Source organism: Heptranchias perlo, chromosome 20, assembly GCF_035084215.1.
Source record: "Heptranchias perlo isolate sHepPer1 chromosome 20, sHepPer1.hap1, whole genome shotgun sequence".
Lineage (NCBI taxonomy): Eukaryota > Metazoa > Chordata > Chondrichthyes > Hexanchiformes > Hexanchidae > Heptranchias > Heptranchias perlo.
In genome coordinates this window covers 48,029,565-48,154,100 of record NC_090344.1, presented here as the reverse complement: position 1 = coordinate 48,154,100, position 124,536 = coordinate 48,029,565, and the positions used below count along the sequence as shown (strand labels likewise).

Below are 124,536 nucleotides of genomic sequence, written 5' to 3'. Positions count from 1 at the left end.
TTCCTACTGTCACGTCTGCAACACAAAGTGAGGTCAAAGACCAAGAGAGTGTAAAACCAGTGATAGCAAATCGGCAGCCTGTTTTACGTCTCTCCCGATTTTTATTTCCATTGAAGTCTCCTTCACTCTCCCTCCATTCTCCCCCATTGCGTGCTCTCCCTCCCTTTTTCCCCCTTTGCGCGCTCTCCCTCTTTATTCCCCCTTCGCGCGCTCTCCCTCTTTTTCCCCCTTCGCGCGCTCTCCCTCTTTTTCCCCCTTCGCGCGCTCTCCCTCTTTTTCCCCCTTCGCGCGCTCTCCCTCTTTTTCCCCCTTCGCGCGCTCTCCCTCTTTTTCCCCCTTCAAAAGCTCTCCCTCTTTTTCCCCCTTCGCGCGCTCTCCCTCTTTTTCCCCCTTCGCGCGCTCTCCCTCTTTTTTCCCCCTTCGCGCGCGCTCCCTCTTTTTTCCCCCTTCGCGCTCTCCCCCCTCTTTTTTCCCCCTTCGCACGCTCTCCCTCTCTTTCTTCCCCCTTCGCGCGCTCTCCCCCTCTTTATTCCCCCTTCGCCCTCTCCCCCTCTTTTTTCCCCCTTCGCGCGCTCTCCCTCTTTTTTCCCCCTTCGCGCGCTCTCCCTCTTTTTTCCCCCATCGCGCGCTCTCCCTCTTTTTTCCCCCTTCGCGCGCGCTCCCTCTTTTTTCCCCCTTCGCGCGCTCTCCCTCTTTTTTCCCCCTTCGCACGCACTCCCTCTCTTTCTTCCCCCTTCGCGCGCTCTCCCCCTCTTGATTCCCCCTTCGCCCTCTCCCCCTCTTTTTTCCCCCTTCGCGCGCGCTCCCTCTTTTTTCCCCCTTCGCGCGCTCTCCCTCTTTATTCCCCCTTCGCGCGCTCTCCCTCTTTTTTCCCCCTTCGCGCGCTCTCCCTCTTTTTTCCCCCATCGCGCGCTCTCCCTCTTTTTTCCCCCTTCGCGCGCGCTCCCTCTTTTTTCCCCCTTCGCGCGCGCTCCCTCTTTTTTCCCCCTTCGCGCGTGCTCCCTCTTTTTTCCCCCTTCGCGCGCGCTCCCTCTTTTTTCCCCCTTCGCGCTCTCCCCCTCTTTTTTCCCCCTTCGAGCGCTCTCCCTCTTTCATACCCCTTCGCACGCTCTCCCCCTCTCTTTTCCCCCTTTGCGCGCTCTCCCTATTTCTTCCCCCTTCGCGCTCTCCCTATTTCTTCCCCCTTCGCGCTCTCCCTCTTTATTCCCCCTTCGCGCGCGCTCCCTCTTTTTTCCCCCTTCGCGCTCTCCCCCTCTTTATTCCCCCTTCACGCTCCCCCTCTTTATTCCCCCTTCGCGCTCCCCCTCTTTATTCCCCCTTCGCGCTCCCCCTCTTTATTCCCCCTTCGCGCTCCCCCTCTTTATTCCCCCTTCGCGCTCCCCCTCTTTATTCCCCCTTCGCGCGCTCCCCCTCTTTATTCCCCCTTCGCGCGCTCTCCCTCTCTTTTTCCCCCTTCGCGCGCTCTCCCTCTTTTTTCCCCCTTCGCGCGCTCTCCCTCTTTATTCCCCCTTCGCGCGCTCTCCCTCTTTATTCCCCCTTCGCGCGCTCTCCCTCTTTCTTCCCCCATCGCGCGCTCTCCCTCTTTCTTCCCCCTTCGCGCGCTCTCCCTCTTTCTTCCCCCTTCGCGCGCTCTCCCTCTTTCTTCCCCCTTCGCGCGCTCTCCCTCTTTCTTCCCCCTTCGCGCGCTCTCCCTCTTTCTTCCCCCTTCGCGCGCTCTCGCTCTTTCTTCACCCTTCGCGCGCTCTCCCTCGTTCTTCCCCCTTCGCGTTCACCCTCTTTATTCCCCCTTCGTGCGCGCTCCCTCTTTATTCCCCCTTCGCGCGCTCTCCCTCTCTTTATTCCCCCTTCACGCGCTCTCCCTCTTTATTCACCCTTCGCGCTCTCCCTCTTTTTTCCCCCTTCGCGCGCTCTCCCTCTTTCTTCCTCCTTGGCGCGCTCTCCCTCTTTTTTCCCCCTTTGCGCGCTCTCCCTCTTTCTTCCTCCTTGGCGCGCTCTCCCTCTTTATTCCCCCTTCGCGCTCTCCCTCTTTTTTCCACCTTCGCGCTCTCCCTCTTTATTCCCCCTTCGCGCGCTCTCCCTCTCTTTATTCCCCTTCGCGCGCTCTCCCACTCTTTATTCCCCCTTCGCGGGCTCTCCCTCTCTTTATTCCCCCTTCGCGAGCTCTCCCTCTCTTTATTCCCCCTTCGCGCGCTCTCCCTCTTTATTCCCCCTTCGCGCGCTCTCCCCCTCTTTATTCCCCCTTCGCGGGCTCTCCCTCTCTTTATTCCCCCTTCGCGGGCTCTCCCTCTCTTTATTCCCCCTTCGCGCGCTCTCCCTCTTTATTCCCCCTTCGCGCTCTCCCCCACTTTTTCCCCCTTCGCGCTCTCCCCGTCTTTTTCCCCCTTCGCGCGCTCTCTCTCTTTATTCCCCCTTCACGCGCTCTCCCTCTATTTTCCCCCTTCGCGCGCTCTCCCTCTTTTTTCCCCCTTCGCGCTCTCTCCCTCTTTTTTCCCCCTTCGCGCGCTCTCTCTCTTTTTTCCCCCTTCGCGCTCTCCCTCTTTTTTCCCCCTTCGCGCTCTCCCTCTTTATTCCCCCTTCGCGCTCTCCCTCTTTTTTCCCCCTTCGCGCTCTCTCCCTCTTTTTTCCCCCTTCGCGCGCTCTCCCCCTCTTTATTCCCCCTTCGCGCGCTCTCCCTCTTTATTCCCCCTTCGCGCGCTCTCCCTCTTTATTCCCCCTTCGCTCTCTCCCCCTCTTTATTCCCCCTTCGCGCGCTCTCCCTCTTTATTCCCCCTTCGCGCGCTCTCCCTCTTTCTTCCCCCTTCGCGCGCTCTCCCTCTTTCTTCCCCCTTCGCGCGCTCTCCCTCTTTATTCCCCCTTCGCGCGCTCTCCCTCTTTCTTCCCCCTTCGCGCGCTCTCCCTCTTTCTTCCCCCTTCGCGCGCTCTCCCTCTCTTCATTCCCCCTTCGCGCGCTCTCCCTCTTTCTTCCCCCTTCCCGCGCTCTCCCTCTTCATTCCCCCTTCGCGCGCTCTCCCTCTTTATTCCCCCTTCGCGCGCTCTCCCTCTTCATTCCCCCTTCGCGCGCTCTCCCTCTCTTTTTCCCCCTTCGCGCTCTCCCTCTTTCTTCCCCCTTCGCGCTCTCCCTCTTTCTTCCCCCTTCGCGCGCTCTCCCTCTTTCTTCCCCCTTCGCGCGCTCTCCCTCTTTTTCCCCCCTTCGCGCGCTCTCCCCCTCTTTTTTCTCCCTTCGCGCGCTCTCCCTCTCTTTTTCCCCCTTCGCGCTCTCCCTCTTTCTTCCCCCTTCGCGCGCTCTCCCTCTCTTTTTCCCCCTTCGCGCTCTCCCTCTTTTTTCCCCCTTCGCGCGCTCTCCCTCTTTTTTCCCCCTTCGCGCTCTCCCTCTTTATTCCCCCTTCGCGCGCTCTCCCTCTTTATTCCCCCTTCGCGCGCTCTCCCTCTTTATTCCCCCTTCGCGCGCTCTCCCTCTTTATTCCCCCTTCGCGCGCTCTCCCTCTTTTTTCCCCCTTCGCGCGCTCTCCCTCTTTTTTCCCCCTTCGCGCTCTCCCTCTTTTTTCCCCCTTCGCGCTCTCCCTCTTTTTTCCCCCTTCGCGCGCTCTCCCTCTTTTTTCCCCCTTCGCGCTCTCCCTCTTTTTTCCCCCTTCGCGCGCTCTCCCTCTTTTTTCCCCCTTCGCGCTCTCCCTCTTTATTCCCCCTTCGCACGCTCTCCCTCTTCATTCCCCCTTCGCGCGCTCTCCCTCTTTCTTCCCCCTTCGCGCGCTCTCCCTCTCTTTTTTCCCCCTTCGCGCTCTCCCTCTTTTTTCCCCCTTCGCGCTCTCCCTCTTTTTTCCCCCTTCGCGCGCTCTCCCTCTTTATTCCCCCTTCGCACGCTCTCCCTCTTCATTCCCCCTTCGCGCGCTCTCCCTCTTTCTTCCCCCTTCGCGCGCTCTCCCTCTTTATTCCCCCTTCGCGCGCTCTCCCTCTTTCTTCCCCCTTCCCGCGCTCTCCCTCTCTTTATTCCCCCTTCGCGCGCTCTCCCTCTTTATTCCCCCTTCGCGCGCTCTCCCTCTTTCTTCCCCCTTCGCGCGCTCTCCCTCTTTCTTCCCCCTTCGCGCGCTCTCCCTCTTTTTTCCCCCTTCGCGCGCTCTCCCCCTCTTTTTTCTCCCTTCGCGCGCTCTCCCTCTCTTTTTCCCCCTTCGCGCTCTCCCTCTTTTTTCCCCCTTCGCGCGCTCTCCCTCTTTTTTCCCCCTTCGCGCGCTCTCCCTCTTTTTTCCCCCTTCGCGCTCTCCCTCTTTATTCCCCCTTCGCACGCTCTCCCTCTTTATTCCCCCTTCGCGCGCTCTCCCTCTTTTTTCCCCCTTCGCGCGCTCTCCCTCTTTTTTCCCCCTTCGCGCGCTCTCCCTCTTTTTTCCCCCTTCGCGCGCTCTCCCTCTTTTTTCCCCCTTCGCGCGCTCTCCCTCTTTTTCCCCCTTCGCGCGCGCTCCCTCTTTTTTCCCCCTTCGCGCGCTCTCCCTCTTTATTCCCCCTTCGCGCGCTCTCCCTCTTTCTTCCCCCATCGCGCGCTCTCCCTCTTTCTTCCCCCTTCGCGCGCTCTCCCTCTTTCTTCCCCCTTCGCGCGCTCTCCCTCTTTCTTCCCCCTTCGCGCGCTCTCCCTCTTTCTTCCCCCTTCGCGCGCTCTCCCTCTTTCTTCCCCCTTCGCGCGCTCTCGCTCTTTCTTCACCCTTCGCGCGCTCTCCCTCGTTCTTCCCCCTTCGCGCTCACCCTCTTTATTCCCCCTTCGTGCGCGCTCCCTCTTTATTCCCCCTTCGCGCACTCTCCCTCTCTTTATTCCCCCTTCACGCGCTCTCCCTCTTTATTCACCCTTCGCGCTCTCCCTCTTTTTTCCCCCTTCGCGCGCTCTCCCTCTTTCTTCCTCCTTGGCGCGCTCTCCCTCTTTTTTCCCCCTTTGCGCGCTCTCCCTCTTTCTTCCTCCTTGGCGCGCTCTCCCTCTTTATTCCCCCTTCGCACTCTCCCTCTTTTTTCCACCTTCGCGCTCTCCCTCTTTATTCCCCCTTCGCGCGCTCTCCCTCTCTTTATTCCCCTTCGCGCGCTCTCCCTCTCTTTATTCCCCCTTCGCGCGCTCTCCCTCTCTTTATTCCCCCTTCGCGAGCTCTCCCTCTCTTTATTCCCCCTTCGCGCGCTCTCCCTCTTTATTCCCCCTTCGCGCGCTCTCCCCCTCTTTATTCCCCCTTCGCGCGCTCTCCCTCTTTATTCCCCCTGCGCGCGCTCTCCCTCTTTATTCCCCCTTCGCGGGCTCTCCCTCTCTTTATTCCCCCTTCGCGGGCTCTCCCTCTCTTTATTCCCCCTTCGCGCGCTCTCCCTCTTTATTCCCCCTTCGCGCTCTCCCCCACTTTTTCCCCCTTCGCGCTCTCCCCGTCTTTTTCCCCCTTCGCGCGCTCTCTCTCTTTATTCCCCCTTCACGCGCTCTCCCTCTATTTTCCCCCTTCGCGCGCTCTCCCTCTTTTTTCCCCCTTCGCGCGCTCTCCCTCTTTTTTCCCCCTTCGCGCTCTCTCCCTCTTTTTTCCCCCTTCGCGCGCTCTCCCTCTTTTTTCCCCCTTCGCGCTCTCCCTCTTTTTTCCCCCTTCGCGCTCTCCCTCTTTATTCCCCCTTCGCGCTCTCCCTCTTTTTTCCCCCTTCGCGCTCTCCCCCTCTTTATTCCCCCTTCGCGCGCTCTCCCCCTCTTTATTCCCCCTTCGCGCGCTCTCCCTCTTTATTCCCCCTTCGCGCGCTCTCCCTCTTTATTCCCCCTTCGCTCTCTCTCCCTCTTTATTCCCCCTTCGCGCGCTCTCCCTCTTTATTCCCCCTTCGCGCGCTCTCCCTCTTTATTCCCCCTTCGCGCGCTCTCCCTCTTTATTCCCCCTTCGCGCGCTCTCCCTCTTTCTTCCCCCTTCGCGCGCTCTCCCTCTTTCTTCCCCCTTCGCGCGCTCTCCCTCTTTATTCCCCCTTCGCGCGCTCTCCCTCTTTCTTCCCCCTTCGCGCGCTCTCCCTCTTTCTTCCCCCTTCGCGCGCTCTCCCTCTCTTCATTCCCCCTTCGCGCGCTCTCCCTCTTTCTTCCCCCTTCCCGCGCTCTCCCTCTTCATTCCCCCTTCGCGCGCTCTCCCTCTTTATTCCCCCTTCGCGCGCTCTCCCTCTTCATTCCCCCTTCGCGCGCTCTCCCTCTCTTTTTCCCCCTTCGCGCTCTCCCTCTTTCTTCCCCCTTCGCGCGCTCTCCCTCTTTTTCCCCCCTTCGCGCGCTCTCCCCCTCTTTTTTCTCCCTTCGCGCGCTCTCCCTCTCTTTTTCCCCCTTCGCGCTCTCCCTCTTTCTTCCCCCTTCGCGCGCTCTCCCTCTCTTTTTCCCCCTTCGCGCTCTCCCTCTTTTTTCCCCCTTCGCGCGCTCTCCCTCTTTTTTCCCCCTTCGCGCTCTCCCTCTTTATTCCCCCTTCGCGCGCTCTCCCTCTTTATTCCCCCTTCGCGCGCTCTCCCTCTTTATTCCCCCTTCGCGCGCTCTCCCTCTTTATTCCCCCTTCGCGCGCTCTCCCTCTTTTTTCCCCCTTCGCGCGCTCTCCCTCTTTTTTCCCCCTTCGCGCTCTCCCTCTTTTTTCCCCCTTCGCGCTCTCCCTCTTTTTTCCCCCTTCGCGCGCTCTCCCTCTTTTTTCCCCCTTCGCGCGCTCTCCCTCTTTTTTCCCCCTTCGCGCTCTCCCTCTTTATTCCCCCTTCGCACGCTCTCCCTCTTCATTCCCCCTTCGCGCGCTCTCCCTCTTTCTTCCCCCTTCGCGCGCTCTCCCTCTTTATTCCCCCTTCGCGCGCTCTCCCTCTTTCTTCCCCCTTCCCGCGCTCTCCCTCTCTTTATTCCCCCTTCGCGCGCTCTCCCTCTTTCTTCCCCCTTCCCGCGCTCTCCCTCTCTTTATTCCCCCTTCGCGCGCTCTCCCTCTTTATTCCCCCTTCGCGCGCTCTCCCTCTTCATTCCCCCTTCGCGCTCTCCCTCTTTCTTCCCCCTTCGCGCGCTCTCCCTCTTTTTTCCCCCTTCGCGCGCTCTCCCCCTCTTTTTTCTCCCTTCGCGCGCTCTCCCTCTCTTTTTCCCCCTTCGCGCTCTCCCTCTTTCTTCCCCCTTCGCGCGCTCTCCCTCTTTTTTCCCCCTTCGCGCGCTCTCCCTCTTTTTTCCCCCTTCGCGCTCTCCCTCTTTATTCCCCCTTCGCGCGCTCTCCCTCTTTTTTCCCCCTTCGCGCTCTCCCTCTTTATTCCCCCTTCGCACGCTCTCCCTCTTTTTTCCCCCTTCGCGCGCTCTCCCTCTTTTTTCCCCCTTCGCGCGCTCTCCCTCTTTTTTCCCCCTTCGCGCGCTCTCCCTCTTTTTTCCCCCTTCGCGCGCTCTCCCTCTTTTTCCCCCTTCGCGCGCGCTCCCTCTTTTTTCCCCCTTCGTGCGCGCTCCCTCTCTTTCTTCCCCCTTCGCGCGCTCTCCCCCTCTTTATTCCCCCTTCGCCCTCTCCCCCTCTTTTTTCCCCCTTCGCGCGCTCTCCCTCTTTTTTCCCCCTTCGCGCGCGCTCCCTCTTTTTTCCCCCTTCGCGCTCTCCCCCTCTTTTTTCCCCCTTCGCACGCTCTCCCTCTTTATTCCCCCATCGCGCGCTCTCCCTCTTTTTTCCCCCTTCGCGCTCTCCCCCTCTTTATTCCCCCTTCGCGCGCTCTCCCTCTTTATTCCCCCTTCGCGCGCTCTCCCTCTTTATTCCCCCTTCGCGCGCTCTCCCTCTTTCTTCCCCCTTCGCGCGCTCTCCCTCTTTATTCCCCCTTCGCGCGCTCTCCCTCTTTATTCCCCCTTCGCGCGCTCTCCCTCTTTATTCCCCCTTCGCGCGCTCTCCCTCTTTCTTCCCCCTTCGCGCGCTCTCCCTCTCTTACTTCCCCCTTCGCGCGCTCTCCCTCATTCTTCCCCCTTGGCGCGCTCTCCCTCTCTTTCTTCCCCCTTGGCGCGCTCTCCCTCTCTTTATTCCCCCTTCGCGCGCTCTCCCTCTCATTATTCCCCCTTCGCGCGCTCTCCCTCTCTTTATTCCCCCTTCGCGCGCTCTCCCTCTCTTCCCCCTTCGCGGGCTCTCCCTCTCTTTCTTCCCCCTTGGCGCGCTCTCCCTCTCTTTATTCCCCCTTCGCGCGCTCTCCCTCTCATTATTCCCCCTTCGCGCGCTCTCCCTCTCTTTCTTCCCCCTTCGCGCTCTCCCTCTCTTCCCCCTTCGCGCTCTCCCTCTCTTCCCCCTTCGCGCTCTCCCTCTCTTTTCCCCCTTTGCGCGCTCTCCCTATTTCTTCCACCTTCGCGCTCTCCCTCTTTATTCCCCCTTCGCGCTCCCCCTCTTTATTCCCCCTTCGCGCTCCCCCTCTTTATTCCCCCTTCGCGCTCCCCCTCTTTATTCCCCCTTCGCGCTCCCCCTCTTTATTCCCCCTTCGCGCTCTCCCTCTTTATTCCCCCTTCGCGCGCTCCCCCTCTTTATTCCCCCTTCGCGCGCTCTCCCTCTCTTTTTCCCCCTTCGCGCGCTCTCCCTCTTTATTCCCCCTTCGCGCGCTCTCCCTCTTCATTCCCCCTTCGCGCGCTCTCCCTCTCTTTTTCCCCCTTCGCGCTCTCCCTCTTTCTTCCCCCTTCGCGCGCTCTCCCTCTTTTTTCCCCCTTCGCGCGCTCTCCCCCTCTTTTTTCTCCCTTCGCTCGCTCTCCCCCTCTTTTTTCTCCCTTCGCTCGCTCTCCCCCTCTTTATTCCCCCTTCGCGCGCTCTCCCTCTTTATTCCCCCTTCGCGCGCTCTCCCTCTTTATTCCCCCTTCGCGCTCTCCCCCTCTTTTTCCCCCTTCGCGCTCTCCCCCTCTTTTTCCCCCTTCGCGCGCTCTCTCTCTTTATTCCCCCTTCGCGCGCTCTCCCTCTATTTTCCCCCTTCGCGCGCTCTCCCTCTTTTTTCCCCCTTCGCGCTCTCTCCCTCTTTTTTCCCCCTTCGCGCGCTCTCCCTCTTTTTTCCCCCTTCGCGCTCTCCATCTTTTTTCCCCCTTCGCGCTCTCCCTCTTTATTCCCCCTTCGCGCTCTCCCTCTTTTTTCCCCCTTCGCTCTCTCTCCCTCTTTATTCCCCCTTCGCGCGCTCTCCCTCTTTATTCCCCCTTCGCGCGCTCTCCCTCTTTATTCCCCCTTCGCGCGCTCTCCCTCTTTCTTCCCCCTTCGCGCGCTCTCCCTCTCTTCATTCCCCCTTCGCGCGCTCTCCCTCTTTCTTCCCCCTTCCTGCGCTCTCCCTCTTCATTCCCCCTTCGCGCGCTCTCCCTCTTTCTTCCCCCTTCCCGTGCTCTCCCTCTTCATTCCCCCTTCGCGCGCTCTCCCTCTTCATTCCCCCTTCGCGCGCTCTCCCTCTCTTTTTCCCCCTTCGCGCTCTCCCTCTTTCTTCCCCCTTCGCGCGCTCTCCCTCTTTTTTCCCCCTTCGCGCGCTCTCCCCCTCTTTTTTCTCCCTTCGCGCGCTCTCCCTCGCTTTTTCCCCCTTCGCGCGCTCTCCCTCGCTTTTTCCCCCTTCGCGCTCTCCCTCTTTTTTCCCCCTTCGCGCGCTCTCCCTCTCTTTTTCCCCCTTCGCGCTCTCCCTCTTTTTTCCCCCTTCGCGCGCTCTCCCTCTTTTTTCCCCCTTCGCGCTCTCCCTCTTTATTCCCCCTTCGCACGCTCTCCCTCTTTATTCCCCCTTCGCGCGCTCTCCCTCTTTTTTCCCCCTTCGCGCGCTCTCCCTCTTTTTTCCCCCTTCGCGCGCTCTCCCCCTCTTTTTTCCCCCTTCGCGCTCTCCCTCTTTATTCCCCCTTCGCACGCTCTCCCTCTTTATTCCCCCTTCGCGCGCTCTCCCTCTTTATTCCCCCTTCGCGCGCTCTCCCTCTTTATTCCCCCTTCGCGCGCTCTCCCTCTTTTTTCCCCCTTCGTGCGCGCTCCCTCTTTTTTCCCCCTTCGCGCTCTCCCCCTCTTTTTCCCCCTTCGCGCGCTCTCTCTCTTTATTCCCCCTTCACGCGCTCTCCCTCTATTTTCCCCCTTCGCGCGCTCTCCCTCTTTTTTCCCCCTTCGCGCTCTCTCCCTCTTTTTTCCCCCTTCGCGCGCTCTCCCTCTTTTTTCCCCCTTCGCGCGCTCTCCCTCTTTTTTCCCCCTTCGCGCGCTCTCCCTCTTTTTCCCCCTTCGCGCGCGCTCCCTCTTTTTTCCCCCTTCGTGCGCGCTCCCTCTTTTTTCCCCCTTCGTGCGCGCTCCCTCTTTTTTCCCCCTTCGCGCGCGCTCCCTCTTTTTTCCCCCTTCGCGCTCTCCCCCTCTTTTTTCCCCCTTCGCACGCTCTCCCTCTTTATTCCCCCATCGCGCGCTCTCCCTCTTTTTTCCCCCTTCGCGCTCTCCCCCTCTTTATTCCCCCTTCGCGCGCTCTCCCTCTTTATTCCCCCTTCGCGCGCTCTCCCTCTTTATTCCCCCTTCGCGCGCTCTCCCTCTCTTACTTCCCCCTTCGCGCGCTCTCCCTCATTCTTCCCCCTTGGCGCGCTCTCCCTCTCTTTCTTCCCCCTTGGCGCGCTCTCCCTCTCTTTATTCCCCCTTCGCGCGCTCTCCCTCTCTTTATTCCCCCTTCGCACGCTCTCCCTCTTTATTCCCCCTTCGCGCGCTCTCCCTCTCTTTATTCCCCCTTCGCGCGCTCTCCCTCTCTTTATTCCCCCTTCGCGCGCTCTCCCTCTCTTCCCCCTTCGCGCTCTCCCTCTCTTCCCCCTTCGCGCTCTCCCTCTCTTCCCCCTTCGCGCTCTCCCTTTCTTCCCCCTTCGCGCTCTCCCTCTCTTTTCCCCCTTCGAGCGCTCTCCCTCTTTCTTCCCCCTTCGCGCGCTCTCCCCCTCTCTTTTCCCCCTTCGCGCGCTCTCCCTCTCTTTATTCCCCCTTCGCGCTCTCCCTCTCTTTTCCCCCTTCGCGCGCTCTCCCTCTTTCATCCCCCTTCGCGCGCTCTCCCTATTTCTTCCCCCTTCGCGCTCTCCCTCTTTCTTCCCACTTCGCGCGCTCTCCCTATTTCTTCCCCCTTCGCGCTCCCCCTCTTTATTCCCCCTTCGCGCTCCCCCTCTTTATTCCCCCTTCGCGCTCCCCCTCTTTATTCCCCCTTCGCGCTCCCCCTCTTTATTCCCCCTTCGCGCTCTCCCTCTTTATTCCCCCTTCGCGCGCTCCCCCTCTTTATTCCCCCTTCGCGCGCTCTCCCTCTCTTTTTCCCCCTTCGCGCGCTCTCCCTCTCTTTTTCCCCCTTCGCGCGCTCTCCCTCTTTATTCCCCCTTCGCGCGCTCTCCCTCTCTTTTTCCCCCTTCGCGCTCTCCCTCTTTCTTCCCCCTTCGCGCGCTCTCCCTCTTTTTTCCCCCTTCGCGCGCTCTCCCCCTCTTTTTTCTCCCTTCGCTCGCTCTCCCCCTCTTTTTTCTCCCTTCGCTCGCTCTCCCCCTCTTTATTCCCCCTTCGCGCTCCCCCTCTTTATTCCCCCTGCGCGCGCTCTCCCTCTTTATTCCCCCTTCGCGGGCTCTCCCTCTCTTTATTCCCCCTTCGCGGGCTCTCCCTCTCTTTATTCCCCCTTCGCGCGCTCTCCCCCTCTTTATTCCCCCTTCGCGCTCTCCCCCTCTTTTTCCCCCTTCGCGCTCTCCCCCTCTTTTTCCCCCTTCGCGCGCTCTCTCTCTTTATTCCCCCTTCACGCGCTCTCCCTCTATTTTCCCCCTTCGCGCGCTCTCCCTCTTTTTTCCCCCTTCGCGCTCTCTCCCTCTTTTTTCCCCCTTCGCGCGCTCTCCCTCTTTTTTCCCCCTTCGCGCTCTCCATCTTTTTTCCCCCTTCGCGCTCTCCCTCTTTATTCCCCCTTCGCGCTCTCCCTCTTTTTTCCCCCTTCGCTCTCTCTCCCTCTTTATTCCCCCTTCGCGCGCTCTCCCTCTTTATTCCCCCTTCGCGCGCTCTCCCTCTTTATTCCCCCTTCGCGCGCTCTCCCTCTTTATTCCCCCTTCGCGCGCTCTCCCTCTTTATTCCCCCTTCGCGCGCTCTCCCTCTTTCTTCCCCCTTCGCGCGCTCTCCCTCTTTATTCCCCCTTCGCGCGCTCTCCCTCTTTATTCCCCCTTCGCGCGCTCTCCCTCTTTCTTCCCCCTTCGCGCGCTCTCCCTCTCTTCATTCCCCCTTCGCGCGCTCTCCCTCTTTCTTCCCCCTTCCTGCGCTCTCCCTCTTCATTCCCCCTTCGCGCGCTCTCCCTCTTTCTTCCCCCTTCCCGCGCTCTCCCTCTTCATTCCCCCTTCGCGCGCTCTCCCTCTTCATTCCCCCTTCGCGCGCTCTCCCTCTCTTTTTCCCCCTTCGCGCGCTCTCCCTCTTTTTTCCCCCTTCGCGCGCTCTCCCCCTCTTTTTTCTCCCTTCGCGCGCTCTCCCTCTCTTTTTCCCCCTTCGCGCTCTCCCTCTTTCTTCCCCCTTCGCGCGCTCTCCCTCTCTTTTTCCCCCTTCGCGCTCTCCCTCTTTTTTCCCCCTTCGCGCGCTCTCCCTCTTTATTCCCCCTTCGCGCGCTCTCCCTCTTTATTCCCCCTTCGCGCGCTCTCCCTCTTTATTCCCCCTTCGCGCGCTCTCCCTCTCTTCATTCCCCCTTCGCGCGCTCTCCCGCTTTCTTCCCCCTTCCCGCGCTCTCCCTCTTTATTCCCCCTTCGCGCGCTCTCCCTCTTTATTCCCCCTTCGCGCGCTCTCCCTCTTTATTCCCCCTTCGCGCGCTCTCCCCCTCTTCATTCCCCCTTCGCGCGCTCTCCCTCTCTTTTTCCCCCTTCGCGCGCTCTCCCTCTTTTTTCCCCCTTCGCGCGCTCTCCCTCTTTTTTCCCCCTTCGCGCGCTCTCCCTCTTTTTTCCCCCTTCGCGCGCTCTCCCTCTTTTTCCCCCTTCGCGCGCGCTCCCTCTTTTTTCCCCCTTCGCGCGCGCTCCCTCTTTTTTCCCCCTTCGCGCTCTCCCCCTCTTTTTTCCCCCTTCGCACGCTCTCCCTCTCTTTCTTCCCCCTTCGCGCGCTCTCTCCCTCTTTTTTCCCCCTTCGCACGCTCTCCCTCTCTTTTTTCCCCCTTCGCGCGCTCTCCCTCTCTTTATTCCCCCTTCGCGCGCTCTCCCTCTCTTTTTCCCCCTTCGCGCTCTCCCTCTTTCTTCCCCCTTCGCGCGCTCTCCCTCTTTTTTCCCCCTTCGCGCGCTCTCCCTCTTTTTCCCCCTTCGCGCGCTCTCCCTCTTTTTTCCCCCTTCGCGCGCGCTCCCTCTTTTTTCCCCCTTCGCGCTCTCCCCCTCTTTTTTCCCCCTTCGCACGCTCTCCCTCTCTTTCTTCCCCCTTCGCGCGCTCTCTCCCTCTTTTTTCCCCCTTCGCACGCTCTCCCTCTCTTTTTTCCCCCTTCGCGCGCTCTCCCTCTCTTTATTCCCCCTTCGCGCGCTCTCCCTCTCTTTTCCCCCTTCGCGCTCTCCCTCTTTTTTCCCCCTTCGCGCGCTCTCCCTCTTTTTTCCCCCTTCGCGCTCTCCCTCTTTTTTCCCCCTTCGCACGCTCTCCTTCTTTTTTCCCCCTTCCCGCGCGCTCCCTCTTTTTTCCCCCTTCGCGCGCTCTCCCTCTTTTTTCCCCCTTCGCACGCTCTCCCTCTCTTTTTCCCCCTTCGCGCTCTCCCTCTTTTTCCCCCTTCGCGCGCTCTCCCTCTTTATTCCCCCTTCGCGCGCTCTCCCTCTTTCTTCCCCCTTCCCGCGCGCTCCCTCTTTTTCCCCCCTTCGTGCGCGCTCCCTCTTTTTTCCCCCTTCGTGCGCGCTCCCCCTCTTTATTCCCCCTTCGCGCGCTCTCCCCCTCTTTATTCCCCCTTCGCGCGCTCTGCCCCTCTTTATTCCCCCTTCGCGCGCTCTGCCTCTCTTTATTCCCCCTTCGCGCGCTCTCCCTCTTTATTCCCCCTTCGCGCTCTCTGCTTCTTTATTCCCCCTTCGCACTCTCTCCCTCTTTATTCCCCCTTCGCGCGCTCTCCCTCTTCCCCCTTCGCGCGCTCTCCCTCTCTTTATCCCCCTTCGCGCTCTCTCCCTCTTTTTTCCCCCTTCGCGCGCTCTCCCTCTTTTTTCCCCCTTCGCGCGCTCTCCCTCTTTTTTCCCCCTTCGCGCGCTCTCCCTCTTTATTCCCCCTTCGCGCGCTCTCCCTCTTTATTCCCCCTTCGCGCGCTCTCCCTCTTTATTCCCTCTTCGCGCGCTCTCCCTCTTTATTCCCCCTTCGCGCGCTCTCCCTCTTTTTTCCCCCTTCGCGCGCTCTCCCTCTTTATTCCCCCTTCGCGCGCTCTCCCTCTTTATTCCCCCTTCGCGCGCTCTCCCCCTCTTTTTTCACCCTTCGCGCGCACTCCCTCTTTATTCCCCCTTCGCGCGCTCTCCCTCTTTTACCCCCTTCGCGCGCTCTCCCTCTTTATTCCCCCTTCGCGCGCTCTCCCTCTCTTTTTTCCCACTTCGCGCGCTCTCCCTCTTTTTTCCCCCTTCGCGCTCTCCCTCTCTTTCTTCCCCCTTCGCGCTCTCCCTCTTTCTTCCCCCTTCGCGCTCTCCCTCTCTTTATTCCCCCTTCGCGCTCTCCCTCTTTATTCCCCCTTCGCGCGCTCTCCCTCTTTATTCCCCCTTCGCGCGCTCTCCCTCTTTATTCCCCCTTCGCGCTCTCCCTCTCTTTATTCCCCCTTCGCGCGCTCTCCCTCTTCATTCCCCCTTCGCGCGCTCTCCCTCTTTCTTCCCCCTTCGCGCGCTCTCCCTCTTTATTCCCCCTTCGCGCGCTCTCCCTCTTTCTTCCCCCTTCCCGCGCTCTCCCTCTCTTTATTCCCCCTTCGCGCGCTCTCCCTCTTTCTTCCCCCTTCCCGCGCTCTCCCTCTCTTTATTCCCCCTTCGCGCGCTCTCCCTCTTTATTCCCCCTTCGCGCGCTCTCCCTCTTCATTCCCCCTTCGCGCTCTCCCTCTTTCTTCCCCCTTCGCGCGCTCTCCCTCTTTTTTCCCCCTTCGCGCGCTCTCCCCCTCTTTTTTCTCCCTTCGCGCGCTCTCCCTCTCTTTTTCCCCCTTCGCGCTCTCCCTCTTTCTTCCCCCTTCGCGCGCTCTCCCTCTTTTTTCCCCCTTCGCGCGCTCTCCCTCTTTTTTCCCCCTTCGCGCTCTCCCTCTTTATTCCCCCTTCGCGCGCTCTCCCTCTTTTTTCCCCCTTCGCGCTCTCCCTCTTTATTCCCCCTTCGCACGCTCTCCCTCTTTTTTCCCCCTTCGCGCGCTCTCCCTCTTTTTTCCCCCTTCGCGCGCTCTCCCTCTTTTTTCCCCCTTCGCGCGCTCTCCCTCTTTTTTCCCCCTTCGCGCGCTCTCCCTCTTTTTCCCCCTTCGCGCGCGCTCCCTCTTTTTTCCCCCTTCGTGCGCGCTCCCTCTCTTTCTTCCCCCTTCGCGCGCTCTCCCCCTCTTTATTCCCCCTTCGCCCTCTCCCCCTCTTTTTTCCCCCTTCGCGCGCTCTCCCTCTTTTTTCCCCCTTCGCGCGCGCTCCCTCTTTTTTCCCCCTTCGCGCTCTCCCCCTCTTTTTTCCCCCTTCGCACGCTCTCCCTCTTTATTCCCCCATCGCGCGCTCTCCCTCTTTTTTCCCCCTTCGCGCTCTCCCCCTCTTTATTCCCCCTTCGCGCGCTCTCCCTCTTTATTCCCCCTTCGCGCGCTCTCCCTCTTTATTCCCCCTTCGCGCGCTCTCCCTCTTTCTTCCCCCTTCGCGCGCTCTCCCTCTTTATTCCCCCTTCGCGCGCTCTCCCTCTTTATTCCCCCTTCGCGCGCTCTCCCTCTTTATTCCCCCTTCGCGCGCTCTCCCTCTTTCTTCCCCCTTCGCGCGCTCTCCCTCTCTTACTTCCCCCTTCGCGCGCTCTCCCTCATTCTTCCCCCTTGGCGCGCTCTCCCTCTCTTTCTTCCCCCTTGGCGCGCTCTCCCTCTCTTTATTCCCCCTTCGCGCGCTCTCCCTCTCATTATTCCCCCTTCGCGCGCTCTCCCTCTCTTTATTCCCCCTTCGCGCGCTCTCCCTCTCTTCCCCCTTCGCGGGCTCTCCCTCTCTTTCTTCCCCCTTGGCGCGCTCTCCCTCTCTTTATTCCCCCTTCGCGCGCTCTCCCTCTCATTATTCCCCCTTCGCGCGCTCTCCCTCTCTTTCTTCCCCCTTCGCGCTCTCCCTCTCTTCCCCCTTCGCGCTCTCCCTCTCTTCCCCCTTCGCGCTCTCCCTCTCTTTTCCCCCTTTGCGCGCTCTCCCTATTTCTTCCACCTTCGCGCTCTCCCTCTTTATTCCCCCTTCGCGCTCCCCCTCTTTATTCCCCCTTCGCGCTCCCCCTCTTTATTCCCCCTTCGCGCTCCCCCTCTTTATTCCCCCTTCGCGCTCCCCCTCTTTATTCCCCCTTCGCGCTCTCCCTCTTTATTCCCCCTTCGCGCGCTCCCCCTCTTTATTCCCCCTTCGCGCGCTCTCCCTCTCTTTTTCCCCCTTCGCGCGCTCTCCCTCTTTATTCCCCCTTCGCGCGCTCTCCCTCTTCATTCCCCCTTCGCGCGCTCTCCCTCTCTTTTTCCCCCTTCGCGCTCTCCCTCTTTCTTCCCCCTTCGCGCGCTCTCCCTCTTTTTTCCCCCTTCGCGCGCTCTCCCCCTCTTTTTTCTCCCTTCGCTCGCTCTCCCCCTCTTTTTTCTCCCTTCGCTCGCTCTCCCCCTCTTTATTCCCCCTTCGCGCGCTCTCCCTCTTTATTCCCCCTTCGCGCGCTCTCCCTCTTTATTCCCCCTTCGCGCTCTCCCCCTCTTTTTCCCCCTTCGCGCTCTCCCCCTCTTTTTCCCCCTTCGCGCGCTCTCTCTCTTTATTCCCCCTTCGCGCGCTCTCCCTCTATTTTCCCCCTTCGCGCGCTCTCCCTCTTTTTTCCCCCTTCGCGCTCTCTCCCTCTTTTTTCCCCCTTCGCGCGCTCTCCCTCTTTTTTCCCCCTTCGCGCTCTCCATCTTTTTTCCCCCTTCGCGCTCTCCCTCTTTATTCCCCCTTCGCGCTCTCCCTCTTTTTTCCCCCTTCGCTCTCTCTCCCTCTTTATTCCCCCTTCGCGCGCTCTCCCTCTTTATTCCCCCTTCGCGCGCTCTCCCTCTTTATTCCCCCTTCGCGCGCTCTCCCTCTTTCTTCCCCCTTCGCGCGCTCTCCCTCTCTTCATTCCCCCTTCGCGCGCTCTCCCTCTTTCTTCCCCCTTCCTGCGCTCTCCCTCTTCATTCCCCCTTCGCGCGCTCTCCCTCTTTCTTCCCCCTTCCCGTGCTCTCCCTCTTCATTCCCCCTTCGCGCGCTCTCCCTCTTCATTCCCCCTTCGCGCGCTCTCCCTCTCTTTTTCCCCCTTCGCGCTCTCCCTCTTTCTTCCCCCTTCGCGCGCTCTCCCTCTTTTTTCCCCCTTCGCGCGCTCTCCCCCTCTTTTTTCTCCCTTCGCGCGCTCTCCCTCGCTTTTTCCCCCTTCGCGCGCTCTCCCTCGCTTTTTCCCCCTTCGCGCTCTCCCTCTTTTTTCCCCCTTCGCGCGCTCTCCCTCTCTTTTTCCCCCTTCGCGCTCTCCCTCTTTTTTCCCCCTTCGCGCGCTCTCCCTCTTTTTTCCCCCTTCGCGCTCTCCCTCTTTATTCCCCCTTCGCACGCTCTCCCTCTTTATTCCCCCTTCGCGCGCTCTCCCTCTTTTTTCCCCCTTCGCGCGCTCTCCCTCTTTTTTCCCCCTTCGCGCGCTCTCCCCCTCTTTTTTCCCCCTTCGCGCTCTCCCTCTTTATTCCCCCTTCGCACGCTCTCCCTCTTTATTCCCCCTTCGCGCGCTCTCCCTCTTTATTCCCCCTTCGCGCGCTCTCCCTCTTTATTCCCCCTTCGCGCGCTCTCCCTCTTTTTTCCCCCTTCGTGCGCGCTCCCTCTTTTTTCCCCCTTCGCGCTCTCCCCCTCTTTTTCCCCCTTCGCGCGCTCTCTCTCTTTATTCCCCCTTCACGCGCTCTCCCTCTATTTTCCCCCTTCGCGCGCTCTCCCTCTTTTTTCCCCCTTCGCGCTCTCTCCCTCTTTTTTCCCCCTTCGCGCGCTCTCCCTCTTTTTTCCCCCTTCGCGCGCTCTCCCTCTTTTTTCCCCCTTCGCGCGCTCTCCCTCTTTTTCCCCCTTCGCGCGCGCTCCCTCTTTTTTCCCCCTTCGTGCGCGCTCCCTCTTTTTTCCCCCTTCGTGCGCGCTCCCTCTTTTTTCCCCCTTCGCGCGCGCTCCCTCTTTTTTCCCCCTTCGCGCTCTCCCCCTCTTTTTTCCCCCTTCGCACGCTCTCCCTCTTTATTCCCCCATCGCGCGCTCTCCCTCTTTTTTCCCCCTTCGCGCTCTCCCCCTCTTTATTCCCCCTTCGCGCGCTCTCCCTCTTTATTCCCCCTTCGCGCGCTCTCCCTCTTTATTCCCCCTTCGCGCGCTCTCCCTCTCTTACTTCCCCCTTCGCGCGCTCTCCCTCATTCTTCCCCCTTGGCGCGCTCTCCCTCTCTTTCTTCCCCCTTGGCGCGCTCTCCCTCTCTTTATTCCCCCTTCGCGCGCTCTCCCTCTCTTTATTCCCCCTTCGCACGCTCTCCCTCTTTATTCCCCCTTCGCGCGCTCTCCCTCTCTTTATTCCCCCTTCGCGCGCTCTCCCTCTCTTTATTCCCCCTTCGCGCGCTCTCCCTCTCTTCCCCCTTCGCGCTCTCCCTCTCTTCCCCCTTCGCGCTCTCCCTCTCTTCCCCCTTCGCGCTCTCCCTTTCTTCCCCCTTCGCGCTCTCCCTCTCTTTTCCCCCTTCGAGCGCTCTCCCTCTTTCTTCCCCCTTCGCGCGCTCTCCCCCTCTCTTTTCCCCCTTCGCGCGCTCTCCCTCTCTTTATTCCCCCTTCGCGCTCTCCCTCTCTTTTCCCCCTTCGCGCGCTCTCCCTCTTTCATCCCCCTTCGCGCGCTCTCCCTATTTCTTCCCCCTTCGCGCTCTCCCTCTTTCTTCCCACTTCGCGCGCTCTCCCTATTTCTTCCCCCTTCGCGCTCCCCCTCTTTATTCCCCCTTCGCGCTCCCCCTCTTTATTCCCCCTTCGCGCTCCCCCTCTTTATTCCCCCTTCGCGCTCCCCCTCTTTATTCCCCCTTCGCGCTCTCCCTCTTTATTCCCCCTTCGCGCGCTCCCCCTCTTTATTCCCCCTTCGCGCGCTCTCCCTCTCTTTTTCCCCCTTCGCGCGCTCTCCCTCTCTTTTTCCCCCTTCGCGCGCTCTCCCTCTTTATTCCCCCTTCGCGCGCTCTCCCTCTCTTTTTCCCCCTTCGCGCTCTCCCTCTTTCTTCCCCCTTCGCGCGCTCTCCCTCTTTTTTCCCCCTTCGCGCGCTCTCCCCCTCTTTTTTCTCCCTTCGCTCGCTCTCCCCCTCTTTTTTCTCCCTTCGCTCGCTCTCCCCCTCTTTATTCCCCCTTCGCGCTCCCCCTCTTTATTCCCCCTGCGCGCGCTCTCCCTCTTTATTCCCCCTTCGCGGGCTCTCCCTCTCTTTATTCCCCCTTCGCGGGCTCTCCCTCTCTTTATTCCCCCTTCGCGCGCTCTCCCCCTCTTTATTCCCCCTTCGCGCTCTCCCCCTCTTTTTCCCCCTTCGCGCTCTCCCCCTCTTTTTCCCCCTTCGCGCGCTCTCTCTCTTTATTCCCCCTTCACGCGCTCTCCCTCTATTTTCCCCCTTCGCGCGCTCTCCCTCTTTTTTCCCCCTTCGCGCTCTCTCCCTCTTTTTTCCCCCTTCGCGCGCTCTCCCTCTTTTTTCCCCCTTCGCGCTCTCCATCTTTTTTCCCCCTTCGCGCTCTCCCTCTTTATTCCCCCTTCGCGCTCTCCCTCTTTTTTCCCCCTTCGCTCTCTCTCCCTCTTTATTCCCCCTTCGCGCGCTCTCCCTCTTTATTCCCCCTTCGCGCGCTCTCCCTCTTTATTCCCCCTTCGCGCGCTCTCCCTCTTTATTCCCCCTTCGCGCGCTCTCCCTCTTTATTCCCCCTTCGCGCGCTCTCCCTCTTTCTTCCCCCTTCGCGCGCTCTCCCTCTTTATTCCCCCTTCGCGCGCTCTCCCTCTTTATTCCCCCTTCGCGCGCTCTCCCTCTTTCTTCCCCCTTCGCGCGCTCTCCCTCTCTTCATTCCCCCTTCGCGCGCTCTCCCTCTTTCTTCCCCCTTCCTGCGCTCTCCCTCTTCATTCCCCCTTCGCGCGCTCTCCCTCTTTCTTCCCCCTTCCCGCGCTCTCCCTCTTCATTCCCCCTTCGCGCGCTCTCCCTCTTCATTCCCCCTTCGCGCGCTCTCCCTCTCTTTTTCCCCCTTCGCGCGCTCTCCCTCTTTTTTCCCCCTTCGCGCGCTCTCCCCCTCTTTTTTCTCCCTTCGCGCGCTCTCCCTCTCTTTTTCCCCCTTCGCGCTCTCCCTCTTTCTTCCCCCTTCGCGCGCTCTCCCTCTCTTTTTCCCCCTTCGCGCTCTCCCTCTTTTTTCCCCCTTCGCGCGCTCTCCCTCTTTATTCCCCCTTCGCGCGCTCTCCCTCTTTATTCCCCCTTCGCGCGCTCTCCCTCTTTATTCCCCCTTCGCGCGCTCTCCCTCTCTTCATTCCCCCTTCGCGCGCTCTCCCGCTTTCTTCCCCCTTCCCGCGCTCTCCCTCTTTATTCCCCCTTCGCGCGCTCTCCCTCTTTATTCCCCCTTCGCGCGCTCTCCCTCTTTATTCCCCCTTCGCGCGCTCTCCCCCTCTTCATTCCCCCTTCGCGCGCTCTCCCTCTCTTTTTCCCCCTTCGCGCGCTCTCCCTCTTTTTTCCCCCTTCGCGCGCTCTCCCTCTTTTTTCCCCCTTCGCGCGCTCTCCCTCTTTTTTCCCCCTTCGCGCGCTCTCCCTCTTTTTCCCCCTTCGCGCGCGCTCCCTCTTTTTTCCCCCTTCGCGCGCGCTCCCTCTTTTTTCCCCCTTCGCGCTCTCCCCCTCTTTTTTCCCCCTTCGCACGCTCTCCCTCTCTTTCTTCCCCCTTCGCGCGCTCTCTCCCTCTTTTTTCCCCCTTCGCACGCTCTCCCTCTCTTTTTTCCCCCTTCGCGCGCTCTCCCTCTCTTTATTCCCCCTTCGCGCGCTCTCCCTCTCTTTTTCCCCCTTCGCGCTCTCCCTCTTTCTTCCCCCTTCGCGCGCTCTCCCTCTTTTTTCCCCCTTCGCGCGCTCTCCCTCTTTTTCCCCCTTCGCGCGCTCTCCCTCTTTTTTCCCCCTTCGCGCGCGCTCCCTCTTTTTTCCCCCTTCGCGCTCTCCCCCTCTTTTTTCCCCCTTCGCACGCTCTCCCTCTCTTTCTTCCCCCTTCGCGCGCTCTCTCCCTCTTTTTTCCCCCTTCGCACGCTCTCCCTCTCTTTTTTCCCCCTTCGCGCGCTCTCCCTCTCTTTATTCCCCCTTCGCGCGCTCTCCCTCTCTTTTCCCCCTTCGCGCTCTCCCTCTTTTTTCCCCCTTCGCGCGCTCTCCCTCTTTTTTCCCCCTTCGCGCTCTCCCTCTTTTTTCCCCCTTCGCACGCTCTCCTTCTTTTTTCCCCCTTCCCGCGCGCTCCCTCTTTTTTCCCCCTTCGCGCGCTCTCCCTCTTTTTTCCCCCTTCGCACGCTCTCCCTCTCTTTTTCCCCCTTCGCGCTCTCCCTCTTTTTCCCCCTTCGCGCGCTCTCCCTCTTTATTCCCCCTTCGCGCGCTCTCCCTCTTTCTTCCCCCTTCCCGCGCGCTCCCTCTTTTTCCCCCCTTCGTGCGCGCTCCCTCTTTTTTCCCCCTTCGTGCGCGCTCCCCCTCTTTATTCCCCCTTCGCGCGCTCTCCCCCTCTTTATTCCCCCTTCGCGCGCTCTGCCCCTCTTTATTCCCCCTTCGCGCGCTCTGCCTCTCTTTATTCCCCCTTCGCGCGCTCTCCCTCTTTATTCCCCCTTCGCGCTCTCTGCTTCTTTATTCCCCCTTCGCACTCTCTCCCTCTTTATTCCCCCTTCGCGCGCTCTCCCTCTTCCCCCTTCGCGCGCTCTCCCTCTCTTTATCCCCCTTCGCGCTCTCTCCCTCTTTTTTCCCCCTTCGCGCGCTCTCCCTCTTTTTTCCCCCTTCGCGCGCTCTCCCTCTTTTTTCCCCCTTCGCGCGCTCTCCCTCTTTATTCCCCCTTCGCGCGCTCTCCCTCTTTATTCCCCCTTCGCGCGCTCTCCCTCTTTATTCCCTCTTCGCGCGCTCTCCCTCTTTATTCCCCCTTCGCGCGCTCTCCCTCTTTTTTCCCCCTTCGCGCGCTCTCCCTCTTTATTCCCCCTTCGCGCGCTCTCCCTCTTTATTCCCCCTTCGCGCGCTCTCCCCCTCTTTTTTCACCCTTCGCGCGCACTCCCTCTTTATTCCCCCTTCGCGCGCTCTCCCTCTTTTACCCCCTTCGCGCGCTCTCCCTCTTTATTCCCCCTTCGCGCGCTCTCCCTCTCTTTTTTCCCACTTCGCGCGCTCTCCCTCTTTTTTCCCCCTTCGCGCTCTCCCTCTCTTTCTTCCCCCTTCGCGCTCTCCCTCTTTCTTCCCCCTTCGCGCTCTCCCTCTCTTTATTCCCCCTTCGCGCTCTCCCTCTTTATTCCCCCTTCGCGCGCTCTCCCTCTTTATTCCCCCTTCGCGCGCTCTCCCTCTTTATTCCCCCTTCGCGCTCTCCCTCTCTTTATTCCCCCTTCGCGCTCTCCCTCTTTATTCCCCCTTCGCGCGCTCTCCCTCTTTATTCCCCCTTCACGCGCTCTCCCTCTTTATTCCCCCTTCGCGCGCTCTCCCTCTTTATTCCCCCTTCGCGCTCTCTCCCTCTTTTTTCCCCCTTCACGCGCTCTTCCTCTTTATTCCCCCTTCGCGCTCTCCCTCTTTTTTCCCCCTTCACGCGCTCTCCCTCTTTATTCCCCCTTCGCGCTCTCTCCCTCTTTTTTCCCCCTTCACGCGCTCTTCCTCTTTATTCCCCCTTCGCGCTCTCCCTCTTTCTTCCCCCTTCGCGCGCTCTCCCTCTTTATTCCCCCTTCTCGCGCTCTCCCTCTTTATTCCCCCTTCACGCGCTCTCCCTCTTTATTCCCCCTTCGCGCGCTCTCCCTCTTTATTCCCCCTTCGCGCTCTCCCTCTTTATTCCCCCTTCGCGCTCTCCCTCTCTTTATTCCCCCTTCGCGCTCTCCCTCTTTATTCCCCCTTCGCGCTCTCCCTCTTTATTCCCCCTTCGCGCGCTCTCCCTCTTTATTCCCCCTTCGCGCTCTCCCTCTCTTTATTCCCCCTTCGCGCTCTCCCTCTTTATTCCCCCTTCGCGCGCTCTCCCTCTTTATTCCCTCTTCGCGCGCTCTCCCTCTTTATTCCCCCTTCGCGCACTCTCCCTCTCTTTTTTTCCTCCTTCGCGCGCTCTCCCTCTCTTTTTTCCCCCTTCGCGCACTCTCCCTCTCTTTTTTCCCCCTTCGCGCGCTCTCCCACTCTTTATTCCCCCTTCGCGCGCTCTCCCTCTCTTTATTCCCCCTTCGCGCGCTCTCCCTCTCTTTATTCCCCCTTCACGGGCTCTCCCTCTCTTTATTCCCCCTTCGCGCGCTCTCCCTCTCTTTATTCCCCCTTCACGGGCTCTCCCTCTCTTTATTCCCCCTTCGCGCGCTCTCCCTCTCTTTATTCCCCCTTCGCGCGCTCTCCCTCTCTTTATTCCCCCTTCACGGGCTCTCCCTCTCTTTATTCCCCCTTCGCGCGCTCTCCCTCTTTATTCCCCCTTCGCGGGCTCTCCCTCTCTTTCTTCCCCCTTCGCGCGCTCTCCCCCTCTTTTTTCCCCCTTCCCGCGCTCTCTCTCTCTTTATTCCCCCTTTGCGCGCTCTCCCTCTTTTTTCCCCCTTCCCGCGCTCTCCCTCTCTTTCTTCCCCCTTCGCGCGCTCTCCCTCTTTTTTCCCCCTTCCCGCGCTCTCTCTCTCTTTATTCCCCCTTCGCGCGCTCTCCCTCTTTTTTCCCCCTTCGCCAGCTCTCCCTCTTTTTTCCCCCTTCGCGCGCTCTCCCTCTTTATTCCCCCTTCGCGCTCTCCCTCTCTTTATTCCCCCTTCGCTCTCCCCCTCTTTTTTCCCTCTTCGCGCTCTCCCTCTTTTTTCCTCCTTCGCGCTCTCCCTCTTTATTCCCCCTTCGCGCTCCCCCTCTTTATTCCCCCTTCGCGCTCTCCCTCTTTATTCCCCCTTCGCGCGCTCTCCCTCTTTATTCCCCCTTCGCGCGCTCTCCCTCTTTATTCCCCCTTCGTGCGCTTTCCCTCTTTATTCCCTCTTCGCGCGCTCTCCCTCTTTATTCCCCCTTCGCGCTCTCCCTCTTTATTCCCTCTTCGCGCGCTCTCCCTCTTTTTCCCCCTTCTCGCGCTCTCCCTCTCTTTTTCCCCCTTCGCGCGCTCTCCCTCTCTTTTTCCCCCTTCGCGCGCTCTCCCTCTCTTTTTCCCCCTTCGCGCGCTCTCCCTCTTTATTCCCCCTTCGCGCGCTCTCCCTCTTTCTTCCCCCTTCGCGCGCGCTCCCCCTCTTTTTTCCCCCTTCGCGCGCTCTCCCTCTTTCTTCCCCCTTCGCGCGCGCTCCCCCTCTTTTTTCCCCCTTCGCGCTCTCCCTCTCTTTATTCCCCCTTCGCGCGCTCTCCCTCTTTATTCCCCCTTCGCGCGCTCTCCCTCTTTTACCCCCTTCGCGCTCTCCCTCTCTTTATTCCCCCTTCGCGCGCTCTCCCTCTTTATTCCCCCTTCGCGCTCTCTCCCTCTTTATTCCCCCTTCGCGCGCTCCCCCTCTTTATTCCCCCTTCGCGCGCTCTCCCTCTTTATTCCCCCTTCGCGCGCTCTCCCTCTCTTTATTCCCCCTTCGCGCGCTCCCCCTCATTATTCCCCCTTCGCGCTCTCCCTCTTTATTCCCCCTTTGCGCTCTCTCCCTCTTTATTCCCCCTTTGCGCTCCCCCTCTTTATTCCCCCTTCGCGCGCTCTCCCTCTTTATTCCCCCTTCGCGCGCTCTCCCTCTCTTTATTCCCCCTTCGCGCGCTCGCCCTCTTTATTCCCCCTTCGCGCTCTCCCTCTTTATTCCCCCTTTGCGCTCTCTCCCTCTTTATTCCCCCTTCGCGCTCCCCCTCTTTGTTCCCCCTTCGTGCGCTCTCCCTCTTTATTCCCCCTTCGCGCGCTCTCCCTCTTTTTTCCCCCTTCGCGCGCTCTCCCTCTTTATTCCCCCTTCGCGCGCTCTCCCTCTTTATTCCCCCTTCGCGCGCTCTCCCTCTTTATTCCCCCTTCATGCGCTCTCCCTCTTTCTTCCCCTTTCGCGTGCTCTCCCTCTCTTTCTTCCCCCTTGGCGCGCTCTCCCCCTCTTTTTTCTCCCTTCGCGCGCTCCCCCTCTTTTTTCTCCCTTCGCGCGCTCTCCCTCTTTTTTCCCCCTTCGCGCGCTCCCCCTCTTTTTTCTCCCTTCGCGCGCTCTCCCTCTTTTTTCCCCCTTCGCGCGCTCTCTCCCTCTTTTTTCCCCCTTCGCGCGCTCTCCCCCTCTTTTTTCCCCCTTCGCGCGCTCTCCCCCTCTTTTTCCCCCTTCGCGCGCTCTCTCCCTCTTTTTTCCCCCTTCGCGCGCTCTCCCCCTCTTTTTCCCCCTTCGCGCGCTCTCTCCCTCTTTTTTTCCCCCTTCGCGCGCTCTCCCCCTCTTTTTTCCCCCTTCGCGCGCTCTCCCTCTTTATTCCCCCTTCGCGCGCTCTCCCTCTTTATTCCCCCTTCGCGCGCTCTCCCTCTTTATTCCCCCTTCGCGCGCTCTCCCTCTTTCTTCCCCCTTCGCGCGCTCTCCCTCTTTCTTCCCCCTTCGCGCTCTCCCTCTCTTTATTCCCCCTTCGCGGGCTCTCCCTCTCTCTTTTCCCCCTTCGCGCGCTCTCCCTCTTTTTTTCCCCCTTCGCTGTTTGGGTTAATAGCGACTCTTGGATTGCTGACAATTTTTGTATTTCTAGTCGGCACAGTCTTTAGACTGTCTGTAAATTGATGCTGGGTGTTACGAATCTTGCTGCAGCAGTAAAACTGTCTATGCAGTCAGGCTGCATTTAACATTGATATTTCCTTGGTTCCTAAAGATATTTTTATATTGCGCATAAAACGAGCAGCAGGGCGCTGCATCATTGTGTGGTGCAGTCTGCTGATCAGCCTAAATAAAGCAGTCGAGTTCAGCCCTTAACCTTGCCAGCTGGCTCACGGGTCCATCTATCGGGCGTGCTTCTGCGATTAACGTGCCCTTCAGTAATCCGGAGAGCCGCATCATAAAGCACTTGGACATGTAATATTTAAATAAACGGTGCAGCACTTTGTTTCAAACTGAGATGTCTGTGAAAGCAAGACGGGCAAGGTCCTGGGGAGGTGGTTTCTCAAACGCTGCGGGGCAGCAGGGGTAAGACGCAGGCAGATCTTTGCCTGCGATTGTTGCCTGGTGAGTCCGAAATAACACATCATACGATGGTGGTGCTTCCGCATTCGACCGGAGAATTTAAAATGCAAAGAGAAATGATCAACACCTGGAACAAATTAAATACAAATCAAAAAAAGGTGTGTGTGAGTGGTGATTTTCCCATGAAATGTGTGGAATTCGGTGCTCAAAGCATGAGGGGAAAATGTGTATTTTTGGAGCAACTCAGCTGCACCGTTATTTATCTTGGCCTTAAGTAGTCTGCGAGTGAAGCAATTTTAACAAGTTCTCGGGATTCCTGGTCATTCACAAACTGCACATGGTGCACAGTCATTGCTGAAACTGCTCTTCTGAGTCTCTCAGCGCTGTCCCCTGAAAAAATATTGCATCAGAACTTTTGCTGGAAATTCAAAGGGACCAATGAAGTGTTTGGCTTAAAACTGTGAGTGAACCAAATCCGCCCTTGGATTGGCCTCACGAAACGTCACAACTTCTTTTAATTTCTTCAGCGAGGTAAATACGACAAGTTCAATTTCCAAGAGGAGAAAAGCAGGCAAAATTTTTTCCCGGCTCCCCGACAGTCATGAAGAACTTGCATTTATATAGCGCCTTTAACATGGTAAAACGACCCAAGGCGCTTCACAGTAGACAAAATTTGACACCGAACCACATAAGGAGATATTAGGACTGGGTCAAAATCCTGGAACTCCCTTCCTAACAGCACTGTGGGAGAACCTTCACCACACGGACTGCAGCGGTTCAAGAAGGCGGCTCACCACCACCTTCTGAAGGGGCAATTAGGGATGGGCAATAAATACCGGCCTCGCCAGCGACGCCCACATCCCATGAACGAATAAAAAAGAATGACCAAAAGCTTGGTCAAAGAGGTAGGTTTTAAGGAGCGTCTCAAAGGAAGAGAGAGAGGTGGAGAGGCTTGTGGGGTGGGTGGGGGGGAATTCCAGAGCTTAGGGCCTCGGCAGCTGAAGAAACAGCCGCCAATGGTGGAGCGATTAAAATCGGGGATGCGGGAGGCCAGAATTGGAAATTGGAATGCAGTGAAATTGCAGGAGATCCGTCCAACTCGACATCCCACATTACTGTGGTGAAAATGGCTGCTCAAGCAATGGCCTGGGCTTCACACAAGACATTGTAGAAGATGGAGGATTCTGGCCACTTGTAACCTGTTTTGGCCACAAATCGATGATGCCCCAGTAACCAAGTTATAATCCACCTCATGAGGAAGAAAAATAAATGCAGCTTTGCTTTTGTTTGGCTTATGCCATTTAACCTTTACATCCATCTGAACAGGCAGACAATGCCTTGGTTTAACTTCTCATCTGAAAGATGGGGCTTCTGACAATGCAGCACTCCCTCAGTGCAGTGCCGAAGTGTCAGCCTAGTTCTGGGCTCTGTTGACTATTCCATTGCTCTCCTAGCCAGCCTCCTCCCATCCTCTACCATTCAGCTCATCCAAAACTCTGCTGCACACGTCCTATTTCTCACCAAATCCCACTCGCTCATCACCCCTGTCCTCGCTGTTCTGCATTGGCTCCTGGTCCCCCACTGCCTCAGATTCTCCTGTTGTTTAAATCTCTTTATGACCTCGCTTCTTTCTGTGTCTGACTTTCCTGGGATGAGGGGGTTGTCCCATGAGGAGAGTTTGAGTACAATGGGCCTATATTCGCTGGAGTTTAGAAGAAACAGAGGGGATCAGATTGAAACGTATAAAATTCCTAGAGGCCTTGACAGGATAGATGCTGAGAGGCTGATTCCCCTGGATGGAGTGTCTGGAACAAGGGGGCATAGTTTCAAGATGAGAGGTCAGCCATTTAGGACTGAGATGAGGAAAAATTTCTTCACTCAGGGTTGTGAATCTTCGGAATTCTCTACCCCCGGAGAGCTGTGGATGCTCAGTCATTGAGTATGTTCAAGACTGAGATCTGTCGATTTTTGGACTCTAAGGGAATCAAGGGATATGGGGATCGGGCAGGAAAGTGGAGTTGAGATAGAAGATCAGCCATGATCTTATTGAATGGCTTGAGGGGCCATGTGGCTTACTCCTGCTTCTATTTCTTATGTTCCTCCATCTCCACACACACACCCTCCCCACGCTCTTTGCTCTTCTGATTCTGGTGTCTTGTGCGTCCTCCACCTTTGGCAGCTGTACCTTCAGCCACCTTGGCTTCATGCTCTCGAATTCCCTCCCCAAGTCCCATTTCCTCTCCACCTCCAAGACCCTACTTAAAACCCACCTCTTTGACCAAGGTTTTGGTCTCCGCTCCTAACTTTTCCTACTTAGTCTTGGTTTCCATTTTTTTTTTATGACACTTCTGTGAAGCAATTTGGGACTTTTTCTACATTAAAGGTGCTGCATAAAGGCCAGGTGTCACTGTTGAGCACTATTCTTTTTGCCACCCAATGACTTTGGCTGCAAGGTCGCAAGAGGTGGCTGCAGACTCTGCCTGCAGCACCAGTAATCCTTTAATAGAGCATAAACCGTTTAGAGTTTAGAGTCTACAGCACAGAAACAAGCCTAACTGGCTTATGCTGCACACGAGCCTCCTCCTTTATCTAACCCGATCAGCACATCCTTCTATTCGTACCTCCTGTGCTTATCTCGCTTTCGCTGATACACATCTATGCTATATATATGTCTGCAGGCGTGTCAGTGAGTCAGTGAGTAAATGTGCCGTGCATTACATTCCTTTGTCGAAGTTGCAGCCTCACCCTTTCAAAAGTCAACATTCCAGGAACTCTTCTCGTTATCTGCTTTTGCTTTCATAACAGTCGCAGGGAAATAAGCCATCGATGCCGACTGTTGCAGCACAGACTGAGGGAACAGACGGAAAGAAGGCGTTTTAACTTTTTAAAAACTTCATCCAGCAGCAAACATGCGGTCCTCTCACCATGGGCGACAGTCAGCAACATAAACTGTTCTCTCACTGTCGATTTATGTTTACGTTGTTCCTGCAGCAGCAGAAACGGACTTTATGCGGATCTTGGGACCTGATATGAACTCTGTTCCCCAGACACTGACTCCGTCCCTCTCCCTGACCACCATCTGAGGCTGAACCAGACCGTTTGCAACCTCGGCATCCGATTTGACCCTGAGCTGAGCTTTCAATCCAATATCCGCTCCATCACCAAGACCGCCCACCTCCACCTCCGTAACTTCATCCGTCTGTGCTCCTGCCTCACCTGAACTGCCGCTGAAACCCTCATCCATGCCTTTGTCACCTCGAGACTTGACTATTCCAATGCTCTCCTGGCCGGCCTCCCATCTTCCACCCTCTGTTGACTTGAGCTCATCCAAAACTCTGCTGCCCGCATCCCAACTCGCACCGAGTCCCGTTCACCCATCACCCCCTGTGCTCGCTGACCGACATTGGTTCTCGGACCGGCATTGCCTCAAATTTAAAATTCTCATCCTTCTGTTCAAATCCCTCCATGGCCTCACCCCTCCCTATCTCTGTAATACCTCCTGCCCTACAACCCTCCGAGATCTCTGCGTGAAGGGTGGTTTCCTTCATTCCACCGTTGGCGGCCGTGCCTTCAGCAGCCTAGGCTCTAAGCTCGGGAATTCCTTACCCAAACCTCTCTCGTGCGCTCTCTCTCTCTCTCTCTCTCTCTCTCTCTATCTCTATCTCTATCTCTATCTCTATCTCTCTCTCCCTCCCTTTTAAGACGCTCCTTAAAACCTACCTCTTTGACCAAGCTTTTGGTCACCTGTCCTAATATCTCTTTATGTGGCTTGGTTTCAAATTTTATTTAGTAACACTCCTGTGAAGTGCCGAGGGACGTTTTACTGCATTAAAGGCGCTGTACAAATGCAAGTTGTTGCAGACTCAATGGTAAACGTGTTAGAATGGGTGGTTGTTGGCTTTTTTAAGTTTTGTTTTAAAAAATTGCTCCCGATTTTTGTATTGAGGGGACCAGCCAACCAGAGATGGATTGATCCTCCTCCTCCTTCTCTGTTTTAACCTTGGAATCACATCCTGGCCTGTCGGGGGAGGTTTGAGCTCTGCTTCAAGTTATTGTTTTTGATCCTTGAAGTGGAAGGAAAATCTGAGGGAGCACATTTTGAGCAAAGTATTCCCCCATTTTAAATAAGAATTTGTTTTTGACAATCTAAAGATAAAATTTGCCACATGCCGACCCTCGAGGGAGGAGTCTCACACCCTGATAGGCAACTCTGTCATTGACTATTGAGTATCCAGTGAGTCTGTGTTAATTGTAACACTTTCTGACACTGGGATACCAAGCAATAGGTGTGCAGCTGAATGCAGCATCTGCACAGCTCAGGGAGTGCTGCACTGTCGGAGGTGCCGCCTTTTTGATGAGGTGTTAAACCGAGCCCCCATCTGCCCTCTCGGGTGGACATAAAGGCACCATTTCGAAGAAGAGCATGGGAGTTCTCCCCGGTGTCCTGGCCAGTATTTGTTCTTCAACCAACGTCACTAAAAACAGATTACCTGGTCATGATCACATTGCTGTTTGTGGGATCTTGCTGTGCCCAAATTGGCTGCTGCATTTCCCTACGTTGCAACAGTGACTGTGCTTCAAAAAGTACTTCTCTGGCTGTAAAGCGCTTTGGGACATCCTAAGGTCATGAATCGCTCTTACAAAAGAACTGGCGCGGGCTCGACGGGCCGAATGGCCTCCTCCTGTGCTGTAACCATTCTATGATTCTATTGTGTGAAATAAATGCAAGTCTTATTTTGCTGGACTGTGTGTCACTCAGTTACCCACTGAATCAATTTGCTGAGCACTGTGCGAGCTTCCGGTCTTATCAGTTGATAAATCAACCACCAGTTAGTCACACTCCAGCCAAGAGGAAGGAAAGCTTATCGTGCACCTGCAAATGAAATGAAACACACCCTTGCCTCATCACAGCAAACCTTTGTGCTTTGCACAAATGTGTCCACATCTTGGGAACCTGATCCTTTGCAACGTGGTGACCCGGTTTAGTTGAAGCTGAGGTCGTACTGTTTCAGAAAAGTCGCTCGGATGCACGTGGTGCTGGGTCTGAAGGCCTTTCGAGCTGGTCGTACAGTATGTAAGGACAATCGCAGGCAGTGCACGCACTCCGCCAGTGGGCAATGCTTCCCCGCCGACAGAAAATTCTCCTGATTAGGGAAACTGCAGGTCCATCAGCCTCCGAAACAGAAAGAAATGTTTTCCTTCAACAGGACCAGCAAAGTTCATCGTTCAAAGTTTCAGCTGGAGTTCGCCCCCTCCCAGAGGCAGCGAGCTCACTGCTGTCTTCGTCGAGTGAGTAATTTGAACGACGCAGAATGACCCAATTATCCTTTCGATCCAAATAAAAAAAATTATTTTGCATTTTCCACCATTCTCTCGCAATAGGCCTCTTGTCGCACGTCCTGTACCCCAGTGGAGGGTGTGGGCAGGAACGTGTTCCCAGGCCTTTGGCAATTCCTCTGGGGTGGGGGAGGGCGGGTGTAAATGCACTGGTTTGTTTCGTTTCTTCTTCTCTCCCTCCCTGCAGGAAAGGGACTATTCTCTGCCGGCTACTGAATCCAGTTGGCGGAGCCAAGATTAGGAACTTGCCTCGTGGGGAAGTACATCCTGTGAGCTTCATGGCACCAAATTACTATGTTTTGCATTAAAAATTAAGGAGAGGAATTTTCTCTGATCACTGAAAAACAGCAACAATAACGGCTTCTTGTTATTATCCAGTAATCTCCTCCCCCCGCCAAGAACACTTAAACTTACATGATACCTCATGTCGAAGTGTCTCACGAAGTGCTTCACACCATGAATTGCTTTTGTAAGTGCAATGATTGTTGGTTTGTAAACAAACACCAGAAAAAGTTACTGCATTTCACGGTGAAGTGCTTTGGGGTGTTTGAGAGATGTGATAAGGCACTCATCTTCTCCGACAGCAGAATCCCACAAACAGCAAGATGAATGGCCAGATTATTTGTGTTTTTCGCGGCGTTATTTGAAGAAGAAATGTTTGAATGGGGAGGTGGGCCAGCTCCGCTCTGATGCTCCTCACGGTCGAACAGTTGCGGCCGGGTTCAAGTGTCAAGTGTGACCCCCCCTTATTGTGAAGTATCAGAAGATTGCTGGCGCCCTGTGCAACTGTAGTCCAGCATGAATTCAGGAAAGGAGGGATGAAAGTTTGGAGGTGGGAGGCATTTGGCAGTGATGGGCTTGCTTTGCACTGCTCCTCCAACACACAGAATTTGTAGAGTTTTCCCTTTTTTGTTATCTCGGCATTCCAAACACTTGGACACCGCAGCTGCCTGTTACTGGAAATACTTATCTGTTGTTGTGACTATTTCTTTTTGCTGGACTGAACGGAGATCAGTCAATTTGTTAAGCTCAGCTGCTCCTTCAAAAAGGAAGGCTCCTGCACGACTGATCTATGTCTCTGAATTCCAGCCTGATAACTAAAACATCTTGTAAATGGAATTACTGAATTTAACCACAGATACTAATACTGCTCCCGACTGAAGAAATGTGGCACAGCAGTTTTGTTACAATTATAGTAAATCCCGAAGGATCAAATGAATGGGTCCGAGCAATTCCCACAGATTACACATTCACCGGCCGGTCAAAAAAGGTACTTCACACGTGCAATAACACGACCAGATCTATTTGCGGCCCGTGTCCTGCCCCAGTTGGCTGCAGCCGGATGATTCACACAGCCACCAGTGTTGCTACGCTCACAGCCCATCCCACAGAATTGAAGCAGTGCAAATGAGGTCAGCTGTACAGAACCCAACAATTAACTTTGAAAAGTTTTGTAGCCAAATTAACCAGGATCCAGGACGAAGTGTTGTTGACCGGCCGGTGAATGTGTTATCTGTGGGAATGGCTCGGACCCATTCATTTGATCCTTCGGGATTTACTATAATTGTAACAAACTGCTGTGCCACATCTCTTCAGTTGGGAGCAATATTAGTATCTGTGGTTAAGTTCAGTAATTCTATTTACAGAATGTTCTCATTTTCAAGCTGGATTTCAGAGTGCAAAGAAGCCAAGATTTGGTGAACACAGGTCTTAACCCATTCATGTTTAGACAGTTGCCAATTGGAAATGATAGGGTTTGGGGGTGTTTGATCAAAGAAGGATTACCAGACTGTAATCACTTAAACCCGTGCCGATGAATGTACTCTTTATACAGATATCTGCATCTCCAAATACAGGTTCTGTCACCCAACACCAAAGATGTCAGGCAAATGACTTGTACGGCGTGCTTTGGATTTTGAACCTGCTGAACCTAAAAGAGTGCGCATTTGAATTTCTACCAGTAGCAAGCTCCCCTTAACTGCTTAAATACCAGAGCAGTCGATCCCACAGCCTGATTCTGGTCTCCTTTTAAGTTTAATAAGAAACGGCAGCTTCCATCTTAACTGTAGTTTACCCTGTAGACCTAAATTCATATTTTTTTAAAAAAAGCTACAATGCAAAAGTTCTCCTGATTTGTTCCATCACACCAGCATGCATGTGATTATGGAGTAAAAGAACCAACACAGTTCTGGAGGTCACAGATGCAAAGACAGCTGTTTCTGAGCTGTACTGATCACGAATATTGGGCAGTAAAATTCCACGTGAAAGGAGAGTAAAACTCCCAAATGTACATGTTGTAAATCACGTACTGAGAATACAGATCTTTCCAATGGAACGCCTTTGGTAGCACATTGCCATAGCAACTCCATGGCAACGGCTCAGAGGACGTTCGATTGGTCTGGTGCTTCAAGCACTGCTGCAGAGGCATTCCCGAGCAACTGTCTCGTGACAGTGTGGCAGATGCAGGCAGATGTTGGTCTGAATTAGCTGATGCCGCATGACATCCTTCTGTCTACCTCAAGGGAGGTTTAATAAAAGACGGAATAATTCTCCAGCAAAAGGCATTGAGTGCAAGATAGTTACATAACACAAATTGATTCTTTCTCCAGCCAAATGTGCTGCATTTGGCTGGAGAACAGTTGCATAATGTGGAGGACAGTTACATAATGCAAATTGTGGGTGTGTCAAATCGTAGTCACCTACAGCAGTGCAGTCTCCAGACGTGATTGACGGGGGGAATTACCCAATCATCTGTATTCTGGCCGGGAGTAGTGGTGTCACTGTATGCAGCCGTAAACACACCCCCTCGACCCATCCTCGGGCATTTAAAGTGTGAGCGCCATGGACAACACAGGTTGGGGAAAAAATCTTTCAAGAGCGAGCTTCCTGCGACAGGAATTGAATGGGTTTACAAATTGTGATGCTGCATGGAAATATTAACTGCGGTATCTGTCTCGAGGCCTTATCATTGTTTATCTGTTTAAACAGTGAGTGCCACTGCCTGGGGATATGATTGGGAGGAGTTATTGATTTTTAAAGGTGCTGGAAAGCTGAATGGAAACACCATTAGATTTCTGACTGATCTGTGCTGATAACTCTATAGGTCTATATAGAAAAAGAAGTTTTTGAAATGTGTCCCTCAGAAGTCACGTTTCGTGTAATCACACTTCAAAGTGTCAAAAGCTTAACAAGGAGGAAGAGATACTGTTATCTGGTGCTGCGCATACCCTATTTTAATCTCTCCACCATTGGCGGCCGTGCCTTCAGCTGCCTCGGCACCAAGCTCTGGAATTCCCTCCCTAAACCTCGCCGCCTCTCTCCTCCTTTCAGATGCTCCTTAAAACCTACCTCTTTGACCAAGCTTTTGGTCACCCCTCCTGATATCTCCTTACGTGGACTAATTATTAAGAGAAAGTGAGTTCAAATCCCACCACAGCAGTTTGAAAATTTGACTTCAGCTGAACAAAAAAATGGAAATATGAAGCTGATAATCGGTAAAAGTGACCATGAAGCTGTCGGATTGTTGTAAAAACCCAACTTGTTTGCTTGTATCCTTCAGGGAAGGAAACTGCACTGTATGTGTACTGTAACGTCAATACACCTGTACCGTCAATACACCATGTACCTGGACCTATACGATAATGTTATGAAATTTGTAATTGCACACGAGACTTGTGCAAGCGCCACGAAATATCTGATCCAACTTTGTGGTTGCTTGTCCGTTTCTCTGGTGTCATGATTTTACCAGTTGCAGGATTGGCACAGCCAGTGGCAGTGCCAAACGTGAATTTCCTGCCCTACCTTGTTCCAATGGAAGTGGAGACCCACTTATTTCATGGTTGTGTGGATCTGCCATCGCAGCCACCACCTCCTTCCATCCAATCAGCCTTCGGGAGACCAGTTGCAGACTTCATGAGTAGAAATGGAATGGAGACACAGGGAGGGCCTCTTGACTTTGCTTACCTGGGACCCAGACTGCATCGAGCTGGCATGTAGAAATGCCTACACGCGCTGAAGGAAGTTTAGAGGCTCAATCACGGGGTGTTTTTAATACCGTGGTTTGTGACATGACCGCACTTGTACACGCAAAGCTGTCTTGCGAAGTTTTCCTGGGGTGGGGAAAGGGGATCGACTGTACTTGGAAAGAAGACGCCAAAACTTCACAACACAGTTTTTGAGGGATCGTTGACCAGTGGGAGTTGTCTCTTCGCCTGACTATAATTGCACAATTTCGAAGAAGAGCAGCAGAGTTCTCCCCGGTGTCCTGGGCCAATATTTATCCCTCAACCAACATCACTAAAAACAGATGACCTGGTCATTATCACATTGCTGTTTGTGGGACCTTGCTCAGCTCAAATTGGCAGCCCTGTTTCCTACATTGCAGCAGTGACTACACTTCAAAAATACTTCATTGGCTGTAAAACGCTTCAGGACGTCCTGAGGTTGTGAAAAGTGCTATGTAAATGCAAGTCTTTCTTTAATGTCTGTCTGGTAAACTGTCCTGTGTTTTCATGTATTCTTCACTCTCTATATTTTGCCCCTTTACCCAGTCCCTTAAGGGCTCAGTAGGGGAAAGCACTCCTTGGCTCAGAACTGAGTCATATAGACCAAGATGGTCTCAATTTTGAGTGCGAGTCTGTGGTGTGTCAACTGGTCTGAGAAGGGTGGCCACAATTCGACCTCATGTTCTTGGGCTAGAGAGAGGGGTGAGGGATCAAAAGACTGTTCGTAGAACTGTGGCCCACCGTGAGATGTACTTTTGGGGTAAGGAGGCATAATGTGGGGTGGGAAAAGCAGTTTTTCTTTGCTGAAGGTATGAATCTCTCTCTCTCTCTTTCTCTCTCTCTCTCCTTCCTTTTCCACAGGCCCCTAAATGATGAGTATTCATGGCCCCTGATCTCCACCAACCCCTCTTACTCTTAACACAAGAAGGAATTGCTTCCATCACATGAGGATCCGTTGTCTTCTGCTTGAAGCTCTCCTATCGTGATTAAGGCTGAGTTAGTCATCGGAGGGATCTGTGGATGAGTGTTAACATGCTCCATAAATACAAGGTATTCAGGTTGGGTTTGCTGAATGTCACAATTAATAACAATAAACTTCACGACTTCCCTCTTGGTCTGCTGAAGACTGAATTGTGAGTACATAGGATCAGGAGGAGGCCATTCAATTTAAAACCTCACATTCAGCCACTAGTGACCTCAGTCCTTTCCCCCCTCTTGTTCATGAATTAGAGGAGCAGGTGGTGAATTATACACCCTCTGCCTCAGGATTATTGGACATTGTTTGGTAATGGTTCAAAATTTAACCTGTCAAGCCACAGCCTTCCCCAACGTAACAGTGGAAGACTGAAGCCATCATTGACAATAGACTGTACTCCCCTGCCACTGATTCTAATTACCCGGCCACTCACACAGGTTGAACTAAGCCATGCAGAACATAGGCGTTCCATTTGATCCTGAGCTGAACTTCAAATTCCACATCCCATCCGTCAATTGCCTATTTCTGCCAGGGCAAGATTATTTGCTTCGGCCCCGAATCTCAGCCCCTCTGCCAGTGAAACCATTATCCGTGCTTTTGTCACCTCTGGACTTGTTTATTCCTTTCTGACCTCATCCTCCATCCTTCACAAACTCCAACTTGTCCGAAACGCAGCCGCCTGCAACCTGTCCCTCAGCAAGCCCTGATGACCTGTCACTCCCATCCTCGCTGACCGACACTGCCCCTCAGCCTATTAAATTTAAACCTGTCGTCCTTCTCTTCAGGTCTCTCCGGGGCCCTGCCCCTCCAGCTGTATATTTTGCCCCCCTCCTCCGGTACCCCCTCACCTTGCCCGATAATTGTAGAATGATCGAGCACAGAAGGAGGCCATTTGGCCCATCGTGCCTGTGTTGGCTCTTTGGAAGAGCTATCCAATTAGTCCCACACCTCTGCTCTTTCCCCGTAAGTCCTGCAAAATTTTCCACTTATTTCCAAGTATTTATCCAATTCCCTTTTGAAAGTTGCTATTGAATCTGCTTCCACCGTCCTTTCAGGATCATAACAACTCGCTGCATAAAAAAAACGCTTTTCCTCATGTCGCCTCTGGTTCATTTAAATAATGAAAAATAGAAACTAAAAAGTTCCAACACAAGGATATGTGTCATGGCTTGGAGGTGGTGATAGTCCCATGAACTTGGTAATCTTGTCCTTCCAGATGGTGGAGTTCGCGGGTTTGGGAGGTGCTGTCGAAGAAACCTTGGTGAATTACTGCAGTGCATCCTGTAGTTAGTACACACTGCAACCACGGGAGTAGATATTTGAGGTGGTGGTTGGACTGCTGATCAAGTGGACAGCTTTATCCTGGATGGTGTCGAGCTTCTTGAGTGTTTTTGCAGATGCACCCATCCAGGCAAGTGGAGAGTATTCCATCACACTCCTGACTTGCGCCTTGTAGGTGGTGGAGAAGCTTTGGGGAGTTGGAAGGTGAGCCACTCGCTGCAGATTCTGACCTGCTCCAGTAGCCACAGTATTTAAGTGACTGGTCCAGTTGAGTTCCTGGTCAATGGCGACCCCCAGGATGTTGATGGTGGAGTGTGGGACTGAAGTCATATGTAGACCAGATCAGCTAGGGGTGGCAGTTTCCCTTCTTAGTCGTTGGACTTTTATGACAATGTAGTTGTATATTTCTAGTGCCAGACTTAATGAATTCAGTTTCACAATTTGCCACAGGGGGATTTATTCTGGGCTGTTAGTTGACTACCAGAACCATTACACCAGCGAATCTGCCGATGCAATTCATTTGATGGAGCCTGTTATCTGCCATTTGGCCCCCACTGCCCAAACAGGCATGAAAAATAAACTGAAATGGAATAAACCATGTCCTGGCCAACATTTATCCCTGAAACAGCGCCGTCAAAACAGATGAACTGTTTGTGGGACCTTGCTGTGTGCAAATTGGCTTCTGCACTTGCCTACATAACTGCAATGCCTGCGCTTCAAAGCAATTGGTTGGCTGAGAAGCACTTTGGGACGATCAGAGGATGTGAAAGGGGCTCTGTAAATGCAAGTTCTTTGTCTTTCTCCATTGCTTTTAAAGATACCAAATGCTTGAAATACTCCACCCCGTGCTGATCATTGCAAGGAGCAGAACACTCCCACACTGTTCTTCGTTGGAACAGAGTGTACTCTGATTCAGACGATTGATTTACTCTTATGGCTAATCATATGCTTTCAACTTGTCGGGTGTGTTCCTCCCTTGTAACATGCTGCGTTCAACATTATGCTGATTTTTTTTCTCTCCTCCTCCTCCTCCAAAAAGTGTGAACTCTTTCCGGAGTATGTTTAGACAGGAGCCAGTGGCCTCCGGTACCTTGTCCCAGTGGCCGTTCTTCACACATCAAACCAGACCGTGAGGGTCAAGTAGACCATTTGATTGGTTTATTGCGTTGAGCCTGCTCCTGACATCATCAACGCCTGCCTTCTGCTTTCCAACTTAGTTGACAGCGATCCAAGAGTGGCACCCATGGCGATCTTTGTTTTTGCAATTTCTTCCCCCCCCCGCCCCCCTCCCTATCTCTCGGGCCCTGAGGCCAATTGTAGCACTGTTGTGCCCCCCACCTTGCCCCCTCCCCCCCGCCCCCAGATAAGGTTCAGCTAACTTAGTTCAGACTGGAGATTTGAAAAAAAAAGTCTCGATGAAACACTTGAAATATGCTCTGGCCTGTCGGTTCATTTCAAAAAATGCTCTTCAACTATTCTTTATCAAGAGAGCACAATGCACATCTGGTCTCGGATGAGATTCTTTTCATTGCTAAAGGCACGATCTAAACTCTGTATAACTCTGGAGCCAATGTGTTGTCCTATCCGTTTCATGTCCTCTGTATTTCAAAGGTCCTCAAGGGACCGTTTTCACGATGGGAAGAGGGCTGTCACTCTGTTCAGTTGGCAAATTTCTATAAACTGGACACATCGAGGAGGAGGGAAGATTTCCGCTTCATTCCTACCTGGCTGCTTCTTCATCGGTCGACGATCGTCTGAGCTCCTGTGATTGTCCTGCACCCCTCTTTATGAGGCAGGGACCTGACCTTAATGTTGTGTCCACGGTCGTTCTTTCATTAACTTGTTCGGCACAGTTTGCAGGCTGAGGATGCTGTTGGCCAATTCAAAGGTTAGCTCGTCTGCCTTTTGATGACATTTCCCCCCCCCCATCGGAGGTCCCTGTGACCCTCCTCCAGGGGCTCATCAGTCCGAAACCGTTGGCGCTTTCTGGAGGTGACCTGGTTACTTAACCGGCACTCGGTGTTGACCAGTCCCAGGTAGCACCATTTACTGTCATTGCTGTCGCAGGTTTTAACACCTGACTTGACTGACAAACTACCTAAGTGTCCTTTATTTCATTAATGTTTTAAATTATTATTTCTCTTACTTCACTATGATTACTTAAGAACGAAAGAATCAGGACGTCCCGAAATGCTTCACAGCCGATAAAATGTAGTCACTTTTGTAATGGGGGGAACTGCGGCAGCCAATTAACACACAATATTCCACAAACAGCAATGAGATAAACGAACAGATAACCTGTTTCAGATCTTGAGATAAATGTCGGCCACCACACAAGAACTCCCCTTCTCCTCTTCGAATAGTGCCATGGGATCTTTTACATCCACCTGAGAGGGCAGACTGGGCCTCGGTTTGACGTCTCATCCGAAAGACGGCACCTCCGAAAGTGCAACGCTTTCTGCGCACTGGCACTGGAAGTGTCAAATTCCCTGGAGTGGGACTCGAACTCAGGACCTTCTGACTCTCAGATGCGCGAATGCAACCCACTGAGCCACGGCTGGCACATCATCCGACAACGATTCCGTCGGAAGTTCCTTTCTGTCCTTGTTTCTTCCCCCCGCCCCCCTCCCCCACCTTCCCACTTCTTTCTGATTCTATTAATATGTTTGTCCATCCCTTGTATTTTCAGTTCTGAAGAAGGGTGCGAGCCGTTAGTATAGACTGTGTGCACTTTTAAATGTGCATTTACGATTTTGGTACAAATAGTGAACAGACGCATCCTCCTCTTTCTTTCTCCCTCCTCTCCAACTCGTCGTCTTGTGTGTTTTTTTTTTGATGTGGCGATGCCGGTGATGGACTGGGGTTGACAATTGTAAACAATTTTACAACACCAAGTTATAGTCCAGCAATTTTATTTTAAATTCACAAGCTTTCGGAGGCTTCCTCCTTCCTCAGGTGAACGATGTGGAAACCTGAGGAAGGAGGAAGCCTCCGAAAGCTTGTGAATTTAAAATAAAATTGCTGGACTATAACTTGGTGTTGTAAAATTGTTTACAATTGTTTTTTTTTTAAATTGAGAGGCCTTTGTCTTCCAATGACTTCTGGTGTCCGTGAAGTTTTTGAGCTCAAGTATTTCATCACCAGGAAAGGAAACTTCAGGACGAGGGCCACGGCACCCTGGGACTCAAGTGTGGGTACGCGGGGTATACCGGGGGGTGGCTCTCTGAGACTAGGCTCCGAACAAAAAAAAAACCCGGGCACTCTGTGCCTTTAAAAGCGGCATCCTGCATCAGGCATGCAGCCGGGGAGGGATGTGTGGGAGACGGCCCATCCCCCTCTGAGTCAGATGAAGAGCTGAGAAATGTTTGCTGTCACAGGCACACCCACAGCGTTCTGCCAATCGCAGGGGGGGGGGGGGAGAAAGAACAGGATGCTGTGATGTGAGCAAAGAGGCTTTCATTCAGCTGGAGGGAAATATCTGAAACAGCACATTGTGGGCAGGGAGCACTGTGCAAGCAGCTCACTTAGTTTGGGGGGTGGGGTGGGGTGGGTGTGTGTGTGTTGTGTTTCAAAAAAAAAGAAAGAAAGAAAGAAGGGAGGAGAGGATCCTTTTCACAGAGTTTCTGCACTGAAAGAGATCAGAAGAATTCCATCAACGTTCTTGCATTTAACCTGACCGCAGGTGTTCCACTTTTTTTTTTAAAAAAAAGATCTTTCTTCATCCGGTGAAATGATTGCCTCGCACCTTCTCGCATATTACTTTACGGAGCTGAAGCACGATCAAGTACAAAAGGTAAGAAATTACTTTCATTGCTGGGTGAAGTGTGGTATACTTTCTCCATGGCTTTATTACGGGTCAAGAAAAGACGAGAAAATGAGCCCGTTCCCTCGCCGCAGTTGAGTGTCTGAGATTTCCCTTCTGGAGTCTCCCTGGAGAGTGATTTATTTCGACCCTCTGCCCCCTGATGATGATTTGTGTATTTCCCGCATCCGGTTGTGAACTCAACATCTTGTGAAACTGACCTGAAATGCACAATGGGGGGATGAGGGGGTGGTGAGGGGGAGGTGGGGTGGTGAGGGGGAGTGATAGTGCTGCTTTGTCCGGCTTCTCACACACACAAAAAAAAAAGCTATCGACACGATGGTCCAACAAGACAAATGAAAAGGGGTCCCCGAGATGTCAAGAGTGCAGTGGTTTGCGGAGCTGAAGGAGGTGAATCGGTCCTTCAAAGTTGTTGAGAGGACAGTTGTTCAGGATGGGCTGCACATTTCATCTCCTTTCACTGTTCACAGCTTTTAATTTGCCGAGGGCTGAGATGTCGGTGCGAAGCAGGAGCTCCCTTTATTTTTTTTTTAGAGCGGCAGAAATATTAAAATTAGTGACGAGGGCGAGCTGTGGTCCTGATGGTCACTGCGTGTTCCCCTCCTGCGACTGAGTGCTCACATGCGTGCAAGCTTCAGCTTCTCTCCTGCACGTGTTCACTGTGATTTTTATCTTGACTGGTTTGCTCAGATTTTCTTTTTGCCAGGGTGCAGATGTGCTTCATTGAATTGTGCCCACAAGGTCATGTCAAGAACAGGAAATCTTGAGAACGAATATTTCCCCCAATGTCGTCAGTTTGAATTCTTTGTTAAGACTGAAGGACGTCTCTGGCTGGAGATGTTTGTACAGCTTCAGTATCTCCGGGAAAAGAATTGCTGAATGAATCAACAAAGTTTGTTTGCAGCAGGCTTTAATCATTTGAACTTTCTTGTGTAGACACCAGATGTTGACATTCTGGAATTTCCAATTTACTTCTTATGAGTAAAGCATTTACAAATGTAAATTAGCCGGCCAAACTGTTCTTTGGAAACATAGCAACAAACTAAAACCAAGAAAACTAATGGGACAGCAATGATTTACTGTGCAGACAGCACTCCACAGCAACTTAAGTGTTTCTACACTATTTGTTCCTGGGAATAAACAGAAAGGAACGGCACTTAAACTTGAGAGTAATTCATGCACTCTATCCACAAATTACTGACTGCTTATATCACAGTTGGTTCCTGTTGAGAGCACAAAGATCAGCAGTGATCATGGCCAGAATATTTTGGGATGAATTCCTTTCTCCATCATTCTCCTCCTCATTTCTTTTCAAAGCTGTTGTTTTTTCTTCCTCTCGCTCGAATTCCCTAAGGATCTGTTCCCAGGTTTTGAGGGATCTGAGAATTCTGTGGGATTGATTGACCCTTGGCACCTCTGGGAAGTATCTTGTCCCCTTTAACCCCTTGCCTACAGAAAACTTGACTCTGATCAGGAAGTTACAAAATAGTTACCACTGCTTTTTTGTTAATACTGGCAGAAGTACTGCACTGACGTCGTAATGTCAGCACAGTTCTTTCAGATCAGCACTTTTTGAGGAAGCGAAGATGGCTACTTGGATTTCTTTTGCATAGGGGGAAAACTCTCCAGTGGCTGGAGTCATACCGAGCACAAAGGAAGATGGTAGTGGTTGTTGGAGGCCAATCATCTCAGCCCCAGGGCATTGCTGCAGGAGTTCCTCAGGGCAGTGTCCTAGGCCCAACCATCTTCAGCTGCTTCATCAATGACCTTCCCTCCATCATAATGGGGATGTTCACTGATGATTGCACAGTGTTCAGTTCCATTCGCAACCCCTCAAATAATGAAGCAGTCCGAGCCCGCATGCAGCAAGACCTGGACAACATCCAGGCTTGGGCTGATAAATGGCAAGTAACATTCGTGCCAGACAAGTGCCAGGCAATGACCATCTCCAACAAGAGAGAGTCCAGTCACCTCCCCTTGACATTCAATGGCATTACAATCGCCGAATCCCCCACCATCAACTTCCTGGGGGTCACCATTGACCAGAAACTTAACTGGACCAGCCATATAAATACTGTGGCTAGAAGAGCAGGTCAGAGGCTGGGTATTCTGCGGCGAGTGACTCACCTCCTGACTCCCCAAATCCTTTCCACCATCTACAAGGCACAAGTCAGGAGTGTGATGGAATACTCTCCACTTGCCTGGATGAGTGCAGCTCCAACAACGCTCAAGAAGCTCGACACCATCCAGGACAAAGCAGCCCGCTTGATTGGCACCCTATCCACCACCCTAAACATTCACTCCCTTCACCACCGGCACACTGTGGCTGCAGTATGTACCATCCACAGGATGCATTGCAGCAACTCGCCAAGGCTTCTTCGACAGCACCTCCCAAACCCGCGACCTCTACCACCTAGAAGGACAAGAGCAGCAGGCACATGGGAACAACACCACCTGCACGTTCCCCTCCAAGTCACACACCATCCCGACTTGGAAATATATCGCCGTTCCTTCATCGTCGCTGGGTCAAAATCCTGGAACTCCCTTCCTAACAGCACTGTGGGAGAACCGTCACCACACGGACTGCAGCGGCTCAAGAAGGCGGCTCACCACCACCTTTTCGAGGGCAATTAGGGATGGGCAATAAATGCCGGCCTCGCCAGCGACGCCCACATCCCATGAACGAATAAAAAAAAGATCAAACTGCAGGCTGGAATTTAGACCTCCCAGTGTCATAAATTGATAAATATGCAAAGATATTCTTCCCAAAATAACATTCTGGCGTGAGTCATGCAGTCAGCGGAGGAGATTTTCCTGGGTCTGCACCCCTGCTCATTGGATCACTTGGCTGTTGCACATATAGGAAAATTAGAAAGGTTGGAGTGCATGTCATCACCATAGGCTCCCCCTCACCCCCCGCTGATTTTCCGATGTTTGCTATGCCCAGGTGATCCAATGAAAATTCTCTCCATTGGGCTTTTTGTTGTTCTTGTTTTCTGCCAATTTTCTCCCACCCTCCTTTTCCCCCTCTCCTGACTCTGTGTTGACTCTTTGCTGGTGGTCATATGTGTTGGTTATGTCTGATATCTCATCCAAGTGACAGTTCTTCGTGAGTCAGCTGAGGGAGCGATCAGACTATTCAACCATGGGAGCGGGAGGCGAACAGCCCAGTCCGATCCTTTCTTTACCTGACGTCTCCACATGGTACTTCCCAGCAGGGGCTGCTCTCTTAGTTATCGGAATGGGAAACCCCCGTTGAACTTAAACTCCCTAAGCCAGAGGCGTTGAGGCTAATTGTGGTGGCCCTCCTGGCTGAGATGAGGTAACTCATGACAGAACATGAGTCGATCTTAGGATCTTTCTGGTCCAAAAGTCACAGCTACTTATTGCCTTAATCACCTGAGCTGTGGGGCTACTCAATGGGGGCTCTTTCACAAGGAGCTCAAGTTGGAAGTGATGAATCGTGGAACCTTACAGTACAGAAGGAGGCCATTCGATCCATCGTGGCTGTGCCGGCTCTTTGAAAGAACTATCCAATTAATCCCACTCTCCTGCTCTTTCTCCACAGCCCTGCAAATTTTTCCTTTTCAAGTAAAAGTCCAATTCATGAAATCTGTTTTGACTACCCTTTCAGGCAGCACATTCCAGATTATAACAACTCGCTGCATAAAAAAAAAATTTCCTCATCCTCCTCTGGTTCTTTTGCCAATTACCTTAAATCTGTGTCCTCTGGTTACCGACCCTCCTGCCACTGGAAACAGCCTTTCCTTATTTACTCTGTCAAAACCCCTCTTGATTTTGAACACCTCTATGAAATCTCCTCTTAACCTTCTCTGCTCTTAGAACAACCCCAGCTTCTCTAGTCTTTCCCCGTAACTGAAGTCCCTCATCCCTGGAACCATTCCAGTAAATCTCCTCTGCACTGTCGGCAAAGCCTTGACATCTTTCCGAAAGTGTGCTGCCCAGAATTTTACACAATGCTCCACCTGGGGCCTAACTAGTGATTTACAGTGGTTTAGCATGAAAAAGAGTTTAATTTGATCAGCCATAAAAGATAAAACAGTTGACTTGACCACAAAAATGTGAAATAACGCAATGTGGACAGAAGAAGAATTGGTGTCGGAATCTGAGTGTGGAAGGAACATTCACAGGGGCTCTTTCAGAGGGAAGTGGCATTCCAGCCACAGTGCCTTTTAAAACTGGTTAAGTCCCCAAGAATTGAAACAAAGAACATGCGTTTATAGTGCCCATCGCGTCCTCAGGACATCCCAAAGCTAATGAATTGCTTTTGAAGTGTAGTTGCTTTTGTTTTGTAGGTAAATGTCATAGCAAGTTCCCACAGACAGCAGTGAGATAAATCACCAGATAATCTGTTTTATTGGTGTTGATTGGGGGCTCAATGTTGGCCAGGACACCGGGAGAACTCCTCTGCTCTTCAAATATTGCCATGGGATCTTTTATGTCCACCTGAATGAGTGGAGGTGGCCTCGGTTTAACTCCCTATCTGAAAGACGGCTTCTCCGACAGTGCAACACTCCCTCGGTACTGCACTGGAATGTTAGCCTGGATCATGTGCTAAAGAGTGGGGCTTAAACCCACAATCTTCTAACTCAACGGTGAGAGTGCTACCAACTGAGCCAAGCTGACACTGCTGGTTGTCCACCAGCATTGAAAACAGATTGGGTCAAGGAGCCACACCTGTGTGCTGAAATCATCGATAATATCACTGTACAGTTGCAGTGAGATAGGCCATGTAGCAACAAGAAAATGGCAAGAATTATGACTCTTCTAGTTACTCCCTTTCTGTGTCTGTCTCTGACCGCCGTGTCTTCGGGGTGACCCCGCAAAAGTTTCTTCCTGCTTATAAAGAATAAGTTTACAATTTCACTTACACCGGGCACGCAAAGGGAATCCTGCCCCCTTTTACCCATTCCCCCCAACCCATTCCCCAGTACTTATTTTCTGTCCTCAGGATGTTGGCACCATTTCAATTTTAAGGTTGTGTTTCTTCCCATTCCCCCTGCCTCAAGGCATTAAAACTCATCCTGAACATTATAATGTGCTCCTCCCCAGAAACATCCCACGGTGTCTCGTAATGTTGATGAATCGTCTGCAAAAATATGGATGAATTGATAATTAGCATGAGCTTATTATCCAGGAATGAATTATTTCCATAAAGCTGGCAATATTATATTTTCCCGTTCAGGTTTGCAAATACAATAGCAGTATGAAAATTACAAATATTGTGTATAAAGTGTCATTTAAACTCTCAGATTGTCCTGGAGTTTCCAAGAATTGAAGGTTAATCTCCTGGACGCTGCTGCGAGCAACACCCAGGAGAAATATCCAACTTAAAAAAAAAATACTTTGAACATTTTTGTGATAAAAACGTGAGAGATGGGGAGGACAAGAAGGCTGTGTGATGAAATCTCCAGGACGACATCCAAGCAGTGTGGGAAATCCTAATTTAAACTGATGAGTTGTCCATATCAAGTTAGCCGTCACAGTGTGTGCTTGAAATATGTACACACTCATTCTAATGTGCATGCTTTGGTAACAAACAAACCTGAAACACAGGGGCCTGCTGTTCAAGTCCCTTCTTTCAGAATGGGGAACAAGGATGTCACCCTCTGTACGTCAGACACTGAATGTATATGTGTTTGTATGTGTCTCTTTGGATGAATGCAGTTCAATGCTTACACTTGTTTTATCTGTCAGTTGTGCACCAGCCATCTTCAGTGGACCCCCACATGTCGGGGCTGCCAACCCTCCAGGATTGCCCTGGAGTCTCCAGCAATTGAAGATTAATCTCTGTGACACTGCTGGGAGCAACATCGGGGAGAAAAAAAATCATAGGGGCATTAAAAAATTTTTTTCTTCTTTTCAACACTTTTATTTATTTGTTCTAAAAATGTTGGTGATGGGAAAGAAAAGGTTGTTTGGATGATTCTTGACTGTCTTGTCAATCGGGTAACGAAAAGCCTGTTCGCCTTCCAATTGACGAGGGAAGTCGGAGAGCCGAGAGAATGGACGTGTCGGGTGACCAATGGCGGGCAGCGTTGGGGGATGGGGCAGTTGTGAAGGGAGGAGGTCAGGTCATGAAAGCTCCAGGAATGCGTCCAGCCAGAGTTGGCAACCCTACCCGCATGGGACACTTTGTTTGCCTTTCGAGGGACTTCAGCCCAGGCACTTCAGCAACTTGGTGGGTGTTGGGACTGTTGAAAGAATGATGTCCCCTTGCCTTAGTCAAAGAGTTTATTCAAAGAAATTTATATTCTCTTGCTCTCTCGCCTCTCATGTCAATGTGATCAAGATGGTGGAAGAAGATTCAGTGGTAACTTTCAAAAGGGAATTAGATAAATACTTGAAGGGAAAAAATTTACAGGGTGATGGGGAAAGAGCAGGGGAATGGGACTATTAAGATAGCTCTATCAAAGAGGCAGAACAGGCACGATGGGCCGAATAGCCTCCTCCTGTTGTATTTACCATGATGAAATGCAGCTTTTAGTCAGATGTAGAGAGGTTCTCTCTGTTATGCCTCATTCACTTCTTTTCACCACTTGTGAAACCTTTTTCATTTCCCACACTAGCTATCCTTCGGGTCTCTCGGAGACTTGGGAAATTTATGCCAAATTGCAATTGCAAATAAAGTGGGTAAGTTATTTTGTAAACTGTGTCACAAGGAAACAATTCAGGCACAAAGTGTAGTTGCAAGGGTCCTGTGTAACTATCCGTTAATAATGGGGGGCAATCCAGTGTTGGGAACAGGACAGGTACTACGATAAATGTCGTAGTTGTAGGTTGGCATTGTTGCATAGCCTCATGTTTTCTGGGGAGGGTGTTTTTCTTGCAGTACTTTGTGGGGTGTTACTTGGAGCTGGTGTATTTGGTCATCACTTTTGTCCCTTCCAACACAGTGAGCTTACGACATGGTGAGACTTGAGTGAAGAAATATAAAGGACTCACAGTCTTAATGCTTTCAGCACTGCAACATGATGAAAGGGCATATTATACAGCATCATTTTGATATCCTTCAGGTATTTCCCCACCCCCATGAGTGAAGTGCCTTCAGTGCTTGAATACTATTGGACTTTTCACATGGGTAGTATGATGGTGGAGGATGTCGATAGCTTTTAATTGACCGTACCAACTTCACTTTTTAAAAAAAAAATGGCAATCAAAGCCAGGGAGGGACCTGACCTGCCGCCTTAATAGCACTTAAACTCTGAACTCACCCAGTGTTTAGCTAACGGAAATGAAATTTTGCTGCTTTACGGAGGCACGACTTCTCCTGAGCAGCAGAATAAAAATTGTGCATTGCATGTGATGCTTTGGTCGTTACGAGACCGCGCATCGTCTGACTTGCAAGCATTTTCCAATCTGGACCAGTTCCTCACCAAACAATTAAATCCCGAGGCTCCATTTATTTAACAACAATTCTCCTTTGTGGCTTTAGAGGCAGTGGGTATGGTGGTGTGGTGGGTATGGTATCCAGAAAGCCTGGACTAATAATCCAGAGGACGTGAGTTCAAATCCCACCCGTGCCAGTTTGAGAATTTGAATTCAGTTTTTAAAAAAGAAAATCTGGAAGTGAAAGTCTGATGCACTGGTATCAGTGTAAGTGACTGTGATATCTGTGGGAAAAGTGCAACAGGTTCACTACTACAACAACAACTTGCATTTATATCGCACTTTAATGGAGTGAAACGTCCCAAGGTGCTTCTGTTATCAAACAAAATTTGACACCGAGTGATGTCCTTTTGGGAAGGAAACCTTACCCGGTCTGGCCCATATATGAATCCAGTGCCACACCAAAATGGTTGACTCTTAACTGCCCTCTGAAGTGACCCATCAAGCCCCTCTATCACCACTACCATCTCAGGGCAACGAGGGATGGGCAATAAATGCCGGCATTGCCGGCATCGTCCGCAGCCTGAGAATGAAAACAAAACTTAGTTGCAACTCAGCAGCAGAATAATACATTGTGACTTGCAGGGTTTGGCAGTCCTTTCCTTATAAAATAACGCATCATCCAATTCACTGAGAGACCTGTTAGCATATTAAAAATAGCAAATGAAATAGATTTGACTTGAGCCTTCAGGCTGAAATACACCCTAAGAATATAATACATCCCAAACAGTGCACAGTAGTATCACGAGGCAATGTACTTGTGTGGTTCCCTTGTATTGGTTTTTCTGATCAGAGTACTACATCCGACGACAACAAGGCTGAGAAACCTGGGCTGAGCACCTTGTTCCATAAATGAGCTGATGCTCGCAGGAGAGTCCAGTTGGCCTGCAGGCTGTGATCGTTTGATCAGTTCAGTGCCTATTTTAACACGATCACTGCATCCGTCGCCGCAGCTATTCCTGAATAATAAAGTCTGACGCAGGTAGCCAAGTAGAAACGTAGATGACCATTAATAGTTAATCAAGCCTCTAATTGGCGCATTCCGATTAAATGAACACTGTTATTTCATACTTGAGAACAGTTTGACAATGAGGCACATTCGAACTCCCATTATAATCACACTGCCTCTATTCAAACATGGTGTCTTTGCCAGATTAACATCAGATTCCTCTTCTCTCCACTGCCTCCCACAGATGATTGCTTCATGCCTTGTGACACGTACAACATAAACCCAGCGCATGTTCTGCATTCCCCCCCCGCCGTCCCTCGCTCCCGCCGGAGGTAATCTCCCTGCAAACCGTTTTACATTTAACATTCTGTTTCTTGAGTGCTTTTAGGATTTCATCATTTCCATTATCAATGAAGGTATTCCATTAAAGGCTTGAACTGCTATCTTGTGCAATAAATAGAAATATCTCGTCTCTCCTCACATGAATTCCACTTCGCCAGTTCATAAAGCAGAATCAGGCCCTCAGCGATATGCAGCATTTATATTTAATAGTGATTTGCAGAATCTTAACCGGCCAAGGAAGGCTTCAGTGGTTTTGCCCTGTTTGTTTGTCTGGTTGCTCCTTGCGCAACAACATTTTGCATCTCGTTGCTTTGCTCTTTGTAAGTTGAGACAGAAAGCTTTTTGATGAGTCGATGATGTGGATGAACTGGGCACTTATTTTCTATTGTAGTGGGAGAAAGGAGACAGGGGAAATGGTTTTATGAAACAACACTTATGGCATGTGTAATGTGAGGGGATTCTCATTTGAACGGTTAGTGATGTTATCACCAGTGGAATTGCAGGCGAATCCATTGCAGGACAGCCGAGTGGAAGTAACTCTTCACAAGGAGATTGCAGTTAGAATTGGAACAAGCTTTCCAGATTTGACTGGGCTTTGACTGTGATAGGAGGAGGGCACCAGTCAAGACTGTCTCCTTGTGGGTTCACAGAGCAACATTATTGATTGTTGCCATGGGATATCTGTGGGCCGGACCATTCGATCTGAAAGGAGAGCTCGGAAAAAGGGCAAAATATTTCAGTCCAAAGTAGTTTCTCAGAGGCATCATTTTTTTTTAAAAAGAGAAATTGGTTCTTTACATTTCTTCTACTAAACAATATTCAACATCAGAAACATACAGAAGTCATTTTTAACTCTGTGTGTGTGTGTGTGTGTGTGCGTCCCTGCGTGTGTGCGTGTGTGTGTGTGCCTGTGTGTGCGTGCCTGTGTGCGTGTGCGTGTGCGTGCCTGTGTGTGTGTGTGTGCGTGCCTGTGTGTGTGCGTGTGTGCGTGCGTGCCTGTGTGCGTGTGTGTGTGTGTGTGTGTGTGTGCGTGCCTGTGTGTGCGTGCGTGCGTGCCTGTGTGTGTGTGTGTGTGTGTGTGTGTGCGTGCCAGTGTGTGTGTGTGTGTGCGTGCGCGTGCCTGTGTGCCTGTGTGTGTGTGTGTGTGTGTGTGTGCGCGTGCATTTTGGAAGTAAAATTATTGAATATCCAGTGCATCTCAGTAACATTCTTCCTCTATTCTCTCCTGAAGTCATTAACTGCTCACCCAAGCAGCCATTATTTGTATATGAGCCTTGACAGAGTGTGTTGGCAGGCTATTCACCTGTGGTGCAATCACAGCCATTCCCAATCGTGTCCTCGTCCAACATCCACCTGTGAATTATTCCAGCAGGGGCGCCACCGCTCCGTGATCACGAGTGGGAACTCTGGTTGATTTCCCCCTCTGCATCGTTGAGCCTGATTCCAGCTCCTCCCTCCAACAGCCACCTTCAGCTGAGACTTTAGCTGACGGCCCCAAGCGGGGATTAGATACGAGGGCTTTGAGCATTGTTGCGCACCAATGGTTTTTTTATTACAAAAGGTTAGCACGGCAAAGAGATTGTCTGTTCAACACCTTACTGTCAATGAGCTCGCACCCCCTCCCCCTGGTGCAATTGTGTGACGACTGCATTGGCAAAGTAAAGAGTGCTGTGCTCTACTTCTGTCAAGACGATGTGAATACAAGGAGGTGGAAGAGCTGACTTCCAAAAATGAGTGGTGGGATCAGGCAGTGGGAGGATTTTGTGTGGGCTTTCTTGACTATTTGTGTGTCTGTCTCTGCATTTCTGTCTGTGTGCATCTGTTTGTGTGTCCCTCTCCTCCAACCCCCATTTTCATTTCAGTGACTTTTCATATTCTCTGTCTGCCTCTCTCTGTTTGTTTGCTTTGTAAGTGTCAGTATATGCACCCTTTTCTGCACAAGTCTGTATCTATCGATATATCTGTCTGTCTCTGTACCTCTTTCGCTCTCTCCCTCTTTTTCTCTCTTTTCTCTCCTTTCTCTCTCTCTCGTTCGTTCTCTCTCTCTCGTTCTCCCTTTCCCTCTCTCTTGTCCTCCCCTTCTCTCTCCCCCTCTCTCGTTCTCCCCCTCTCTCGTTCTCCCCCTCTCTCGTTCTCCCCCTCTCTCGTTCTCCCCCCTCTCTCGTTCTCCCCCTCTCTCTCTCCCTCTCTCTCGTTCTCCCCTCTCTTTCTCTCTCGTTCTTCCTCTCTCTCTCTCTCTCTCTCGTTTTCTCCCCCCTCTCTCTCTCTCTCGTTCTCCCCTCTCTGATTCCTATGTAATTGCACCAGTATCTGCATCCGTTTCTGCATGTGCATGTATCTGTATGTCTGACTCTCTTGCTCTCTATCTGTCTTTCTCCTCTTTGTGTTTTCGATGTAAGTGTATCAGTATCCATTTCAGGGTGTGTCTGCCTCTCTGACATGGGAACGTTATCTTGATCAACTGTGCAAGATAAATGGCTTCACCAAAAGCTTTTATTTTTATAGTTTAACATTGATAACCAATATTGTATGATATCAAAACACTGAACTTTTTTTAAAAAAGAGACATAGTCATGAACAAACAAATGAAGCCTGAACTTAAATTCCATCAACTTAGTGCCAAATGTTGAAGCTAGAATGTGTCTGATACGAGGGAAAGACACTTGTCTCACGGAGTTTAATTGTGTGCGATATGATTGTGTTCCGCATTGTGCTGTGATAGCTCACCACGTGATGTGTAACATGTACGAAAAAGAGCAAATCAAGTAACAGCAGCTGCCAAAAGGTTACTGTGTGACTTGCACAGCGTGTGCTTCCCCCTCTTTAGCAGATCCAATCTGACTGGCACTGCTGATGTAATGCTGGGAAGGGAAACTAGTTTGATAGGGAATGCATGACGCACCCTGCAGTATCACACTACTGAGTATCAGAATTTCTTTGTGGAAAGTCCAGTCGTTTCCTGTAAGTCACTCGAATTAGCAGTAACACAGGGGGAGTGACGGCTTTACTTGACGGTTGAATTTCCACGGCTCCACTCCAAATCGTCAGTGTCAGATTCAGCAACTGAACAAATTCACTGAAATCTTTAGGCCTGACTTCAGCCTCTTAACCCTTCGACTACCGGCAGCTCCAAGGAATTCCGTGTTTCCTGGGCTGGGCTCCTTTCGATTTTGGGTAAGGAGAGATTTAGGCTCGGGTGTGATGCCTTCTCTGGTCAAGTAGCCAGATAACTGCTGGCACGGAATCACATAGAATTTACAGCACGGAAACAGGCCACTCGGCCCAACAGGTCCATGCCGGTGTTTCTGCTCCACATGAGCCTCCTCCCATCCTTCTTTGTCTCACCCTATCAGGATAACCTCCTATTCCTTTCTCCCTCATGTATTTATCCAGCTTCCCCTTAAATGCATCTATGCTATTCGCCTCAACTACTCCTTGTGGTACATAAGAACATAAGAAATAGGAGCAGGAGTAGGCCAATCGGCCCCTCGAGCCTGCTCCGCCATTCAATAAGATCATGGCTGATCTGATCCTAACCTCAAATCTAAAGAACACAAGAAGCAGGAGCAGGACCCGGCCACTCAGCCCCTGGACCCTCTCCGCCACCCACAGGGCCTTGACCGATCCGAACTCAGCTTCATGTCCAATTTCCTGCCCGCTCCCCGTAACCCCTAATTCCCTTTACTTCTAGGAAACTGTCTATTTCTGTTTTAAATTTATTTAATGATGTAACTTCCCACAGCTTCCTGGGGCAGCAAATTCCACAGACCTACCACCCTCTGAGTGAAGAAGTTTCTCCTCATCTCAGTTTTGAAAGAGCAGCCCCTTATTCTAAGATTATGCCCCCTAGTTCTAGTTTCACCCATCCTTGGGAACATCCTTACTGCATCCACCCGATCAAGCCCCTTCACAATCTTATATGTTTCAATAAGATCGCCTCTCATTCTTCTGAACTCCAATGAGTAGAGTCCCAATCTACTCAACCTCTCCTCATATGTCCGCCCCCTCATTCCCGGGATTAACCGAGTGAACCTTCTTTGTACTGCCTCGAGAGCAAGTATGTCTTTTCTTAAGTTGGTAGCAAGTTCCACATTCCAACCACTCTCTGGATAAAGAAGATTCTCCTGAATTCCCTATTGGATTTATTAGAGACTCTCATATCTTTACGGCTTCTAGTTTTGGACTCCCCCACAGTTGGAAACATCTTCTCCACATCTACCCTATCAAACCCTATTTTAAAAGACCTCCATGAGGTCATTATATTGGGAATGTAATATTAACTTTCATTAGGAATGGTACATAAGAGGACAAGCTGGTGCCTTTAGGAAAATGGGGAGAAAATCACAGGTAACACAAGCAAAATTTCATCCAATTTCCTGTGCCTTCACCCACTGGGGCTGCATCCTGGAACAAGGGTGCAGGTCTTTAAAAAATGTGGTCATTGACTGACAGCACATTCCAAAGGTCTGTTGACCAACGAGTCAGGATTGTGAGCATTAAATTATGACCTGGTCGTATCACGAGAGTCATCGCAGGTCCAACTGCGTTGCGATTTATTTCACACCAGACATCAGAATCGCAAAATGTCCGGGTCCAGGATTAATGTTTGGTTCCAGCTCTTTTTCCATATTTAACCCCCGGAGCCAAGTGATTTTCCCGTTTACCTATCCGATAATACCAATCTCGTCGTGGGGAAGGGTAAACGGGTTCCTGGCATTGCTTGCCCACGTGGAGAGGGTGGCGGAGCAGAAAATCACCTGGGGTCATTGTTGCAAACATTCTCAAATTTACCGACAGAGCAGCATCAAAAGAGGAAAAGGGTCCCTCTTGGCTGTGCACATGATGGCACAGGGAAATCTTTTTTTGAAGAAGAGCAGGGAGTTCTCCCTGTATCCTGGCCAATGTTCTTCCCACAACCAGTGCTTTGAAAACAGATTAATTGTGCACCAATTGGCTACATAATAACAGTGGCTAGTTTAGAAGTAATTTGTTGGCTGTGAGGTGCTTTGGGACATCTTCAGGATGAGAAAGGTGCTATATATATACAAGTTGCTCCTTTCTTTCATAGCTCGTGCCATTTGTGGCAATGCTTGTTATTTGTTTTGGCTTGTTGAGTGCTCCGAATTCCCTTTACTGGATGGACATTCTCCAGCTGAAATCAGCAACTTGAGGACACACAAACTAATGGAAACATGGATTTCAATTTTATACATTGTCACAAACTGGATAGCCAGGTGGTGAAGATTAGAATACAAGAGCCTGGTCTTCAGTTGCTTCCAAGCCTTTATTCATAGAGATCCACACCACACCCTGGATTACTACACACCACCTGAATACAATTAACACTAATTGATAGGGATACAATTAACATACATGGCCTCCTGAAGTCCCATGGCACACAGCTATCACCGCACATAAACAAAAGCATGGCTGCCCCTGGCCTAGATAGTTAGTAGGCTATTCCTTTGCGGGGAGCATGACAGATGAGTCTTACCCTCTTTTGACCCAGCATCTCACACACCTACACTTTTCAGCAAGGGAGGGTAGGGGAGGGTGACGAGGGTCCGTGATCAGGAACTGAATCTTGCCAGATTGTTTCTGCGACCTGCATGAGGGCTACCAAAGCCAGTTGGATCCTGGTCTTTAGGGATCAACGTGGCCCGAAGTATTCTAAATCGAAACTTGCTCCTCCCACTTTCGCCTCGGGCAACTGACTCTTGTGTCTTTTTTTTCTCTCCAGGTCGACAAATACCTCTACCACATGCGGCTTTCGGATGAGTCACTGCACGACATATCCACTCGCTTTCTGACAGAGATGGCGCAAGGTCTCGGGAAAGATACCAACCCAACATCATCTGTCAAGATGCTGCCGACGTTTGTCAGGTCAACTCCCGACGGAACAGGTGAGGACGGGTTTTTGGAAGACCTTTTCAGACAAGCACGCGTGAGCCCCCTCCCTGCCCAACTCGCCTTTACATCAGGTTTGAGTTACTGTAACCGCACATGGTCCAGCAGAGCCACCTTTAAGAACTGGTGTCCTGTAAAATGACCATGGTGAATGGCCAACTGTGTGTGTTTGGAAAATTCTACCTGAAGGATGATTTAACTGCAATAGTTGCTCAAGACAACACTTCTCACCCCTGTTGTTGGGGAACCAATGGTTTGGAAAAATTAAGTGCCAGTTTTGCGTTTGGAGCTGGGTGCTAGGAGATGGCCAGAAGTGGTTCTCGAGGTGAGCTGGCCTCCAATATTTATTCCTTTCTTGTGGTAAAGCACCTGGCCTCCATATTTAACTCCCTCTTCCAATGCCATGGTTAGAAATGGTGAACTCTAATGCTTAATAATTGTGGGTGTGAACCTGAGCGCTGCTCACTCTATTGCACAGCACGTCAGAGCAAAAACGCACACTAATTCTACGTTATGGTTTTCTGTTGTTGCATAGATGCATTTCAGGGGAAGCTAGTTGAACACATGAGGAAGAAAGGAATAGATATGCTGATCGGGTTGGATGAAGAGGGGCGGGAGGAGGCTCGTGTGGAACATAAACACCGACATAGACCAGTTGGGTCGAATGGTTTATTTTCTGTGCACTATGTCAAGTGAAAGAGAAATTGTTTCTGTCAAAGTCTTGTGTGGAGATTAAAACTAGAAAAGCTGCTGCTTGGGTTAGATGCAGATTAAGCTTCCTGTACTGATAAAATTACAGAAATTACAATGGGAAAGGAGGTCATTGAGTCATCGCCGTTCATTTGGAAATGCCTCCTCTGCCCGCTAATTATGCCCACTGGCATTTATATTTGAAGAAATGATGCTGCTGTCTTAATGGAGCTGTAAATGGAGCGGGGTAAAATGGGGCAGTCAGTCTAAATCCCATTGCGTGCATTTGATTACACTTTGAGCATAAGCAAAGCTTTAGATTTATACTGATATCTTTTTTCCATGCCGTTAACTTACGAGCTCACCACCACCATGAACAAGCACCCCCCCCCAATCCAACCCCATTGGCCTATTGTAAAATACATCATCCAGTGGACTGGAAAGCCACACAAATCAGAGGAATTCAGGTACAATTCCAGGGCTGTTATGAATTAACTGATTTTCGCCAGAAACACGATTTGGGCCATTAAATTTGGCTGCTGTTCCCCCTGGACAAGGAGGGGAAAAATCCAGGGAACCTGCTTCTGATGGCTCCAGTGATTCCATCTGTAAAAGGGGGTGCACGTGAGTGCAGGGGGAGCACTGGATCTTCTCAACTATAGAGCCCTCAACAACACTCGGTGTCTTGGTTCACTCATGGAGAATGGCAACTCGAGTGAAGTACCTGAGACCGACAGGTGCTGGTGGAACTGTCTCCCATCATGAGTCGGAAGTTTCAGAAAAGGAGGGGTGAAATTGTAAGCAAAACTGGTTAGGAACAGTCCGTGAGACTGAGGGGATGAAATTAACACGGGTGGTTGTGGTTGCCATGGCAACAGTTTCTGAGATTGTCTCGAGATATTCGTCTCTTTCCCTCAGGGCACGAAGGTGTCCAACGAGTTACCTAGTCATGCGAACACATGAAAATGACGGGCAGGCAAAGACCACCTGGTCCATCAAGCCTGCCTCACACTCGTGATGGCTGGAGCATCATAACTAGTTCTTCTTGAAGGCTTGCAAAGAGTCAGCACCCATCCCACCAGCCGGCAACACATTCCAGAGACTCACTAATCCCTGGGAAAGGAAGAACCGCCCAACCTCTAGCCTATCCCGACTGAACGCAAGCCCCCTGGTCCTCCCCAGTCTGTCAAACTGAAATAATCTATCAATAGGCACCCAATCCAGCCCTTTCATTATCTTATATACCTCTATCAGGTCTCCTCTAAATCTACACTGCTCGAAAGTAGATAGACCCAGCTCCTTAAGCCTATGGGAGTAACTAAGGGTCTTGAAGATTATGAAGGGGCTTGATCGGGTGGATGCGGTAAGGATGTTCCCAAGGATGGGTGAAACTAGAACTAGGGGGCATAATCTTTGAATAAGGGGCTGCTCTTTCAAAACTGAGATGAGGAGAAACTTCTTCACTCAGAGGGTAGTCGGTCTGTGGAATTTTCTGCCCCAGGAAGCTGTGGAAGCTACATCATTAAATAAATTTAAAACAGAAATAGACAGCTTCCTAGAAGTAAAGGGAATTAGGGGTTACGGGGAGCGGGCAGGAAATTGGACATGAATTTAGATTTGAGGTTAGGATCAGATCAGCCATGATCTTATTAAATGACGGAGCAGGCTCGAGGGGCCGATTGGCCTACTCCTGCTCCTATTTCTTATGTTCTTCAGTGGGGATCATTCTTGTAGCTGTCTTCTGAACCTTTTCCAAGGCCACGATATCAACCACCATGTGAGGGGACCATAACTGGGCGCAGTACTCCAGATGCGGTCTAACTGACGACCTGTATAATGACAGAGTGGTGTCCTTTGATTTGTACCGAATGGTTCTATCAATACAAACCCAATACCCTGTTAGCTTTGGGTCAGGATCATTATTGGGCCCATTTTGGCTCATTCATCTCGGAAAAAACTCCGTCACCCACAAACCCTGTGTTGCGCTCTAACTGCACCACTCAGCCCCACCAGCGAGTTAGTTACATTGGGTCACTGTTCTTCTCGGCCCAGATTGATGGGGTGAATGTCTTGGGCCTCAAGTGAAGTGAGGTGAGGCCGTCTCGACCAATCTCCTCGACCCAACTGCACAAATTTGGCACTGAATTGAAATCTCACTCCAAGGGACCATTCAGATTTTGTCGATGTGTGAGATTGAAACGCTATTTGGGGCCTTCCTTTGAAGCTGAGATTCAGGCTGTTTCCCTTCACCATCACGGCAATTGCATTTCAAAAGTAACTCATTGCTTGTGAAGCACTCTGGGACGTCTTGACGACATGATAAGTTCTTTCTTTCAAAGATGTTTGTGCAGTAGTGGTGAGTGAAGAAGAGATGTGAGAAAGAGTTATGACTAAGTTTGAACATTTTCCTGTTTAATTTATTTTCTGAGTGGTTCAGGGGCTGGCGGATGGATTTCTGGATAGGGTGATGGAGGCAAAGACCTTGGACTCACTTAATGGATGCTGTGACAGGGCAAATGTAGTTTTTTTTTCTAGTTAGACGAGCCAAAAAGGACCCAATGATGGTCCTGATTCGTGATTAGGTAACTGGTTGGGCATCTTAGTGGCCTGAGGGAAAGAGATTAATATCTCAAGAAAATCTCAGAAATTGTGGCCAGGGCAACTGCAATTCCGTTTTAATTTCATCCCCTTGGACTCACCAACTGGTCCCAACAAGTTTTGCTGCTTCCGGTTCTGGTGAAAATACCTGTTGAGCAAGTAAATGGAAAGACATAGTATAAAGCCTCAAAATTCACTCACAACGACACAATTGGAGATTCAAAGGGACAAAGTTTTCAGCTTTCCCAAATAGGAGCTGTAAAAGATGCTCAATAGAATTACGTAGAAATTGCAACATGGAAGCAGGTCATTCGGCCCAATCCAGCCCATGTTGGTGTGTTTATCCCCCATGAGAGCAGTAGAACATCAGAACATAAGAAATAGGAGCAGGAGTAGGCCAATCGGCCCCTCGAGCCTGCTCCGCCATTCAATAAGATCATGGCTGATCTGATCCTAACCTCAAATCTAAATTCATGCCCAATTTCCTGCCCACTCCCCGTAACCCCTAATTCCCTTTACTTCGAGGAAACTGTCTATTTCTGTTTTAAATTTATTTAATGATTTAGCTTCCACAGCTTCCTGGGGCAGCAAATTCCACAGACCTACTACCCTCTGAGTGAAGAAGTTTCTCCTCATCTCAGTTTTGAAAGAGCAGCCCCTTATTCTAAGATTCTAGTTCTAGTTTCACCCATCCTTGGGAACATCCTTACCGCATCCACCCGATCAAGCCCCTTCACAATCTGAAATGTTTCAATAAGATCGCCTCTCATTCTTCTGAACTCCAATGAGTAGAGTCCCAATCTACTCAACCTTTCCTCATACGTCCGCCCCCTCATCCCCAGGATTAACCGAGTGAACCTTCTTTGTACTGCCTCGAGAGCAAGTAGCCCTAATCCCATGTGTTTAACCCTGTTCCCATATCCCTTTATTTCACTTTCCTTTAACCACCTATCGAACCTATTCTTAAATGTGCACTTGGCATCTGCTTTAGTTGCCAACTCTGCTACTGAATTCCACAGCCTCACAACCCTCCGTGCGGAAAAGAAAAGTCTCTGCTGCTCGCTGTGCTAAATCCTCTTACATTTAATCTTACACCTCTGACCCCTGAAATTGGCGTGTTGCATCGAACTGTATCTAAAAAAAAAAGTGGTGCTGACTGTTGTGCTCTCTCTGAGCTTCAAAACATGATTTTCTACCCAAGGGCATCTCTGAGACATGACAAAACACAATACACTGAACAGGCTGTACAGACTCTCTTAATCCAGATGATGCAACTACAGAGATTTCCAATTGTTTAGTCTGCTGCTGCCTCCATATCATCAGAAAAGTCTAACTTAGTGTTTTGAAAATTGTAAGCTTAGTTGCTAACTGCGCAATGACAGTATCTAATTTTGTATTGGATTGCCCAGATTTTCCACATACAAACCAAGCCTTGTTTTAGTTTGCTTTCGCTCCAGGGAGGTACTGACCTTTGCAAAGTTGGCTTGTTCCATGTGGAGATTGGATGCCATGCACATCTCCAACAGTCACTGGACCCCTTTCAGTTTCAATCAAGGCTTTTTTCTTATGCTCGGGCCCTCCTCTGCTGAAGACCGCGAGATGCCGGGGTTCAGTTTCATAGAACAGAATTACATACAATTTACAGCACAGAAACAGGCCATTCGGCCCAACTAGTCTATGCTGGCATTTATGCTCCATACGAGCCTCCTCCCATCTGACCTCATCTAACTCTATCAGCATATCTTTCTGTTACTTTCTCCCTCGTGTACTTTTCTAGTTTCCCCTTAAATGCATCTATGTTATTCGCCTCAACCACTCCATTTGGTAGCAAGTTCCACATTCTAACCATTCTCTGAGTAAAGAAGTTTCTCCTGAATTCCTTATTGGATTAATAGTCACTATCTTATATTTATGTCCCCTAGTTCCGGTCTCCCCCACAAGTGGAAACATCTTCTCTACGTCGACCCCATTGAATCCCTTCATAATTTTAAAGACTTCTATTAGGTCATTCCTTAGCGTTTTCTTTTCCAAAGAAAAGAGCCGCAGCCAGTTCAATCTTTCTTGAGAGTTGCACCCTCTCAGTTCTGGTATCATTCTTGTAAACCTTTTTTGCACTTTCTCCAGTGGTTCTATATCGATTTTGTAACATGGAAACCAGAACTGCGCACAGTACTCTAAGTGTGGTCTAACCAAGGTTCTCTGTAAGTTTAACATAACTTCTCGAATCACATTTTTCCAATTCTCTGACAAATTCTGCAAAGATTATTGCTACGTTTCAGTTCCTCTGCTGAAGACCACGAGATGCTGGGGTACAGTTCCTCTGCCACGTACACAGGAACAAATGAACCTTGGGAAAGTAGTGCAAGCTTTTGAGATGTGAAAGGCACCGCACATCTTAACAACACCCAAATAGACAGCGCGTTCATCAGGAGCGTCTGCAGAGAATTAGGAGCAGTAGGCTCACTGATGTTTATAGTGATTTTTGCCTCTTCCTTAACCCCCGTCTCCTGAAACCATTGATGCATGCAGTGACACACTTCCATGGATGGTCACAGCCCCTTGGTACCTTGGCCAAGCTGCCATTTTTTAAGTTAACCAGGAAAGTGACCATTTTGGATGGTAAGTTGAGCATTGGAATGGGTTATTGTGCCTGAGCCCAATCCTATCCTTGCCCAACATTCATACGTGCACACTTTTCAGCAGGGAAAATTTTAATTTAATTAATTAGGCCGTATTGAGACGTTCAGTATACTGGCCTCAGCCTGATAGCATCTGCTTTTCGATTACATGGTTTAACAGCAATCCCTTTGTGTGACTGTCCATATAGTAGGGAATGCGATTGTCGCAAGTCTATCCAACGCAGCACATTTACACTATTCACAGTGTCCCAGTGCTGAAGGAGCATTTCTACACCCACACAGCGAAGGCCCTTTATCATGTTGGTTAGCGTGCGGAACTGTAAGCTGAGTATCAATGAACAGCACCAAAGAAGGCAGTGTTGCAGTCTGAAAAGGCCAGCACTACATAGAAGTTCAAATGCATGGGCTTTCCACATGAAGGTTTTCCATATGTGAATGATGTTGATTTAGTATTTAAATATCGGTTTTTAATCTGCCCTAAGTTTGCTCTCATTGTAATCTCTCCTGTCCTCTTATTAGTTGCCACGTTACCTCTTGCTCTCATGCAACTGTGAATATTTGCTTCCTGATTGATGCAAACACTATTTCCGTGTACTCAAATGATTGAGATGCCGTTTGTTTACAGGATTTAACAGCATTCCTTTTGGTGACTCTGTGACTTCTGAGAAACCAAGTACCAATGTTGTGCTGCACAAATTATATTAATAATACAAATGTATCGTATTGCCAAAAGCAAGCATAGTTTTCAACCCCTTTTCATACGTGCATGTGTGCGTGTGTATACAGTAAATGAAGTGTCTGATTTTCCTTTAGGGTGAGACATTCTACCTCTGCCTGTCTACACATGGAAACCCTAATGAGAGGTTGCAGATGCCGCTGAAATGTGGTGGTGCAGAAAATGTTAACATTCTGCCCAATTGGCATTCCTCCCATTTCGCCAATTTTTCCTTGTCCCTTAGGGTGCTGACTTTTGCTCAGACCACACCTCCCTTAATTGGCCATCTTTCACATGCGAACATAGACGGTCGGTGCTTGACAATGGGAAATATCCCAATCGAGCTCAATCCAACGGTCACCCAGTCCTCAAGCGTGTGCATTAGAACGGGGACCCCAGCTGGTTTCTTTTCCTTCCCTTAGTCTATGGTTGCGAAGACCAATTGTCGTTCTTGTGCTAGAACTAGGCATCAGTTGTAGAACGAAGGATCAGTTCATTCAACACAGACTAGAAATTATACCTCAGACCTTTTTAGCTTCACTATTTTCATGACTGACGGTTGGGAAAAGTCTTATTTTGTCAGCGAAAGGTAAAAGACCTGTGTCATTAGGTCACAAGAGTATTGTGCACCAAGTGGTACTCAAGAAAAAATGACCAATGAATACTTTTTCTATGGACGTGCCACTCATGGTTGCAAAACTACATCCCGTACCTTCTCCAAAGCAGTTCACGGCATCAGAATCGCCAGAAATGATTGTCTGATGAGAGTAATTGCTTAAAAAATAACAATAATCATGACAGGAGTCTTGAAGAATGGCCGATTTCTATTTAAATGAATATCCCATATTTTGATAACAAGCTAGCCCCTTGCCACCAGGTTTCACACTGACTCAATTAAGGCTACGGTATCATAGTGGCTATGTTACTGGACTAGTAATCCACAGGCCTGGACTAATAATCAAGTGTCATGAGTTCAAATCCCGCCACGGCAGCTGGGGAATTTAAATTCAATTAATTAAATAAAATCGGGAATGAAAAGAAACTCGCAGTGGTGGCTGTGAAACTCCCGGATTGTCATAAAAACCCATCTGGTTCACTAATTTCCTTGAGGGAAGGAAACATGCCGTCCTTACCCGGTCTGGCCTCTTTGTGACTCCAGACCCACAGCAATGATTCTCAATTGCCCTCTGAAATGGTCCAGCAAGCCACTCAAGAAGGCGGCTCACCACCACCTTCTCAAGGGCAATTAGGGGGATGGGCAACAAATGTCTTGCCAGCGAAGTCCACGTCCCATGAACGAATAAAAAAAATTGTGAAACAACAGGTTGCCTGAATTGGCAGTTTTTTTCTTCTGTTCAGCAGTTTATTAGCATCTCATGACAGAACCATACAAAATCTTTATAGGTATCGTATCACAGCAAGGATTTGTTGTGTGGATACATGAGGTGTCTATTGTGCCTGTACAATTGGGCTGCAGGAAGGACATTTCACTCGTGGTTGAATGTTCCAAAGCTTGTGTTGCAACAGATGTGCGATCTAAGCAGAAGTGTGCTAACTTGAAATCCCCTAAAATTTGCACACGTCACTTCTTATTAGTTCTCCCTTGTTTGCTGCCTTTATGCTTTATGACATCTGGTAAGTGTAGCTCCCTCTGCCTGCCCTTCGATAGACTGCTCGAGCAAATTGGTGTCTGGGAGAAGTGAGTAAATGATATATTCACAAAAAATATAATTTCCGTGCACTAGATCTAAAACCTAAATCCCTCTGATTAAGAAGACTGCAGAAGTCTGGGTGGGTCACGACACACTTGCACGGCTCATGAACGCATGAACTGATTCCTTTGGTGGTTGATTGAAGTCAGTTTGTATGAATCTGGCGTTGTGCTATGAGCCTGAGGTTGTCCTCTTCTGAAGGCACTGACTCATTTTGGGGTCCTGTTCGAAGGGCGTTGTCTGTCTTCCAGTGAGTGTGTGAGTTTCGGTAACCGCAGGCCACCCAATTGTTCCAGTCTGAATAAGATCAGCTAATTCGGCACAGGTTGAGGTATACTCTGTCTTATGGGCATGTTATTTTATGTGTTCAAATGAATTGCTGCTGCCATCAGCCCAAAAGTTCAGACAATGGTCATTGCGTCTTGTTCATGATGGCTGGTGCTGTAAATAAACTACTAAAAACAGACACTCCCATGTTTTGAGTTCAGTGTTGACTTTTGGCAGCTCGCTGCTGTTTAATTAGCCATTATTGTGACAAGCACAGGGGAGCTTCTTTGCTGGAGGACAGCCATAGGATCAATACCATCTCCAAAGCTGGCTGCTCGCCCAGAACCACATCCGGGTTCTCTTGCCTGTGACTAAATTCGGAGGCACAGGAAGTTGCCTAGATGGGAGCAGAAAGTTACAAAGGGACTTGGACTGGACTCAGTAGAAAGATGAGGTGCTGTTCTTTGAGCTTGTGTTGAGCTCCAGTGGGACTCTGTCGGTGGACGAGGACAGAGAGGTCAGTGTTGCAATAGATGTGCGATCAAAGCAGAAGTGTGCTTACTTGAAATACCCTAAAATTTGCACACGTCACTTCTTATTAGTTCGCCCTTGTTTGCTGCCTTTATGCTTTATGACATCTGGTAAGTGTAGCTCCCTCTGCCTGCCCTTCGATAGACTGCTCCAGCAAATTGGTGTCTGGGAGAAGTGAGTAAATGATATATTCACAAAAAATATAATTTCCGTGCACTAGATCTAAAATGTTGTCATTTCTCATCCCTCTGATTAAGAAGACTGCAGAAGCTTGGTTGGGTCACGATACACTTGCACGGCTCATGAACACATGAACTTATACCTTTGGTGGTTGATTGCAGGACTGTGGCAGATGGAACTCAGTGTGGGGAAGTGTAATGTCATCCACTTTGGATCCGAGAAAAACAAATGGGACTATTTTCTAAATCGTGAGAGGCTAGGAGGTGTGGAGGAGCAAAGGGATTTGCGTGTTCAGGAGCACCAATCACTCAAAGCTCGTGCATACCACCAACGTGCATTTATACAGTGTCTTTAACGTGGTAAAACGTCCCCAGGGACTTCACAGGAGCGTAATCATACAAAAATTGACACCGAGCCACTTAAAGAGATATTAGAACAGGTGACCAAAAGCTTGGTCGAAGAGATAGGTTTTAAGGAGTGTTTTAAAGGAGGAGAGAGAGGTAGAGAGGCGGAGAGGTTCAGGGAGAGAATTTCAGAGATTAGGGCCTAGGCAGCTGAAGGCACGGCCGCCAATAGCGGGGCGAAGGAAATCGGCAATGCGCAAGAGGCCAGAATTGGAGGAGCGCGGAGATCTCGGCAGGTTGAAAGGCTGGAGGAGGTTACGGAGAAAGCGAGGTGCGAGGCCATGGAGGGATTTGAAAACAATTGATTTTAAAATTGATGCGTTGGCGGTCCAGGAACATTAGGTGAGGACAAGATCAGACTCGTCTGTGAAGCCGCCTCATGGATGATCGCTTTGCTGAACCCCTCCGTTCAGTCTGCAAGCGGGACCCTGAGCTTCTGGTTGCTTGCCACTTTATTTCTATATTCCACTCCCACTCTGACCTCTCTGTCCTTGTCCTCCTTCAGTGTCCCAATGAAGCTCAACGCAAGCTCAAAGAACAGCATCTCACCTTTTTACAGGGCACTTTACAGACTTAACATCGAATTTATTAACTTCAGATCACAACCACTGCTCCTATTTTCTCAGATAGCAGGTACTGATAATGGAGGATGGCTGCAGCGGAGCCACTGGGGGTGGGGGAGGTGTGGGCTGGTGTGGGGTGTGGGTCCCCTATTGATACCGGGCAGGGGAGTGGGGGAGGTTTGGGTTGGTGCTTGGGGTGTGGGTCCCCTATTGATACAGGGCGGGGGAGTGGAGGAGGTTTGGGTTGGTGCTTGGGGTGTGGGTCCCCTATTGATACCGGGCGGGGGAGTGGGGGAGGTGTGGGGTGTGGGTCCCCTATTGATACAGGGTGGGGAGTGGAGGAGGTGTGGGGTGTGGGTCCCCTATTGATACAGGGTGGGGGAGTGGAGGAGGTCTGGGCTGGTGCTTGGGGTGTGGGTCCCCTATTGATACAGGGTGGGGGAGTGGGGGAGGTGTGGGCTGGTGTGGGGTGTGGGTCCCCTATTGATACAGGGCGGGGGAGGTGTGGGTTGGTGCTTGGGGTGTGGGTCCCCTATTGATACAGGGCGGGGGTGTGGAGGAGGTGTGGGCTGGTGCTTGGAGTGTGGGTCCCCTATTGATACAGGGTGGGGGAGTGGGGGAGATTTGGGTTGGTGCTTGTGGTGTGGGTCCCCTATCGATACAGGGCAGGGGAGTGGAGATTTGGGTTGGTGCTTGGGGTGTGGGTCCCCTATTGATACAGGGCGGGGGAGTGGAGGAGGTTTGGGTTGGTGCTTAGGGTGTAGGTCCCCTTTTGATACAGGGCGGGGAAGTGGGGGAGCTTTGGGCTGGTGCTTGGAGTGTGGGTCCCCTATTGATACAGGGCGGGGGAGTGGAGGAGGTTTGGGTTGGTGCTTATGGTGTGGGTCCCCTATTGATACAGGGCGGGAGTGTGGAGGAGGTGTGGGCTGGTGTGGGGTGTGGGTCCCCTATTGATACCGGGCGGGGGAGTGGGGGAGGTGTGGGGTGTGGGTCCCCTATTGATACAGGGCGGGGGAGTGGAGGAGGTTTGGGTTGGTGCTTGGGGTGTGGGTCCCCTATTGATACTGGGCGGGGGAGTGGAGGAGGTGTGGGTTGGTGCTTGGGGTGTGGGTCCCCTATTGATACAGGGCGGGGGAGTGGAGGAGGTGTGGGTTGGTGCTTAGGGTGTGGGTCCCCTATTGATACAGGGCGGGGGAGTGGAGGAGGTGTGGGCTGGTGTGGGGTGTGGGTCCCCTATTGATAGAGGGTGGGTGAGTGGAGGAGGTTTGGGCTGGTGCTTGGGGTGTGGGTCCCCTATTGATACAGGGCGGGGGAGTTGAGGAGGTGTGGGTTGGTGCTTAGGGTGTGGGTCCCCTATTGGTGCACGGCCGGTCGGCTGGTCCGTACATCTGGGCTCGACCCACTTATCTCCGCAACACTCCTGGGCCACAGGAGCTTTCTCCTCCTTCCCAGATTTTCTGTGCTCAATCTCCCCTTCTGCTATTCTGCTGTAACCATTTGCACCTCCTCTGGACCCATCTTTACTTGTCCCTTTTGCCTTGCATCATCATCCCTTTTGCCGTTTAATCACTCCTGCCCTCTGCACCACCACAGACCTTCCCCTTCATTCTTTCCTTTCCTTTCCTTCCCCCCGCTCCCCCGCCACCTTTTCCCTGGCTCTGCACTTGCTTAAAAACTGTTAAATCTCTGACATCTTCCAGTTGTGATGAAAGGTCATCGACCTGAAACGTTAACTCTGTTACTCTCTCCGCAGATGCTGCCCCCTGACCTGCCGTTTGTTTTACAGCATGTTCTGTTTTTATTTCAAATTTCCAGCATCCGCAGTATTATGCTTGTGTTCCATGAGGGAATAGCCTCCCTGTACTCAGTCTCATTTGAAGTAGCCTCGCTGCATTGCGACTTGCTGATTTTGAATGAGCTGCTCAGAGGAGATACTTCCTGAGATGGCCTTGAGAGACAATGGGCCCGATATTAGCACCCGCTATCGGGTGCGTTCCTGGCGGGGGGGGGGGGGGGGGGGGGGGGGGCTCCGAAAATCGGGGATTCCCGGGGCGGGTCGGGAGCCCGGCTCCAACCCGCCCACTTCCACGCTGACACAGCCCCCGTATGGGGGACTCCCGCTGGCAATTAAAGCCGGCGGGGTGCCACTTAATGTATTTATTTAGGTATTTCAGGTCATTTAGAGACCTGATTAACGTGATATTTTAGGAGGGGTGGGATTTTGCAAACAACTGGGACTGTTTCCCGTACTGGGGGAAACACTCCCAGTTCAAATGAACATGTTGCAGCCATCAGCCTGTGGCAGCTGCAAAGGTCCATTTGACAGGTGGTGGGGGGAGACCCTCACTCATTGCAGGAGGCCACTCTGTCTCCTTGGACAAAATTTGGCCTCCACCACCCTCCTCCCAACAATAAAATTCACCAACTTGCACACTTACCCCGGTGTCCAGACACATGTACCTACCTTGCGGACCCCCTCAGATGTGCATCTTCCGGATGGGGGCCGCCATAGCTGCAGTCATGACCTCCTCGCAGGGCGAACAGCATCACCAGCCTCGCCGGCCACGCCATCCACCTCTGACACGTGGAGCCCCGCAACACAGTGCTGTGACACATCCACCTGCACAGCAGGAGGGAGGGCAACCGCAGAGAGAGGTGCGTCGCAGAGGGCACTACCCTCGCCACAGGGTCCACAGACCGAGGCTCAGCTTCCTGGACCTCTCTGAGCAGCAGTGCACACGGAGGCTCAGAGTCACTTGACATGTAGTCGTGGACATCTGCAGCCTCCTTCATGCCGAGCTGCTCCCGGCTGGCCCGAGCACCATCTTCTTACCTGTCGCTGTCAAAGTCACCACTGCCCTCAACAACTTCTCCTCCACATCCTTCCAGGGTGCCACCGGGGACATCGCCGACATCTCTCAGTCGTCTGCACAAAAGAGCCCTGTAAATACACCTACACCACTCTGCAGTGACACAATGGGTGGCATCAGTTGTGGGTCTTCATTGTGATCCTCAGGAAAGGGCATTATTGCACAAACCAGACAAGATTCGCAAAGACGTGACAGTAGTGGTGCCAATATAATATGTAATGTGAGTTGATCAGAAATTAAATATAAGTAAAAACCATGACAAACCCTCAAACACGCTTGTGCATCCCCTTCATGCTCACGACACGTTTGCCTTACGCTTCCGACTGCACATATGTGACGCATGCCCTGTGGCTGCAGCACAGGTAGTGGCAGGTTGAGTGAGGCTGACTGTGAAAGAGATGCAGGAGAGGGTGAGTACGAGATAGAGCCATGAGATTGTATGAGGATTGGGTTGAGTGGTAGTGGTGGGATGAGTACTGGTGAGGTGAGTAAGTGCAGGTAAGATGAGGATGAGCTTTGAGTGGGTGTGAGGAGTAATGTGACAGAGTAGTGTTGGCAGTGCAGGAGGAGGTGTGGGGTGGGGGCAGTGATGTGGCAGATGGAGTGTAGGGGAATGACCTACTTAGGTCATTGCAGCGCCTCCTGCACTGTATGCAGGTTGGTGATATGTTGGTGGTGCAGGTGACCTCCTCTGCCACCTCGAGCCAGGCCTTCCTGGTGGCAGAGGCAGTCTGCTTCCTCCCGCCCGCCGGGGGGGAAGATCTCTGTCCTCCCCCTCCTCCTCACCCCATCTAATCAGAGCTGGAGTGAGGCATCATTAAACCTGGGAGCAGCCTTCCCCCTGGGCTGCTCCATGCTGTAATTTTTCCTATTTCTTGCAGCATCAGTCAGTGGAGGACTGCCCCTTTAAATAGGGCTCCTCCAGCTGACAGACCTTACTGCGCATGCGCAGTCCGCCCGACGCGCAGCTGAGCAGCGGGGAACCCGGAACAAGAGGTAAGTGGATCCAATCAGCCTGCGATTGCGCGCGGGGCAGACTGATTTCACCGGGCGCGTTACCCACGCACCCAATCGCTCCCCCCGCCGCAAACCCGCCGCCATGGTAATATCGGGCCCAATGAGTCATGAATCCAGAAATTTAAGTAAATCTCCATGTCAAGTTACTTAAAGTATTTACCTTTTAAGTGATGTACCTCTGGAGGACCAAGAAATTTGGTCTCTGGTGAACACGTTAGATAAATGAAAAGCCACTGAATAGCAAAGCTGGTCAGTGACTCGGGGACTTTGTCTCACAGTGCGTTGGAACATTGTCTACTCAGCTCTGGGGCTGTCATCTGAATCTATCCCAGATTCTTCCATAGTTCCACTTGCTGCTTCAGTCCATTTCCCCAAGGGTGAAGGCCCATGACTGCACAGAACTGCCTATAGTTCCACACTAAATAGCATGCCAGAAATCCCCCCCAAAAATAATATTGAATCGGGGACAGGAACTCAATAAAATTAACATAAGTAAAACAGCAGTAATGAAGAAAATAATAGCGCTAAAGAGTGACAAATCCCCAGGACTAGATGGTTTCCATCCCAGGGTTTTAAAGGAAGTAGGTGAGCACATTGCAGATGCCCTAACTATAATCTTTCAAAGTTCTCGAGACTCAGGAACTGTCCCTCTAGATTGGAAAATTGCACATGTCACTCCGCTTTTTAAGAAAGGAGAGAGAGGGAAACCGGGGAATTAGAGACCAGTTAGCCTAACATCTGTTGTGGGGAAAATGCTGGAGTCTATAATTAAGGTTAGGGTGACTGAACACCTCGAGAATTTTCAGTTAATCAGAGAGAGCCAGCATGGATTTGTGAAAGGTAGGTCGTGCCTGACAAACCTGATTGAATTTTTTGAAGAGGTGACTAAAGTAGTGGACAGGGGAATGTCAATGGATGTTATTTATATGGACTTCCAGAAGGCATTTGATAAAGCCCCACACGAGAGACTGTTAGCTAAGATAGAAGCCCATGGAATCGAGGGAAAAGTACGGACTTGGTTTGGAAGTTGGCTGAGCGAAAGGCGACAGAGAGTAGGGATAATGGGAAGGTACTCACATTGGCAGGATGTGACTTGTGGAGTCCCGCAGGGATCTGTCTTGGGGCCTCAATTATTCACAATATTTATTAACGACTTAGATGAAGGCATAGAAAGTCTCATATCTAAGTTTGCTGATGACACAAAGATTGGTGGCATTGTAAGCAGTGTAGATGAAAACATAAAATTACAAAGGGATATTGATAGATTAGGTGAATGGGCAAAACTGTGGCAAATGGAATTCAGTTTAGGCAAATGTGAGGTCATCCACTTTGGACCAAAAAAGGATAGAACAGGGTACTTTCTAAATGGTAAGAAGTTAAAAACAGTGGATGTCCAAAGGGACTTAGGGGTTCAGGGACATAGATCATTGAGGTGTCATGAACAGGTGCAGAAAATAATCAATAAGGCTAATGGAATGCTGGCCTTTATATCCAGAGGACTAGAGTACAAGGGGGCAGAAGTTATGCTGCAGCTATACAAAACTCTGGTTAGACCGCACCTGGAGTACTGTGAGCAGTTCTGGGCACCGCACCTTTGGAAGGACATATTGGCCTTGGAGGGAGTGCAGCGTAGGTTTACTAGAATGATACCCGGACTTCAAGGGTTAAGTTACGAGGAGAGATTACACAAATTGGGGTTGTATTCTCTAGAGTTTCGAAGGTTAAGGGGTGATCTGATCAAAGTTTATAAGATATTAAGGGGAACGGATCGGGTGGATAGAGAGAAACTATTTCCGCTGGTTGGGGATTCTCGGTGTGGGGGGCACAGTCTTAAAATTAGAGCCAGACCTTTCAGGAGTGAGATTAGAAAACATTTCTACACACAAAGGGTGGTAGAAGTTTGGAACTCTCTTCCACAAATGGCAATTGATGCTAGCTCAATTGCTAATTTTAAATCTGAGATAGATAGCTTTTTGGCAACCAAAGGTATTAAGGGATATGGGCCAAAGGCTGGTATATGGAGTTAGATCACAGATCAGCCATGATCTTATCAAATGGCGGAGTGGACTCGAGGGGCTGAATGGCCAACTCCTGTTCCTACGTTCCTATGTTCCTAAATTGGTACTAAATTTCCAACTTTCACGGGGGTGGGGGGAACATAAAGATAGTTGGCATTGAAAATCGAAATGCTGAAGTCGCGGTTGCGTTTCTGAGGTAGGAATTGGTGCACGTTGAGGCGTGTTGTTATACATGCCGCTCGTCCTGGCAATGTTTGGTACTGATGGTGAACGCCAAGATTAAAACCAAGTGTTCCATTTCCCCATCACTGATGGCCCTACTCTTGATGAGTACAGAAATTCACCAAAATAAGTGATTTACACGCACGCACGCACAAAAGTGGTCGAAGCTGTTTTTTGTTGATGGTTGACAGATGCCTCTAAAATTTACACCATCTTAATTGTCTTGGCAGAGTGTGGGGATTTCCTGGCCCTTGACCTGGGAGGCACCAACTTCCGTGTGTTGAGAGTGAAAGTTTCGGACAATGGCCAGCAGAAAGTGGAGATTGAGAATCAGATCTGTGCCATTCCCGAGGACATCATGCATGGCACTGGCACTCAGGTAGCAGCCACTGATACCCTCATCCTTTACTTTGTCACCACCAGACTCAACTATTTCAATGCGCTCCTGACCGGCCTCCCGTTCTCCACCCTCCATAAACTTCATCTTATCCACATCTCTGCTGCCGCTATCCTATCCCGCACCAAGTCCCACTCACCCATCACCCATGTCCTTGCTGACCGACATTGTCTTCTGGTCCCCCAAAACCTCAAATTTGATATTCTCATGCTTGTATTTAAATCCCTTTGTGGCTTTGACTCTCGCTATCTCTGTAGCTTCCTCCAGCAGTACATCCACCCTCCCCAAACTCTCTGTTCCTCTAACTCTAACCTTTAGAATATTTACTCCCCCCTCCCGCCTTTACCCCACCACTGGCGGCAGTTCCTTCAGCCATCCAGGCCCTAAGCTCTGGAATTCTCTCCTGAAACTCTTCCGCTTGCCACCTCCCTCTCCTCCTTTATGCACTCCTTAAAACCCATCTCTTTGACCAAGCTTTTGATCACCGCTTTTGATTTCATCTTTGTGTTGACGTCCATTTTTGTCTGATTACATGTCGATGAAGCGCCTTGGGATGTTTTTTTATTGTTAAAGGCGCTATATAAATGCAAGTTGTTCTTGTTCAGGAAATTGATGTATGTCGCACTCGGAAGATTTAGTTTATTGGTACCAGTACGCTATTGGAAAAGATCCACTTTAATGTTGTTCCAATGTACCTGCCCCCCAACCACTACAACCAGCAGTACTTTACCCTTGTGTTTATAGTTCTGAATGCTGTCACTCGAGGTTTAGAAATCAAAGTCCGTTATACTGCTGTGTAATTTTCACAATTAAATTGGGCACAGTACCACATGTCCATCATTACACATAACTGGAGGCATAGTAACAACACAATGAGCTGCATCAGCCCTTTGATGTTTATGGGTGGGCTTGCATTTTATTTCTATTACGGCAGGAATGTGTTTGAATTGTACTTTGTTAATCTCTCCCTCCCCCACTATTTTTGTTTTGCAAGCCTCATCTTTTATTGTGCGTTGATGCCCTATTCATGAATTACACTCAGCCCTTGGTTTGTGAAGAAGGAGTAGTCATAAAGACCTTTTTTTTGAAGAGAGTGTCTCTGACTATCAGGACCTCCAATTAAATACTGGGGAATTTTATGCAAAATAGAGTAACTGGACAGTATGGGAAACACACTGGTATTTACAAACAGTTGAGACGCCATCCTCCCATTCACAACCTACCAAAAGTCAAAGACTCGAAAGCAAAATGCTGCGGATGCTGGAAATGTGGAATAAAAACAGAAAATGCTGGAAAAGCTCAGCAAGTCGGGCAGCATTTGTGGAGAAAGAAACAGAGTTAACGTTTCAGGTCGAAGACCTTTCGTCAGAACTGGAAGATGTTAAAGCATCGATCATCTTTGACATCTTCCAATTCTGACGAAAGGTCTTCGACCTGAAACGTTAACTCTGTTTCTTTCTCCACAGATGCTGCCTCACTTGCTGAACTTTTCCAGCATTTTCCATTTTTATTATAACAGTCAAAGATTGCTTTGTTTCGATTGGGAAACCCAGGGGAAGGGCTATGGCCTGTCGTGTAAGACAAATGCAAAGCGGAAAGGAGCAGCATAGAAAGTGAAGTGAATCGAGAGAACTGGTCCCCCCTTCTTTCTTTCTTCTTAGTTTGTCAAGACAGTCAATTATTTCTCAAATCTGGCGATTAATGTTCCTTTGTGCGATTCGGTTGCGGATCGGTGTGTTCCTGTTATCTTCGAGAGGCTGCAGATTATCTTGAATTTGGTATTTGTTTCTTCTGCATTCTTGAAAGTGAAAGATGTCAGCCCTGGTGAGTGGAACACTTTCACACTCGATTTCCGTATCGAGCACGGCAGGTCGGACTTGTGGTGTGAGTTCAGCTCTAAAATCTCTGTCAATCAGCTGAATTGCACGTGGATGAAGACGCTTTCACCGACACTACCTCAATATTACCTGCTGCTGGAGTATTGCTTGTTGACTCCAATATATTCGCTCAGCTGGGAGAGCGTCTTAGAAACCAATGCATATCGTGACCTTGTGAAAAGGTCTCACGACCGTCTCAGCGCGAGTCCAATTCTCCGTCCGCCACTACCACCCAGGAAAGTAGATTCAAGTGTGCAAGGCTGGTTTCTTCTGATGAGCAGCACTGTGCATGTATGGGAATGTTTTTGTGTCCAGTGTGTATTATCCAGATCCAGGTACTGGATTGGCAGGAGATCAGAGTGCCACTCAATGCACACTTGAGCTGCCAGTATGAGCAAGGTGGCATTGTTTAAATGTGCCTCGTTTGTGCCTGTGCATTTCGTGTGTTTAAAACCTAGAATGCATTGAGACACTGAGTATAGCTTCTTCTACTCCATCCCAACAATATGTCTCTTTCCCCACCTTTTAACAGCTCCCCCTTAATCACCAGCATGACATTTTCATGTCTTGGAACATGCTACCTCCTAGTCTGACTGAAATTGACACTTGAGTATAAATTCGTACAGAATTGGGGGTAATTTTGATTTGTGACCCTGTGCCCACAGGGAACGGGGGATGAGACAGTCCGTATTCATTTAATTCTAAATTCTTAGAGAGGAAATCGCCATCTCATTGGTTTTTGTGGGACTCAGCCCAACAGTGAGGCGGCATTATACCACCCAATTTTCCTGAGGTTTTTTTTTTATTTTCCTCTTTGATCCTCCTAGCCGAGTACTCTCTTGTATTTAATTGCAGAGGGAGAGCCAATCTCAGAGAAAAAAAACCTGTAGTTCAGTGCGCAGCACAACATTCCTGAAAGGGGATGAGACAGTCTGCCTGGAATTAATGGTGGTGCTCGATAATCTTGATCAAGGCTCGAAGGCTTATCTGTATTTTTTGTTATTTTTAGTTTTCATTTTGATCCCTTGTCCCAGCAGCCGTGATTCTTGGCTTGTTATTGCTGTATTTACCAGGATTAGTCTTCAATCCCCAATCTCAGTCATCATTATAATCCTGGCTAATTTTGTCTTTCAATGCCAAGAAGAGATTTTTAAAAATAAAGTAACTGAGCAGGGCGGTCCAGGGTCTCGAGGGGCTTGTGTGCCGTGCCAGACGACACAAGTTGATATTTTCGTCTTTGTTGATGTTTGAATCCGGTGTTCCCACCCAACCCCAAATGACCGAGTTGTCCATCTCATTCAGGCTATTGGGTGAAACCGCGAGAGGGGACTCAGGTGTATCTCCCTCACCTCAACAGTTGCTTGTGTGGGGGTGCACATTTTGTGTAGACATGGCACTCTGCAGTGATTTCTTGAACGGGGGATTTCAGTTTCAGAGGAGTCAATGAAAAGAGAAAAATTAAGAGCACAAACGCGACTTTGGCAGTGTGTGGATGCGCTGTATCGCCAGGAAGATGCAAGATTCCAATCTTGATTGTAATAAATCAGCTGACCTCAGCCAAGGTGCCCACTCCCGCATTGGGAGGGAAATTGGAGTTGTTTTGCATTTCTTAGCTTGTCTGTAAGCTACTGGTGGTAACAGGACATTTTCCTGCCTCTCAGCTAGGGACAGTGCGTGACATGGGATGACTCAAAACAGGGAGGAGAAGAAAAACGTGGCCATGACATTGCTTTTCCGTGGCCCCTGCAGTGACTTTAGGAAACCAGTTCTGTCCTTGGACCACTGTCTTTCTGCATGATGTCACTCCAGAGCAAGTTGTTCACTGAGGCGCGAAGTTAGCCTCAGCGTCCATGGGGTGAGGGGAGAACGTTCAACCAAGGTTTCTGCTCTTCGTTGCTATCCAGCAACTCCTGCTGAAGATGTGCACGTCGAGGACAAGATTGCGCTTGCTGTAATGACTCCTGCGGTTGAATAGCCCACTGGCGCCCCCAACTTTCAGTTTGTGCATGAATGATGGTCTCTTGGGTTGGGTAGCGAAGGGTGAACAATTTTCATGGAACCAAAGGAGACAACTGCTCTAGAAGGTGGGGCGGGGTGGGGTGCAGGGGGAGAGAGAATAAATTAGTGGAGCAGTACGTGACCAATTAGTTCACCAACCGACACTAGTGCAGATTCCCCCCTGTCCTCCCCCGTCCCATCCCACCTCACCCAGACAGATACACACCAGACTCCTTCCTGCCCCCATCTGTCGGTCCGTCCTCCACTGCTTCCCCCATGTATACATGTCACTATATATTTAATTGTTGTTCTGTTTTCTTTTTAGCTGTTTGACCACATTGTTAACTGTCTGGCAAGTGTCATGGAGGAATTGGACATCAAGGATAAGAAGCTTCCTCTCGGCTTCACATTCTCTTTTCCCTGCCAACAAACCAAGCTTGATGAGGTGAGCCAACTCTTTCACCCTTCACAAAACAAGCCACTGAGTATGGGTACAGCAGGTGGTGATTATCATTCCGCACTCTGAACAGTTCTTAACTTAACAGTATTCACAAGGGTTCCTTCTGGGGCTTCGTGACTCTCAAAGAGTAATCGCAGCAATGAATGAGCGTGTCGGTGACTCCTTCGGGTTGATGGTCGTGACAAGACTTATTTGGTTTTCGCCGTTTTGAACCATCCAAAAATCCAGGGTGGCAAGGTGGCACAGCAAGTGAGAGGTCCGAGAAGATTCGGCGCAGAGTGGGAGTGTGCAGATCTGAGCCCATCAGCCAGGGGAGGGAGGCCAAAATTGGACCAGCCTCTCCCTCATTTGAGAGGGAAATTGGAGTTGTTTTGCGTACTTCTTGTCTGTCAGCTGGCGATGGGAGCAGGAGATTTTCCTGTCTCTCAACTAGGGACAGTGCATGACACGGGAACACTCAGAACAGGGAGGAAAAGAAAAATGTGACCATGACATTGACTTTCTGAGGTCCCTGCGGTGAGTCAGTTCTGTCCTTAGACCACTGTCGTTCCGCATGATGTCACTCCAGAGCAAGTCGTTCACAAAAGGCGTGTGTTCCCCAGGGCCTCTGTCTGGCAGTTTTAACTTGGAAATGGAGGTCAAGAATGCAAAGCATGGGAATGTGCAAATAAGAATTATTCCAGGCATTGCGCGCACTCACTGAGAGCCAGGACTCCTCTTTGTGCCGATGATTCCTGCCCCATTGAGTTCCCAGCTGAGCAGTTGGAGGGACGCAAGTGGAGATGGAGTGAGATAATTAAAGGAAAATCAATGGCCAAATCAGCCTCGGCTTTTTGCTCATTACCCACCCTTTGGTTGTTAATCAGAGTCTGAAGAAGCAGGGGAGCAATTTCCTCACCCATCTTTTCAGTTCGGGAATAGTGAGGGACGGAGAAAGAGAATAAAGCGTGAGGGGGAAAAAGCGAAAGAGCTGGAGGGGTGAAATCTCTCTCTCTCTCTTTCTCTCTCTCTCTTTCTCTTTCTCTCTTTCTCTCTTTCTCTTTCTCTCTCTCTTTCTCTCTCTCTCTCTCTCTTTCTCTCTCTTTCTCTTTCTCTCTCTCTTTTTCTCTCTCTCTCTTTCTCTTTTTCTCTCTCTTTTTCTTACTCTCTTTTTCTCTTTCTCTCTCATTCTCTCTCTCTCTTTCTCTCTCTCTCTCTCTCATATATATATTTTAAAAATGTACACTTTCCTAGTTAAAACAAAACTGCTGGACAACTTTATTAATTTCATGATCCATTGTTTCGGTGTTTTGTTGAACCTAACCTTCATTTTCCATTCTCTGTTGCAGAGTATATTAGTTAATTGGACTAAGGGATTCAAGGCAAGTGGTGTAGAAGGGCGAGATGTGGTCAACTTGCTGCGTAAGGCTATCCAGAAGCGTGGGGTACGTACCAGTGATTATAGAACCAACAAACCTTTTCCTTGAACTGTGGGGGAGAAAGTGATTGGCCTGACTTGTCTGTGAGTTGCCCTTCCAGAGAAAAGTATTGATTTGTTCATCTGTTTTTTTTTTAACTCGGGCAGGACTTTGACATCGACATTGTTTCTGTGGTGAATGACACAGTGGGAACCATGATGACTTGTGGTTATGACGATCACAACTGTGAGATTGGGCTGATCGTTGGTAGGTTCACCCGCTTTTTGTTGTGCTCGTGGTTGGTTGTGAATGAATGCATTGGCAGGGGGGTGGAAGGATGTAGTTCTGAAGCGTGCGTCAAAGCCCCGACTCCAATTTTTATGTGTGTGTTTTTGCACGTTTGTGTTGGGGAAGAGGAGAGGTGCCCAGTAGAATCCACACATTTCTCTGCAGGAAGGAAAGGGGAAATCAAACCAGTTCAGCTGAGCTGTTGAGATAGTTCTGTTGTCACATTGCTGTCCTTGATCATAGAATGATACAGCACAGAAGGAGGCCAGTCGGCCCATCGTGCTGGTGCCGGCTCTTTGAAAGAGCTGTACAATTTGTCCCACTCCCCTGCTCTTTCCCCATAGCCCGGCAAATTTTTCCCCTTCAAATATTTATCCAATTCCCTTTTGAAATCTGCAGTGCATTCCAGATTTCAAGCAGTGCATTCCAGATCATAACAACTCGCTGCATTAAAAAAAAATTCTCCTCATCTCCCCTCTGGTTCTTTTGCATCCTCTCTTTTATTCCTCCACGTTTGTCGGGAAGCTTGCAGTGAGTTGGTGCCTGACAAAATGTTGTTATTACCCTCTTGCTCACTTTACAGTGTCAGCTTGATTGTAGAGGTTAGTTTTCTGTACCCAGATAGCAGTAGGTTGAGTAAGGAAATTTCTTGTGTCAGACATAAAAATAACATTGTAAGGGCAGGGCAGTGGTCCAGCACATTAGAGCTGCTTTGCATTGCATTATAGAGTTGTACAGTGCTGGTTTTGCATTTGCAATTCCTTGTGTTAAAACCTTGCACTCAGTTGCAGGGAGTGGAGGAGCAGAGGGGGAAGGCACTCCCATCATGGACAGGCAAGAGCCACTCAAAGCCAAAGCAAAGGCTTACAGAAGTGTCGTTGGCAGAGGTGGAAGAAGGGGTTGCCTGTGTGGCTGGGGATTGCGCATAGTAAATGGCTCATGGAGACCACAGAAGGGTGTTAGAGTTGGATTCTTACCTTGGAGATCTGCTGATCTGACAGGGTTGGGGAGTGGGGCGGTTTGGAGATGGAGAGAGAGAGAGAGAAGCTAAGATTGTGAAACGGATAGTCTAATTTGTCTTGGCTTCTTTGTTGGGAAGGATTGTAGTGGGGACAGTGATACGTAGACCAAGAAGCACCAGTCAAAACCAAATATTTCTTTGGATCGCTGTTGAATTGAGTTTATAACTGTACAACATGTTATGGTGCCATTCGCTTTGTGGTAACTCAGTTGCTTGTGCTTGTGTAGGTACTGGCACGAATGCTTGTTACATGGAAGATATGCAGCACATTGATTTGGTAGAAGGAGACGAAGGGAGGATGTGCATCAATATCGAGTGGGGCGCGTTTGGCGATCAGGGAGAGCTGGATGACGTTCGAACGGAATTTGACCGAGAAATTGACAGAGGCTCCCTCAACCCGGGGAAACAGCTGTAAGTCGCTGATCATGGAGTGCTTTTTACAATTTTTGTTTGTGGGATGCGGGCCAACTCTGACAAAGGAGCATTTATCACTCATCCCTAGTTGCCCCGAGAAGGTGATGTTGGTCTCGAGTCACTGCAGTCCTTGTGGTGATGGTGTCCTGACAGGGAATTCCAGGATTTCGACCCGGAGACGATGAAGGAACGGCAGGCAATATTTGTCCAAGTCGGGGTGGAGAGTGACTTGGAGGGGAGCCTTGGCACTAGCTGCAAAAAGTGCAGGGCTGCTTACCGAAGCACTGACCTCCATTACCCCCGAGCAGCGCAAGACTTCGTTAGAAACAGAATGAGATCTTTGGTCCACGCTGACTTATCAGCCGGGGTGCCGTAGTTGGCCTCAGTGCGCCTCTGAAGGAGTGAACAATCTGCCGGAGTTCCTCATCCAATGCTGCCTGCTGAGGAGTGTGTATGTGTGGACAGGCTTGGCTGTGGTGCCTCCACAGTCGAATAACCTGCTGGCACCCACTGTCCAGGCTTGCACACGGGAAAATAACCTCCTCGGTGAGGTGCCAGAGAGTTGCCGGTGTCTGTCAAATTGTCCAGGGGTATAAGGGGAAAAATGGGGCCGGGAGACGGCAGAAATTGAAAATAAAATGTCAGCCGAATCTGCAGATTTGCTGAACAGCTTCAAACAGTGTGCCAACACTTGTGTGTCCTGCAATTTACTTTTTAACATTCGGCATTCACATGGAATGATTAAAAAAATTTTTTTGCACAAATTGGAGAAATTGTGAGTGAACCAGAGCTAGACCTGAAAGTAACCACAAGTCAATGGACTGGCTTCAATCACCCGAGGCGGTCAGAGAGGAATTTTTTTTTCACAGATTTTCTTTCCCCCTTTTTGGCCCTGGGTTTCTTTCCCAGGCTTTTTTTTTACGGCAACACTGTCCAGGTAACGTTGCTCAACAAGGCCAGCGTGAGTTTAATCACAGTGGAAGCGGGTGTCCAGAATTGGGTGCACGGCAGCAACAGACACAAACAATAGCGCGACTAACTCACCCTTTTCAATCTGCCTTACCCCTGCAGGTTTGAGAAGATGATCAGTGGGATGTATATGGGAGAGCTGGTTCGAATCATCTTAGTGAAGATGGCCAAGGACGGGCTGCTGTTTGGTGGAAAGATTACACCAGAACTGCTCGTCAGAGGCCACTTTGAGACGAGATTTGTCTCGGCGATAGAAAAGTAAGCCAAAAAAAAAAATTCCACATCGTCGGATGTCAGCCGCCGGGGTTGCGCCAGTAAATATCGGGTTCTGCATGGCTGGAAGAGGAAATTTACATGGCTTTCGAGAGTGAGAAGGAGATTGGTGACTGTTTTAAACACATGGTTTAAAAGCTAATAAGTTAGGAGTAAGAAGGGAAGAGAGGTGGAAATTTTTACTCTTAAGGGGGTAATCGATTTGTGCAAAAGTTACCACAGGAAACCATAGAAGTGGGAAGTATAAATGAGTTTGAGACAATTGGATGAATTTTTTTAAAAATTAATTCTTGGGATGTGGGCGTCGCTGGCAAGTCCAGCATCTAATGCCCATCCCTAGTTACCATGGCGGTTTGACACAACTGAGTGGCTGGCTAGGCCACTTCAGAGGGCAGTGAAGAGCCAACCACGTTGGTGTGGGACTGGAGTCACATATAGGCCCAGACCGGGTAAGGACGGAAGGTTTCCTTCCCTTAAGGACATTGGCGAACCAGTTGGGTTTTCGCTCATTCATTCCAGATTTTTTTTGGAGACGGAATTCAAATTCTCAAACAGCCTTGGTGGGATTTGAACTTGTGTTCTCTGGTTTATTTGTCCAGTAAGGTAACCTCGATATTACCCTACTCAGATCCAGAGAGAGAGAGAGAGGCGATTGGAGATGTGGTGAGAAGTGCAAGATGAGCCTGTCGCTAAAAAAAAAAATCTAGTGTGAAAAATGATCCACTGAGGATTTGAATTTCTAGAATAGAAGAAAAATTGAAAATATCGGGAGTTGGGAAAATGAAACCATTTCTTTTCTGCCTGTAACTTCAGGGACAGTGATGGGCTGCAGAAGGCACAGGAGATTCTCACCAAACTGGGTCTGGAGCCAACATCAGACGACTGCGTAGCTACGCAGCGCATCTGCACCATTGTATCGACCCGGTCTTCGAACCTCTGTGCTGCCACTCTTGCTGCTGTCCTGAGGCGCATCAAGGAGAACAAAGGGGTCCAGAGACTGCGGACCACAATTGGTGTGGACGGATCTGTGTACAAGAAACACCCACAGTAAGAAACTTGTATTTTCTTTAGGCCACACCATGGGGGCCTGCTCTTCTTTAAAAAAAAAACGCTGTAAGGTTCGGGTGGATTTAAAACGCTTACAACACCAAAGACTTATTGTAACTTACCATCACGCAGTGAGAGCGGTGGTCTGACGGGAATTTTCATCCCCCACTTTCGACAGGTTCGCCAGGCGGCTTCACAAGGCTGTAAGACGGCTGGTTCCCACCTGCGATGTCCGTTTCCTGCCCTCCGAAGATGGGAGTGGGAAGGGTGCTGCCATGGTAACAGCAGTGGCCTCCAGGCTTGCTAAGCAACAAAAGATGAGGGAGGAGATTTTGGCTGCCTTTGTCTTGAGTGATGAGCAACTACTGGAGGTGAAGGGAAGGATGAGGATCGAGATGGAGAAGGGCCTGAAGAAGGAAACCCATTCCACAGCAGCTGTAAAAATGTTAGCCAGTTACGTGCGGTCCACACCAGATGGAACAGGTAATTAAAAGCATAAGGGCTAAATGCTGTGGTGGTTTAGTGCACTGGCCTTTCGTGTCTTGACCTGAGACCCAATCTAGTCTGGCTGGGAGGAGACAATTTTCCTCTGTTGGCTATAAGTGTCCTAATTTGGATCACTGTTTAATTCAACACGAGTTGGAGCTAAATTGAGAATCTTGGCTAGAGAGTTTAGAAGAATTACATCAAATATTACACGGAGTTTACAGCACAGAAGCAGGCCGTTCGGCCCATTTATGCTCTGTCCAAGCTTCCTCCCTCCCGACTTCATCGAGCCGTATCAGCATATCCTTCTATTCCTTTCTCCCTCATGTGTTTATCTACTTTCCCCTTAAATGCAACAATGTTATTTGCCTCAACCACCCCTTGTGGTAGCGAGTTCCACATTCTAACCACTCTCTGGGTAAAGAAGTTTCTCCTGAATTCCCGATTGGATTTATTAATGACGATCTTATATTTATGGCCCCTCGTTCTGGTCTCCCCCACAAATGGAAACATCTTCTCCACGTCCACCCTATCAAACCCTGACATAATTTTAAAGACCTCTATCAGGTCGCCTCTCAGCCCCAGCCTGTTGGAACTGGAAATGGTTCTCAAGGAGTACGTTCCTGAGATTGGAATGAAATTGTGATTTAATTACTCATTGTAAAAAAATGAATGGCTTTGTCAGAGGATTCTGCATCTCAGCGGTGGTATATCCGGTTCAGGGCAATGTGGAGGGAGCTTTATCGTGTATTGTACCTGTGCTCTGGGGTGGGAATGTTTGGCACAATGCGTGGGGAGCTTTGTCCCATACCTGGTTCACATTTAACCTGACCTGGGTTGTATTTAATTAAGATACATATGTCTGTTTTTGCCTTTTCCAGAAAAGGGAGATTTCTTGGCACTGGACCTTGGAGGTACAAATTTCCGTGTGCTGCTTGTTAAGGTTCGTAGTGGGAAACGTCGAGCTGTTGAAATGCACAACAAGATCTACGCCATCCCCATGGACGCCATGGAAGGGACGGGAGAGGAGGTGAGCAAAGCACAAGGCTGCTGCAGACGGCGAGTTGTGGGAGTGGAGATGGAGGACTCTACTTTCTCCAGATTCACCAGAGAGCAGGAGTAAACATCACAGAGGTCAACCCTGGGGCCTCAGCATGACTCTAGGCTCTAGGTCAGACACATGGGGTTCAATTGAGCCTTCCCCTGTGTGTGTGTGTGTGTGTGTGTGCGCGCGCGTGTGTCCAAATCTCTTTTTCTCCCCCTCCCCACTTCCGCACGCGCCCCTCGCTCGCCCTCCCCTTCCCCTTGCTTTTTCCTCCATGTCTTTTTTCCCCCTCCAGTTTTGATCACAGCAGAGTCCCATTTTGTCCGCGTCTAGAATGCACACATCTCCAGCAGAGGTTACTTTGTAAAGATCAGGAGTGGAAAACATGACCAACTTTTTGTCTTGTCCTTTCCCTTCCTTAACCCAGAGGAACTGAGGCCAAAAGTAGTCCTCCATCTGCAGTTCTGGCTCAGATCAGCTGACTCAGCGCAGACTCGGCATTGAACCTGGAGCCTTCCTGGTGTTAATGGCTCAGAGGGGGAGACTTGACCTCAGCGAGGCTATGCTGCTTTATGTATTAAGAAGCCACTTTTATTGCTGTATAAAATAAAACCCTTCGTTGTTGAGTCTTCACAACAAGAAGTTGGGTGAGAACAGGTTCACAGTTATTCCTGGCGTCCTGGCCAATATTTATCCCTCAACCAACATCGTTAAAGCAGATTATCTTGTCATTATCACATTGGTGTTTGTGGGACCTTGCTGTGCACAAATGGCTGTCATGTTTCCTACATTACAACAGTGAGTACACTTCAAAAGTAATTAATTGGATGTAAATTGCTTTGGGACGTCCTGAGGTTGTGAAAGGTGCGATATAATTATTCGTGTAGGGAAGTATAAGTTCAGGTGGTTTATTGGGGATGGGGAATTGACAGAAGATATGCAATATGTGATTTTGTTGTTTATTTTTGTAGCTCTTTGATCACATTGTTCACTGCATCTCTGATTTCCTGGAGTATATGGGGATGAAGGATTGCATGCTTCCACTGGGATTCACCTTCTCTTTCCCCTGTGAGCAGAAGAACTTGGATGAGGTGAGTAATGTGAACACTGCACTCAAGTTCGGTCTATGTGGCCGACTTATCTTAGACAGAAGATGCTCGTAAGGACGAGCAAAGCAAATCGTCACCCTGTCGGGGTCGTTGTGCCAAAGGAAGTGGGCAGCGAGAGAGTCCTGCGAACTGGATGCTGTCGTGTCTCTGCACAATTTGGTTTAAATCCAGATTATGGAAAGTTTCCTCTTTCCATGGAGGGCTTGAGTGAAATGAGTTTGGGCAGTCTCGGCCTGGTTAAAAGTGGGATAAAGTGCACAACGTAAAATTACCCAGAGTTCAGCAATTGGCGACCACCCTGAAGAAGGAGAGACCGGTGTGGAAAATTCCTGACCTCCGAGAGAGAGAGAGGTGCAACTCCATTTGTGATGTGTGTGTTGAGGCAGAGTAGAGCTTTACTCTGCATTTAATCCACACAGCAGTTGACATGAAAGTGCTCGGCACTGACACTGGCTGTCCAAGGTAGAAAAGTGGTCCATTTCTCAGGCACTGACGTTCCTCATCTTAATTTAAACACAAAAAAAATGTAGAGATCTCAAGCATCTCCATTAAACACAAGTCTTGAATCGTGACCTTTTTCAATATAAACTTGGGACTGATGCTTAGATTTAAAATGATAATTTCAAGGCAGTCGAGGTTGTTTATAATAAGCGAGGAACGCTTGGACGTGGGAGAGCACAGGTGAGGGGCCAGACACTTTCCCCATCGGGTCTGAGGGCAGACCGTTCAATTGGTGTTGGAGTTTGAGGCCCAGTGTCCAACTGGGGAATGTGCAAGGCAGTGTCGCCCGTGAATCAGTGGCTCCCCTCCCGCCAATCTTTGTCTCTTTAACCTTCTCCAGGGCATTCTTTTAAAATGGACCAAAGGGTTTAAAGCTACTGGCTGTGAGGGAGAAGATGTTGTTGACCTCCTCCGAGAAGCCATTAAGAGGAGAGAGGTAAGTAAATGTTTGCTTCGCCGCAGCTCTGTAACCATGTCGGGCAAAGCAGGTCGGATACGGGGTGTCTCCGTTTGGCTGCCGCTCAGAGCGCCTCACGCAGTCTGTACTCGCGAGGAAAAGATGTCGTTAAACATGTTGCAGTACATAGGAACAGGATTAGGCCATTCAGCCCCTCCAGCCTGTCCCACCATTCAATGAGATCATGGCTGATCTACATCTTGCCTCCATTTACCTGCCTTGGTTCCATATCCCTTACCACCCTGACCTAACAAAAACCTATCAATCTCAATTTGGAAATTTTCAATTGACCCCCGGCCTCAACAGCTTTTTCGAGGAGAGAGTCCCATATTCCCACTCCCCTTTGTGTGAAGAAGTGCTTCCTGACATCACCCCTGAACAGCCGAGCTCTAATTTTAATGTTATGCCCCCTTGTTCTGGACTCCCCCCACTCGAGGAAATAGTGTTTCTCTCTCTCTGCCCTATCAAATCCTTTAATCATCTTATACACCTCAATTCGATCGCCCCTTAATTTTCTATACTCAAGGGAATACAAGCCTAGCCGATGCAACCTAAGATTTAACCCTTTTAGCCCCGGTATCATCCTGGTGAATCTGCGCTGCACCCCCTCCAAGGCCAGTATATCGTTCCTGAGGTACGGTGCCCAGAACTGAACGTAGTATCTCCAGTGAGTTTTAGACATTGTCTAAATTCACAGCAGTACGTTTCAGTACTCTGAAACACATCTCAGCCTTCAGATGAAGGCTGAGCGTCAGTTTCGAGGTCATATCACGTCGGCTGAACGGACTCTGTTTGATTTACAGAGGTCTGTGTGTTTTATTGATGCGATAATCGTGTGACTGGGAAAGAAGAATCCAAACCTCCTTTCCCACTCTTGTTGCTATAGTTTCCTTCTGGAATTGTACACATTCAGCGCAATGACTAGCAAATGGCAGCGTGCCTTTGGTAACTGATTCTGTTTCATTAATGCTCACCCCCCCCCACCCCCCCAGGAGTTTGAATTGGATGTCGTGGCAATCGTTAATGACACTGTTGGAACAATGATGTCCTGTGGCTACGATGATCCTTTTTGCGAAGTTGGTCTCATTGTAGGTGAGCACTTGTCAAAAAACTAAACTTCCAGTTCCAGCTCTTGACAGAGCGTCGCGGTCTCGGGTTAAATCAGGAAATTCGCTGCCGTTTCACTTTAAGAAATTCTAATCATATTGATTTTTTTTTTCTCCCTATTTTAAGCTCTGTCCCTGTTCGCTGCTCCCTGACCTAAAAGGGCAGGCAAGTGACCTGCTCCAAGGACTAGGGCACCTCGAGCTATTTTTTTGGCTGTATCTTGTGCTTTGGTCGGTCCGTTGTTAAATGCTGCATTGATCATGGGAGCCATTTGGAGCCCATCAGCGCAAAGCATACTCGCAACTGGATGAGTGTCAGGGCAGCACGCTGGGGTCAGTGAACGTAGCCATTTGGTGGGGGGGGGGAGGAGGTGGGGAAGAGAATAAAAGCAAGTGGAGCCACTGATCAATCTGTGCATTGCAGCTGAACTTCAGAACAGTTACCGGAAACCAGACCGACATTCACCAGACAGGTAGAATATACACAGGACGGAAGCTCCAGATCCAACATTAGAATCTGCACAGGGATTGTTTTCTGCATCCACTTGCTGTCTGCCCAATTTACCGATTGCACCTCTGGTATTTGGTGTGCAGCTTTTCACACTGACTGATCTGTGCAAGTTCTGCATCCCAGACACTGAGGTCGCCACTGATGTGGGACATTGTCGACGTGTTGCAGTTCCACTTGAAATTTCCTCACCCAACATTTAATGTTCTCCCCTCATTCCCTCTCCCGCCCCTCCCCGGATTCTGTGTTAAGAACATCATACCCTCCACTCCACTGTCGCCCTTCATGATTTTATAAACTTGGTTGATGTTGAGTTGTTTGCACTCTGATTCCCTTGCCTGCAGGAACTGGCTGCAATGCCTGCTACATGGAGGAGATGAAGAATGTGGAGATGGTGGAAGGAGATGAAGGAAGGATGTGTATTAATATGGAGTGGGGAGCGTTTGGTGACAACGGCTGCTTGGACGACATCAGGACGGAATTCGACCGAGAGGTCGATAAACTTTCAATGAACCCCGGCAAGCAGAGGTATAGTATGGTGACTGGGGAACACCAACCAAATTCCCGACCGGATCCAGTCCCTCTCTGTGCGGAGTTAGCTGGCGTGAACTGGGTTGGTAATGGGGGCACAACAGTTTAGCTGCATCACTGCTGTGCGAGGGAGGGGCAACCAGCCGGGCGTTTCCAGGATTCCTGTTTTCCATCCAGTGACTCCTACTGGAAAGTATGGAATGTGCGGCTGTCACAAGGTTAGGTTCAGTTATTATGCACCCCGTGGTTGAATAACCTGCTGACGCTGCTGAGGAACTTCTACGTGAAGAATAGTCGCTTGGGGTGAGGCGTTGGAAGGTGCAACAACACGGGTCAGAGCCTTCAGGAAAGGAGGGAAGGGAATGGGAGGAAATTTTAATTAGACAATCTCTCAACTACGTCACAAGAAATTGGCGGCAGTTTGACAGTACTGCTCTGAGAAGGCAGAAGACCCAATTGCCCCCTCAATTTTTGTTAGGTAAGGGTATTAAGGGTTATGGAACCAAAGTGGGGAGATGGAGTTAAAGATGCAGATCAGTCGTGATCTAATTGAATGGCGGAACAGGCTCGAGGGGCTGAATGGCCTACTCCTGGTCCTATGTTAATTCTCTCATTGTCCCCACATCCCAAAGAAATCCAGGTTGCTCCTGATTGAAGCTGACTGCGTGGACAAAATGATTCCAACTGATGGCCCTCCATGGCCTCGTCCCTCCCTATCCCTGTAACCTCCTCCAGCACTACTACTGTCAGAGATCTCTGCGCTCCGCCAATTCTTGCCTCTTGCGCATTCCCGAGTTTAATCGCTCCACCATTGGCGGCCTTGTCTTTAGCTGCCTGGGCCCTAAGCTCTGGAATTCCCTCCCTAAACCTCTCCGCCTCTCTACCTCTCTCTCCTCTTTTTAAGATGTTCCTTAAAACCTGTCTCTTGGTCACTTGTCCTAACATCTCTTTATGTGGCTCGGAGTCAAATTTTGTTTGATAATCGCTCCTGTGAAGCACCGTGGGACGTTTTACTACGTTTAAAGGTGCTATCTAAATGCAAGTTGTTGTTGACAATCTTTTATTGTTGATAATTCTGGCCAAGCTCCTTGAAATACTCATTCATACAAACACCCTGCAAGACAGAAGCTCCACCTTTAGTCCAGTGGATAAAGGTCTTTAGCCCTAAACAGTATTGATTTCCTGTGTGCGTACATGTTGGGTGAGAATCAGATTAGGCTTAACCGTAATGGCGTCCACAATTGAATAGCCCGCCAACACTCACACTGTCTGTGCTCGCATGAGAAGAATGGCCACTTTGTTGAGGGACTAAAGGTTCTGGAACACATTTGCAGCCATACCCTCAGCAACAGTTGGTGCCTTTAGAAAATGAGGGAGAGAAAGATGGCCATTGAACGAGAAAAGATCGTTCAACCCATCAAACGCATCGTTTCCAAACAATTCTCTCCCTCCTCACCGACTCTCCCTCTATCCGCTGAAGGAGGAGCATGACCACAGGCATCGCTTTGGAGAGGGAAAGTATGTGAAAGTCCACCTGCAGTCTGGGTGCAATCCTGTGAGAGTTACCAGGGTCTCGTACTAACCTGGACCGTTGGATGGAATGTTTGGCCAATGGAAGCAGGAGGAGATGATTGCTCCGCTTGCCTGTCCTTGAAGTTATCATCCAAGGTGTGCAGAAACAGGAACCAGACACAGGAGTAGGCGAGGTGCTGCGGGTGGTACTTTCTTTGTATCAGAGTCAAACAGCACATTGAAGCAGGCCAGTGGAGCTAAGTCTCTGATCCGCTCTTTGACATTGACAAACGGTTAGATAGACCCAAGGTATCTATGACCTGATTTAACTGCGTTGCAATACTGACACAAAAAGCAACTCCTTTTGTTCAGAAGTTCCTGTTTTGGCAGTATATGAATCACTTGTGTCAGCAGTTGCTTCAAGGTTATTCGGTGCATTGGGGAAGTGCATTTCACCGAATTGCCACATGGTGCTTAATTTTTTAAAAAAATTATTCTCGGGATATGTGTGTCGCTGGCGAGGCCGGCATTTATTGCCCATCCCTAATTGCCCTTGAGAAGGTGGTGGTGAGCCGCCTTCTTGAACCGCTGCAGTCCGTGTGGTGAAAGTTCTCCTACAGCGCTGTTAGATGGGGAGTTCCAGGATTTTGACCCAGCGACGATGACGGAACGGCGATATATTTCCAAGTCGGGATGGTGTGTGACTTGGAGGGGAACTTTGAGGTGATGGTGTTCCCGTGCGCATACTGCTCGCCCTTCTGTTACAACGGGAGATATCTCTCCACTTAATGTTGCCTCCCAGTTGCTGACTCAGCTTTTTTGTCCCGTCTAGCTCCGAGTTAGCTGCAACCATTTGTAGTGTAGGAACATAGGAACAGGAGTAGGCCATTCAGCCCCTCGTGCCTGCTCCGCCATTTGATAAGATCATGGCTGATCTGTGATCTAACTCCATATACCTGCCTTTGGCCCATATCCCTTAATACCTTTGGTTGCCAAAAAGCTATCTATCTCAGATTTAAATTTAGCAATTGAGCTCGTATCAATTGCCGTTTGCGGAAGAGAATTCCAAACTTCTACCACCCTTTGTGTGTTGAAATGTTTTCTAATCTCGCTCCTGAAAGGTCTGGCTCCAATTTTTAGACTGTGCCCCCTACTCCTAAATCCCCAACCAGCGGAAATAGTTTCTCTCTATCCACCCTATCCGTTCCCCTTAATATCTTATAAACTTCGATCAGATCACCCCTTAACCTTCGAAACTCTAGAGAATACAACCCCAATTTCAAGTCCCTTTAGCCGGAAGGTATTGATGTCTATCCCTTTCTGACCAACTCTGCAGATATGAGAAGATGATCAGAATAACTCAACGTAATGTGACGATAGATAGTTATGTCTTAGTGACGACATGACCGGCTATGTAGGCCATCTTTCCTAATCATTTTGTTACTAGAGTGGAACTTTGTGATTTCTCGTGAGCCAAATTTGAATAGGAACAGGAAATGGGCCATCAGAAGTGTTCAAGCATAAAACAGGTTTACAATGGAGGAGGGACGGTCATAGAGACTCGTCAGTCTGACAGCCGTGCTTGTGACAGACAGTTATCCAGTGTTTGTTCCTGCAGCTTTTGTGCAGTTCCTTTAGCCGGAAGGTATTGATGTCTATCCCTTTCTGACCAACTCTGCAGATATGAGAAGATGATCAGTGGGATGTACCTGGGAGAGATCGTCCGTAACATCCTCATCAACTTCACAAAGCAAGGGCTGCTGTTCCGAGGGAAGATCTCGGAGAGGCTTAAGACACGGGGCATTTTTGAAACCAAATTCCTGTCTCAGATTGAGAGGTAAGTGACTTTTCCTGACACGAGAACGGCTGTGATTTGCAGTCACGTGTACCTTCTCAATGCCAAACATCACTTTCACCATGAATGGTTTCCCCTCCTCAAAACTAATCATCATACTGTAACTCATTGACTGTTAACACTAAATGATGGTGTTCAGAAAAAAAAACAGACAAAAGGAAACGAAGAGAGGTAGAGAGAAGTAATAAGACGGAGGGAATATCTTCGAAAGAGCCAGTCCAGACCAGTCTTGTGTATCTCCCAAGCATTTTCAGTGGGTGGTGACAGGCTGGCATTGGCTGAGACTAGGGGCCAGGTTCCCTAGACATTTTCTTGCCCCGCGTCAAATGCTTCTTTCCCCCTTCCCCCTCTGGCTTCTGACCCCGGGACACTGGGGAGAACTCCCTTGACCTTCTTCGAATAGTGCCAGCGGATGTTTTACATCCACCTGAGAGGGCAGACGGGGCCTCAGTTTAACATCTCATCCGAAAGACGGCACCTCCGACAGTGCAGTGCTCCCTCAGTACTGCACTGGATTAGGTGCTCGATTCTCTGGAGTGGGATTTGAACCCATGACCTTTGTGACTCAGAGACGAGAGTGTGACCCACTGAGCCACGGCTGATGCCGTAGTCTCTCTGAGCGAGGTTTCCGGTTACTGCTAAACCACGGGCGTCAAATTACGAGAGGAAGAATAATCTGAGCGGTGGGTGCCCGTTCAAAGAAACATTGTGCCTTTCTGCTTTTTTCCAGCGATCGACTGGCACTGCTTCAGGTCCGTGCAATCCTGCAGCAGCTGGGGCTGCAGAGCACCTGTGACGACAGCATCATCGTCAAGGAGGTGTGTGGAGTGGTGTCTCGCCGAGCAGCTCAGCTCTGCGGTGCGGGAATGGCAGCCGTCGTCGACAAGATAAGGGAGAACCGTAACTTGGAGTGCCTCAAAGTCACAGTTGGAATGGATGGAACTCTTTACAAGCTGCACCCACAGTAAGTTATCTCAGAAAAGTCTTCATTGTAATTAAGTCCCTTGTTGGGGTCAATTTCAGATGGCCAGCCATAACATCCTCAATCATAACAAGTATCCTCCCCACTCAACTCAGGATTTATTTGTTCCGCACAGACTGTTGTTGACTTGTTTTATTTGCAACATTAATATTTAACCGTAGATTAATATTATCCCCCGTGCTCTCCAAGAAGTACATGGGAGATGGGCTCTGAGGTGGTGGGCCCTCTAATTTACTCCTCTTGCTTATGGGCAAACACTTGGGATCCACGTGATGTTGCTCCAACTAATGAACTTGCCCACATGGTGAAATGAACCTGAGTCCGTCCATTCCATCTATTGTGCAACATGATGAGCCATCAATGGTTTGCAGAACTAGACTGCCAAAGTAAATCAGCGTTCAGAAGGGGAGAGGAGACTAGAAAGGTCTATGACAGCCATTCAGTGTTTGGGTTTTAACTGAGATCTTTCAAATGAAAGTTCATTATTGTGAGCACGCTGGTGTCAGCTCTCAAGTTGAATCGAATTCACTGATTGAGGTGAATTTAATTATTTGGGAGGTCGAGCTTCAAAGGAAACATGTGCCTGCAGTAAAAGGTGGCATGTGAGTTGAAGAAAGAAAGAATTTGCATTCGTGAAGCGTTCTTTACAACCTCAAAACATCCTGAAGTGCTTCATAACCAATCACGTACTTCTGAGGTGTAGCCGCTGTTGAAATGTGGGGCAAACGCGGCAGCCAGTTTGAGCACAGCAAGATCCCACAAACATGAGCCAAATGACCAGATAATTTTATTTTTACTGATGTTAGTTGAAGGATGAATGTTGGGCCAGGACACCGGGGAGAACGCCCCTGCTCTTCCAGTAGTGTCGTGGGATCTTTAACGCCCACCTGAGAGAGCAGACGGGGCCTCGGTTTAACGCCTCATCTGAAAGACGGCTCCTCTCTCGGTACTGCACGGAGTGCATGCCTACGTTATGGGCTCAAGCCTCTGGAACCCACAGCCTTCTGCTTCAGAGACAGGGGTGCTACCACTGAGCCACAGCTGATACCTTAAAGTTATCTGGGGAGAAAGGCAGTGTGAGCCAGGGGGAAACAGAGAGATGTGCAAAAAGATTCTCCTTTCTGCTTGGTTCAGTGAACATTCCCTCCTTTTTAATTCAGCTTACAGTGCATGAGCTTTGTTCAAGCTCCTCTGGACTGAAGCTATGACTTGGACAGTCAGAAAAACCCTTGCTCAGAAAAAAAAACATTTCATGTTTGACGGTGCAGTCCCTTTTTAGAACTGGTTAACTGAGAATGCTGTAAAAAGGCAAATAGGATTCTGGGCTTCATGTGAAGGGGCACTGAATACAAAAGCAAGGAGGTGATGCTGAATTTGGAGAAGCTGCTGGTTTGGCCACATTTGGAGAAGTTGCACTCCCCATTATAGGAAGAATATTACAGCCATGGAAAGGGTACAGCCAAGATTCCCTGGAGTGATTCCAGGATTGTGAGATTAAGGGAGGATCTAATTCAGCTTTTCAACGTTTAGAAAATGTTTTGAGAGGCTGAATAGCGCAAGATTATTTCCACTGGATGGTGCATTGGTAACGAGAGCAGACCGACTCAGGATGATCAGTACAGGAATGGAGTGGAAGGTCGAAGAACCTTGGTTTTCACCCACGCAGAAGATATTTGGAATGCTTTACCACAAGTGGTGATTGAGGCAGAGGCTTATAACATCGCTTAAAATGTAATCGGAAGAATAAAAATACAGGGAAAAGCCAGGAAAATGGGATTTGAGTTGATAGCTCCAGTTGAGAAGCTGACACAGCCCCCACAGTCTGAATGACAGCCTCCCGTGTTGTAAGTTTTATGTGCTGTGTCACTGCTGTTCTGGATTTGTTTAGTACCCAGAAAGATAAGAATTGAGATCTGAGTGTCACCTCTGCTGGGGCTGCTTTAGAAACTGTGCAGTTGGGAAACTTTGATCATTTTAGGAAAATAGATTTAATCCCTCTCCTCTGCTGTACCATTTCTTGGCCCCCCGGCTCAGTTACTAACTTGCGGTCATGCGATTGCCGCTGTGGCTGCGTCTGTCGGCAGTATTCCTGTGGGGAACAGCAGGTGCCCAGACCAACACCGTACCTATATGATGTGTACCATTGGATGAGGGACTTCTCGCTGCAGATCATTTTGAAAATGCCTGCCCACCTTTGTCGCTTTAATTTCCGTCTCGTGGATCCTTGTTTAACCGCAGCCTCTCTTTTTTTTCTCTCTCCCTTATTTGCAGCTTCTCTACAATAATGCATGAGACAGTCGTGCGCCTGTCTCCCAAATGCAAGGTGTCGTTTGTGCAGTCGGAAGACGGCAGTGGGAAGGGAGCTGCACTGATCACCGCGGTCGCTTGTCGCCTCCGAGAGGCCGGACAGCACTAGAAGCAAACTTTTGCAGCAAGTTTTCTCTTCCATCTACACTAGGAACCTTCACTCCTTCACCACCAACCCCCACCCACCCCCGCAAACCCGTGTCTTAACATAAACCCAACAACGAGGACTCGAGCTGCTCTGCTTCTCCTGTATTTCAGAGTGGGTTGGTGATTGTTCTTGTGATTCCAGAGAGAGAGAGAGAGCAATTGGGCAGCATGTGATCCTGCTGTAATCTGAAACCCGTCTGATGACATTGTCGTATCTAAGTGAACACTTGGGGAAAACAAGGAGTGCTGCTTGAAATTTGCTGCTACACCCGCGGTTTACCTGTCAGTTCAGTGTGTCGTCGCTGACACCATTTTTGACCTCCTGCCTCTCTCTCTCTTCCCACTGAACGGCCGAGAATTGTTTTGAAATTGCGGTTGCTGCTTCTGATTGAATAAGACAAGTTTGGTTGGGAAATACACTTTTAATTTTTCAAATTTACAGCTGATGTGAAGGAGGAAAACAAATGAAGAAATAAATCCGGGGGTGGGGGGGGGGGGGGGGAGGGAGGGAGGGGGTTGGAGGGATAGTACCCCATACTTTACTTTGGACCAGCCAGTGATGCAGTTTGTTGGAGCGGGAATGTTATCAAGATTGACTTTATTTTTGGTGAATGAGAAGATGTTGATAACTGTCGCCCTTTAAAAGTGGTCCCTTTATAGATCGTACTGTAGTTCCTGGTGACGCACAGGAGTTGAGAAATTCTAGTTCTTTGGAAATAGTGCCATCTGCAGACCAGGGGTGAGGGACCTTTCTTGTACATACACTCAAGTTGCACTCTGCCTCGTTTCCTACTTTGTTCTGTCAAACCTTGCTGATTGACTGATCGGGGAAGAATTTAACTGGCCAGTTATTAATCTGCCAGATTAACCCCCTTCTTTTACCTGGTTTATATTATCAACCTATTATGCTGAATATTAACTCATCCTGCTCCATCCACTGTCGTAGGTAAGACCTACGCCACAAACTGAAGTAAGTGTCAGATTGTATTGGATGGCTAGTCTTCCCATTGGAGCGGATGTCTCAGCCTGGGACACTGGACAGTAGGAGCCTCTTACAACACTGGCATTGATGGGACTCTGCGACGATATTAATATTGGCAGCATTAGTCCCGGCACCAATCTGCAGAGGTTATCTGAGTTTACAAAGCTTATAGACCCTCACACCTTCAAAGATGCCAACATGCAGACAGAGAGAAGGGTGGTGACAAAATGAAGTCTTTCTGCGTCACGCTGGCATCTTCTGTCTGGAGGTTCTCAGGCAAGATTAGAAGCTTCCCTTGGTATCAGATCGGGGCAGGTTTACACTTCTGGTACAAATCTGTTAATGAAGGGCGAGTTAGTTCGTGAGCAGTCTTTAAGATTATTTATTGTATCTTAAAAATGTACAGAACAATTGGACAGAACCCAACAGTGGTTTGGGTGTGGTGGAATGCAGAGAATTATCAATGACTCACTCATTGGGTTTGAGTGTTGCACCTTTCCAATTCCTTTGGGCAAATGAATTCCCCATTTCAAGGGCTTCCTAGCTGCCACGAGGCTTATACAACTGCAATTTATTTCTCGCATCTTGACTCCCGCGGTTGCTTTGTAGATATTTGCCAAAGCATTGAAAACAATTTTGGAATTTCAAGCACTCAATTTTTTTTTTAAAAATGGAGAAAAAAAATATATATTTTTATACCAAAACTTACTACTTGAACGGGATCTGCATGAAAAATTATCACTGCAGCCACACTGTAGTGGCTCAGTGCAAAGCCTATGCGAAGCGAGCGCACTATTTTATTGAAAAGTGAAATCCAGTTTATATGCAGTCACTCGGCACAAAACAAAACTACCTTTAAAGGAAAGGCTGCAGTCATATCATCCAAGTGGCGACTTGGTCATGATTCCAACCATCAACGGTCTGTTAATTGGGGAGCAAGAGTGTCTTTGTGATTGGGAGATTTTGATTAGCCTTGATTAGTTTGTCTATCTGGGTAACCCTGGTATATCAGTGACCAATGACTCGAGTGAGAGATGTACACCATTTGTACTGGAAACCATACGCTGTTGGGACTGAAGGTGAACCTGTCTTGAGGTACAAGATGATTAAGTCCTGGCTCCTATCATCATCAACTTGGCTCATATTTCCCTGAGGGACCGAATCCCCTGCTCCAGTGGGCACACACAACTGCCCTAAAGTACAGTGCACTTGTACCTGACGCAGAGATGTGTGGGCTGCACGGTACCAGACTGTGTATGTGTACAGGAGGTGATACTGAGAGATGTATTGCCTTACGTACTAGATTCCTGCCTGTACAGGTGATGACATGGTGACCACTCGGGAACAGAGTGAATGAACTCTGAACTTTTTACCCGATGTACATTCTGTACCTCAACAGATTCAGGAATCCTGCAAACTCTCCCCACCCCAAGGACTCTTGTCTAGTTGTATGTATTAGACATGTTAATTGATAGGAATGAATGAATAAGGAAACGTTTGCTCACTATGGGGGGTTTCTTTGGGAGGGGTTGAACTGAATCAGGAATTTGTTTGCATAAGATTTGCATCAGGGAGTGTGTGAGAGGGTTGCAGCCCCTGTTTCACTATTTGAAGGGGCTGCTCCTCAACTTCAGGCTCCTCTTCAGCCCCACGTTCCTGATCTTTGACCACCCGGTGGGGGGGGGGAGCGGGGAAGTCGGAGGACCTCCTCGTGGGTCTGCTCCTGGGCCTGGCCAAGGTGACCATCCACAGGTCCAGGTTGGATGCGGCCCGTGGTGGTGGTGCGGGGAGTCGCTCTGCCTGTTTCTCCTCCACGACGTTGTCCGCATCTGGGTGGCCCTGGAGAAGGAGACGCAGTGTCCGACGGTACGCGTGAGGCCTTCTGGTGGGCACTGCGGGGACTGGGGGGCGCGGTGGATAGTGCAGATAATATTATTATTTAAGTTGGAAGTTTCCTTTGGTTTTGTTTAAGTTTTCTATTAGTTGTGCCCCTCCAAAAGGGGGGCACTTTTGTTAGGTTTTTTTTGTTTGATGACAGCCCAGTGTCTCCTTATAGTTTTAATTAAAAAAGACATCAGGGTGTGGGCTCTCTGCAAGGCATCACACCCCCCCACCACAGATTTACAAGGCTAAAAGCAGGTCAGTAATCTTGACTAATCCTGCTTTGCTATGTAAGGAAATGCATGTACAATTTTGTGTCTCTACCTCTGGTAACTGCGTGCAGCAGAAGGGATGATTTTGCAATGTGTTTGGGTCTCAGCTGAATGTTGTTGGACCTCCAGTTCACGAGGCTGTTGTATGTAAAAGAGATGCCATCCAGCACATATGCTCACTAAGACTAGTTGTGTATTGGATTCCTTAGGACTCTTGAGCTGTTAAATGCAGTAAGCAATAAATAACTACTTGAATTTTTTTGGGTAGGAGGGGTGTCATTCTTAACATAGACAAGGGATATTCCTGGTATATAAGATGCATTGGTTTGATTGTCCTTTAGTTATGCTAGGTTTATTTATATTGTGTTTTATTAAAGTAAGTTTTGCTTGGCAAAGGACAACTATTTTTGGGGGAGGGAGGTGTACTTTTAATGATTCTAGTGGCAGCAATTCCTACTGATCAACCTTCGACATAGAATTCCATCGAGTCCACAGGACAGAAACGGGTCATTCGGCCCAACTGGTCTATGCCGGTCTTTATGCTCCACACGAGCCTCCTCCCACCCTACATCATCTCACCCAATCAGCATATCCTTCTATTCCGTTCTCTCTCATGTACTTATCTAGCTTCCCCTTAAAGGAATCTATGCTAGTCGCCTCAACTACTCCAAGTGGCAGCAAGTTCCACATTCTAACCACTTTCTGGGGAAAGAAGTTTCTCCTGAATTCCTTGATGGATTTATTAGTGACTAAATTGTATTTTGGCTCCCTGGTTTTGGACTCCCCCACAAGTGGAAACATCCTCTCTACATCTACCCTATTCGTAATTTTTTTTAATGTTTTCTCCAAAGTGTAACAAGGATCTGCCTCTGTGGGTTATTTTCCGATACCTGCGGTGCAATTGTTGATGTGAAGCTCCACCTTTGCCACATACTTAGCCTGTGGGTAAAGAAAGCCCCCACATGTACATCACCATGAGTACAGACACTGGCAAGATACCTCAAACCAGAGTACAGGCTTTCTCACAGAGATGGGTCAGTATTTTAAAGAGTGAAGTGAAACTCATTTGTAAATTGCACATAATGTTCAGTGAGCAAAATAAACTTCTTCTCCTTCGCCAAACCAGTTTAAAGTATTTTTACTTTTAAAATTTCATTCAGCCTTTCAGCGTCTTTTTATTGATTCGGTACGGTCGCCTTGCGGGGAGATGGCAATGCTGTACCGTCACTGGTTTTTTCTGCCATTACTTGATGCAGGTGGAACAGTGCCACCTACTGTGGTTGCTCCTCTCGCACCCTGAAGAGGAATAAAAATTCAGCTCTTCAGACTGCAGTATAAGCAATTTCGGTGTCACAGAAAAGTCACAGATGGGGGCAGCGGGAGAGCCCCTTTTGAGTGCTGGAACATGTCAACAGAACCCCGAGGGCTACAGCCTTTAAACACATTCTCAGCCACCTTTTCTGTGCCCAGTAATTTGTTTCTAATTGTCATTCGAACCCAGACGTAAATATTGAAGCATTGGAGTCTGAGGTTGAAAAAGAAATAAAAAACAGGTTGGAAGACCCAAGTTAGCATGGAAATGGAGGTTGAAATCCGAGTGCAACAGATTTGCAAATTCATTATTGAGTGGGTGGAGGTCGGCGGGGGGGAGGAATCTTTTCATAGAGAGGACTGAAGATTTGCTTTCAAAGTGTGAGAATTTTTAACCCTCGGCAAAGTACAGTCCTTTGGACAGCACGAGGGGGGCATCTACTGCAGCCATGTGTGGATTTTGGGCAATTAGACAGACCCCGTGTTAATTGGCGCGTCCAATAATACGGGCACCAATTCATCTGCAATACATTCAAGACCGTCTGCTTAATAGAAATGTCTTGTTTACATGTGGATGTTGCCATTGGAAAGGTTCTGGTGTAGAACCTGAGTGAATTCCAAGTGTTAAAAGCATAACGTAGCAAACTGTCCCACAATTCAGACATGTCATTGCGCATATTATAAGGTAATGTCTAATTCTCCTAACCATCCCAGACACAGAGAACTTATCATGGTTCTCACACACACACACACACACACATCCCACCAAATGTAAGTGTGCTGAAGGGTGATGGTGATGAAGCACTTTACAATAATCTGGCAATGACCCAACTTCAGTAGATCGAGATCGTTGAGATAAGTAGAAGCATGAAGGCTGAAAATCTGAAATAAAAGCAGGAAACGCTGGAAATGCATGGCATCTGGAAAAATAAAGGTTGAAGTTTTGGGCAGGACTTTGATCACAACGTTTTATGTGGTGAAGAGACTGGGTCCTAAACTATAACCAATCTTTCTCCCTAAGTACTGTTTGAGCTACTGTCCATTTCCAGCATTTTCTGTTATTTTTATTCAAGAAATTAGTGGTTAATTATGCAAATTAAAAGCAGCAATGTGATCTATTTGTCTAGATTTTGCACCTCAAGTTTGGGCTGAGATTTTGTAGCTTGGTTTTGGACATTAAGGAAGTCCTGTTTTCCGTTCCTCTTTTAAAGAGGCAGTCTTTGTATTTTTAAATATATCTGTATATAGTTCCCTCATCTCACTGCAGGGTACCCGCCTAACACCAACCAGTAGAAACTGCTCAAACAGAATTCTTGTAGCCATTGCCGTGAGGACTTTGAGCTTGCCCAATGTCCCCTTGAGACGGCACATTGTGACAGTGTTCAGTTGTTCGTAAGAGGAGAAAAGAATTAATATTTACCTCTTCGTCTTTTCACCTGATGAAAGCAATATTTTAATGCTGAAGAAACTCTTTTTCCGAGAAATGTTAAGTAATACTGAAGGTTGCAATCGTTTATTATAGTTGCGCAATCACCTCTGCTTGTCTGAGTACGTTCAATGCATTAAATCTTGTGAAACTATTTCCTGTTATAAAATTTCCTAGCATTGGGGTGAAAATCCATGATTACACAGTATTGGTACCTGTTCTGATTCCAAATGGACATTTGGAGGAGCTCCAAGTACAGGCATTTGGAGCGATGTGGGTAGTCTGGGTTGTCGGGGGCACTGAACGATTTTGTAAAAGAGCTCCATGGTACTCGGACGAACTAGCTTCTGTAGCATTTGTGATTTAACAGGAAATGCCACTTTCTAACCAGATTATAATTCATTTATCTTTAATTTACCATGAAGGTTGTTCCCTCTTTAGTGCTGATCAGTAACTTGTAAGATGTGACCATTGGATTGGGATTTATTTCATTTGTTACGTAGTATGGGAAGAGACCGTCTGATCTGCTTCACAAGGGATGGGCTTCCCATGAAAGCACGACTGCCTCAATCTCAAAACTAGCTCCTACCCTGCACCCTCTTTATAGCCTTTGTTTGTATCGGGCTTCTGTATGTTCCGCGGGATTATGATATTACTGAAACCAGTTTGGGTTATCGTATTTGTGTGGACTACTGTGTGAATACCTCAGTCTGAAATCACTCCCAGATTGTACATTCAAACCACCTGAAGTCCTCGACGAGATTTCAGCCCAGTGACCATTGTAGTATGTGTAATATACAAGCTTAATATCTTTGTTTAAATATGAGTAACTTTGAGCTGCACCATGACAATATTAGATACAAAGGGACTGAGTAAAGCAGGGAATTGGGGACGTCGTTTTCAACTGTAGGGTACTGAGTCCCAGCTATTGAATCTTTGTGGACAGGCCGTACCCAGAATGAGCCCCCAGCTCAAAGCAGTCCAGAAACAACACTGCTTGGCAATTTCACTCAAAGTGGCCACGAGCACACAGCAAGTGTGGGAAATGAAAATGTCTGGCCGTGTAGTAGGAGAAGGTTCTCCTTTGAAGGTGGGAGTTGAATAGTGAGGGTAGTGAGGTTGGAGCCAGGCTCTGCCTCTAACCCGTGCTACACCTCAACTGAGGGAGTGCTTAATGGTGGCACTAGGTGCAGAAAGTGGGAGATATTGCTCCATTTCTCAGCGCTGGCAGCTCACCTCAAAGAGCACAAAATTGACGAGTCATAAATCAAATATACGAGCTGCTGCAGTTTAAAGATCTGTGCGTCTAAATTTGAAGTGGCTCGTTTGAACCAGGCCACCTGGACCCGATGGTCCAGCAGTAATTGGTGAGATGTTGTACAAGGCAGTCTTGTAGATATTGGTATCCAGTTGAATGTATACACTATAAAAGTGTCTACATTGAGGGAACCTGCTTTAAGTTCTAAACGATTCCAGGTTAATGAAGCACACAGATTTTTTAAGCAGTGTGTTTGATATTAGATGGGGATGCAATGATCTGGCTGTTGCATCCTTTGCAGTACTTCCTGAGAAACGCTCAAGCTTGTCTTAAACAAAAAAGTTCAGTCAAAATATTAAGAGTCCCAATGTGGTCATCCAATCCCAGTTGACTGTCCAGTTTGTATTTTTTTTTTAAACTGTAAAAGTGCGGTGTGTTGTAAAAAGGTACTCGAACCTTAGACTGTCCCAACGCACATCGCAAGGTAACGAGAGAGCCCAACGACAGCTTGTGTCGGTAATCGCGCAAGGCACTGAGAGCTGGCATCACACTGGAACCAGCAATCTATTGCTGCCCTGAATCTGCATGTTCAGATACCATGACCTACTGCTCAGCTGTCAGCTCATGGATTGCCGATCAAAATATCTGCAGGTGTCACAACCTCATGGCGAGGCTCTCACCTTTTCCTGTAACCCACCCCCAATTCCCTTGGCGGAGAGTAGGAGCAGGCAACCTGCTGTTGCTCATGATGGGTTGAGATTTGGAGAAATTAAACACACACCCCTTCCTTCTGCCGGGACACTGCAGGGAGGTCAATTGAAGCTTTTGAGAATTTCTGGATTTGAAGCTTTTGAGAATTTCGATAGAAATAACAGTTTTAATGAAGCTGCCTGGTGTGTTCTGTTTTTTTTGAACCGAACCCATGGAAAAAGAGATTTCTGATGTGACAAGATTGCATTGTTTTTAAAAAAAAAATCTGCAGTATATTTCATTGTTAATGATGGACACTGAGACAGAAAAAATGCTCCTGCCCAAAGTAAAATGGTCCATTTAAACTACAAACACTGCATAATCTGTCTAACAACCAATGATTCATTGCATCCCACTGCCAGATGATGATCGGTAGAGATTTAAGTCACAAACACCTGATAAATAATGTCATCGGAGAGCTTGCTGGTCTGGGCCGAGATGGTGCAGTAAGCATTGCATTGCAAATCTTAAAGTGTTAGGAGGCAGATGTGTTATCTTCGCTCTGTAATTATTTATTAATTAATTTATTTTGATGGCTTAATGCGATAGAGCAGGTCTGCTATTTTTATATAGTGTCTGGGCTGTTACTGTTCCATTTGGATGTTTTTTCTCTTCCTTTTCACACTTAATGGATGGATCTTTAGATGAAAATTAAAGAATATATTTCCCATAGAAATGTCTTGTTGCACTTATTTTTGTCTCTGGTTTTATATTTTTAAATGAGGCAGACTGCAATGTGTCACAAAAGTCCAGCCAGAAATGCAGAGAATGTCTTTTGCTCTGAGATTTTACAGGTGCCAGTGTATTTTCTGGGTAGAGTTCGAGACTGGCACTGGCTTGTCCCCAGTTTACTGTTCTCTGCATCCCATAGTAGAAAGAAGAAGTTGCATTTCCATAGCACCTTTCCTGACCTCAGGACGTCCCAAAGGGCTTCACAACCAATGAAGCACTTTTTGAAGTTGTAATCACTGTTGCAATGTAGGAAACGTGGCAGCCAATTTGCACTCAGCAAGATCCCACAAACTAATGAGATAAATGACAAGATTATCTTTAGGAAAGATTACTTTAGGAAAGATGTGAAGGCCTTGGAGAGGGTGCAGAAGAGATTTACTAGAACGATTCCAAGGACGAGGGACTTCAGTTACATGGATAGACAGGAGAAGCTGGGGTTGTTCTCCTTGGAACAGAGACGGTGGCGAGGAGATTTGATCGAGGTATTCAAAATCATGAAGGGTCGAGACAGAGCAGATAGAGAGAAACTGTTCCCATTGGTGAAAGGGTCAAGAACCAGAGGACATAGATTTAAGGTGATTGGCAAACGAACCAAAGGTGACATGAGGAAAAACTTTTTTACACAGCGAGTGGTTAGCATCTGGAATGCACTGCCCGAGGGTGTGGTGGAGGCAGATTCAATCATGGCCTTCAAAAGGGAATTGGATAAGTACTTGAAAGGAAAAATATTTGCAGGGCGACAGGGACGAGCTGGATTGCTCTTGCATCGAGCTGGCACGGACTCGATGGGCTGAATGGCCTCCTTTTGTGCTGTAACCTTTCTCTGATCAGATTATGTGATTTAGTGATCTGAGTTGGTTGAGGGATAAATGTTGGTCAGTGATGAACTCCACTGCTTTTCTTCAAACGCTGGCCACAGGATTTTTTTTTAAGTCCACCCAAGAGTTTAACCTCTCATCCGAAAGACAGCATCTCAGACAGTGCAGCACTCCCTCAGTACTGCACGGGGAGTGCCGGCTGATATTATGTGCTCAAGTCTCTGGAGTGGGGCTTTGAACCCATGACCTTCTGACTCAGGGGCAAGAGTGCTGCCCACTGAGCCACGGCTGATATGTGGGCATATCTTCATTATTCCCCCCCCCTTAATTGCCATCTGGACACTGGTGGGGGAGTTGAGGAGATGTCAATCCCTCTCTCCTCCAGTTATTCAGTGCAGAATTAGCAGGCCGTTAGAAAGGTCAAACCCTGCAGGGAGTGAGCACCAGGTTTTAAAATATTGCCTGCTGTACATTGGTTTCACTCTGAATAGTCGGTGGCATCTCCCAATCACGGGGAGGATGAACTGCCGCCTCTTTGTGGAACCGCGGCAGCAAAAGCAGTTTTTTCAATTCTAAAATTCCACACCTGATGCTCTCTTGTGCACTAATGTGCGGGTGGGGGAGGGAAATTATTTCTATCTCATGCACTCTGAGTGGGTGACCATGAACTCCATCCCTGGTGATCAGGTGCCGCAGGCAATTGCTTGGAATACCTGTGGCCTCAGATTGGCAAGAGTCCTTGGAGCACGTACCTTCGCCAGGAAATGCAACATCTGGGGTGCAGGAGCGTAGTGGTTACGTTACTGCACTAGTGATCCTGAGGCCTGCACCAATAATCACAGAGAACAGATGCATCTGCGACAGGTAGATTGGTGAGGACGAGGTCAAGTAAGTTTTTCCCTCGTGTTGGTTCGCTCACCACCTGCCGCAGGCCCAGTCTGGCTCGGCCAGCAGTGGTGCTACCGAGCCACTCTTGGTGATGGACATTGAAGTCCCCCACCCAGAGTACATTTTGTGCCCTTGCTACCCTCAGTGCTTCCTCCAAGTGGTGTTCAACATGGAGGAGGACTGATTCATCAGCTGAGGGAGGGCAGTAGGTGGTAATCAGCAGGAGGTTTCCTTGCCCATGTTTGACCTGATGCCATGAGATTTCATGGGGTCCAGAGTCAATGTTGAGGACTCCCAGGGCCACTCCCTCCTGACTGCATATCACTGTACCGCCACCTCTGGTGGGTCTGTCCTGCCGGTGGGACAGGACATACCCAGGGTTGGTGATGGAAGAGTCTGGGATGTTGGCTGAAAGGTATGATTCTGTGAGTATGGCAATGTCAGGCTGTTGCTTGACTAGTCTGTGGGACAGCTCTCCCAATTTTGGCACAAATCCCCAGATGTTAGTGAGGAGGACTTTGCAGGGTCAGCTGGGCTTGGTTTGTCCTTTGTTGTGTCCAGTGGTCCAATGCCAGGTGGTCCATCCAGTTTTATTCTTATTATGACTTTTGTTCAGCGAGATTTTACAACTCAGTGGCTTGCTAGGCCATTTCAGAGGGCAATTAAGAATCAACCACATTGCTGTGCGTCTGAAGTCATATATCGGCCAGGTAAGGACAGCAGGTTTCCTTCCCTAAAGGGCATTAGTGAACCAGATGGGTTTTTATGACAATCTGGTAGTTTCATGGCTACCATCACTGATACTAGTATTTTAATTCCAGATTTGCCGTGAGCAGGATTTGAACTCATGACTCCACATTATTAGTCCAGGCCTCTGGATTACTAGTCCAGCAACATAATCACGATGCTACTGTACCCGCGTGCCTCGGGTCCCACACCAATGTGGTTGACTCTTAACTGCCCTCTGAAGTGGGCCGAGCAAGACGCTCAGTTGCAGCAAACCCCCTCCAGAGGATCAAGAAGGCGGCCCTCCACCATCTTCTCGGGGGGCAACTAGGGATGGACAATAAATGCCGGCCTTGCTAGTGACGCCTACACCTCGAGAATGAATAAATAATGTTGGGGAAGAGGTTGAGAAATGTGACGTAACTTTTGTTTTGGTGTAAATCTAGTTTTAGAAAGAACAAACTGCACCAGGATTCTGCGATGCAGACCTGCCACTGGATGGCACTGCTCCCAAACACAATCAAAGATGCTCAGCACTTTGCCAGTCTCGAAGTGCGTGTGCTGGCAGTGAAATGCTGGGGTCCGCATTATGCAGAAGGGATTCCAGCACGCAAGCAGCGAATGGGGAGTGGGAACGGCAACGCTGGATCACAGTATTCAGTGCAGCGCTGATTCAAACATTTAATAAGAAGGTATGGGCGCCCTTGGGTGTTCTACCAGAGTGGTAGAACTGGAGCTGCGTGAATTTGGATTCCCACGTGCTGGGCTGCTCGATGGCTGAGCCCCATTGCGGGAGAATGCAAAGCAGGGAACTGGCTCTCCTGTTCTCTGACACCGCCCAAAGTGGGAGGGGAAAGGTCACCACAGGAGGAATTCTGTACAGACAATCTTGTCCCAACCTCCCTCTCAGACACGAACAAGAGAGGGCACAGGGTCACGAGCGACCGTACAGTTATCTACCTTCAGCGTCAGCCGTGGGCTCTCGCCGCTGAGTCAGAAGATTGTGGGTTCAAGTCCCACTCCAGAGACTGGAGCACACAGTCTGTGCTGAAACTCCAGTTCAGTACCGAGGGAGTGCTGCACTGTCTGAGGTGCTGTCTTTCGGATGAGACATTAAACCGAGGCTCCGTCTACCCTCTCAGGTGGACGTAAAAGATTTCGAGGCACTATTTTGAAGAACAGCAGGGACTTTCTCCTTGGTGTTCTGGACAACTTTTTTCCCTCAACCAACATGACTTAAAAACAGATTATCTGGTCTGAGCTACAAAAAGAGAGTATGAAAAGAAACTTGCAAGGGATATCAAAACCAATACGAAGAACTTTTATAGTTACATTAGGAAAAAGAGGGTGGTCAGGAGCAGTGTTGGCCCCTTAAAAACTGAAAGTGGGGATATTGTCATTGACAATGGGGAAATGGCGGACATGTTGAACGATTACTTTGCGTCAGTATTTACAGTCGAAAAAGAGGATAGCATGCCGGAAATCCCAAGAAAACTAATATTGAATCGGGGACAGGGACTCGATAAAATTAACATAAGTAAAGCAACAGTAATGAAGAAAACAATAGCACTAAAGAGTGACAAATCCCCAGGACCAGATGATTTCCATCCCAGGGTTTTAAAGGAAGTAGGTGAGCACATTGCAGATGCCTTAACTATAATCTTTCAAAGTTCTCTAGATTCAGGAACTGTCCCTCTAGATTGGAAAATTGCACATGTCGCTCTGCTTTTTAAGAAAGGAGAGAGAGGGAAACCAGGGAATTATAGACCAGTTAGCCCAACATCTGTTGTGGGGAAAATGCCGAAGTCTATAATTAAGGATAGGGTGACTGAACACCTCGAGAATTTTCAGTTAATCAGAGAGAGCCAGCATGGATTTGTGAAAGGTTGGTCGTGCCTGACAAACCTGATTGAATTTTTTGAAGAGGTGACTAAAGTAGTGGACAGGGGAATGTCAATAGATGTTATTTATATGGACTTCCAGAAGGCATTTGATAAGGTCCCACATAAGAGACTGTTAGCTAAGATAGAAGCCCATGGAATCGAGGGAAAAGTATGGACTTGGTTAGGAAGTTGGCTGAGCGAAAGGCGACAGAGAGTAGGGATAATGGGAAGGTACTCACATTGGCAGGATGTGACTAGTGGAGTCCCGCAGGGATCTGTCTTGGGGCCTCAATTATTCACAATATTTATTAACGACTTAGATGAAGGCATAGAAAGTCTCATATCTAAGTTTGCTGATGACACAAAGATTGGTGGCATTGGAAGCAGTGTAGATGAAAACATAAAATTACAAAGGGATATTGATAGATTAGGTGAATGGGCAAAACTGTGGCAAATGGAATTCAATGTAGACAAATGTGAGGTCATCCACTTTGGACCAAAAAAGGATAGAACAGGGTACTTTCTAAATGGTAAAAAGTTAAAAACAGTGGATGTCCAAAGGGACTTAGGGGTTCAGGTGCATCGATCATTGAAGTGTCATGAACAGGTGCAGAAAATAATCAATAAGGCTAATGGAATGCTGGCCTTTATATCCAGAGGACTGGAGTACAAGGGGGCAGAAGTTATGCTGCAGCTATACAAAACCCTGGTTAGACCGCACCTGGAGTACTGTGAGCAGTTCTGGGCACCGCACCTTTGGAAGGACATATTGGCCTTGGAGGGAGTGCAGCGTAGGTTTACTAGAATGATACCCGGACTTCAAGGGTTAAGTTACGAGGAGAGATTACACAAATTGGGGTTGTGTTCTCTCGAGTTTCGAAGGTTAAGGGGTGATCTGATCGAAGTTTATAAGATATTAAGGGGAACAGATAGGGTGGAGAGAGAGAAACTATTTCCGCTGGTTGGGGATTCCAGGAGCAGGAGGCACAGTCTAAAAATTAGAGCCAGACCTTTCAGGAGTGAGATTAGAAAACATTTCTACACACAAAGGGTGGCAGAAGTTTGGAACTCTCTTCCGCAAACGGCAATTGATGCTAGCTCAATTGCTAAATTTAAATGTGAGAGAGATAGCTTTTTGCCAACCAAAGGTATTAAGGGATATGGGCCAAAGGCGGGTATATGGAGTTAGATCACAGATCAGCCATGATCTTATCAAATGGCGGAGCAGGCACGAGGGGCTGAATGGCCTGCTCCTGTTCCTATGTTCCTATCACATTGCTGTTTGCGGGATCTTGCTGTGCACAAATTGGCTGCCGGGTTTCCTACATTACAGCAGTGACTACACTTCAAAAATACTTCATTGGCTGTAAAGCGCTTTGTGATGACCTGAGGCTGTGAAAGGCGCTATATAAATGCAAGTCTTTTTTCATAATCGGCAAGTGTTTTGTGACAATTCATTTGCACACCCTTCCCACTTCAGGTTCACTGTTCTGTGCAGGTTATGCAGCCAATGTAGCTGCAGCAATTTTCCAAGGACCGCGATTAATATCGATGATGGGAGAGGGGAGAAACTAACTTGCTGGTCAGATCAGTTACTTCTGGGAACATCGCTTTTTGCATGTGTGACTGACTGTAGGGCTACATCATGTGAAGACGTCACTTGCTTTTCACGAAGCCTGGGCGCGACCTTGTGGTAAAAGTCTGCAGGAACAGCCCAGGTTCAATCCAGCAAAAGATTGTATCGAATTACATGGAACAAGCAGCACAGCAACAGGCTGTTCGGCCCATCGCACCTATGCCGAAAGAGCTATCTTTGTCCCACGTTCCTGCCCGTGTAAAATTCTTCATCGAATCACACAGAGCAGAAGGAGGCCATTTAGCCCAGGATGCCTATGTTTTTCTGCTCTTTTCATCAGCCCCGCAAACTTTCTTTTTTCAAATGTTCATCCAGTGCCCTTTTAAAAACTGCGATGGAGTCTTTCTCCACCACTGATTCTGGCAGAATGTTCTGCGCTCTGACAGGCCTCTGCATGGAAAGAAAGTCAGCTGTTTTATATTTGTGCATTAGAAACGGCTCTGCAAATGATGTATTTTAAATCCAAGTGTTTGCCAACTATCTTTAAAGACAAATAACTGTCAATTTTGCGCTGCTTGAGTGATCTCTGTAAAGCCTATAATTTTCTGATCTGTTTCCTGAAGCATTGATGGCCCTGTGGGCAGCACTCTCCTCACGCCTCTGAGTCAAAAATTTGTGGGTTCGAGTCCCACTCCAGAGACTTGAGCACATAATCCAGGCTGACGCTCCCAGTGCAGTGCTGAGGGAGTGCCGCACCGTTGGAGGTGCCGTCTTTCGGATGAGACGTTAAACCGAGGCCCCGTCTGCCCTCTCAGATGGACTCAAAAGATCCCATGGCACCATTTGAAGAGCAGGGGAGTTGTCCCCAGTGACCTGACCGATATTTATCCCTCAACCAACATCACCGAAACAGATTATCTGGTCATTATCACATTGCTGTTTGTGGGACCTTGCTGTGCGCAAATTGGCTGCTGCGTTTCCTACATCACAACAGTGACTACACTTCAAAAAGTACTTCATCGGTTGTGAAACGCTTTGGGACGTCCCGAGGTTGTGGAAGGTGCTGGAGAAATGCAAGGTCTTGCTTTTTTAAATGATCCCCTGTGTATCGGCGTCCGGCTGGTGAACTGCTCGATTCTCTCTGCCTTCGCTGCTTCCCATTCATATAAAATGTCCTCTCAGCTGGGGTGGGTGCACGGGACTGCAGGACTTCTGTGAAAAGAAAAGCTCTTTACAAACAAAACAAAAACCAGCGTGTTAAATGGACAGCCTGGCGTTGCAATTAACCCCACACCGACCAGGGAGCTCCCAGGCCAGTCTCTGCTGAGTTTGCTGATCTCAGTCAGGTCGACAAGGCGTCGCAGTAAATGGCATCAGCGTCTCCTGTGGCTGAGGCGGGGGTGAGGGGCGGGCGGAACCGGATTGGTTTTCCGCTCTTGACCGCGAGGCGGTGATTTCTCCCGAGCAGCGCGGGCCTGCGGCCATCGGACGGGGGTTAGGATCGGGCTCGGTTACGATGCTGACGCTGGCGCACTGCCCGAGAGATTAAGAGTGACCGCCCGGGCAAGGAATCTGAGACAAGTGGAGCCCACGCGACTGCGAGCCCACCCCCCCCTTTCTCCCCCCTTCCCCCCCTGCCCCATAAATCACCACCGCACGGGTCACCACGTCAGGAAAGTAAGAGAGAGAGAGAGAGAGAGATGAAGGGTTCGCGATCATTGAATGGCTCGTTTACATTGGACAACTTCAGGACTTACAAATGAAGACGTGCATTTATGTAACATCTCCTGACATCCCATTGCCTCAAGTAATCATTTCCCCCAACCCCACAATGAATTAAAAACAAAGAACGTTCATTTATATCGTGTTTTTTGTGTCCTCGGGACATCCCAAACCGCTTCACAACCAGTGAGGCACTTTCAAAGTGGAATCACTGCTGGAATGTAGCAACCAAGCCAACTTGCGCACAGCAAGATCCCGCAGACAGCAATGCGACACACGACCAGTTAATTAGTTTTTGATGGGGGTTGGTTGAGGGGATAAATATTGGTCAGGACAGCAAGAGATCATCCTTGCAACCCCCCGCCCCCCCCACCTTCAAAAAATGTGGCACGGGATCTTTACTGACCACCCGAAGAGTTAGACTCTGTTTAAAGTCTCATCCCAATGCAGCGCCCCTCAGGGCTGCACTGAAGTGATGGCCCAGGTTGCACGCTCAAGTCCTGGAGTGGGGCTGGAACACGCAACCTTCTCAGAAGTGAGAGGCTGACTGCTCGGCCGAGATGTCACTACTTTAACGACTTTCGGAGCGCAGTGACTGAGGTGATGCAGGCAAACAGCGAGAAGGAGTTAGCTTTCTACAATAAATAACACTTCCGCCACACCGGTGACAGGAGGCCAAACTAATAATTCCTTTTTGTTGCAGCTCAGTTCAAAGCTGAAAAGCTGGTGCTGTTGAGCAGAGTGCAGCTGTGCACGATATTCATCAAGATTTGTGGTGCTCTGCCGCATTCGACAGTTTGCTGAGTGGCTTCAGGCTCTGCCACAAAGATTGGGGAATAGTGCAGGAGAGATGCACAGAAGGTTGGAGTCAGAGGAAAGGCGCATTCGCAGAGTCTGTCGGGCCGCAGGAGATTGCAGCTATCGGGTGAGGGGTGGGTGGGCGGGCGGCCCGGAAGGATTTATAGGCAAGGGCGAGAATTTTAACTGCAATGCGGTGGCGGATGAGGAGACACTGTCCCCCCAGTGAGGATGCGGGTGATGGTTAAATCAGGACAAAGTGTGGGACATGATAGTTGCAGCTGGGCTTTGGGCAAGTTGGAGTTTCAGGAGGGGAGGAGACGGGGAGGCCAGGAAGGGGAGCATTACAGCGGCCGAGTTTGGAGTTGACTGAGGCGTGCATCAGAGTTTCAGCGGCCGAGGGGCTGAGGTAGAAGTGGAGGTCGAACAAATATTGCAGAGGCAGAAACAAGCGGAAACTAGGTGATGGATAGGACGCAAGGTTCAAATCTCCGCTCCTGGGCGAGCAGGATTGCCAGTGGTCTGGTTTGACTTGAGACAGTGGCTGGGGAGAAAGGCTTGTGGCTTGGGCCTAAGGTGATTCCCGACAATGAACTGGGAGAAGTTGGGAATCATTAGGTTTCTGTGTGTATTGCTGATCGCACCTGGCCACGCACCCTTCAATTGATTTCCATGTCTCCTCACCCTACGGCAGTCACATTCATTAGCTGGGATAGTTTCAACACCTGTCATTTCTGGATCACTGTAACTGGGCACAGCAACTGTTAACTAACCACGGTCAACCCAGATTCCACATGTCCGCTGACGACACCCAGCTCTACCTCACCACCACCTCTCTTGGTCCCCCCCCACTGTCTCTGATTTGTCCGACATCCAGTACTGGAAGAGCAGACACTTCCTCCAACTAAATATTGGGAAGAAGGAAGCCACAAACTCCGTTCGCTGGCCGCCGACTCCACCCCTCTCCCTGGCCACTGGCTTCCTATTTGACTTGAGGTGAGCTTCCGACCGCATATCCGCTCCGTCACCAAGACCGCCGACTTCCACCTCATCCAAAACTCTGATGTCCGTATCCTAACTCGCACCAAGTCCTGTTCACCCATCACCCCTGTGCTCGCTGACCGACATTGGCTCCCGGTCCGGGAATGTCTTGATTTTCAAATTCTCATCCTTGTTTTCAAATCCCTCCATAGCCTCGCCCCCTGCCCCCTATCTCTGTAACCTCCTCCAGCCCTACGACCCCCCCGAGATCTCTGCGCTCCCCCAATTCTGGCCTCTTACGCAACCCAGATTTTAATCGTTCCACCATTGGTGGCCGTGCCTTCAGCTGCCTCGGCCCTAAGTTCTGGAATTCCCTCCCTGAACCTCTCCACCTCTCTCTCCTCCTTTAAGACGCTCCTTAAAACCTACCTCTTTGACCAAGCTTTTGGTCACCTGTCCTAATATCTCCTTATGGGGCTCGGTGCCAAATTTTGTCTAATAATCGCTCCTGTGAAGCGCCTTGGGACGTTTTACTACGTGAAAGGCGCGATATAAATGCAAGTTGTTGTTGTCGGACGAAGGGAGTGTGATTTAGTAACTCTGTACCAGGAGCCTCTTGCTCATTGCTCACCATTATCGTTGTGAATTAAGTTATAACATAACTTGGGCAAAAAAATAACACTCATCTTCAGTAAAAAAGTTAAATTACCAGAATGAAAGTGTTAAAAGCAACTTGCCTTTCTCCCAGTGAGTCGCCGTGTGTGAGCTGCTCGCTGTCGGGCTACACTCAGGTGCAGATGGTTCACGCAGGTCACCAAATGTAGTCCAGGCTTTTAAGAGTCTTTACAATAGTCAGCATTTGAATCATACAAAATAGAATTGATTTATTTATTGTTTTAACAGGAGGGTACGACAGGCAAACAAGCAGCTGCCCAGGAGACGCCATTCCCCAGGAGACCGACAGAGTCAAATGAAAGAGTCAAGAACGCAATGGGGGGAACGAACAGAGTTCTCGGTCGAGGGGTGTGCACCACGACAGGTAAGACCCCGCGGGGAAAGACGGTGGGGTTGGAGGCTCAGTCAGGAGAGCTTGCATCCATTGAGTCGAGAGGCAAGCCTGCTGCTGGTCTGGACACGGTTTCCTTCGACCTCTTCACAGGCTGCCATAAAGTAGCGCCTGATGCCAGACAGCGCGGGGGTTAGAGACAAAGTGTGGAGATGCCGGTGATGGACTGGGGTGGACAAATGTAAGGAATCTTACAACACCAGGTTATAGTCCAACTGTTTTATTTGAAAATCACAAGCTTTCGGAGGCTTCCTCCTTCTTTGATTGCCTTGACAACGGGCAGTTGGAAAGATTATCTGCAATCACCAGGTATTGTTCTCTGACTATAAATGCGGTAACCTTCCATGGAATCCCACACTCGCTCACCTGACGAAGGAGGAAGCCTCCGAAAGCTTGTGATTTTCAAATGAAACAGTTGGACTATAACCTGGTGTTGTAAGATTCCTTACGTTAGAGACAAAGGCAGTCCAGTGCACCAGCAGCCAGATGGGACAGCCAGCTGCTTGGATACCTGACGCTGACTCGGTTTGTTGCTATCCCTCCCAGTGGTTTAAAGTGCGGTGTTTGAGGCACTTCCCGGGGAGCTGGCAGGCACTGCTTTCTGCCCACGAGGTCTCTTTGAGCTGGCGAGTATCAGTTCCGGCAGACTTTGGCCGAATTTCACAAGCAGCGGGGCGCTGGGCAGCCTGGAGGTTGGGATCAGTGGCATTTCACTTTGGGAGGACGACACGTCTTCAGCCACTACCAACGAGAAGCCAACGCAACTGTGTTACAACATTGTTAAATACACAAGTACGTCATTCAACACGAGAACCTCCTTCGGGCTCGATTCAGACCATTACTGTACCTGACCAGACCAAACTCATTTCTCTTTTGTTTGAATATTGTAAATGGAGCCTGCTGGGATTCGATAGTGTGCGTTATTTTCAGTGATCTTGCCAGGACCGTTCACCTGCACTCCAGTTAACTCCTTTGGTCATTACAATGGGGATATTCCCTCATCGATTTTCTCCCTTTTCCCCTGCTCCTGGAAGCCACTTCTTGAGATACATTTCCAGGGGCTGGCCAGTGCAATGGAATGGGCAGGATGTCAAGGCCTTCGAGAGGATGCAGAGGAGATTTACCAGACTGGTACCAGGGATGAGGGACTTCAGTTACCGGGAGATACTGGAGAAGCTGGGGTCGTTCTCCTGAGAGCAGAGATGGTTAAGGGGAGATTTAATAGAGGTGGTCAAAATTATTAAGGGTTTTGATCAAGTAAATAGGGAGAAACTGTTTCCACTGGCAGGAGGGTCGATAACCAGAGGACACAGATTTAAGGTAATTGGCAAAAGAACCAGAGGGGAGATGAGGAAAGTGAGTTGTTATGATCTGGAATGCGCTGCCTGAAAGGGCGGTGGAAGCAGATTCAATAGTAACTTTCAAAAGGGAATTGGATCAATACTTGGAAAGGAAAAATTTGCAGGGCTATGGGGAAATCGCAGGGGAATGGGACTAATTGGATAGCTCTTTCAAAGAGCTGGCACAGACACGACGGGCCGAATGGCCTCTTTCTGTGCTGTATCATTCTATGATCATCAGTGGCTGGTACACTGCACCTGCAAAGAGATTGCAAGACATGGAGTGCACTGAACTGATCACCAACCTCCAGCCGAGAAGACACACAGAGAGTGCTGAAGGATTATTTACTGCAAAATCTGGGGGATAACTCACAAGATTAGGCAAATGCAATTTATGCAACGCTGCAGTTTGTAGTGTCTGTAATCACATCACAGCTGTAAGATGATGGAGTGATTTTCACACTTAATTATCCCAAACTCCTTGACGTAACTTCCCATGTGTGTAAATATTATTCAGCACTTTGACATAAGAAATTGGGTCAAGACGCCCCAAAGGAATCAGAAATGCTTTTAGTCTGGTATTCATCAGAGCTACAAACAGATTTACAGACAAAGCAATACACGTGCATATCGAAACTCCCGGTAGACTTTTAAAAACATAGAATTTTGTGTTTTATTTCATTTGAATCTCGTGTAATAATAAAACCATAATTGGGCAGAAGCCATTTACCTCAGCCACCAATATACAATAGCACGAAACAGATTGCACATGGCAAAAAAAATAAACTGTACCATACTCAAATTCAGATAAAGCAGATTCCATTTAACATTTTTTTGTTTCAAATGATGAGTGAAGGATCTCCCTTGCTTTTCTTCCTTTGGACTTGTCAACGCTGTTTATAAATGGTTATGCAGTTGCTAGGAATCAGTGTGAACAGACTGAGAGTTGCTCGGAACTTAAGTTTGTTTTTATGGCCTTCATATCCATGGGAACCCTGGGGCCCAAGCATCCAGCCTTATGATCAGCCATTCCAGAACACGATTGAAAGTCTTCGGAGTGTAAAGGAAGCTCCTTGACCTTTTCTTTCTGAACCAATAACAGCTTAGTGATTGGTTTAGGTTAAATAAGTGATCTTGCCCGATAGCTCCTCAATGCTGGCTTTTTCTGAAGTGAAATGATTTCAATCCGTATTTACAAAACCGAGCTACAAATATCTTTACCTTCTTGAATGTTCCCTCACTCCCCTGATTCCCTCCTGTACGATAGGACAACGAAGGATTCATGGGAAGGGGCATAGAGCAAGCGAGCACCAAGGTGTTCCGTTGTTATATTTACCGAAACAGGCAGTGGATTCTCATCAACAAAGGAATTGGTCAAAACTATTTTAGCCTGGCTCCTTAATGGCTACTAGGGAGTCACCACTTCTACCAAGGCGAGAGAGAGAGAGAGAGAGCAAGTGAGAGAGATGTGTGCCTCATTCCAGGTCTCAGAAATCATCGGCAGTGGATTCAATCCACATCCCAGTTATGACGATCTGGGAACGCCTCGATTTTAAAATTCTCATCCTTGTTTTCAAATCCCTAACATGGCCTCGCCCCCCCCCCTCCCGATCTCTGCAACCTCCTCCAGCCCGACAACCCTCTTAGATCTCTGTCGCTCCTCCAATTCTGGCCTCTTGCCCATCCCCGATTTTAATCACTCCACCATTGGCGGCCTTGTCTTCAGCCGTCTAGGCCCTAAGTTCTGGAATTCCCTCCCGAAACCTTTCCACCTCTCTCTCCTCCTTTAAGACGCTCCTTAAAACCTCTACCTCTTTGACCAAGCTTTTGGTCACCTGTCCTAATATCTCCTTATGTGGCTCGGTGTCAAATTTTGTTTGATAATCGCTCCTGTGAAGCGCCTTGGGACGTTTTACTGCGTTAAAGGTGCTGTATAAATATAAGTTGTCAGCAACCTATACTCATGATCTCAGGTTATCAAAATAAGCAGAACACTCTGTATTTCTTTCTTTATTGGTGTCTGCCCTCCGCGCGAGAAACTTATATGTTCAGTTGCAGTGAACTTCTGAGGTTCCTATGACATTGTTCCTGGACAATATTGGGTTTTTTTTTTGGAACTGAGTCGGCAATGGAAACCTCTGACTCGGCTCGCTCGTAAATTGATTACCAGGCTTATCCTGGGGATAGGGTTGCCAACTCTGGTTGGATGTATTCCTGGAAGGTTCCATTACATGACGCCCCGGCCCCACACTCCCGCCATTGGTCTACCCAACACATCCATCCTCAAGACACACGGTCTTCCCACGGCCAATTGGAAAGCAAAGAGACTCTTCATGACTCAATTGGATGATTCTTGACTGTCAAACAGCCTTTTATCCCCTTCCAACTCCTATATTTTTACAACTAATAAACAAAAGTGTTTAAAGAAAATGATTAAAAAAAAAACCCACGGAATTGTTTTCTCATGCCCCTGTGACTTTTCTCCTGGGTTTTTGCTCGCAGGACGCCTGGAGATTAATCTTCCAATCTCGGACACTCCAGGGCAATCCTGGAGGGTTGGCAACCCTACCTGGGGACCAGGCTGAGTGAGGCTTTCGGCAGACTTGAAATTTCAGTTCGAACGTGAATCTTTAAAATATTTACACCTGCTTCAACTCACAGCTGAACTTTTGGTTGCAACTTTGAAACGAGTAGGAATTATTTCATCTTATTTTGGTTTTAGTTTTTCATCCTTTGGGGTGGAAATGTTAGCGGCCGCTTTCTGTGTCTGTCGTGGAATGTGATTCTGGTTCTGATGTTTCCTTGGCAGCCGCAGAACTGAATTTACCACTTGGTTAGTGCAAAAATCAATCAAAATAAGGCAGAAAGACTCTCTATAATGCGACATTCAGACACCTTTACGCAAAACCAGACTTGTAACCAAGATTTGGGATTGGAATCTGGCCACGTCACATCAAACCATCAGGGGCACCCTGTCTGAAACAGCCAATTGGATCCCAACTTCACTGTCTCGTTGCTCCCTGGAAGTCCCGAGATTGACAGTGGGCTTCCTTTTCTGGCACTGGGTGCCCGGCAACAAAGCTTTTTTTAACAGATATTAAAAGGGGGGCGGGTGTGTGGGGGGGGATAAACCGCAGACTGGACTCACAAGGGTCAAACCTGAAGGGGTCACCTTCACGGGGAAAGTCTAACCCTCTTTAAATGCCCGTGGTGCAGCGATACAGAGCATGGGCCGGGCACAGTGCCCGTCACTCTACCCAAAATACAGTGCTCAAAGAGGCAGGAACGAGTTACCTTTCATCACAACACAGCTACACATCACTGAGAACACTTACGGACAGCTTGCCAGGGGAGCGGGGGTGGTGAGAGGGTGGGTACAATCTGTTCAAATTTGCAAATCTTTTGGAGCCAGGTAGAGTTCCCGCTCTCTCCTCAGGTAACACATTTCCTCGTAAAAACTATCTGGGCAGAGCAACCCAATGAAGAGTGACACGTTATCTTTTCCGTTCCAACTTTTAACCTGCGGTGGGACTGGAAACAGCTCCAAACGGGGCCCTGCCTCGCCTGGACCTTCGACAACGTCACAAGGGGGCAGTACAGCACCACACTTGTGGCATTGAGAGCACTGAGCTCTCAGACTGATGATCAGTTTTACGAGACGTTAGGGAGAGGAGGAAATCATTCATCAATGAATTCTGTAATTGACTGAACTGGAGCAAACCAGACCAGTCAGTTTTATTATCAGTTCCTTTCTGACTTCAATCTTTGAGGGGCCCAGAGCAGGGGATTCTGCAGTAAAAATTAACACAACAAATTAATCGATTTGATTCCACGGTCAAGATAAATGAGGCAGAGAAGTGTTAACTTCAGGTCAACTCTTACAAATTAAAATATATTCCCCATTCCCAGTATATTTGGCATTTGCACTCCTTGCTCTGTCACCAGATGTAGATTCATGGAATCGTACAGCAGAGAAGGAGGCCATTTGGCCCATCGTGCCTGTGCTGGCTCTTTGAAAGAGCCATCCACTCCCCCTGCTCTTTCCCCATAGCTCCTGCAGAATTTAAATTCGACTGGGGTTCAGTTGGAAATCTCATTCAACAGACAGGAAAGCTGAGAAGCGAGCTCAGCACTGCCTTTGCAATAAGTGTCCAGAAAACTACTTTTTTAAAAATTGTTTTGAGACGGAGGAAAGGCATCATGTCTTCAGCAAGAACATGTCAGTTCCAAAGATCATGAGGTGGAGGGATTTACATCATTTGGTGTTTTTTTTTTAAGTGCAACTGGAAGATTTGTCCACAAGCAAAATATACATTTTCACGATCACAGCTTTGTACAAAGATTTAAATGAACCACTTTTGGTATCATGAACTCTGCCAAAGAATTGGGCAAGTCACATTCCTTCATCTTCGCTGGGTCAGAGTCCTTGAACTTCCTACCTAAAGCACTGCGGGAGCACCTTCACCATTCAGACCGCAGCGGTTAAAGAAGGAGGCCCACCACCACCTTCTCAAGGGGCAACTAGAGATGGGCAATCAATGCCGGCCTTGCCAGCGACGCCCACATCCCCAGAATGAATTTTAAAAATTAGCGTTAGCCTCAAGAACTGCACCGATTGTGGAAATAAATTGCTTCTCTTGCGTGAGGCTGCTGAGATAGGGTGGGTGTGCCCCTTTAAAATCGCTGTCACCATCAGGAGAACGGAGGGGTGCAAGGGGCCTCCCTCTGTTCAGGGATTCGGATGTGAACTCTGTGTGGTGGGAGAGATTCGAAAGTGGCTCAGGGTCGGAAAACCGGCGAGGAGGTCAGTGAAGCTCCCAACGTGAGGGGTTCCAGGCACCAACCTCACCGCTCCACGGTGTAGGGCATTGGGAGCTCCGAACTGTACATCCGACCCATGCCACCCGGGGCAGCAGCGCCAATGTGGTACTGCCACACCGTCCTTAACCGCTCCACCAGACGCATGCCCGGTCCCTCTTCAGTTCCTGTCCCGATACGTACAGTTCTGAATCCCGTCTATTCATTCTGGCACCCTGTGCGAAAGCGATTGTGCTCGCTGTCCTGGACGAGGTATCTTCCCTCTGTCGGGATGATTAAAGTATCAGGAGACCAGTCCAAGGGGAATGTCCTTTGTCAATGTCATTCTGTACTCCAGCATGCCACAGCACCACAGGAGCAAGAGGGCTTGTAACCTAATGAAATCTTTCGCAGATATAACAGTTTGGAAAAGATTTTACATGACACACTAACAAAAGACGTGTTGTAGACGAACACGGTAGCTGTCAGGACCATCACTCTTGCTGGATTAAGTTCCAGGAATACAATTCAGTCTCTCCTCCTCATTGGATTCAGGTAGCATATCTGGAATGTACTGTCATGCCAGGTGGTCTACAGCCTGTATCCATTTGATGTTTGCATGTGGTGGTATAAATGTTGATGCACTGTTGGCCACCATAATAGGATTATCAGTGTTACCACCATTGGCGGCCATGCCTTCAGTCGCCCAGCCCCAAAGCTCTGGAACTCCCTCCCTAAACCCTTCACCGCGCAACCTCTCTCTCTTTTAAAAACCCTCCTTAAAAGTCCACCACTTTTACAAAGCTTTTGGTCACCCTTCCTCGTATCTCCTTTGGCTGGGCGTCCATTTTTTTTTTGATTATGCCTTGGTGACATCTTTTGGGAGGTTGTTCCATCTTCACGGCATTACATAAATACAAGTAGGTTGTTGTCAGACTGTCGGACAAGGTGTGGGAGTGACATGGTGACTGTTCTTCATTAGCCAGAGTTATCGACACCAGATGCTGGGATCTCAGTGCTATCTGCTTTGTCGGCCTCCAGCAAGAGAAAGTGTTAATTATGGGATGTACCCATTCTAACCCAACAATAGGGAGCTTCCAACTTTCAAATTGTTGGATGTAGTGGAATATTGAGACTGCTTGTGAGGGACAGGGCCCCATGTCTCACACATCCTCGCCTCTTTTGTTTTTCCGATGTCTATCTCAGATCATCTGATCGGATGCCAAGTGAGGTCACTCAAATACTCTTGAGACTTGTCTGACGAGGCAGCCTCGTCACCTCAATGCAGCTAACCATGCTGACAGTCAAATGAGAATCAACTGGATAATTGCATTGCACCAAATTCCCGCACTGACACTCAATGCTATGGACCTCAGCCATGTTTTAAAAAAAACCTTACCTTTTGTTGGCTTTTGGGAAGAAGGTCGGAGAATCTTGCAATGATGAACCTTGACCCCCGTGGGTTCCCACGTGTCATTTGGAGGATCAGGTTTCGAAGTCGGGGAGTGGTGAGAGGTTACGCATGGTTGGGTTGTGTTGGGTGCTGAAGGAGCACGGCAGAATTTGGTGCTGAGGGGAGGGATTTTACAAGCTTATTGCTTGAGGATGTTGATGGGCAAAGGAGAATTTTACAAATTTGGCCCTTGAGTGATGGGGAGGAGGGGGGGGGCGGGGTTGGTGAACAAGCCAGCATTTTCCAAACAGAGTACTCGGGGACAAGTATTTTACGAGCAACATGTCCAAGGGACACTCTCTGAGCTGCAGGATTGAATGGTTGAGGCCCAAAGTAGTGCCTCCATTTTGATTGAGGCCCCCCGTTGCCAACTTTGAAGGACCACCAAACGCCCATGTATTGCAATAAATTGGTATGCGGTGACCACCTTATTATCTGAATGCTGGCTGCGGTCTCTCTCAGTACGCTTTAGATTGGGGCCGCGGGTTATATATAACTGACCATTTAGTAGGGATCAGGCCTGCAGTAGATACTCGAGGACTCAGACCCGGTCTTTGAGATGCTGTGTGAAGACCCATTGGAGGTGACGTCCAGCGACAAGCGCATCGCCTTGACACTCCCGTCAGTGTCGTCGTCGTTCTGGTTGACGACTGTGGATATGGTGGTCTCCATCCGGCTGACCTTGTACATGCCGCTCTGGGTTTGAAAATACCTGGCAGATTTCATCTCCAGTCCCTCGTAGTCCTTCGTTTTGACAAACGGGCACCAGCGGAAAACAAGGCGGAATCCAGCCCGGAATCTGGAACAGAAACGAGCCGCGGTGTCACATCATTCTCTCCCCGTCAAATATAATGGCCTGGAAGTTCCTCAAGGGTTCGGGAGGGGTGAGGTGGGTGGGCACTGGAGATATGCCTGCGATGGCGTCATCGCCCACTGGCCCAACGCCAATGAGATGCCCTCACACTGACCCCACAATTATACAGAGCGCGCGTCCCTGACTGGGGGAGCGCACCACGCGATACAAGTCTGGCTGGAAAGTAGGTGCGTGCGCGGATGAGGAATGGGACTGGCAGTGACTCCCTCCATCGTTGAGTAGCCGCTGTGAAGGCTCACACATGAAGAATGGGCACTTGGGTGTGGTATTTCGGGAGCTACTAACACCCGTGGAACTGTAATTCAGCGGAATCACAGGCTTCAGCAGAGGACAAGTACCCGAGGGTCATTGTATAGTTCGTGGGCGATTCCCAGGACAACACATACTCTCTAGGTTGTCCCCTCGTGGAAATTAATGGTGCACTGTGTACATTATAAACGCCCACGCTTAGCAGGATTGTCCACTTTGGTGGGAAGTGGGCTTTCACACCCAGCCCAGTTGGCTGCTGCTAACCGCGATGAATGTCCCATTGTCCAGCTAATTTCAATGTGTTGGTCTGCGACCTTATTTTACGTTCCCTTTCAATGAGGTTGGGGGTGCTGAGGGGGGGGGGGAGAGGGGGGGGGGGGCGCGGAGGGAGTGGGGGAGTTTCCTTTGCTCCTTTTGGGCTTACCTGTCATTGAGGCAGCAGTAGATGATGGGGTTGTACATGGTGGAGCTCATGGCCAGCCAGAGTATGGCCAGGTAGACTTGCTGGATGTACTTCTTCAGGTAGATCTCAGGGTGGAAGAGGTGCAGCAGGAAGTAGATGTGAAAGGGCAGCCAGCACACGGCGAAAGTGGCCACCACCACTATCATCATCTTCACCACCTGCGGCCGGGGAACAAAGGGGACAGTCTGCAGATCGTTCACTTCTCCGCAGTGGGGCTGACATCCCCCAAACACAGCACAACTTCATCACTTTATTCAGAGTATGGAGCGGGATGGTGATCAATAGGATATTTTAAGAAAAGAAGAAAGATGGATTGAAACAGAAAGAAGGAAAAGAAAGAAAGGAAATAAATTGGATGCCGTGTTTCCTACGTGAGATACTTTTGAAGAGTAGTCACTGTTGTAATTTTTTTTTTTCATTCGTTCACGGGATGTGGGCGTCGCTGGCGAGGCCGGCATTTATTGCCCATCCCTAATTGCCCCTCGAGAAGGTGGGGGTGAGCCGCCTTCTTGAACCGCTGCAGTCCATGTGGTGACGGTTCTCCCACAGTGCTGTTAGGGAGGGAGTTCCAGGATTTTGACCCAGCGACGATGAAGGAACGGCGATATATTTCCAAGTCGGGATGGTGTGTGACTTGGAGGGGAACGTGCAGGTGGTGTTGTTCCCATGTGCCTTATGTCCCTTGTCCTTCTAGGTGGTAGAGGTCGCGGGTTTGGGAGGTGCTGTCGAAGAAGTCTTGGCGAGTTGCTGCAGTGCATCCTGTGGATGGTACACACTGCAGCCACTGTGCGCCGGTGGTGAAGGGAGGAAACACGGCAGCCAATTTGTGCACAGCAAGATCCCACAAACAGCAATGAAACAATGACCGCATCGTCTGTTTTAGGTGTTGTTTGAGGGACAAAGGGAGTAAATCTTTTTCTGCT

At 49.6% G+C, this 124,536-nt stretch overlaps 2 protein-coding genes across 2 annotated transcripts in view; one reads left to right on the top strand and one right to left on the bottom strand.

Annotated features, from left to right (window-relative positions):
* Positions 1–37,928: 37,928 nt before the first annotated feature.
* On the top strand, positions 37,929–95,842 carry hk2 (hexokinase 2). The gene is made up of 19 exons (XM_068001267.1): positions 37,929–38,027; positions 41,534–41,616; positions 56,088–56,250; positions 72,911–73,059; positions 77,278–77,397; positions 78,741–78,836; positions 78,977–79,076; positions 80,346–80,529; positions 81,604–81,759; positions 82,588–82,821; positions 83,000–83,304; positions 84,189–84,337; positions 85,324–85,443; positions 86,303–86,398; positions 87,412–87,511; positions 88,378–88,561; positions 91,758–91,913; positions 92,662–92,895; positions 95,185–95,842. The coding sequence occupies exons 2-19, from the start codon at positions 41,554–41,556 to the stop codon at positions 95,327–95,329; spliced, it is 2,754 nt and encodes a 917-aa protein (XP_067857368.1). The 5' UTR covers positions 37,929–38,027; positions 41,534–41,553; the 3' UTR covers positions 95,330–95,842.
* A 26,646-nt stretch (positions 95,843–122,488) lies between these two features.
* LOC137336147 (substance-P receptor-like) overlaps positions 122,489–124,536 on the bottom strand; it is a 64,173-nt gene continuing 62,125 nt past the window's right edge. Inside the window, exons 4-5 of the mRNA XM_068001627.1 lie at positions 123,575–123,771; positions 122,489–122,826 (exon numbers count right to left, since the gene is read on the bottom strand). Coding sequence (XP_067857728.1) covers positions 122,532–122,826; positions 123,575–123,771 — 492 coding nt within the window. The 3' untranslated portion in view covers positions 122,489–122,531. The remainder of the gene's footprint in view (positions 122,827–123,574; positions 123,772–124,536) is intronic.

Bases quoted from the DNA above. Each gene is read 5' to 3' on its own strand.
- hk2 (XM_068001267.1), top strand. From the start codon at position 41,554: ATGATTGCCTCGCACCTTCTCGCATATTACTTTACGGAGCTGAAGCAC. The intron at 81,760-82,587 runs GTAAGCCAAAAA...CTGTAACTTCAG, and splicing joins TTTGTCTCGGCGATAGAAAA to GGACAGTGATGGGCTGCAGA. The intron at 84,338-85,323 runs GTGAGCAAAGCA...TTATTTTTGTAG, and splicing joins TGGAAGGGACGGGAGAGGAG to CTCTTTGATCACATTGTTCA.